General features: G+C 37.7%; 2 long non-coding RNA genes across 2 annotated transcripts in view; one reads left to right on the top strand and one right to left on the bottom strand.

Moving 5' to 3' along the window:
• Nucleotides 1-29,407: 29,407 nt before the first annotated feature.
• On the top strand, nt 29,408-119,451 carry LOC108403715 (uncharacterized). The gene is made up of 12 exons (XR_012121271.1): nt 29,408-31,449; nt 39,491-39,640; nt 40,487-40,538; nt 45,629-45,715; nt 46,953-47,134; nt 66,490-66,528; nt 77,454-77,633; nt 81,160-81,210; nt 102,936-102,981; nt 111,840-111,897; nt 115,818-115,868; nt 118,624-119,451. It is a non-coding gene; the product is annotated as an uncharacterized lncRNA (long non-coding RNA).
• An 11,365-nt stretch (nt 119,452-130,816) lies between these two features.
• Nucleotides 130,817-144,179, bottom strand: part of LOC108390147 (uncharacterized) — an 18,051-nt gene continuing 4,688 nt past the window's right edge. Inside the window, exons 2-3 of the long non-coding RNA XR_001851438.3 lie at nt 131,937-132,049; nt 130,817-131,241 (exon numbers count right to left, since the gene is read on the bottom strand). This is a non-coding gene — a long non-coding RNA (uncharacterized lncRNA). The remainder of the gene's footprint in view (nt 131,242-131,936; nt 132,050-144,179) is intronic.

The following is a 144,179-nucleotide window of genomic DNA, read 5'->3' as shown; positions in this document are numbered from 1 at the left end:
ATTTGGAAAGGCATTCGAAAGCATATTAAAGATGCATTTTAATGTCAGGATAGAGACCAACTAAAGGAAAATTCTGTGGAAACTCAAAAAATAGTTTTAAAATAAAACTGTGTCCTAATATAAGCAGAGCTCTGCTTCAGAAAGAATAATCTCAAAGCAGTTTATGCAATGTAGAGCTATAGAAATAAAGATAATACAATGGCTATGGTAATGGGAGAGGAAAAAAAGTAATCAAAGATGACTTTGAATTTTTGAGCTGATCTTACACAGAATGATTGTGTTATATAAACAACTGGGAAAGTCAGGAGCTTCTCAATGCCCTAACTCAGAAAATAGTCACTATTTTTGCTTGTTGTATTCTTTCTTTTGGTTTATTTTTTCCATTTAATTCTTAGTCCATCTGAGTTCTTGGATTATCATACAAGATCTAATTTGATTTATATCTCTACTAAGCAGTTTTCCCTCTAACATAGTTCGAAAGTGAATCTCTTTTCTATTGGTTGGATTCATGTAGCTTTATTACTTCAACACTGACTATAATGTATATTGTAGAACCACTGTTTACTATTGTACATAATACCTAGTGTTGTACATGATATTTAATGCCATAGTCTATCAATCTATGCCTAAATATGAAGGTGTCTTTTTCATAGTTCCTCAGTTGTATTTGTCTTGTTTTTAAATAAAACATTGATTTTTCCACTATTTTTCCTTCACTGAAAATCTTTCAGTCTCCATTATGAAATGGCACTTGTATTTCTTATTGCCATAATTCACACACCCATAAACACCCCATTTAGTTCAAATATCTTCTAAGATAGTAGAGATGCCTGTGAAGGAAGTAAGAGGTGGAGAGTAATAAACCTCGTGAAGCCCATATATTCAAGAAAAAGAGAAATGGTGAAATAGTCAAAGAGATCATTTCAATACCAGATGAAATTTTGACCCTGCACAGGTGCCCAAGTTATCATCCATATAATTATTTTTATGTGTATAAAAATAAGGAAAATATGATGATGCGGTTGTCTTGGGAAAATTGCACTGTTACCTAATATAGTATAATATTGTTAAAAAACTATACAAGAGACACCATCAGGGTGGAATGGTATTGGCCATCATATTGTAACAGCAGAAGGTATTAGGCATCCTCAAAGCTCTGAGAAAACTAAGGGTGGAAAATAATTCTGTAAAAAAACTGAGTTGCATGTCAACACTGAGTTGTACAGATCTGAATGAATGAGTTATGTTCAGAACTGATGGGGTCCCTGAGATTGGATCCCCTCACAGTTTACTTGATTTGGAGATCACTGTATCCTTTCTTCACCATGAAAATCACTCAGGCAACTGCTATGGGATGTATGCTCAGGTCCCCCAGGATCACGTTGGAATCAAATCTCCAGGATGGTGGTGTTTACAGATAGGCCTTTGCAAGATAATTAGATCATTATGTATGGTGCAGCTTTCACAAGGGATTCATGCCCTTATAACCAGTGACAGGAGAGAGCTTCTTCCCTTTCTGCCTTGTGAGGATGGAGAAGACTGGCCATCTGTAACCCAGGGCTCTCAAGAGACACCGGGTCTACCTGTGCCTCCATCTCAGACCTCCAGCCCCGGAACTGAAGGGGGCATGTCTCTGGTTTAAGCCGACTCTCCGTGGTGTTAGTAGGAGCCTCCTGAACTAAGGTGAGCACCTCTTCGTTTCTTGACTCATCATCCCTTTAAGTTCCTTATTTTATTTTACTAAGTATTACATACTTAGTATGTACTTGATTTGGAGATCACTGTATCCTTTCTTCACCGTGAAAATCACTCAGGCAACTGCTATGGGATGTATGCTCAGGTCCCCCAGGATCACGTTGGAATCAAATCTCCAGGATGGTGGTGTTTACAGGTTTTACATCCTTTCAACTTACCACTTTCTTATTTAGCTTGTAGTTAGTATATAATATGTTTGCTGCAGTGTAGAAGAAAACTGCATTTTTACCGTTGCCATGTTTATATCTATCATCAAGTGCTGCAAACAAATATACCCACAAACACATTTTTAAGTGTGAAGGAATAAATAACTGGCATTTTTAATGCTTTACATTTTGTAAAATTATTATGATGGAATATTATGTAGGAGTTTAAGTGTTTTTTATATTTGAGGGATTTTGTTGGGTTTTAAGGTAAACTGGGAATGTGTTATTATTTTTCCCACATAAAGTAGTGAAATGTAGGCTCTCGCTATCCAAGATCCACTCACACATTTGAATGAGCTATTCTTGGGTAATGAAGAGATTCCTCACTTTTGCTACTACAGCTGCTATGATTACTTCTAATATTACTCTTACTCCTCTGCTACTTTTCCTCTTAGACAATTAGAAATACATAGTGGTTGGTACAGAGGTGAAAAAACATGTTTGTCTATGTTAGATGCATTTGCATGTAGAATTTAAGAAATACACATTATTTTAAGAAATATATTTTATGTCCTAACTAGACGCACAGCTTATTTTTAAAATTAATACTCCACTATTTTTCAAAAATGCTGACGCATAGCAAAGTTTACTTTAGCAAAAGTAAAATTACATGGCTTATACTTGCCCCCAAATATGCCCTCTCATTTCCCAGGATATTGACTTATTAAGATGGGAAAATAATAAACTTTATCAATTTTAGTTCCCTAAAACCTTTCATAAAAGATGGCAGGTCATAACAAAATACTTCTGGTTACTGAAAAATTGGTGTTTGTGTCTATCTACTTTTCCCCCTTTCTTTTGCAAGGTCTACTAACATTATGAAAAGAAGTCTGAGCTTTTGCAAGCAAGAGAGAAAAAAAGTAGGTCATTTCTCCTGCAGTAAAGGAACAATGTTACATGTGGTGTTTACTTTCCTGTGAGTGTTCAAGCTTTCCCCAGGGTTTTAGTCCAAAGTAAAAGAAGGGCAGCAAATGATTGGGTCCCTAGCTGTTACACCTTACCCTTAGCTCAGCAATATGGAGTCAACAAGGAAAAGAGGCCAGATTCATGTGGTCAGGAGTCTGAGATAGGCCGTAATAACCCTCTCTGTTCCTTTATTCTGCTCCAGCCAGGGGCCGGCAGGTTAACATTCTCTTTTCTAATGTAGAAATATTTTTAAAAAGAATATGTTTTATTTAATTTATACTATGTGGTTGCTTTCAAATGCAGACAAAACGAAATAGAGACTTTTTTCTTCATTTACTTCTTAAATGTATAAAATGTATGAATAAATATACTCTACTGAGATGAGTGGTTTGAAAGAAAACGACAAAAGCAATGTTAAAAGAGAACTTTTTACTGGTTAAAATGTTCCCGAAGGCTGTGTATATTCTGTCAGGAATGCAGAGACATTATTGCCTATTGAAATGTATAGAGTTAGTAATAACTTCTAAATTATCTACAAACTCTCAAATGATACTAAAGCTGCTGTATTTTTATCTTGAAAATGCAAGTCTCTTTGTAATGGATTCTCCCGTCTAACCATTGCCTATCAAGAATTGTGTTTGTTTTCTGAAAGAGTGAGCATGCCTGTGAAGAAAAGATTATTACTTTGCCTCATGAAAATCAATTAAGGATTTTGTCTAAAGCTTTATCAAACATGGCAGAATTTATACCCCGGGAGGGTGTATACTAAGGGTGGCTCCTGGAGTGTGATGTTTTTTCCCCACCCCACCCAAAGTCTCTGGGGCTTGATTTCCACGTATATCCCATACTCTCTGGACAGAATTGGGGGTTGTGGCCCAGGCCCCCTAGGTTCCATTGCAGCTGTACAGAGAAGGCACGTGGACTCCGTGCTGCAGAAATGGGACAGTCCCTCCTGACAAGTCTCACTCAGACCAGGGCCTGTCACTGAACCTCTGCTGCATCTCAGGACCGAGCAGAAGGCTTATGAGCCGCACTTACATGCAGGGAATTGCACAGGTCCGTGGCCTTGCTCTCTCATGAGACTGTAGAAGGAAATACTGGCTGGTCTCTGAGTATGCTATGCCCTTCCTAGTACACAGTGTCATAAATGCTGCCTCTGCGCAGATGCATCTTAAATGCCTCCCAGCACTTTTCAGACCTTGACTTAGACATCACCTCTTTCTGGAGATCTACCCAATTTCTTTCATTTTATAAATTTTACTTTTTATAAAGTTAATATTGTCCAAAAGGCTTAGAATGTGAGGTCCTACAAGTGGATGGAGAGCTGCTTTTTCAAGTGCCCCACCCACCCCTCTGCTTCGGTCGCCTTCAGCAGCGTGCTCTGTCCCCATTACTCGGGGCAGGCTGGCTCTGCCGCTCTCCACGTCCCCACGCCCTGGGCACGCCTGCTTGCTTGCTGCTTCCTCTCTGGTCACAGGGCTTCGTCTAGAATAATGCTTATAACAAGGCCATTAGACCTTGTAGACCCCAGAGAATTATTTTGAAAGGCCAGAGTTGCAGATTTTTCCTATGCAATGTGATGTCAGAGTCAGATCCCATTTGAAGGATGTTTTACTCCTTTTTTGATTTAGAAATTTAGCTAAAAGTGGTCAGTGGGTTAGAACAGAGGTGCAAATATGTATTAATTTATACATATATATTTATTATATATTATAGATGTATATGCAAAGAACATTTGTATATATAATGTATGAAACAAATTGAAAGATTCTGTTATCTTTCCAAACATCATGAGAAGTCTCCTGATTCTAGTCCAGAATTGCCTCTTAGCATGTGAGTAACACACTACCCGAGCTCTTTTCTCTCTGTGTGTAAAGAAACGGTTTTATCTGAAAGAAAACCAAAGTTGAAAAGAAAATATCTTAGTCGAACTGGTTTATTTCTTGGTGTCACTGAAAACAATAGATTTGACCAAATGAAAACAAAATTTTATTTACAAAATATAACCTGTTTTTTGATACATGGTCTATTTGCCCTGTGTGACCTAAGTGCTAAAACTATAACTTTTCTTTTCACTCTTATTTTGTTTTGTAGTGTTATTTTTAATATCTCTTTGTAACCTAAATGTGAGAAAGGGGAATCACAGTGAGGTGTCAGAGTACATTTATGTACCAAACAGACGTGACCCTGCACACCACACACACAGCTTAAAATCTAGTGGAATATATAAAGGAATAAACAGATGCCTCAGGCAGAAACTGCTCTGTGATTCTAGAGGACTGGGATCTATCTCTTGTCTATTCTAGAATGTAGAAAGAATCAGGCTCTAAGTATTTGCAGTCTGTCCGCCTCCCTTTGTCTCTCCCCTGCTCCCCTGCGGAACCCCCACCCACACACACCTTCACTGAATTGTACAAGACCTCAGAGGCCATCACGATTTTACCTTTAGAGAGAGTCCTGGTCCCCACCGCTCTTTCTGTTAGGGATGCTGAGGACTCGCCCCTCACCTTCTGTCGGTGCTCAGGACACAGAGGAGACGATCCTCTCTGCCGACCAGTCACTCTTCCATTGCTGCTCCCAGTGCTCTGGCGTGAGGCCAGGGTTAGCCCCCAGCTCCTCATTAGTGGGGTTCCTGCCTCTGCCGCTGTGAGGCCTGGGCATCCCCCTCCTCCCACTCTCTCCTTTCCCACCTCTAACCTCGAAGTCCAGGGGCTCCAACTTTTCCTCCCTGCTGAGACAACGCTACTCTATGCGATCTCGCAACCCTTCCACCCAACCCCACTGCCTGCCAACACATGCTGTGGTGGGGACGGTTTTTGTGAGGTTCCTGAAATACATGAAAAGACCCGGGGACTGCTCCCTGCAGCTGAAAGCCCTAAACTCAAGAATGTAAAGGGAAAAATTATATTTTCATTCCTTTGGCTATAGAATCTGCTTCTGTGAAGTGACAAAGCATAGGGTCATTTCCTCATTACATGAATGGGATTAAAATAGTTCAAGATGTCATGGAGTTCATAGAAATCCAGATGCAGCTGGGGCTTCTGGGAACATGGCTCTTTGGAAACGGCATCTTTATGTGAAATTTGAAAGATGAGCGGTTGTTTCCAAGGTAGATGAAGGAGTGAGTAGTAGATATTTAAAGGCCTGATTCATAGTCCGAGGAGGCAAAAAAGTGAAATGAATATATTAACCTTGCTTTGTCTACTTCAGGGGCAGTTGTAAGACAATACATTTAAAATCTGCAGAACGCTAAGGAGGTGTAAAACACTGTCGATGAAGTCACATTGCTTCTCATTTATTTATTTAGCATGTGCAGAGTCCATTCTCATAGCCAGAAGGAGAACCCCCACTCCTGGAATTTGCAGACTCCTGGGACATTTAGGTTCCCACCCCTCCCTGACGGTGAAGGTGCGAGAGCCCGTGCTTTTCCACTGCCGTGTTGGACTGGAATAGGGCCGTTACCGCGGAACAGCTGTTTGGCTAGCCTGTCCTTTCCCAAGCCCTGAGCTGTAAGAAGTAGTCTTTCCCTGGGCTGTTGGTTCTCAGTTGCCAGCTGCTTCCACACCGAGCCCAGGGTGTTCAAGAGGCCAAACGGAGACCTAGGAGCTCACTGTTGAATTGTTCCCTGGGGCTGGAGTTCCCTAGCCAACCTGTCTTCTCTTTGCCTTCCTGCATTTTGTATGTCATGCTGTACCTGGTGGGAGGAAAAGGGGAAAAATCTCTGAACTCCATCTTGTCTAGACCAGAATATCCCTTTAAAATTCTGCATCTGCACTGATTAAAATGTATTTTATTTATTGCCATTTTGGAATAATTATCTCAACTTACCCACTAAATTGCAAGCAGCCCTACACTGGGTATTGGGTGGGTGTCCGGTTGAGACTCATCTGTTTCTAGGGTGTGTCCTGTGGTCCTTTTCAAGGTGTGTCACCTTCTTTCCCATTGCTGTAGGAGTTAAATGGTTAGTTATTAGACTCAAAGCAGTTGCAGGGTACGTGCACTTATCTTTTCCTGACATTTTCACTGTCAGTGGAGAGCTCTAGGGAAAAACCTCATGAGTGAAATTTATTTGGTTTTCTTTATCATGCAGTAATACCAGAGATAAAAAACTTAATCTGAGCAATGGTATGAAATCATGGCTTTAAACTTTTAATGTCTGTTTCTTCCAGGCAGCATTTTCATGGATTATTCTCTAAGGTTTACTGTTATAGAGAAATGTCTTGCGTGGCTAAATAAAAAAAACGAATATACAGATATATCGGTAAATGTTGAATGAAACCACACCAGCCAAGTTTCCCTTCAGTTTTGAAGATTGTACCCATGAGTTTTATCGGTTTTAAAATTCATCTTTATGACTGTAGAGGTTAGATCGTTTCTGTGCCTTCCTTTCCTGCAGAAGAAATAAAATCATGTGTTTCTACATCAGAGTTTTGTACTGTTCTCTGGTAAGTTTCTTTCATAATTCAACAGAGAAAAAGCTGATCAGTTTATCATTTATAATGTCTCCATTTTTGTAGTTTCATCTGTTTTGAAATGTTTCTATGTATAATTCACTGTAGATAATTTGAAGTACATATTCTTTGGGTAGAAAAACTGCTTTTCTTTTCTGAAGATGTCATTTAGAATAAAAAGATCCTTCTTTTTATTTTAATCAGACTGCTTTTTCATATCATGCACATCATCTTGGAGCAAAGAACCACAAATGAGAGGAAAAGTGTTTATTACTACCATATACAAGAAGAAGATAAAAGCCTGAATATGATTCTCCTCTCTAACGTGTTTACTCCATTTCTGGGATTAAAAAAAAAATAACCCTCCCCAGATAGTAAAAATCATGTTTTTATGTCTGGCTCATAAGAAGGTTTTTAATGATCCCTCTGCTTTTAATACCATTTTTTAAATACCATTTGTAACATTCACCTTGGAACAATTTAACTCAATCTTTGTTGTTTTTACATTTAAATATTAATCTAGATTTATCCCTGCAGGTAAATAATATATTTTATGTAGTTACATAACATTAGGAAACATAAGGTCTTTACTTGCATTACTTATATTATGCAATTCTGAGATAAATCCACGAGGGTGAATTTGAGCTTATTGTTTAGTGTCTGAAAGTAATGGTTCTCCGTGAGAAGGTGGGAGTGACTTTCTCCCTCCGGGTGCATTTGGTAATGAGCATGAAGTAAATGTCCAGAGACATTTTGATTGTCATGACAAGGAGGTGCTGTGGCATCTAGTAGACAGACACCAGGGATGCTGCTGAACACCCTAAAGTGCACAGTGTACATCTCACAACAAAGAATTATCTAGTCCAAAATGTCAGTACTGCTGCTGTTTGGAAACCGCGGCCTCAAAGGAATAATTCCAAGGTCTGATAATTTATGGATTGTTTGAAACTGAAAGAATAAATAACTGATTCATGTGAAGAATTTTATTTTCTCTGTTATTGCATGAATAATACAAGACATTTCACCTTACAAAGGTTTTCAAACATTGCACTAGCAATTATTTCTCTCCAATGTACTTTCTAATTGTTTACTTTGATTTGTTTATCCATGCTTTGAAACAAATACACCTTATAAAAATTCTACATGACTCGATGAAATAGAAATGAAGATAATCCTCCATTTGTGGATCTGCAAGTCATTATGTATCTGTCATGTCCGGGCAGCAGATAAATTGAAGGTAAGATTTAGGTCACATCCATTTTAATCCGCATTGTGCTGGGTGCAAGGCCCCCATATGCCCGCAGCTCTTTATAATTTCCCCCCGGACACCACATCGCTCTGGAAAGCCCGCATCCTGCGGTGCCTGAGTCCATGCAGGCGCCTTGCCCTGTGCTGACCGTGTCTTGCAGGTCCCTGCCCCTGTGAGGGGCAGTACACCAGAAGCCTGATTGCTCCACACATCCCTGCCTTTCCAAGGGGCAAACCCTTGCCAATTTACCCCAGACAAAGACATTCTCGATCTTTCTGCTGCTGCGATTATTTCTTGCATAAAAAGAATCATCACAATTCTTGCCCCTGGATCATTGCTCTCCCATGACAGTTGTTTTTGCCTTTTAATGGCTCTGCTATAGAGAAGTACCGTTTCATTTCACACAGATGTTTCCCCCAGGGAAAATGGATGTCACCAGAGTATTCTGAGGACAGGATCAAAACCCAGAGGCCAGGTAGTGCAACCACTCTCTTCCAAGCTTTAGGCTCTGTTGGTGAGTCTGGTTTTCCTGGCAAGACTCCTTTCTTTTGGGTGAATTCCATCTCAGGGGCTCTGACATTCTGTCCAGCAAAACCATGCCAGCTGCAAGTCTACCCTGCTATCTGTAAGACTCTGCCAGTATTTCACATCTAAGTGTGGGAGAGGTCCCACCTACCCCCCGCCCCAGGAGGCCCCTATAGGCAATGTGCTCCTTGTCCATTGCCCTAGAATGCCTCACGACAAATTTGACCCAAACTTATTCTAGTCAAGTTGAGACTCCAGTACATCTTTAACCACCAAAATAAGTAAAAAGAGAAAAAGAATTACAACCGCACAAACACTTTTTCACCTGAGCATAAATTGGCAATATCAGGGCAAAGCTCCACTGAATGATAAGGAAGTGTGACAGTTTTATGTCAATTGGTCTTCATCGAAGGATGCCCAGATATGTGGTTAAACATTATTTCTGGGTATGTCTGTGAGGGTGTTTCCTGATGAGATCAGCATTTGAATTGGTGGGCTCAGTAAGTAGATTCCCTTCCCCAAGGTGGGTGGACAGCGTCCAGTCTGTTGAGGGCCCGACAGAACCAAAAGGCAGAGAAGAGTGGACTCTCCGCCACTCCGCCTGACTCCTGGGCTGGCCACCTTGCCTCAGGTACTCCTGCCTGTGGACTGGGACACATGCGTCTGGTTCCCATGGTTCTCAGACCTTTCAACTCAGCAACACCACCCAGCTCTCCGGAGGGTCTCTGCCTTGCAAAGGCCAGACTGTGGGACTTCTCAGCCCCATACTCACATGAGCCAATTCTTCATAATAAGTCTCCTTTTATATCATATTGGTTCATCTCTCTGGAGAGTCCTGACTAATACAATGAGGGAGAATTCAAAGGTTTTAAGAGTATTCAGCCAATATATCTTTTGGGTGTGAAATGATCTGATGACAGGAGAAGGAAACAGCAGGTTCAAAAATATTAAGAAAGCTAGTTATTATTTTAGGTCTGTATATATGCTCTATCTGTTACTGGGCAGAGGACTGTGTCACCCTTGAGGGTGGGTAGCAGCCTGCTGAGTTTTGCATTGTGTTTTTTATGGGGCCTACTTGGTTTCTTCCCTCCCATTTTGTCATTCTCACACCACCCTTCAGGATGCCTCTGTTCCTCCCCTTTAGCCTTGTGCAAGTTTGTGTTGTCATCTTCCCATGAGCGCCTAAGCAAAACCTACTGTAGGGACACAAAACACAGTGTAAATGATATAATAGTGTTGTGATGGCCTCAAGGTTTCTAGCACACTAGGTCTTCCCTAAGTGCATAAGCTCCAAAATTGAGCAAGTCCCCGTAACCTGTATCTTTTGCTTATCAGTTTGTGCTAAGCCGTAAAAGGGGTTGGTCTAAGGGAGACAGGGCTGTCTCTGGGCAGAGACTGGGTGGTTTGCCTTCCTGCTCACGTCTAACTGCCTACTCTAGCATATCTATCTATCATCTATCTATTTGTGCATTTTTTCTTTGTATGAATGAATATTTCACTTAAAAACAATGGGTCTGGCACATGAAAAGATGCTCCACATCGCTAATTATCAGAGAAATGCTAATGAAAACCACAATGAGATATATCACCTTACACCACTCAGGATGGCCAGCATCAAAAAGACTAAGAACAACAAATGCTGGTGAGGATGCGGAGAAAGGGGAACCCTCCTACACTGCTGGTGGGAATGTAAGCTAGTTCAACCATTGTGGAAAGCAGTATGGAGGGTCCTCAAAAACCGAAAAATAGAAGTTCCATTTGACCCAGGAGTTCCACTCCTAGGAATTTACCCTAAGAATGCAGGATCCCAGTTTCAAAAAGACACATGCCACCCCTATGTTTATCACAGCACTATTTACAATAGTCAAGAAATGGAAGCAACCTAAGTGTCCATCAGCAGATGAATGGGTAAAGAAGATGTGGTACATATACACAATGGAATACTATTCAGCCATAAGAAGAAAACAAATCCTACCATTTGCAATAACATGGATGGAGAGGGGTTATTATGCTCAGTGAAATAAGCCAGGTGAATAAAGACAAGTACCAAATCATTTCACTCATCTGTGGAGCATAAGAACAAAGCAAAATCTGAAGGAACAAAACAGCAGCAGACTCACAGAACCCAAGAATGGACTAACAGTTGCCAAAGGGAAAGGGACTGGGGAGGGTGGGTGGGAAGGGAGGGATGAGGGGAATAAGGGGCATTATGATTAGCACAAAATGTAGGGGGGCAGGGGGAAGGCAGTATAGCACAGAGAAGACAAGTAGTGACTCTATACCATCTTACTATGCTGATAGACAGTGACTAATGGGGTATGTGGTGGGGACTTGATAATGGGGGGAATCTGGTAACCACAATGTTGCTCATGTGATTATATATTAATACCAAAATTTAAAAAATTAAAAAAAAACAATGGGCCTGGCCACATAGGAACTAATAGGCTTTTGGAAGAAATGCCGTATCTAATTATTCAGGGAACCCAGGGATTTGGTAAACAATCAGTGAACAGAGAAAAATTCCCTGGAGTTCATGATAAAGAAGCAAAAAGACTGAGCAGTACTTGATATATTCCAGCCACGTCTTATAGATAATTATTACAAGTCCTCAAATTGATTATTGTTACATAGCTGCAATGCTACATGAATGTGTGATGTTTAGTAATCACCAGGAAACTCAGGAAAATGTAGCCCTATTGGTCTAGAAAGAAATTAAGTCTGGATGTGGTTTAACTGACAAGATTGCAGTTTAAAGGCTTAGTACCCTGTGGTAGACTGAACGGTAGTCCCCCAGATGCCCATATCCTAAGCCCTGGGACCTCTGAATGTTACTTTATGTGGCAAAAGGGTCTTTGCAGGTGTGATTACGTTAAGCATCTTGAGGTGGGCGATTATCCTGGGTTGTCCTGGCAGGCCTGAGATAATGACAAAAGTCTTCATAAGAAGGAGGCAGCTGATCATAGTCGGTTACTAGGAGATAATTATGAAGGAAGCAAGATGTTGGACTAATGCAAGAAAGGAGCCACGAGCCAAGGACTGCAGGTGAACCCTGGAAGGTGGAAAGGCAGGGAAACAGATTCTGTCCCAGAGCCTCCAGGCGGGACCAGCCCTGCGCACACTTTTACCTTGGCTCAGTGAGACTGAGCTTGGACTCCTAAACTCTGTGACTGTAACCCACTACTTTGGTGTTGTTTTAAGCCAGTTAAGTGATACTTTGCTGCAGCAGTGATGAAAAAGCAAAACAACCCCCCCATCTGGGTCTCCTACAACCTCACGGTGACTTTGTATTTTATCAATCATGATTCCCAACATCAAGCCCAGAAGTGACATACATAAAATACATACCTTCCAGTCCACATTAATATTATTTGATACTCATTCTGCTTAACATATGTAATGATGTAGCCGAATATTAGTATATCATATTGTGTCTTACTGATCTAGAATCAGAGCCACTTCATCCTAGATTTTTCTTTGTATTTCAGAAAATCCTTTCCCTATGTGGTTTAGATTATTTTCTGCCAATAAATTAAACTTACACAAAATTTAGGAGAAATAGAAGGCAGCAGAATCTCTAGTGCCCTAGGCAGCCAAGACACTCACCAGAGCCCAATCTGACATTTTCTCCTGAGCCTTCCATGGTTTATAACGCTCCATTCTGGTGTGAAAATCCTTCTTACCGGGATTGTCCAAATGGCTTCTATTTTCCTGACAAAATCTTAATGAACAATTAATTTAGGATATCTCTATTTCACTAAAGAAAGAATGCATATACAGTATTTTATAAGGAATAGAAAAGCTTAAAATTCAGATTATTGTCTTGCTTAATATTTTCAGGACCACACTCAGTACTATCTAAACTATAAGCAGTTTAGTTTAAGGATCAAGTATCGAATTTTTCACTTCCTCAAATTTAGAAAATATAATAATATATAGTTTAAAAGTTTAAAATAATTTTCTTAGCAAAGTATGGTATTACCTCTATTTTTTCTCCATAATAACGTGATGTTTTTCACTAATTCTCACAGTCAGATCCATTCAGATCATTTGCTCGTCCAAAGAGAAAAAAAGCTATGAGAAATCAATCATTTCATCTTAGAATATTGAGAGCTTTGTTGCTGTCCTTCTTTTTGGTTTTAATAATACAAATCTTCTAGTCATTAAGATCCAATAGTTAGTCCAGAAAGTGATTTTGGATGGATTCATTTACAGTCATCTAATATGAAAAGTTTAGTTTTTGCTTTAAATATGTTTACCATTTGCTATTGCTATTCTTGTTCACTACAAATCTACCCACAGACAATGCAGATAATATTTCAAAAAGTTCCAGTCATTTATTTCAAAACATGATTGATTTAGGGGGAAAAAAGGAGGGAGAGGCAATGTTTCATGAGTATAACAAAGCACCATGGCTGCTTATTTTCCTTTCCTTCTGAATTTCATGCCTGTGCTTTGTAACATGTTTATGTGCTTCTAATTTTTAGATGCACCGCCTCATATGGAGCTATCAGGAGGGTACCATGGTAAGTTGTGATTCTTATTGACCTTCTCAAGACAGACTACGTTTGCTTTATTTTCTGTTATTGTCCAAACAAAATTCAAAAACAAAATCAAGCACTAAAAATTATAATGGTAGTGAACTGAATGGGAAAGTCACACCTGCAGTCACACCTGAGGGCACAACAGACTTCGAGTCAGCTGAGCAGACAGGGCGAACTAGGGGCTAATTGAAGTAAGAATGTTTGGTAGATATTGAAGGGGAACCTCATAAAGAGTGTATTATTAATAATTAATGTCTGAAATTATAATCTGGAGAATATAAAGGAAGAGAATATAAAGGAATACACAATTATAAAATGGAAGTTTGTGGCAAGTCTCACTGATTAAGAGGAATCTGTATTAAACCTGTGCTACAAAAATAAAGGAATAAAGAAAAAACTGCCTTTATTCAGAAATTAAAAGACTTGCATTACTGCTGCAAGCAGACAACATGGGTCAATCTCAAAACGATACACTGAGTGAAAACAGCTAGACACCAGTGGGCATGCCTGTTGTCATAAGATAGTCCACAAGGACTCCAATCACCTGTACATTCCAGAAAATATGACATTTCCCACTGTATGGATGACATGCCCAAAGGAACAGATGATCATGAAGTGGCAAGTGAATCGGAGGCTTTGGTTAGACACACGCTTTCCAGAAGGTGCAGGATTAGCCCAATAAAGATTCAGGGGTCTGCAACACAAGTGAAGTCCAGCAGTCTGGGCTGTGCCAGAAGAGCCCCTCTGCAGGAAGAATTATTGAATCTTCATTCTCCCGTTACTGAGAAGGAACACGATCCGTTTAGGTCTCTTTAGGATCTGAAAGCATTATATTCCAGACTTCTGCTACAATGCATTTAACGAGAGACAAGGGAGTCCCAGAGCGGGAAGGGTCTGTGCTGGTGCTCCAAGATGTGGTAAGAGCGGTCTGCTGCTCGCACTGTGTGACCCAGCGCATGAGATCAGACTGCGTGGCTTTAGAGGTATTTGGTGGGGAAATGTGCTGTGTGAAGTTTGGGTGATCCCCTCAAAGGGAAGTCTTAATCTATAGTCTTTGGAATCTAAAGCAAGACAATAGCATCTGCAACAGAGAGTGCTCAACACACTTGGCGAGCTGCTCAGGCCCGCTAGAAATGACCCCTGGCTGCCGGTCATGTGGTCAGAGCTTCTTACGGGTTCATCAGACCCAGAGTCCAAAAGTCTGAGGGGTCAGCACAAGTCAGCTGCATGACGAAGTGTCACAGGCGGCATTAAGCATGAGCAGAATCCCCTCCCAGTGGAGGACACAAGCTACTTTGACTGGAAAAGGCACGCAAGGAAGCCATCTTCCAGAAAGCCGGAGTGGGCGTGATGGAGCCGCCGTGGCTCTCGGTGGGACACGGTGGCAGATTTCCAACGAAGGCAGTTCGGCAGAGCGGCTCGGGTACCTGTGGTCCCGCAATGGCTCCAGCCGATTCCCCATATTTGGAGTTGGAGGTTGTTCCTAAAAGTTTAGTTCCAGGCCCGTTCTCTGGACCTCTCACTGCTCTGGTCAGCTGTTTCATAGCCCTTAATAAATCCCTCTGTTCCTAAATTAAGTAGAGTGGATAAACTCATCTGCAATCAATACAACATGAAAATAATAGACCCAGCATTTTTCTGTATTTGTCGAATGACCTTTACTTATTTGCTCATTCAACAAACTGACAAACCTCTGTTGAATACTTATATTGCTAGAAACTAGAGCGTGGGGTTACCAAGTCCTTTCTGGTAGGCGAATGTGAGAATGAAAGAAAGGGTTAATATGTAATTGCTGAGGAATGTATTGATTCTAACTGGTAAGTGTCACGAGGGCCGTTAGAGTGTATTACGACATGCACACCAGTAAGCCCTCACTTGTCCTGTGAATCCAGGGAGGCCGCCTGAAGAACTGACATTTAAACCTAGTCCTGAATGAGTAAGAGGACAGCCAAATGAGGAGCTGGGGAGAAAGAGAATTCCAGGCAAATGAAAAAGCCTGGAAAAGAAGAGAGAGCTGAGGACAAAGCTGTTTATCCAGCTATGCTCTGTGAGGCACAATACGAAACACTAGGAAAACAGTGAAAAGAAGACACTGGCCTCAGGCGAGTAATGTGTAGTGAGGCTATTTTAATAGGTAGGAAGATGTATAGAGAGAGGGTTTTTATGTCACTAAGGGTTTTGATGTGTATTGTATCAAGACATTCACACGCCATCATTTGGTGATATATTCAGAGATTTTTAAAATTCATTTTAAAAATAAGTGCCTTGAGTCTCACTGAGGGAGAGTGATTGAGTTCCTGAAAATCATGATGTAAGTTTTCACAAATAAGTATCTGTAAGCTAGGTCTGTTTGCAAGAAAGTCATGGCTTTTCTACTTTAACACATAAAATTTATATATACATGTAGGTATAAGACATGGGGATAAGGAAAAGTTAGTCAATCTGTAAAAAAAGCCCTCTCTCATTTTTTTCCCCCTTTTGTTTCTTGCCAGAAGGGGAGGGGAATATATAAAATATTATACACAGTTATTAATGATGGACTAAGAAAAATTGTCTTGACTCTGCTTTTGTTTTGTTTTGTCTTGTTTTTGTAAGGCTGTGGAGGGGGTAGTATTTTAGGACTCATCTGTGCTTGATGGATTGTGCAAAGCACAAAGCTCAGGTGGGAAAGAACAAAACTCAGGATAGGGGGAGACTAAAGGAAATAATGAAGAATTGCTTCAAAAATCGTTTAAAATGGGATTTAGTCATGCACAATTATCTTAAATTGGAACACTAATAGTGAACTAACAAGAAGCAACCAGCTGCCCTTAAGGGTGATGTTTTAATAGTGTTTTAAGATAGCACAGAGTACACACAGATTTCTTTGTGTTCTAATGTTTCATAAAAAAACGATTTCTTTATATTTCCTGTTCTTTAACATCCATAACATTTTTACATGGATAATATTAGTACTTTTTAGGTGACTTTGAGATATGACTGTACACTTGATATTGTAACACACTGTTACATAATCAGGTTCAGATAATCTTGGATGAAAAGAAATAAAATCTTCTAATCTATATCTCTGTCCAATTGAAACAGGGCAAATCACCTCAACATCTGTTTTCTGGAAATAAATTCAACTTAAGCTGCATGGTAGAAGGTGATAACCACTGTTAGCAAATGCATTTGCTAAAGGAGTGGGCTCATAGTTTCAGATATGCAGCCCACCAATGTCTTGGGCCGTAGAAGACATTGTGCCGTAGCCCTTGAGAGTTAATAATTTAGTTCTGAACTTTTTCTCTAATATGTTCTGTTAACTTTAAAACTCATACACACACTGTTGTCTGTTTTCCCAGGAGGAGTATCTTTTCATTGGAAACTTTTAGGAAGCCTAAAGAAAAGCAGAATATTTCTTAGATAGATGTGTAACAATTTTTGGCAAAAGGGCTTGACATTAAATGATCAAATACTATAAAATTTTGGAAAGAATTTGTCCCACTTCATCATTCACCTTTCAGAAAAGAACCTGGGACTATCGGCACGTACACTATTAGTTTTGTGATTTTGGTAAATCACTCATTCCTTCGGAACTTCCTTTTCTACATGTGTAAAGTCGGAGTAAGCATCCACACCCTTGCTTCACAGGACTTCCGCAAGAATTACAGAGAACAGGTGGACTGTTTTGCAAGGGCGATGCTCTCCCATTCTCTCCTCTCCATGTGAACTCTCTCTTCTGTCGGCCCTGTTGCACCTCCAGCCTCCTCCTGAGGAAAACTTCCAGGCAGCCTCGATTTCAACAGAAGACCTCAAACTAAATTTGACAGTAAGTTATAAGATATTAGGTACTATGTATTTGTCACATACACATTTAGTAATATGAAGGTGTATTGCTAGAAAAATACTGGAGAACGGGGACTTGATTCGCTCAAATTCTAAGATAATTCTCAGGCTGTAGTATCTGAACTAGCAAAGGAACATTTAATAAGATACATTTCAATACCTGACTCAAACATCACCTCTACTTCTCAGAACACACACATGCGTGCACACACACACACATGCACACACCCCTGTATGGAACTGAAATGTCCTCTAGACTTAAACCCATATATTGCAATGTTACTATCCTCCAGTACTCCCTGTGCATGGAAAACCAGAAAGTGTTAAGTCTTGCATCAGCATTATTGCTAATTTTTCTTCGTGGGCAGGTGACATAGGAGTAGTTAGGCCTAGTCAGGAAACAGTGCCCTTCCCTGGATGCCATTTGTCCCAAATGAGGACACAGTTCACGATGCCCCACTAGCTGCTCACCATTAATAGAAAACAGGAGACGGCAGGGGAAGTGGGGTGTAAGGTTGGAAGTACCGGAGGGAGGAAAGCGAGGACAGTGCAAGAGGAACAAAGACAGCACCAAATAGCTCTGTGCCATATAAGGAAGGAACAGACAGCTCTTCCGGGATTCCAGTCCTGTGACGTGCCGACAAACCCGGATGCAGATCCCCTCCATCCAGAAGGAGGAGACCTCTGGCTGTCCATCACCTGACCCTGAGCCAATAAAAATTCCCCACATACCCCTGGCGTGGCCCACTTCCCCCTCCCTTCCCTGTGCTTATAAAAACTCCCTGCCTGTCTGGTTGGGCGCGACTTCTCTGGCCTGTGTCTGTGCAGACGGGTGAGCCTCGCCGGGGACTGCGCTCAAATAAACTGCCTGGCCCTTTGTTGCCTCTCATCGCCTACTCATTTCGGTTAGAATTTATCTTACAGAGGCCACCTGGTTTTTGGGAACACAGCCCAGTTACTTGAATAGAGAACTTCTTAAAAATTTCATAATGCTTTAAAAAAAAAAGTAAATTCATATAGGGATTGTCACCAGAAGTAATGGAAAGAATGAAGATGTCAAAAGGGCTTTGTATTCAGAACACATAATCAGTAGTGATTTTGCATGGTATTTGAATATTTTATTCATTTTTATTTTCCTCTTGATTGATGCTGAAGTAAAGACACTTTATTTTAAAACTTGACATTATTTGTATTAACTTTGCTGAACTTTCTTAACATTTTTTTCAGGTGACTCTCCTGAGTTTTTTTTAATATAGATGAGTAATTCTACAAATGAAACTATGTAGCTTTTTACTTTGAGTATTTTTTTTTTTCAAAACTTACATATGGGGGAAGATCTCTAGGTCAGCATTAAATAGCTACAATGATTAAAACAAGTGTTTTGATTTACACTCAAATTTAAAAGAACGTATCTACAGTTTAAAAAATTATGAAAAAGATTTATCAAGTTTAGGAAGTTCCCCCATTCCTAATATTCTAAGTTGTAATAAAAAATAGGCAACATAAATTTAACATTTGCCTCCACTGTGTTCAGCTTTTTGTCCTTAGTTTCCTCCTATGGACATTATATCCACAGGTTCTCCCAGTAGAGTTACTCTTTCATCCTTTGAGAAATCCTCCTTGTTCATGATGAATTATGTGGTTTTAATGCACTGCTGGTTCCATTCTTAATATAAAATTATTATAAGCCTGAGATACTTTAATTACACCTTAATTCAAATGTTTGAACTATAGGTGTCAAGTGAGAAACACTCAGGAAATGTTATCGGTGGGGCCTTCAAGAACGGTAAGTCCTTGGTTAGCTTTTACCTTGTTTTGAGAATGTAAGGGAGACTATTATGCAGTGGATACCATAAAATGTAAGTGAGGCCTATATTCTTAATCTTGGGGTCCTATGAAAGAACTTTTGTCTTTGGAGCATTTGCAAGGTTAGGCTCAGTACCTTAATTAAATGTGTGATACTATCATCCAAAAGTCTTTGTCTATATGATTGCAACTATAAAATTAGCATAGGAAATGTTTACTGAATGTTAAATTTGGGTTTGTACACATAAATGTTTCAAAGATAGTATTAGCCCACTGAATGAATTATGTAAATATGTAGATGTATCCCAAAGAACAGAGTATAATATGGACTCTGTATATATTATATAGTATCTAATATGGATATATTATTTCAGATTATTTAAAACAATAGAACAGGTTCCATTATTATTAAAAATGAATGGTCATACAATATATAAACATTATAGATTTAATAAATAATACATATAATTATTAATTTTTAATTTAATGGATTCTCTTCTTCTGTTATCATTCACTTTTATCAAATTCTTTATTTCCTTTTTCATACCCTGGCTTATTATTTTATTATAAATGTTCTCTTTTGACAAATTATTTTGTCACTTGGGAAATGTTTATTATACTTCTTTTAAATTCTCGTTCTGCTCTTCCATTAACTCTGATTCTTTTTTTTTTTTTTTTTGTATTACATAGTTACATTTATTTGGGAGTTTCTTTTTTGGAATGATACTCTTAGATCCCTGCCCACCCCTGTTCCCTTGAGAGTACCTGACACTATAGCTGTGTTGGTGCATTGCTCAGAGATGAGACAGAATCAGCACTAGGCTTCCATGCCCAGCTTTCTACACCATCTGCTCAGTCTAAAGTAACAGAGAAATGTTCTTCAAAATGGAAAACCACTAACAATGGACCCCTGAATGTGCTGGCCCCCTCCAGGTGACTGCTTCAGTGGGGGCCTTCCTTTCCCCACTCTGCCTAGCTCTTTGCAGTTGATTGGCCCCTGGACAGTACACCTAGTCCTTGTGTGAAGGGAGAGGCTGTCAGCCTGGCTGGCATGTGTGGATGGCACCCAGGTGTTACCCTTCTGAGACAGCCTCCTGCTGCCCCTTTTCACCTTTGCCAGCATGACAGTGCAGGCAGGACTGTGCCAGAGTCTCAAGTGGGACCCCTAGCCTTTTCCTTTGAGATGTTGTTTGCATCCATCTCCCAAACACTACATACTCATTATCTTCCGTCTCCATGGGGTTTTCTCAGAAAATCTACTGGATTTCACCATGACACGCCAGAACTGCATTAGGATTGGAGCCAGTCATCCATTCCAGTTTACCGTCTTCTTGGGAAATATACATTCAGTTGTGCACCCGTGAAACAATGGCTTACAACAGCAAAGTCTTCCTGGGTGGAGTCCACCCTACATTTCAGGGGGGTTAAAAATCATTGAATAAATTATATATTTTTTCTGCTGGATCTAGCCATCAATTATTTGATTATTTGAGGAGGAGAGGTAGAGAAACACAAATGATCATGTAGCAAATGAACTCTAGAGCTGCTCTTTAAAAGCATTATTCTATCACACTTTTTTTCATAAAAACAGTAAAGGCAAGTTACAGTAATTCACATCTATAAACAAATCTAATCAAATGAAAGTAAAAACCAATATTTAGCATACGAGGAAGGATAACTATAACAGTTACAGGGAAGAAAAGATATTATATTCAACTGTGAATGTTTCTAAGAAAAATAAATAAAATAAATAAAAATAAGTAAAAATAATGTAGAGCTCTTTCACTATTGTACACAGCATTCCAATTATTACAAACCAATTATGTTTTTCTTAACCCCAGTGCAAAAAAATCTACTCTTGTTATGTATAAAAAATATATAATGTTACGTATGAATTATATAACATACAACACATATGATATATGATATGACATAATTTTATAAATGACAATGGAAAAAATATAGAATAACATTATATTTAAAATAAAAAAACATGGAGACAAAGCAAAAATCTTTATGGATGCTCTTAGTAAGTCTCAAAAATAAGTTTTGACATCTAGAGGAAAATTCCCTATAGCAGCTATTAGTTGAGCAAGTAATGGAAAATAAAGTGGACATCACACTGGGTTAGGAAGGGAAGTGCACCACTCTCTGAAGCAGATTGTCTGAGAGCTTGTCCCCTGGTGGGCTCAGATGCAGCTGCCTCAGTTTCTCATCTGCAAAGCAAGGATACTAGCACATAGCCTCCAGCATTGTAATCCCATCAAAAGACATTAAGTACCAGGAATAATTTGTGGCATCTATGATGATTCAGAAATCCTCCAATCCCTGTATGGTGTAAGTAGCAACAACAAATTAAATTTTATCTCTATCATCAGCAAAGTTAAAAGTAAAGAAAGACACACATTATATTTATTTTCAGCATGTGAGGGCAGTCTGGCTGTGGTATCTGTCACCCCATTGATCGCCAGCATTGATTCGGGGGACCTGACTGGCTGGGGCTTGCCCTTCCTCCCCCTCCGCCCCATGCTCAGGGGTCCTGGGTGCTGGCTGAAGAGGACCACCTTCCCCAGTAGAGGAGGATGGTTCTCCTCCAGGGGTACGGAGTAGCTTCGCTTCCCTGCTCAGACCCCCACACAGGCTCTGGAGGTGCGTCTGTAGGAGCAGGGTGATCAAGCCTCCAAGACCCCAGACACAGCCCAGTGAGGCTCTGCTTGTGGCCGTCTGCCTTTCTTTAAACAACTTCTCTTTCCACTTTAAAAAAAAAAAAAAAGCTATACAACTCTTTCGGTATTTCACTCCATTTTGTCATTGCAGACACGTGGTTGAAGTAGAGCATTTTCTTTTTGTCTTGAATCCTTGCTGGCTTGTATACTGTATTATTTTTCAGTAAGTCTCTTGTAGAATTATTTCCACCATTACTAAGCTAAATCTAACTTCAACCTCCTGCTTCAATATTTGCGTTCTGAACAATTACACTAATAAGCACTTTTCCAAATTCTCACCCAGGGGCCTTCCTGTCCTGTCTTTCATTAGTTTCTGCCTTTACCGACACATAGCATCATCTTCTCTTAAAACAAAAGCAGAGACGGGATTACTGCATTATGGAAAAGTTCATGCATAATTAGTAGGTTCTTTTCTAATGCTTATGTTGATCTTAAGCCAAAAAAAAAAAAGCCCGTGCTTTTACTTTTAAATCGTATTCACCTTGTTTCATCTGCTGAAGGTTAAGCATTGTTTTAAATAACATCATCTTTTTTTTTTCCTTTTCAACTCCTTGTAAAAATAATTGCTAATTTGAAAGAGTGGCAAGTACAGAAACATCATGTTAGAGAAAAGAAAAAAAATCGATCGTCTCTCAAAGCAAGTCTTCTATCTTACGGCTTTTAACACATACAGCTCATTAAAATGACACCCAAGCCCTTTGCCTGTTCTCTTGCTCCACTGTCTGCTCGTTCCCTCGTAAATCCTCTCTGTACGTATGGGGGCCTAAGAATAGACTGATGATTGATACAACTCATAACTCCGGCCGAATTAACTGCCAAACGTGCACAGTGATTCGTGCGGCGGAAGTTCTGTCCTTCAGACTGGCCTCTGGCTTCCTTCCTGTTAGATTCAGAGGTCGTGACCTTTACACATAAACACTATAAATAATCTTGGTAATGACACTGTATGCTGACAGAGAATACAACATTTTGGTAGAAGGACTAGCCATGTACTCAACGAGTGAAGTAAGCCCTGCCGACAACCAGGTCATAAATAGGACAGTACTCAAGAGAACAAAAAAAATACTGGGGAGAATCTCCCACTTACTTAATTCTGATTTGATACTGTATTTTAAAATACAGACGTCCTTGATGTCGAAGATATGAGTGACAGGTGCTTCCAATTGGTCATGAAAATACTCCATGATAACCTTTTTACATATTTCTGGCATTAAAATTGAACATACGCAACCGCTACCAAAATGCTGATTTTTTAGGTCCTGCCTCTACCAACATGATACATCCTGTCCTTGTGGGTAAATTGTATGAGGTATATCTGTGCATGTGTGTAAGAAGCAGTACGGGTAGGCATGAGGACACATTTTTAAATATTCAGAAATTGCATTTTGCAGATTGACACACTATCTATGAAAGAAGTAAGTCACTGACTGGTACAATGAAACATTGGGGCAGTTCCTTTTGGTCATAATCCCTGAATGTAATTGCTTGTAACTATATAAAGCTATTGTTCTCAATAGAAAAAAAATTGTAAAATAAATGGCTACTAGCTCTAAAAGAGAAGGTAAAATTGTCTTATTAAAGGGGCTTCATTGTCAATCAAAAGAGAAGATTGCTAAGCAAAATCCTGCAATTTGTTTCCAAGAATCTTAAATTTTGAATCAGCCCTTTTTTCATTTTTTTTCTTAGATTCTTTACTTTTTTTCATAAATCATTAATGCATATATATAATATACATTTCATCATTTTAATTAAAGTTTGATTCCATTTTTATTTTACAGGAGATGAAGTTTTCGAGAAGAGGAACTACAGAGGAGAAATAGTAAGTGTTCTAAGGTTCTGAATCTACCCTTGAAAGGGCATTTAAAGAATAGTGTTAACATCACCAGTTTTAAAGTGTAACCTGCTCAAGTTTGTCACTATGAAGAGAACTAGGATTGCCAAATTTACATTTAAATAAAATGCTAAAATTACACTTCTTTTTGATTGGTGCTGAAGAAAAAAATGAAAAGTCCGCTCAAACTTAGCATAGAATGCTAAGATACACATCACTGTGGGGTTTTTTTGTTTTTTTAATAACGTCCCTGTAGTTTTAACTTTCTGTCCTAATGGCCTTTTTACCAAAAGTGTTCTTTCAAAAATTAGCAATATTGGGAAAGGGAAAGCAAAAGCGTACGTACCAGGGAAGTGCCCACAGCTCAGCCCAGTTTGAAATGTTAGGCCTTTTATCACAAAGCGGGGCTGTCAGAAAGGAAGCTCATCGTGGGCAGCAGCGGGGACCAGAGGACCACGGCCGGTGCCGGGCGTGATGCGAGCGTCGGGAGGGGGTCCTGCCCCACGCGCGGAAACCACCAACCCCCGCAGCCCAGCCCCAGTTCAGGTGCAGCAGCTGGGACAGCGTCTTCTCCAGAGCAGTGCTCTTCTCCTTGGGGTAACCGACGGCCGTCCCCCCTGCTTTGATGGATGACGTGCTTTTCCGCAGCCCACGTGCTGGTCAGGAGTGAGAATAACTACGGTACCATGTGCTGATTTAGTGAAACAGGTGTTGACAAGACCAAATGGGAGGACAGTTGCAGCCGACCTGACACGCAACTTCATTTCAGCGACCCGAAGCCCGCTCGGATTTTTCACAAACATGCCCTGAGCATTCTTGCAGGCGCTGCACCGACTGGTCCACTTGTGCATGTCCTCTGCTCCCCATGGGCTACTGCAGAGAAGTCAGCTTGGGGAAACTTGTAAGAAGTGACCTAAAAACACAGTACACTCATTTGCTCCTCCCCCCGGTACACACCAGCAGCACGGTTTGTGTGGTTCTACCTGGGACGGGTTCAGTTAGCAACATGGAAAGATAGGCAGCATCACAGCAAAATGGACGTGGTCCCATCCACCTGCCTGCTTAGATCAAGATAAGTTTATTTAAATTCTGAAAAATTACGAGTTATGCATTTGCCCAGAATAAACACTTACTTACCTTTTACTACCCGGGTACCTTAAATTGCACATCAGCACACATCCTTTTATTAAGCACCTGCAGTGTACAGATGTTGCTTTGCAGTAAAATGCTCCTATTAGTTCCAGTACACTCATGGCTTTCCTGTACTAAGTCACTGCAAAAATGCCAAAGAAATGCATTTCTGGGAGGGACTGATCTTTTTGCTTTACCGAACAATTATTAAGTGTAACAATGAGATGAAAAATAAATCCTGAGAATAACTGAACTTAGAATTTTAATTTTTACAGCAAACCCATGTTTTGTCTTTGCAGTTGCACAGAGCCTTTAACCTCCAAGTAGGCTGACTCTAAGTGACAGGAAATATATTTAAAATACAATTTTGGGGAGTTAAAAAATAACTGGGCAATATAAAGGAAAGAGAAAACATATCAGGCTTCCTGGTTTGATACATTATGCATTTTCTTCTCCCTCCCTGGAAAAATAGCATTTTATGTATGTATTTCACTCTGTAATTTAAAAAAGATTTCCACCTAAATTAGCTGATACAGAGGTCACAGCAGATTCCCAAGTTAGGGATTTTCAGCCTTCCGGGTGGGATCATGGAAGCCCTGTTCATCCAGGAGCAAACAGCTAGCAAGAGCCGCACTCAAGACTCTCTCCACTTACCCATCATACCACAGCTGCTTGTCTCTTTCCCCGGGCTTTGAATGTCTTCATGTTTTCCTTACATAACTCCACTCAACTCTTCCCGTTTCTGGGAATGCTCCGTGCTCTACGACCCCCCTGGGGATATATGCAAAATCAATATTCTTTCATCACCAAGAAAAACATATTGCACTGATTTGTTTCTCCTTCAGGAGACCGTTGCTTTAAGACATGGATGGAAAGTATGAACAATGGATCTGTCGAGGCTGGGTAAATGGTGGAGGTGGAGTTAGGAAGAAGGTGGTCTGGAAACATTCTCCCAGCACAGGACTGTTCTTTCATCACAGGCGTCTCCTACCATGCTATGCAGTTACACCTCGGACACACTGAGTACCTTGGTCAGAGAAGATTTAGGGTGACAAGAAGCTAAGTGACATTGCCACCTAATGCCTACAAAGATCTCAGTGTCTGTACAGCTAAGAATGAAACCCACAGTGAGGCCAGAAAAATGGAATTTCATATATGCCTCAAAATAATTAGTCTTGCTGTTGGAAATACATATTTTTAATCTAAAAGACAAAAATGTTTCTTGCAGGCTCAATCCCCAAAATTCCAGCTAGCAAGTGAGTGGAATTTTATTAGATTGTAAAGTGAGGTGCCTAAGAGACAAATTTAAAGTGTTAATCCAATTTTTCATTAGATTATACATAACATGTCCTTATCCACAGCTGTAACAAGCACGTGTCTAGAGACTTTCACAGCCCACTGGTCTCTGATCCATACAGTCAGGAGTTAATGTATGGAAGTGCCATGCTCGTACACTCTACCCGTGAAAGGAGAAAGAGGTAAGTCATAAAACATGCATAATAAAGAGCTTTTCCCCACCACCAGGAAATTTATGTTCACGACTAAATTAGTTTCTTATAAATTATGCACAAGCTCTTATGATGTTAGCAAAAATGTGCTACACACTACTGCAAGTTTGTTTCTAGTGTAAATTCTATAGCATCTCTGAAAATGTGCTCATTTTTATCAAAATTTTTAAAAGATAACTTCACTGTTTTGTTGAGCAATATTTTAGTTAAGTTTATGTTAGCATAGTTCCTTAAACAATGTAAAATTAAATCGGTGCTTTTTATGTTACCTTGAAGTATTTGACACAGGGATTTCTGAGGTCCTGTGGTCTTACTGTCAAAAGTGATCGGTGTTGATTACCTGACTTCAGCCACAAACAAAGATGATGTCAGGAGCAGGTGGAGAGAGTGATTTGTCATTTATAGCAAAACAAAAATACATAAACTACATGGGTTTGGCTTTTGTGTTTCCTCCACCTGAAAAAAGTTCATACAAACAAAATATGCCTGCTGTTTTATGGTGTTATGAAACTGATTGAGACTATATGTGCCCGAGACCAAAAAGCCCCCGCCTCCAAAATGGCGAACTTCCTGCTTCTCTTCTGTGTTCTCTGCTCCCGCCGGCGCCAACCAAGGCCCAATCACCCCTCTACACCTTCCTGCCGGCGCCACCTAAGGTCCAATTGTCTTTTGACCCACCCCTTCCTTGCTGACCTGTATAAATTGAGCCTGCAAACAATAAACTGTGCCAGCTTGATCAGACATCCTGTCTTGCTGGTCGTTCTTTGTGTCCCTTGCTTGTTTCATTTCTGCAGGCATCTCCGGCTACACCCCACGTTCGTCCCGCAGGTCGGGGCATATATGATACACAGCACTTGCCTGAATCTTCATAATGTTCTCATCCTATAAGGAAATTTGGAATGGACCAGCTTAAGGTCAAATATGCATTCTTACATATTGCTGTTAGAAAAGCATATTGGCACAACCTTTCTGAAATGCAATTTGAGACTATATAATATTGGTTCTGTAAAATATCTGTAACCCTTAGCCCAGTCATTTTATTTTTAAGGGGAAAAATTTTACTACACACACATACCTTTATATTTCACATACACACACACATATATATGTATAAAAGTATATACAAGTATACACTCACATACTCAAGGAAATTAACCATATCATTTATTTAAAAAAAAGAAATAGAAAAATGACAATGCCCAACAGAGAAGAATTTAATTATAATAAACCCATACTGGAGAGTACTAGGCAGTTGTTAAAAATAATGGTCTTGAATAATATTTAGAGGTTCTGGAAAATATTAAAGACATAGTTTTAGATTTTAAAAACAGGGTGAAAAATGGCTATTGAAGATAATCTTGTTTTTTTTTAAATATAAATACAAATAACCAGCGTTACTATCACTGAATGGTAAAATATCAGCTTTTTTCTTCTATTTCCTTTTGTTATTTTCTCCAGTAAACAGTTATATTTAAATAATCATAAAAAGTTTTTAAAGATTAAAAACACATTGGGTTATGCTGATGAAATAAACCAGATTGTTTTCTTTCAATATTGCCTCTAAAGTTGTGAGAAACATGGAATTTGAGTAAGATGGGATTTGTTTTACATGGGTTTGAATGCTGTTTATTCTTTTTAATGTCTTGGTATTTCCAGTTAAATGTACTTAAGCACAAATTATTTTTAGAATCTTTATTTTACAGTGAGCAAAGTATTTTCCGCAATAGTGTCTTTCCATAGCACATAGCACAGGTCTTTACACTTTGATTTCCTTTTCAGTGCCTAACCTAAGCTTCATGTTACTAAGTGCAGAAGGAAAAAAAAGACTTTCATTCTAGGAGAGAAAAAATAAAATACACCTCCTTATGAATGCAAGGCCATTTGCTCTAGTGGTTGAACACAATTTTGCAAAGTCTCTTTTGTTCCTCGACACAGTTTTATTTATTTTTGAAGAAATAATGTGGCAATTTAGAATCTGAAGAGGTTTGTTGTCTCAGTTCAGAAGTGGACAATTTGAGGGCCTCCAAGGTGCTACAGTTTTCCAGATGTGGGAAATTGCATGCCATTTCCAGGGAGGAGAGATCTCCAGCCGTAATTTGATAAAGCAGCAAATGATTCGAAATTACCCAAATTTTCTTCCCTTCAAATGGAACCAATTTTCAGGTGAGGGGCTGCTACCTGGAGGAGGAGCTGCATCCTGTCCTGAGTCAGAATCCCCACCTCAGGATCAATGCTGAAGATAAGTCTGAAAGCTGCGTTTCCTTTTGTGTTGGAATCGCTTTCTCAAACTTACTCAAACAGAAGAAATACTTGTTAAAAATATGGATTCCCAAGATCCTCCCATTGAAAATCTGATTTGGTAAGTTAACCCTGAGACTAGAATCTGTTTTTAAACATTACCTATGTGATTCTTAGGATAAACTTTGAAAATACGTTGCTAAAGCATGTTAAAACTTAGAACCAGATACTTATTAAATGATTCTCTGTTAATTTTACCTTCTTTTATTTCACATGCAAAAAGAACAATCATGATGTACCACATTCACTTTTTGAAATTTAAAGTATTTTACCTTTAAATTCAAACATGTTTAGTTTGTGTTCCTCATATATTTGTATTCTGCATGTAATTTCTGGTTTTGTATACTATTTCTCTCTGTCCTCTTCTTAGAAAACCAACCCTTAAAACAAGAAAAAGGTAGGCGACTCATATTATAAGTGTGAATCTCCTTATAATCATGGAACATTTTTCATTCCCCTCCAGGGCATGCGTGTACAGCACTAAATTCAATAGTTCACTTTTTCTTCTCTCTTACTCACCAGACACAGTGCTTTTCCTCCAGGGCTGAGGTTGTCCTTGTTAAGCTGGCTCACATTACTGAGCATTTTCCTAGTTGCAGAGCGAGGGAAGGAGCTGGCTCTTAGACGGCCTTTGCTTGAATCCCTTGCTTAAAAGGAAGTGGTGGAGCCTGAGGCCCTAGGCCAGGCAGTGCGGCCCCAGAGCCCCAGCGTTGCTGGTACACTTGTGTTCACATGTGCCCCTAAGCAGGGGGTCGAACCTACCATGTAGGATGTGATCACACAAAAAGTGTTTATTGGATGAAATAATGGACAAAGTTTTAATGACAGTAAAAACATATGAAGTTGCTAATGTGTTATACCTATTGACTCTACTGGCAAAGCTTAAAATACAATGATAGTAATACATTTTCTACAACTGTATTTGAGACACACACACACTTTATACTGGAAATAGTTTTTTGCTTCATCAATGATGTGATATGGGTGGTTAAAAAATTATATACACATATTTAATAATAGTGGCATTTTAACTACTTTAAGGGAACTCCAAGCTAGTGAATACACATAAATGTTTGCATAATTTCAAAAAACAATGTATACTTTAACAGTACTCAAATATACTGAAAATGCAGTTGTTTAACCATTGAAGATGATCCTACCTCCATTAGAGTATTATATTTTGTAGAAATTTGCATAATTTTGCGTAACATTTAATGTACAAGTGAGTGGAGAGAAGAAAAATCAGCAGTCTAACATGTTGAATGCCTACTCTGACCTACATTGTTTTTATACTCCTACCCCCAGAGCTAGCTAAGACTAACCACATTTTACACATAAAGGGACTGATGTAGAGAGAAGTTAACAGTTACCTGTGTCCCTAAGTTATAGATTATGTATCAAGTCTCACTGGTGTCACAGTGGTTTGGGCACCTCATCATACCACATTTTGACACATTTCTCACAAGAGCATTGTAGTATAGTTCATTGTGCAAAATTATTTTTTAGGTAAGGGGTATCTCTCTACATTGCTCCTTTTCATCTTAATGTGGTCAGGTAGATGTATATTTTACTATGAATATGTAGATATTTTTGCATAATTAAAGGTTAATCAATACCACATTGGCACACATACACAAAATCATAGTTACCAATCATTATTGAGCTCAGATACCCGTATTATGCCGATGACCTAGTGGTCTTCGTGAATATAATGACACCTGACTCACAGAGTGTGAGTGTTGCAAGACAGACCTTGAACACCTCCAAGGTAAAAAAATAGTTTCAGGATGAAATTTCAGTAGTTTCTTTCAAAGTGAAAAGAGAACAAAAAAAACCTTTTCATTTGGTTATCCATGTTTTCCTTAACTTAGATATTTTGGGAAAAATAGATTGCTTCTATAAGGTCCAAATTCTGCCCCTTCAAATCTGCAAAATACACAGAATGCAATAATCACTCCTGTGCTCATGGCACAGTAGCTCAGAGCGATTCGGTGACTCCTGTTTGAAATGTTATATGCTGTTGTCTACGGGACCAAGGTTCCTTTGAAGCGATTTTGAAACACAGTGGTTTAGTATCAACAAGGTCTGGCAATTCAAGCTGTCATTTCGAAGAGAGAATGGAAACTTCACTCACTGCATCTACTATTTACAGGGACATATTCACGTGTGCACATTACTGTTGCTAGGAAACTCAGAAATGGATTCTGCCTCCAGCCAGGAGTGTTGCATAAATAAATGTCATCAGATTCCCCAGTTATTACAGCCCACTGTTTTCTTTGTTGCTCATCTTACTGCTGCTGAATCATACTTCAAAACCCAAGCCTGGTTAAATTAGCCTAGGCTGTTGAGTGTCTGCAAGTATCTAAAACGAAAATTAAACACACTACAGCTAGTCATCATGAATTCTTCCATCTATAATTGATTGGTTTGTGTACATTGATACATCTTTCTTACATCTAAGAAAGTACAGGCCATCTCTTTTGCCATATCTGTATCTCTATCCACTGATGTCCATTGGATATTCTCTTAGACATACAGCCCAGACACTGTAGGTTTTTCAAGAGTTTTTTTTCTTCCTTCTTTCAACATCTTTTCATATAACTGTAATGATGGAACTGCTGAGTTTTGAACAATTTGGGCAATAAAACGATGAGTTGGATCTGACTTCTGCCAAGGAGGAATTTGAGGCTGGTAAGCAAAATCAGTCATGTAAACACTTAAGAACTAGTGATACAAAAAAGGTGAAAGGATTTTAATGTTCAGGCTGGTGGCTGTTTCCTAAGGGAGATCTCAAAGAAGATGACTGGAGTGTAGGGCACTTGACTGTGGATTTAAATTGGGGTGAAATGAGGGTCTGGGGAGTGGTGGGAGGAGCAGCCCAGGAGGGAGAAGCAACACTAGCAAGTCTGGTGTGAGCTCAGGTGTCACGTGGAAAGGTGTGTGTTACTGTGTTACGTATAAGTGAAACAGTAAAAACTAAGCTGTCACTAGGCAACATGGATGAGCCATGTGACAAGAGTGCCTGTAAGTGACAGAACAGGAAAGGGAAAGGGCTCTGTTGGAATCATTATGAGTGTCTTCTTTATGGGATAATTTCACTGGTCCTGTGAAATCTACAGGAAGTTTCAAGCTTAATCAAAATTTGTGCACGTCTCTTTCCAGTTTCCTATTTACAGGTTTGTTTAAATTGAGCCAAATGACAATGTCTGAGAGAACTCCCTGAAACATGCGTTGAAAAGAATAATAATAATTTTTTTTCTCCTAAAATTTTTTTTGAAGGCATGCCTAAGAAAATACCAAATACATTTAAATAGTTGGGTTGCTTTTTTGGAAAACATTTGTTTAGAGATGATGTGTCTTACACAAGGATACTAATTCTTGGCATAAAAGTTCACTGTTATTTCTACAAATGATATTTGGTCTACACATTCTTGCATATAACAGATATCATCACATTGGTGTGTTTCTGAATTTGACCACTGGAATAGGTTAAGTATCTTAGAAGTTGCTATTAATCTTAGTGAAATCATTGATGTTTATTTGAAATTTTTGTGTTATTTGAGGTAAATATTACTAAGGTGTCAGGATACACTCTAGGGGTAAACTCAGGCTGGCACTAAAATTGGAATCTCATGGAAATTTATTTGAAAGCTTAGATGTATTGATGGGGTGATGTGGATAAAATTGCAATAGTTCAGAATCCCCTGCCTGGCCTTAGTGCATCTCCATATCAGTAGGTGATCACAAAGGAGGCAGAGAGAAAACGTGCACCTGAACTGGAGAGGTATTTTGGGGGTCCTTTTGCATCTGGGTCACAGGAGACACAGAAGAGCAGAAGTGGACAACTACTTGTAAGCAAAAATGGTTTTCTCCCACTTTATTTCTTCCTTTGACTGATTTCACTTCAAAAGTTATTTGCCCCAGGCTGGGAACAAATTTTCCCCCTGGAGTTACAGGTGGGCTCCTCCTGAGATAAGAAGTTAAGTCCTCCAGGGTCCAGGGAAAAGTTTCAGGTATCAAAAATACAGGTTTAAGACCTTAAGAAGCCCACCCTCCTGTGCCTTAACATTCTAAAAACTGGCACATCCATGAGAGACTGGAGACTTCATGTGATTGCCATGACATGATGGGACCCTTAGACAGGCAGACAGGCTCTGAAAGTCCTTGGTAGACTTTGGGATGTAACCCAGATGAATCACTTCTTCAATGTGAATATGGGGGCAGCAGCACTTTGCACCAAGACGGCAAACTGAGGGAACTTCTTTGCAAAATGTGAAATCAAAATCTGGTCAGTCTACTCCCACTTGAACACAGAGCTGATGGTCAACAGCATGACGGTTCATTATGTGGACTAAAAAGAATGAATAAATAAGAAAGAAAACTGGTCAGAAAACTTAATCAAATGTCTCAACTCAAACTAAGGGGAATCTGGCTAAAAATCAACACTATTGAGACTAGATGCAAAGCTAAAGGGAATGTTTGAGGAAAAGAGTAGGAAATATACTGTTTAAATCTTTAGTTCCTACTGAAAGAATGAATTACGTTTCTAAACAGATGAAGAACAATTTATCATTTAAAGAAAAGTCTGTGGGGTGAGCACATTGTAAATATTAATAACTAATCAAATGTGTTGATGGTTGTCCAACCCTTATCTCTTTATTTCTTCTTTCCCTGCCTTCTCTCTGCTACCAGATACTCTGCATCTAAGTTGACCTAGGCTTTCTATCCCTTTCTCCTTGGACCTTCCTCCATCCTTTTAGGAACTTTCCATTTGTTGAAAGATCAACCAAGGCTGATATGATTATGACTCAAACACACCGACAGAGTTAACTCTCCAAGTTCAACTATAGAAGGGATTTATGAAAGATCAAATGTAGTGCATACATTTGATGAATAGTGGGGATTTTTTTTCTACTCCCTAGTTGTTGGAAGAAGTACTGAGATTTAAAGGAAATCTTTCAATAATTTAAAAGTGATGCTTGCACAGAACCACCTGGACCTATGGATCTTTTAATCCCTCACTAATGAAAACAACATTCTCACTATTAGTGGATGTTCAATATAGAGTGTATATTTTGTGGACTGAAAATCTGCTTTCCTTTCAGGCATAAGATTTAATACAGGTGAGAGGAGGGAGTGATAAATTAGCAGTCAAACATGCTAAAGACCACTCTGGCCAATGTTGTTTTATACTTCTTTCAGGCTTTATTACAAGCTAAATTTGAAGATCCCCACCTGCCTATCCCTTTAAGGCATATTTTTCCACCAATAAGAAGAAAAGAGGAGTATTAAACCACCTGTTTCCGTTTTCTTCTATCGTGCCAATGAAAACCATCTGGTTGGTTAGATGGGTGAGAGTCCAAGGAGGCTTTATCCTGAGCTGGATCAATTTCATCCGCACTGAAGGGCAACTCACCAGGAGTCCGCATTTAGCAATATTTTCTCAGCTTTCTTTTCTTTTTCTTTATCTTTCCTTCCTTTCTTCTATTGAAAAACAAACCCCTCATACAGGTGTTTATGCATAATCATAGGAAAATACCAAAGGCATATAAATAGCTAGGTTTTTCCTCCTTTCCTTTCTTCCTTTTTCTCCTCTTTTCCCTTTTGGATCTTCATTACCTCACCGATAACAGATGCATGACCATGTAGCTTTAGAAAATTACAGTAATAATAAAGTAACCATCAGCTCAATATAGTGTGTTCTTTTTTGGCCACAGTTACCATATGTTAATATTTTCTGATATTCATTATGTTCATATATGAATGTAAACAGTGTAAACAGAAAACTAAGCAATATTTACACCAAAACGAAACCTTTTCTGCTTTTAGAATCTGATTTGGTAATATGCCATTGGTATCATTTTTTCAAAATTAGCTATTGAATATCATTTCTATTCCTTTTAGTCTGTTAGAGTTTACTAGGGAGAAAATGGGGCAAATATCCTTCATTAATTCTTGCTGTAGTCTACCTTCCCTCTAAGAGATTTTTCAAGGCTATTCCCTTATTAACTTATACTTTACCTGGTCATACCAATTTTTTAGGATTGTAGAGATGAAACAAGTATAAACATTCATTATCATTTTCATTTTTAAATAACTAAAATGAAGCCCAGAGACTTTGGCTTGTGTCCAATGCTGCCTGAACAGTGAAACAGGCAGGTTTAGAGCACCAATTGGCTGCCCCGTCCTGAGGTGCTTTATGCTTCCTACAGCCTGGCATTGCTGATGAAATTCTTCAACTGAAGTTCAGATGCATGTATTATGCATGTGCATTGTGTCTGTGTTTTCAGAGAGTTATAGCAAAAAAAAAAGTTGTTTCCTTAGTATAAACAAATCATCCAGGATAGTTTCTAATGTATCTGATGATGACAGCATGCATTCCAGTAGTGTCTGAGAGCAAAAATATGCTCTTAGAGAAAATTACCTTTTAAAATGTCAGTGCTATTATCTCTCTCTTTAAATGTGGATCCATACACCTAAAATTGTATGCATTTATTTATTTCTAAATTATTTCCTTCTTCTGATTTACCCAGTTTTATGAACTCGAAGTTAAAATTCAAAATTACCGTTAACTCTCTCCTGTCCACCTTTTCTCCCAGCAACCAGTGTTGTTTCATTTCTGTGCTTCTAACTCAGCAAAATGGCTCATCTTAGTTCCTCTTTTTTTCCTCTTCCCACAGCTACATGCACAGTTCTAGCCTTCAGTATTTTCCCATTATTTCCCTTCTGGAAAGAGCTTCCTAATGCACGGCTATGGGTGTACAAATTCAGGTTGATCGTGATGATAGGATAAAGGTGATATGCTGTCTGTACAATCTGCCAGTGTTCTCTCTAAAAAGAAAGAGCAAGGACTTTCTGTGCAAGATGGAAAAAATAGCACAAAAATGAAATAAGATGTTCTGAACAGAGAGAATAGAATCAAACCAATGTAAGTAGGAAGGTAGGGAAATCTGGCCCTGAGGGAACTGAAATTAAAAAAAAGAAAGTGTGTATCAGTCACCTGTTCAGTGAGTGACTTTCCTTTTAACAATGAAAAATATCTAGTACTGGACCCTGCAAAGCTTTGTCTTATATCACAGAAAACCAAGAAGGATCTTCAGGAAAAAGAATGTGTAGGAACACTTCACTAACATTCTCAAGAAGGAAGAGGTTATGATGGTGGATGACTCCTTGCCAATGTGCGTTCACTTGGGAAAATGCAGATCCGACTTGGCCAATGAGAAATAATTGTATCCTGTTGCAACACCTTATGATGAAGAAAAATCTTTGTCTTTCCAAGCCTACTAACTGCTATGCCTTACTTATGAACTGGGTATAAGTTAGCACTCCTAGAGAAGCCAAATAATTACAGGACCTGACCATTTTAGTCTGTTTGGGACTAAAGTTTGGAAATTTCAACAGAAAAGAAGAATCTCAGAATTGGCCTTAAAAATAGAATGATCATGACCGTAAGAACCCACTTCCTTTTCTCCTAGAATATCCAACTAGACAGCATTTTATATTCTCCTTGGCAGCTCGATGTCAACAATAGGATAGAGCGGGATTGACTTCCACCACCTCCACGTCTACTTTCAGAACTTCCCACACATGCTTTTCCATGCACCACCCTCTGTTACTGACTAGATGTAGACATCCGGAGCCACCTTTGAAATCCTGTGTATGAGATGGCAGAGTATTGGTCAGTTTGAATCAGTAAATGTCTGGAGAAGCCTTAAAATGCCCTGAATCGTTTTGGACATGTTTACATGAGTGAACATTAAATACCTTGTCTGTTCAAATGATTATCAGTTGGACTGTTAATTGTTAGACCAGCTAGCATTGTATAGATGGAATCTAGAGGTATATGTAACTAATATGAATGGTATATAGAAGTATTAAACATCTTTCTGGTTTATGGCTCTAAATGAATTTTTAAAACTTTTAGCTGATCAAAAAATGTAGTTTGAAAGGCAGAGATGAGGGATGTGTTTTTGGTTTTGATTTTTTGGCATGAATGGGAGAGTTTTAAAAATTATTTTATAGTAGTTAATAATGACAATATAGAAGAAAAACCAAAAGAAGTGGTAAATAATTCATAGGAGAAATAATGAATCATAAACTAAATACATTCCTTATGCTTTCAGAAGTTTATACACCAAAGAACAGGGTATTATTAATATATTGATGTGGTCTTTATACAGAGAAGTCACTACAACGTGTCAGGTATGTTAAGGTTGAACACAGTTGCTGTGGCATTCTAAAATGATAGAGTTGACAGAAATAAATTGAGGATTGGGTTTATTTGAAAAACAGTGTTATCCACTGTTAAGTTTCGCCTTGTTGATCTTGGTTTGGGACAGGGCTCAAGGATGTATATTTTTGAATAAAGGCACTGTTTTAGTAGCTAATACCTAGTAGTTAGCGATACCTAGCTTCTGGATTAAAAAGCCCACAAAACTCAGTCATTAACATAATAAAAGTTTATTTGTCACTCACACAAATGGCAGTGCAGACCTGATGTCCTTCAAACTATGAATTGGATTCAAGGACATACTTGAAGTTTTTCCTATAACGGGAGGAAGAGTGAAGTCATAGCAAGTTCAGTTGGGCAACAAGGGGTTGACAAGGAAGGAGTCAGAGGACTAACCCTCTCTCTCTCTCCTCCTGGGAAACCTGGAATGTAGAACTGACCCCAGTTGTTATCATCTAGTAAGTGGGACTTCTAATAAACTCATAAATGGTATTTACCAGTGGAAAGATAATAGAGACTCATTAATACATGAAATACTTTTATCAGAATATGTCAGGTCTGTTTAGGTTATTTACTGTAAGTAAATCTGGGCTTATGGATTTGTAGTGATAACTGTCTGGGAACTAGGGTATAGTCGCTTAAGCCATGTGATTAATGTGATCAAAGATGATAATGTTCCTGAACCACTCAGTAATCACTGAGCACTCATTGTTAGAAAAACCTTCACAGGTAGGCATCAAATCAGAATGCATCTTGAAGCCAGAGATAAATAACCATATTGGTCAACTGTTCCAGATAGCCTGTGTCTCCAAGAGGAAAATGCTTCATGTCTTATGAGTGCTTCTGTCCTTTGATTCAGAATGAAATAGAAAACTGAGTGAAAGTTCAGTAGTAAACTGAATGAAAACTTTGTTACTGAGTAAGATCTCCGATTCCTGTGAGTCTGACTTGACAATTCAGCACTCTGCCCTCACAGTGGTATAAATGAATCTGTAGAAGAGAAAACGTAGAACTAATAAAATTTTAAATTATTTCCCTCTCATTTATGGGGAAAAAGCCATACTTAAAAAGTGGATCAAAAGCTGAGATTATTATATGTAAGTTTAGTCAGAAAATTGCAAATGAGAATATGTATTTTCTCTACCTGTCTTCTGATCTGGTTAAGTTGATCAGTTGGGATTGCATTTGGCTGCAACTAACATGATTTAACTAGATGAAATGTTGTTTTGTTTCATTAACCACACCTGAGGAAATCGGAAGCAAATGTTTCAGATCTGCTTTAGAGTTCTCAAGGATGCCGTGCCAAGATTCCAGTTCCCATATCTTTACTAAGTAACTCTTGGCAAATGGCTTCACGCTCATGGCCATAAGACAGCTCTTTATCTCAGGCAGCCCTCTTGTCCACTTTGGAGGAAGATAAAGAAGGAAAGAGGAGGAAGATGTAGTGAGCAAAACATAAAGAAGTTACTAAAAGATGTTCACTTATGTCTCATCATTAGAATTTTTCCATATAACTACCCTTTGTGAAAGTGTCTGTGAAGTTAATTAGTTCTAGCTATGAATGTTGCCATATCTATAAAATCGTGGCCCCCTTAGTAAGAAAAAAAGGAAATGGTAAAAATTGGAAAAGCAATTCTCAGTGTCTACACTACCAAAATTAAAATACATAATATAAACATTTCTAAAGAGACCCTGGAATCACAGTGGATAACATTAGATTGTTATCACAAGTAGTTTTTGAAAGTAGTAAAACATTACAGACTAAATGATCGTGTGAATTTCAGAGGGTGTTTGAATGTGGAGGGTGGCATTTCATAATTGCTGTGTTTATCTTCTAACTTTGAGACATGAGTCTATTGTTTTGCTTTTGTGAATCAGTATGATCCCTCTCCAATCCAAAATGCAAGTTTCTTTTCAGACACATCACAAACCAATTCATTTCAATATTCAAATACCGTCCATGAAGTCTAATTGGCTATCACAGACATATTGAATTAGACTCCATGAAGTCTATGAATCTGAAGATTTTGAGTGTTATCTGATTAGAATAGGCAGCTAGGACTGAAAGTTGAGCTTGATCTTATGTTATAAAGACCTTTCAAATCCTGTCTTTCTCTTCTACCTTTTTCTCAACACCTCTATTAGGTTATTCATTATTCTTCAACCTACGTCTTATTTCCTGGCCTCTGTTTGTTCCTGTTTCCTAGTATGATAGCACCTAGTAATCAGCCAACCAATTTTAATTACCTTTTTTACCTCAAAGTTCCCTTAGGGGGTCACCACATTCAGGAATCTTTCTTTTGTCTTCCAGGTGGTAATATTCTCATCTTTGGACACAAAGACTATTTTGTGTGTATATTTTATGTCTCTTAAAATACTGTCTTCCAGTCCAATTTTGAAATATCAGAATTTTATCATTTCTTTACTTTCTGGATATTTTCAGAAAGGAACTCTCATACTGAGCATAATATAAATTCATTAAATGTTTGCTACTTTTTTTAGAAAATGAACATGAAGGATAATCAGAGAAAGAAGAAGAAAATTAAAATTCAAGGACCGTCATAAAAATAAGCTATATTCAATATTAAGCTATGCCTATTATTGTTATAAGACACATCCCATTGAGATGAATGTATTACAATTTGTGGCAAAGTAAGTATGTTTGTATTTTCTCATTAGAAAATCTTCTGATTAAAGGTCAAATAGTATGATTTTTAATTGGCTTTTATATATGAAAATCTCTTTGTACTCTTGAGGCAGGATCTGCCTACCCCCACCACCTCAGTCAGTGTGTAGATTTGTGTGTGTCTGTGTGTGTGTGTATAAAAATATAAATATGTGTGTGTAAATATATATTTGCATGTGTGTGTATAAACAGCTAGCTAGGTGGATGTATACACAGACATGATATTATAATGCCTAATTGTGTTTCATGTTACTATATATTACATAATACTTCGTATGATACATATGTGAGATTTTTAATAAAAAATACATTTTCCTTTTAATTTTAGCAGAGTCATTAGAAAAATATAAGTGGAAGAGTTCAATGTCAAAAGGAACACAATTATTATGACTGTAATGGACAAAAAAGAAAGCCTTGGAAATTAAAATCATTGCCAGCTTTCATATTTTTTTTCCATTCCCATTTTTTCTGTGTCTGGGGTCTGAGATAAGTATAAATTAAGAAATCCAAAATGACACTAAGCTTGATGATTAATTGCTAGGATATAAAATAATCAGTGTGTAAAAATCAACTAGGCTGAATGAAATATATTTTCAACCTTCAAGGGTATTGTTTTGTTGTCATAACCCCAGCAAAATGAAAATGTGCAATATAAAAAGGATTTGTACTGTGTAATTAATGAAAACCTTGGATACTAACTGTAACAGTAAAATGACAGGACTCCTAGGAGTGAACTGAAGTAGGAATAGAGCGCCTCTATCTGTTCCTTAAAACGAGGCTGAAGACAAATTTGAAGTTGCTTTTTTCAACAGGACCATTGCCGGGTGATCCACTGGACATATCATTACTAGCATCTTTTCTGAGGTAAATCTAATTTCTTCTTTTTCATTTTTCACCAAAAATACTGGTAAAGCCAAGTCTTTTCCTGCCTCCCCCTGTCTTTAATTAATCAGTCCTCAGTAGGGTTCCACAGGAATGTATCTGAAATTCAAAATATTAAGACTTTTTTCAACTGTTTGTTGGCTTATAAGACCCAAACTACTTGACATAGTCTAAAGGGTCCCCTGTAACCTGCTCCTGCATCTTCGCCGGTGACAGCTCCCCAGGCTGTTACTTGCAAGTTTCCCCCACCCTGTGGGAGGTAACTGCTGGTAGTTCTCTCCCTGTCTGAGCTCAGTCCTCTCTACTTAATTGCTCTTCCTCACATTCCAACCCCGTCCAGTTAACCGCACTCTGGAAAACTCATTTCAGGCATTACTTTCTCCAGGGAGCTTTTTGGCTCCCAAGGCTGGATTAGGCGTCCCTTTTCTGTGCCCTCCTAATGCCACATCTTAAAGTCCCCTTTTTATTGAAGTATAACATGCATGCAGAGGAAGGCGAGCCCTGTTAAGTGCACAGCTGGACAACATTCACCAGGAATCAGCACTCAGAGAGGGAAACAGGACGGGGTCCGCACCCTGGAATCCAGCCTCAGGCCACCTGCCAGTCACGACCCCTCCCAAAGACAATCAACTATCCTGACTTCTAGCACTATGGGTTTGTTCCAGCCATTTTTGAATAATGTTATGAGTATAATTTTCAGTTTTGAGTAAAAGTTATCTTTAAATAACTATGGTGTGTTTATATTGTTTAGTTAAGTGATGAAAATGTGATAGATGAAGGAGCCTATCTAATTTGATTTCCTGAAGGCAGCTTTCCTCTGTTTGAATAAATGGAAGTGGTTCATCATACTGCAAAATATTTTAATATGCAGTAATAGGAAGGCTTACAGTTACATACAGTTCTTTAATGGTTTTTCTGTTACTTATGCTACATTGTTCATGCTTCTAAAAAGCGTTTTACATAGCAAACCCTCCAGTTTCAGGTCCCTTAATTGTACATTTCCATGATGTATGTATATGATTCTTTGTAGGAAAAAAATAGATAATAAAGAAAAATATACCTCTAAATGTATTAATTTAGATGGTATTTGAAAGATAGTGCATAAAAGGACAGGTTTAATGTCATCTTCCTGATGAACAAGGAAAAAAATTTTAAATAGGAAGGGTGTGTTATGTTTGGGGCAGCTTACAGCAAGTGTGCTTGTCAAGAGCTATTGTGAGTATGAAATTCCTCCTTAATTGCAAACCAAGAACTTAGCTTGCCACCGTTCCATAGATGCTGACAGAAGACATGAGACTCTTGATCAGAGACGAAGGACTTTGTTACCCACAGGAATAATAGCTGGAGTATCAGCAATTTCTTGGGCTGACTCCCCAAACTCCAGTTAGAAGAGGACAAGTTGAGATCTGCGTACACAGCGACGGCCTCATCGGAGAAGTATCCGGAGCTTAAACAACCAAACCTTTTATGATGGACAGTCAGCTTGGTCTTTGCCCAGAGGAAAGCACTCTCTATCGTCCATGACGGTCAGCAAACCTGGACTTTGTTGTGGAATGAACCACTCCCTCTGTCTTTTAAGGGTTTCCTATACCAACATCCTAGAAAAGATAGTCTGGACAGGCCATCAGTGCCTCTGCATTACAAGACATGCAGAAATGTGAGGGAGCCGTGGACAACTGCCTTCTCAAAATATCCACCCCTGGTTCTATACATTATATTGGATGCTGGAGGATTTTCCCATAAGAACCCTAGTCCGTCAGCCAGTCTGACTGATCTGAAAGAAGCCAGAGCAGATCTGTTCACTGTGTCTCATGCAAAACGTGTTGAAGGCCACTTGTCAACAAACCATCAGGCTGCAAGATGAGAGGCAACCTATGTTACTGATTTCAGGCGTGACCCCCCAGGGTCCTGGACACAGCCAGCTGGACAAGTCCCATTAACCACTAGGGTCTGTCTGGGAAAGTCAGATAGCTTTCTCAGCTTTCCAAATCGACCTTCCTACTTGACCTGAGGAATAAACCAGGTAGAGTCGGAAGCACGTGATTGCAGACTCCCCCTCAGCCGATGGGGAGGAAGTCCAGGCCATTCTGTCATCTCAAGGATGCTGGCCAGTGAGCTAAGGCAGGCCTGCCTCCCTTTCAGCAATGATCATTGATCGCTACAGATAAAATCAGGGACATAATTCACACCACCTTTTATCATTGATAACTCCCATTGTAGGAATAACTGCACACAGTTTCTGAGAGTAGTTCCCCACAGAAACCAAGAGGAGTTTCATTTGGGGAGATCCCTGCAGTCACCTGAGGGCTACATGATCCCCTAGTAGTATTTCCATAACACATAAAGGCCTCTTATGACCTTACATAAGACACAATTTTGGGGAAGGTGGCAAGGTAATAACTATCTTCTACACTTAGGGTATTTTCCCAGACTCCCTGGAAAGTATTCACAGTTTAGGGGCTTCTCCTTTAAGCGTATAGATTGACATTGCCTCCAGTGGTCTCTCAGCTGACTAATAAACCTTGGAGTTCCCACGTCAGTTTCAGTAATTAAATTGGTTCCTTGTTTTGAGAAGGATCTCCTATGGCAGTTAGTCCAATCTGTCCTGTCTGTCTACACCATCAGCCGGTGGCATTTATTCACCCCAGTGAATGACTGAATGAAGGGTAGACCTAGGGGTGGGGACTCATCTGGAAAATGGACAGGATGCTCTGCACGGAATGTCCAGGAGTTGGAGCCGCGCTTGGCTGTTGCAGACAGACAGACTTGTAAGACGAGACGCAGTGGCAATCAAATGGGGCTCAGAGCCTGAGATTTGTCTGGGGAAGGCAGATGCAGTGGTTAGTTTAATTTAAGGCATTTATAACCATTTGAGAAAATGACATCAGGATGTTTTCCTTCCTTATAAAGAAAGGCAGCATTCAGAGGCTTTGAAAGAGAAGAGGTCATTAATGCTCTATTCTGCACTGTTCATCCGAGCATCAAAGGTGCTCCCTCTATAGATGGCAGGGTCATTGGTCTTCCTCCACCACCACAAAATCATTGGGGCATATTTAGTAGTAATAACTTTACCTCTCTTCTATTATTTTTGCCAGATCTTTCATCAGAAAATCAGGTGCAGGAAGGACATGGGATATATTTGTTAAGCATAATAAAAATCTGTTTTGATCTCGTACATCCTGCCAGAGAGTGTATCTTTGGTTTTCAACAGTTTGATTATGATTTGCCTACCTGTGGTTATCATTTTTATATCATCCTTGGGGTTTATTGCTCATCTCCTGTCAAAAGCTTGTCTTCCCCAAACTGGAAGGATTTGAACATTATTGATCCAAGTATTTCTTTTGCCCTTTCCCTTGTGATTCCATTTACATGGTGGTGGGGTCACTTGATATCATCCCACAGGTCTATGAGACTGTGTTAATTTTTTCAAAACAAATTCGAATTTTTAAGAGAAACATGTTTGGGTTTCCTATTTAATAGCTTTACTGAGGTATGATTTAAACATGCAAAATTTCCCAAATGTGAGGAGTATTGCTTGGTTAATTTTAATCTTTGTATGTGGCTACACAATTTCTACCATGGTCATATTCTAGAACATCTTCCTCCTGAGGTCACTCAAGCCCCTTTACAAGGGCTACTTGCAAAGAACCCAGAGTGCTTCATTCTCCACGAAGAGGAGAGCTGCTTGCTAGACCTTTCCTTTCTCTTCTTTACCAAACTCACATCCCTTTGTTAGCAGCCCCTCCTGTGCACTCACCATCATACCTGCTTCCTTCCTTGAGAGTATCCTGAGGGCCCAGTCCTTTGCAGAAAATAAAAAATGGTTTTTGGTAATGAAAGCAAAATGTTTACAATCTTCTCTCACTGGGTCCTTACAGAGAAGTGAGTATCCAGGCTAATGAGTATCACTTTAAGAATACAAAATCATGTTTCTCCTCAAATCTCTGTACATTTTGTGTTTTTCTATATATTACGAAGCAGATTCTCTTGGTATATTACTTCTGTGTTTATCTAGAATTGGGCCCCCTAGAAAAGATGAAATCTGTTTGAATCATCTGTGTGTCCAAGTATAGAGTTTTCGCAGATGACTGCTTTAAACATAAATATGAGGACACAATTGTAAGCTTTTAGTACTTACGTTTTAAATACAATTTTCATTTCCAAATATGCAACATTTTCACCAACAAAGACAATTTATGTAATGAATGCACAAAGCACGTAGTCTCTGCAAAGAGAGGTGGGTGAGGGAGGGGAGGTGGGTGAGGGAGGAGAGGTGGGTGAGGGAGGGGAGGTGGCTGAGGGAGGAGGGGTGGGGGAGGAAGGGGAGGTGGCTGAGGGTGGGGAGGTGGGTGAGGGAGGAGGGGGGGTGAGGGAGGGGAGGTGGGTGAGGAGGTGGGTGAGAGACGAGGGGTGGGTGAGGGAGGGGAGGGAGGTTAGGGAGGGGAGGTGGGTGAGGGAGGAGGGGTATGTTAGGGAGGGGAGGGGAGTGTGGCTCTGCCACACTCTCAGCTGGACTCACTGGCTTTTTTGTAAATTAGCTGTAATGGTTTGAGCCATTTGACAGAAACAGTTTCCATACATTTCCATCAGTTTAATATGAAAGTTGCTCTGTCATAATACTTGTTACCTTTGATTTTTTATTACCGTTTCTTTTCTTTATTTTTTTTTTTCCAGATAGATTTTAGTTTTAAGGAGATGGGTTTACATTGGCGTACAGAACATATTCCTTAAAATGTTACAGTATCACTTTCTGGGTCTTCCAATAAAATCCCACTCTTAAAACAGTGACATTGGTATGGTGCTTTTAAATCTTACGTTTAGATTTTTATTATTGTTCACATTTTTCCCTAGTCCCTGCCTCTTCTTTGAGAGAATACATGTTTTTATTCAGTGTATTCATTACATAAATGTCTTTGTCTATGAAAGAGTATTTGGAAATGAAAATTGTGTTTAAAACATAAGTGCTAAAAGCTTATAATGATCAAGTTTGTCATTAATAGCACTTTTGTATTATGGAGCAAAAAATCTGTTGTCCATTTCATTTAAATATTCTTTTCATGTTTATGTCCTAGATTCTTCTTGTCAGAGAGCAGCAATTAAAATAATTGATTCTGCGAAAAGATCCAGCAGTGTAATGCTTAACAGTCCATATCAAAAAGGTCAGACACGAATTACTGTAATTTTGCATAAAATGAAATAAAAAACACTGTCCCTTTCACTCCAAGTGAAAAAATGTTAGGATAATCAGAATTCTCACGAGGGTTTTTTCAATCAATACATGCTTCAGTGGATGATTGCAGCCCCAAATCGAAAGAACATTCTATTCAGGCCTACAATTATGGTCACACAGAATAGAAGTCCTTTTAGGAAGACTTTTTTCCTGCTTGAAAAGATTGATCATCCATAATCCTCATGTCTTCTCTGACATCGTATGTCTCTGGTGCTCAGCCCCTTTTGTGAATGTTTGCATTCACTGAATTGACTCCTTCCTGAAATGCTTGTGACTCTGTCTTTGTAAGGAAAGAGGAGACCTTTTCTATTTAGACTTTCTGGGCTTTAACAATGAAATCTAAAAATTTAAGCTGACTGTGTTTCTACAACCTTGAGGGTACTCTTAAACTCAGCCTGTGGAAAACATCATTCATATTAAAACAGTTTTTTGAGTCTGCATAAATGTAATTAATTTTTTCCCCCAAAACATACATATGTATGTTTGGGGTTTTTTTTGAAGCCAAGTACCCATATGCTTAGTTAGAAAGAAAATATTTAAGGGTAAATTTTTAGTTGAAGGATAAGAACTTTCAAGAATCCAAAAATATACATTTATAAACAAGGTTTAGTGAAGGTCATTTTTCTGGGTTAAGGCACAAGCCCTGCCTGTTTCTCCCACTCATCCAAACATTCTTGTGGTTAAGTGATAAAACACGAAGGTAAGGTAGAGTAAGACATTGATTCAAGCTATGGAGCATGAAGATATGGACTGAGAAGAAATTTACTTTATTGATAAAATAACTTACAACCCTCACCCTGATGGTATTTTCTTTGCAGACTTCATCTTCACCCAGACCTCAAACAACAAGGTATAAATTGGTAAAGAATGACATTTTGTGTTGGGGAAAGGATTAATTCATTTCACTAGGGTTGTGGAGTTGTGCAGAAGCATCTAAGATTGGCTTCGGGGTAAAAATAAACTCTCCTATCAGAGATCACAGTGCCTGCAGGACCGGTTTCTCCCGGAGGCTGAGAGGGGGCATCAGCTCCTCGCCTCCTCGCCTCTCTTCTGGGCTGCTGCGGTCCTTGCGTTTCTTCACTCATCTCTCCAGTGTTTGCCTCTGATGTCACATGGCTACTTCACTGTGCATCCATGTCTCACTGCGTCTCTTCTCCTCTTCTTAGGAGGACGTGGGTGTTACTGGATTTAGGCCCCATGCTCGTCCAGTATAAATTGTTTCTGAACCGATTCCAGTGCTGAGGAGGAAGTTGCTCATACCTCCAGCAAGCAATTCTCAGATGCCAGCAGGGTGTCCAGAAATTCAACTCAAATCTGACACTGCCTACTTGGAGATGGAGTCGATTCCGTAAGTTCAGTACCCCGGCCCTGCCCCGACTTCAGAGGCCAGCTGCAGTCCCAGACTGCTACCTGTGCTTCTGAGCAACTCGCTGTATGTCACAAGTTGCCACCACCCCTCCTGGCCTTTGATTAGCCTGTTAGAGCAGCTCACAGAACTCAGGGGAACATTTTGCTTACTACATCACCATTTATTATAAAAGGATATCATTCAGGTGGGGGAGATACAGAGGGCAAGGCATGAGGAAAGGGTGCCGAGCTTCAATGCCCTCTCCAGGCACTCCTTTCTCTCCAAATCTCCACGTGTCTACCAACCCAGAAGCTCTCCCAGCCCAGTCCTTTTGGGTTTTATGGAGACTTCATTACATAAGCACAATTGATCAAATCATTGGCCATTGGCAATCATTCCACCTCCAACCCATCTCCCCTCATCAGAGGTCTCGGGTGGGACTGAAATCTCCAATCCCCTCATCGTCTGGTTGCTTCCATTGACAATCAGCAGCCATCCTTGGGTGTTTTCCAACAGTCACCTTATTAACGTAAGAAAAGACACCCTAATCACTCTCAACACTTCGGAAATTCCAAGGGTCAGGGGAGTTCTGAGCTGGGAACAAGACCAAATATATGTATGAGAAATATATCTGGTCATCTGAATGACCAAATATATATATATTTTTAAATTGTAATATCACAAGTATCTCAACTTGGTAATATCTGCAAAGATATGTCACATTCATAGGCTCTAAGAGGACATGAATTTGGGGACACATTTTTCAATTCAGCACAATATAAATAAAAAATCATAAATACAATTATCAAAAAGAAAAATAAGTTTTCATGTGCCCTCTGTGACGCAGCCAGTAAGTGGACTAAATCAAAGGTAGACTTAGGTCTGTTTGATTTCATGCATTATATCAGGCTGCTTTCACCTTGATAGTGGATATATATTTTATTCCTTATGAAGAATTCAAGCTACTCAAAGCTCTTTACTCCCAAACCAAACCCCTAACCCAGACACACAAACACACACTGTAGGTAAAATTTTAATATTTCCAGAATATCTCACCTGGCTTTACTGTATCTGCATATCAACAGGTGTTCCTCAGGGGTGGAAACAGGCATTTCATCTCCTTATCAATGGGTAATTACTTGGGCGACTGAGGGCTTATCTGAACCTGAGAGGTTAGGGGGAGGGCTGGCTGGCTTCTCCCAGAGCAGGAAAGAGAAACAGTCCTGGACTGCAGTTTGTAAGCAATAAACAGGTTTTAAATTTTATCTCTCCCTTTGACTGATTTCAGTTTTAGAGGTATTTTGCCCTGGGATTTCCTTCCCTGGAGGTACACACACACACACACACACACACACACACACACACACACACACACACACCACCTTTCTCTAATTTCATGGCAGAATGTTCTGATATGAGTACAGCACATAAAAATAGCATGTTTGACTTTTTTGAGGCACAAGATAGGAACATAGAGTATATAGCTTGGCTGACTGTATCTGGGTCTCAAGTTTACAGGGGCACATTCTCCTTTCTCTCTGCCTTCAATTGATTTGTATGTGGCAAGACTGAGAGGGGTGATTCCACAGTGAGCCTTTAGAGAATGGGTTCCCCCAGATTCCATTATTAGAAATGCAAACTCTCATGCCCAGCAATCTGTATTTTAGCAAGCCCTCCGGATGACTGCGATGGACACTAATGTTTGAACAGCTTTGGAAAGACATATCTTTTCCTCTACTCTTGGGCATTTGTTACAAGAGCCAGAGAAGTGTGTGGTGTCTCACCTGTGGTCTAACTATATTCCCCAGGGTCTGGAACAAGGAGTGTATTTGTCTTTGAGACTTAGCCAATTCTGTGGAAGTTCACATTCTTGATTTGTCCCCTCTACTTAATGTTCTGCAGCCCCTGGTCAGATTGTGGTGTCTCCTGGGGGAGTACTTGGGTGGTAGGGTCACAAAGAACTGTATATATTGTATCCAGCACATCTTAATTTCAGTTTCTCCCTCATATTATAGTTATTTGGATACATAGTTTATCTCTTTTCTCCATAAACTCTTTTAAACAGGGACAATAATACATCGTTATGTTTCCATCTTTCCTTTAGTGCCTCCAAATAATAAATTTGCCTTTTATATAGTGGCCACTCCACACTGATTTTTTTGTTGATGTTGGGGGAGGATTGAGTTATATATATATTATCTCAGAAAAAAAAAATTCACAAATGCAATTTTTATGCCCCAGATAGTTAATCGTATTGGAATTTCATAGTATTTATCTGTACATTTCAAAGTTAATGCCTTTTTCATTGGAAACAGAATAGAATTATCCACTAAACCCATTTCTATCATGGAAAAAAAAAACCATTTAGAGCAACATGAATCAAAATGTCCTTTTGAATCTGAAGTACAGTGACAGTAATAATGGAAGTCCCTGTAGCAGCAATGCAGCCGTAATGAGCTCCTGCCAAAGCTGTCACACGCTCACTTATTAAGCACAGAGGAGCTGTTTGCTGCTGTGGATAAAAAGAGCTAGCTTCCTTGATCGTTTGCTTAACTCCACTTTAGGTAAAGTCTTTAGAAAATAAGCTTCCATTAACGAGAATTTCTTAAAACCACTTAATGGGTCCCTGCCTTCTACTTGATGTTTAAGATGTCAACGGAGCGTGCCTCTTCTTTAGGAGTCTTGACTAACTCATTTATACAGAATACGACATTCTTCCTCTGCCTCACAGAAGAAGATGGAGATTTCTTGCCCCATCATGTAATTTACAATGATTCATTTCTCTAAATTAAAACATATAGATATACATATATTTCTGATTTCATTACATTTCCATTTATCTAAGTTCATCCTTTAGAAATAGTAATCGTTTTAAAAGCTAGATATTACCTTTGTTTAGATGCTTAGTATATTTCAGAAATTAATTAGAATATAATATCCAAGAAACCAGAATTCAGAATGTTGTTTCGTTTATCACTGATGACCAGACTAGAACATAGGCACTAAATAAATATTTGAAAAATTAAATGAATTCCTTTTACCATGGAGGTGAATTTCACTTTGAAAGAACCCATCCAAAGGATAATGTAGCCTGGAAACGTGTAGCAAGGAAGAGCATAGCACCGTCTGAAACCCTGTTGGAGGCTGAACATCGAATGCCAGCTGTGGGGAGAGAAGCTGCCCAGTAATTGTACAAGTGTCCCTAAGTAGGTGGATGTGATTGAAGTTATGTCAATAATTTGTTATAAATCTAGTCACTTTGGGTTTGATAATTTGAGAACTGTCATAGAGCATCACAGAATTTTAAAAAGTCATTTTAAACAATAATAGGCTATGTCAGTGTATGATGATAGAAAAAAAAACTGCTTTTGACTCTCTAGAAAGTAATTTTTATCCCTAAAAGCAGAGTGAGCAATTTAGGATGTAATTCATGCATAATTTACACTTACGTAAAGTTTTACTGTTAGAAGTCATCCAGTTCTTCAGGTGAACTGCCAAAAGCAGGTATCATGTAGTTTATCTACAGCTGAACTGAATATAATCATCTTAAAGAAATGAAAACAACTTCTTAGCATAAAAAGATGCTTATCCTCTGATGTGTCTACTAAATATAGCTTCTGTGGAGTTAAGAACGCCCAGATTAAAAATATCTCATGCATATAAATTGGCCTGTTGTATTCCCCTTCACTCTCCTTCCAGCCAGGTTGACCGGGCCCTTCACATTTCTTTCCTCGGCCTCATTTTTTGCGCTGTAACTGCGTCAGCAAGAGTTTAACAGTTGCTGGTGGCAGTGAAGACAGTCGTCTGAACTGATGTTTATTCACCACTTCTTCATTTTCAGCTGAGCTGCTCTCTTTAATTTTCTTTTTTCCCCAATCTTAGCTTAAGTTTTCTTAGCCTTTCATGGCTAAAAATTATGTTCAAATTCCATCCGTTTTCACAAACTTCTTCTATCTCACAAAATGATCTCCTTTTCACTCTTCCCTGTGGGCCACAGTTTACCAAACTATGATAAAGTATAAGAAATGTGCTAAGGACATACCTGGATGGCCAAAGAACTACACATTTTCAAAGGATATTAGAATTAATCAAGAGCTATTGCTATCAATCTTAGTGAAGTCTTGGCGGATTTCAGAACTCTACTTCAGAATCAGCCTATTTTTTATTTCCCTCTTTTTAATCTAAATAATCTTGATCTCTGAGCTATAATTTGTAGTTCTAAAACCATACTTAATTCCTAATATTATTAAATGATCTGCATTTTTATTGTACTGTTGTTTTCCAGTATATATTATTAAAAATGTAAATCATTTAGTACTGGGGGAGAACGTTCTGGTAACCTAGTTTGAGAAGCACACCGTCCTTTACTACACTGCTCTTACAGGAAAACACATCCCCAGGTCAGGCAAATGAATTGCAAATGGAACAGAGCAGCCTCAGCAAGCGGCCACTATTGGAGGACTGTTTGCTGATTCAGGATCACTACTTAGACAACGTCTCATACAAGAAATATTTTCTATTGTTCTCCACAAGGTTTCTTAAGGTATATTTGTAAGCAGTTTTAGGAAGAAAGAAAAAAAGGAAGGAAAATTGTGGTCTTGGAATAGAGCTGAGCAACCAGTCATCTTAGGGTAGGCATAGAATCATCAGAAGGTTTGTGGAAAAGGTCATTGAGGCCCAGCCCCCGAGTTTGTCAGGATGTCACTGGTCTAGTTTATTTATAATACGTATTTTGTGCAAATTTGTTTCAGCATATGAAATAAGTGTATCCATAATTCAATTGACTCATCTCATATTTTCATAAGGAAATGCAATTTCCAGTATCTCCTCTTCATTGGAGTGATAAGTCTTTCCACCATAGGGCGCTAAATATTTTTCTCTGAATTTTTGGTTTTACTTTTTACTACAAGTTCCTTGTTGAAATTATTTTGTCTTTTATCCCAGAATATAAACACTCTATTGGGAATAGAAAGGGGAGATATTTTTATGGATTAAATCAACAGTACATGCTGATTATAATCTCACCCTCTAAATCAAAGGGAGTTTTGTGGGAGGAGGTCACGGCATGGCTCGGTAGAGTGTTTTATTATGGGAGCACTTGGGAAAGTCAACCATTTTCTGACACCTACAGAGGGCTGGCCTCGATGAAGTTCTTATCAAGATGAGACCAATCTCTTTGTTCAGATTGAACTACATTCCCTCACTTCTGCATACAGGACACGAAGGTGTCAAGGGGGAATGTTACAATAGCTCTGATCCTGGCTATCTAGCTCGTGTACGTGTTCTCCTCCTGTCATGTTCTCTATGTACGCTCTTCCCTCTTCCTCCCACTTCCACTAATCCCTTACTTATATTCAACTTCTTTTTCTAGACACAGTTTAGTTTAACTTTTTCAGGGAAGCATCACTAACTTTGAAACAGGTTGGGTGCTCCTGTCAAATCTCTGAGAGCACATTATATGTGTCCTTGACAATATTTGTACTCTGATATTGTTACCAAATGGAAAGGGTTCACCTCTTGGTGAGGTTTAACCAAACAAAGTCACACCAAGCAAGGAACAAGCTTCATTACTTGGCACAAGACAGGAGAGCCCTAGGGACAGATCCCAGAACAGGGTCTTTTGGTTTTTGCCATTTAGATTTTCTGGAAGGACCTATAGAGGCAGGGTGAAGTCAGTGCAGATGTACTAATTGCTCATGCGTCTTCATACATGGCATGTTATGTTACTCAGACCACAGATCCCCCCTGGATGGAGATTTTATCATTTGCATTACAAAGTTCTCTCAGGTCTTGCATTACAAAGGGACACTCTGTCTTGGTAGAAACTGGCTCTGAGCTATGTTAGCTTGTTATAGTGCTTGTTCTTCTAGGAAAAACAGAAACCTCACATTCAAGAATAGACACACAGATAACAAAGCAGGGTGTTTGGGTCTCAGCAGAATTTTCTCACTATTTTTAATCTTTTGTGACCCTATACATGTCTCTTCTTTATTTCTAACTTGCTTGTCACCCTTGTTTCCAGTCCTAGGTAACAATATTATTTAATTAACTATTTGTTTAACATCTTGTCTTTCTAGTTTAGGTTGTAAGCTTTGTGAGGGCAGACTGTCTGTTTTGGTCAATAGTGTATCTTTAGTATCAATAGATGTTAAATAAATATTTAACAAAATAGATGCTGTGTTCATATGTACTCAGTACATAGTAGGTATTAAATAAATCTCTTGATAGATTGAAAGTTATTTTGTCACTAAGTATGCAATTGTAACTCAATTTAAACATCTCAATGTCATTTGTAATGGAGAATATTTCATAGTGAAGTAAATTCAGAGTAGCCAGTCAGTTTATCAATTAAATCACTGTACAATAATAGTCCTTGGAATAGCTCATTTAACTGAGACCTGTATCCTTATTTAACTAAAAATATAGACCACATTTAGAATCATGTTTTCAAGCCAAAAGAAGACACAGTGATATAAACAGGCTCTGGAGTTATATAAGTTTGAGTTTGAATTCCAGCTTTTCCGTTTAAATATACTAGGCAAGTTATTTGAATTGTATAAGCCTAGATTTTCTCATATATAATAAGTATGGTTAATGTTATCAACTTTGCAAAATTATGAATGTTAGGAAAAAAATGCAGAAAACATTGTTACATTGTTAATGAGTACTATTTATTTTATGCATACTAATTCAAATTGTGAACAAAAACATGTCATCAAAAAGAACATTTTCATTTTACTCATTAATTTAGCAAAAATTATTTCTCTAGCTCTTGCTGTATATTAAGCAATTGTGGGTAAAATTGTAACATTTCCAGACATCTGCATATCAGTAAGTGTTCAGAGGTGGAGAGAAGTATGGCTTTAGTGCATTTGCATCATTCCTCAGGGGTGGAGAGAAGTTCCTCTCCATATCAATGGGTAATGACTTGGACAACTGGAGGGCTTCTCTGTACCCAAGAGGTGGGGGGAGGGGGAGGGCTGGTTTTGCTGCTGCTGGAGCAGGAGAGAGAGTAAGCAATAAATGGGTTTTTAAATTTATTTCTCCCTTTGACTGATTTCGGTTTTTAGAGGTATTTTGCCCCAGGATTTCCTTTCCCCAGACTAACAGCAATAAATGTCCAATTTACCTAAAATTTCCTCTAGCCCTTGAGATATACATTATCTCTTAAAATTTACCTGTGTCATGAGATAGTTACTTCCAATTTCAGTTTTTGCAATATTTTAATTCAGTTTTTAAACAAATATTGAATAATGCTGTGAAATTTCAGTAACCTAAATGAATAAGGTAAATCATTTCACCGTGCAAAGCTACATGTGACTCTTTTAAATCAGTATGTTAATATGTAATTGCATGGTATTAAGAAAATACTAATTTGGAGAACTGCAGCAAATACACTGTAGATAAAGGTGGTTTTTAGGCCTTAAAATAGGCCTCCTCATCTTACTTGTTTTGGACTGTAGACATGACACTCCACTTGTGGATTAAGGGGTGGACTGAATGCATACAGTTAATTTTACTCTCTCCAGAAACCCCAGTAAAAGTTATTTTTGTTTTTCTTTTAATTGCTGTTGCTGTTTTAAGAGATGAATTTACCAAGGCAGGGAAAGTTGAAGAGAAAGAAACAGTGGAGTTTTGGGATTGGGGTAGAATATGGATAACTGGTAATTCACTTGACTGAATCCCAAACAGACAGCAAAGAGAAATGGAAAACCAAGAGTCAAAGATATTTAAAGAACAGAAAACTCAAAACATCACAAGAATTGGGGCTAAGCCTTATCTTTGTATGAGGGAGGTAAAAGGCCCAGCTTAAAATAAAGAGGAATGGGGGGGAAGTCATTTAAGAGCCAGTAGATCCCCACATGCCTTTCCTTGAACCAGACTTCTAGGTGACTGCCTCTCAGCCTCACTCTGGACATTTGCAGATTTACTCTCTAGAGAAGATAAAAGATAAGTTCCCAGGACTGACAAGCATCAGTCATGATTGGAGGTATGAGAACCAAAGCCAGGATTGGTGAGCTCAGGGAACCACAATCTTTGACACGGACTCCCTCCCCGTCCTGTCCCAGTTGGTTCCAGAGTGCCAGCAGCCAGATGTTTAGCACCCAGAGAGAAGATGGGAAGGCATAAAGACATGGACAGTGGAGTGTCCCTAAGGGAGGTGAGGTTTGAGATTTTTTTTTAATATCCAAGTAGAAACTGAATGCTTTAGTCTGGAAATCAGAGGCAGGTCTATAAAGAATTGTACATTTAAGAGTCATTTGTGTAATGGAAGCAGAAAAAAAAGAAAAAATTGATGCAGACAGTCCAGAAAATGTGGTTTATTGGATACCAAGATAAAAAAAAATAAACATTCAAAAGAAATAGGTGATCAACTGTATCATAAGTTGCTGAAAGGTCGAATAAATGAGAACTGACAGTTGATCATTGAATTTCAAGATATATGGAGATTAGGAGAGACAGGAGATGATTTAGGGGCAGTGGACAAAAATAAATTTTTTGAAGTTTTCTACAAAGGGGAGTGAAGCTAAATGGTGGCTGCACAAGGAGGAGAGAAGATTGAGATCGCTTTATTATTATTATTATTTTAGGGGGACATAAGATGTGCGTTAGCTTAAGTGAAAGATATTGTAAGGATGGAGATGGGGATGATAACTCCTAAGAATTATCCTGGGTAATGTGAGGAAAAATTCAGAATACAGAGGTAGAGGGGTTTTTACTGAGGTGCTCACAATTTATTGACAGTAACAGGAGCAAAGCAAGTACATGGGTAGTAAGACTGGGTGTGATTCTTGACATTGAGAGCTCATGAAATATTCTTCAGTCCTTCTATTTCACCACCTACAGGCTCATTGAGGAGGATTTCATAGTTGGGATTCTGGTTTGTTTGAAGTTAATGGTAATAAGAAGGAGTAGGTACAGCTATAGAAGTGACTGGTTAAGCAGACTGAGGCCAGAAACGTTACATGCCAGGATTTAGAAAGATCACTCAAATGCTGATTGAAATAATCAGAATTAAAAAGAAGTTGTGTTACAGAGATAACTACTTGGCAGGGAGATATGATTTCAATGTCAAAGGGGAGTGAACCCAAGTAAATGGTGACTACAGCAGGAAAGCGTGGCCTCCTGATAGGAATCAGAGCTGAGGGATTCTAAGGAGAGGCAGAATGTTCTAGAAGAAGCACTACAGAGCGTGGATTCCGCACATTCACTGTCCAGCCAGGCTGTATGGGGAGCATGGGAGAAAAACACATAAAAACTTGAAAAGGCTACTGGGAAAACAGCATCAAGTTGCAATAGAGAGAGAAGGTGGGGAGCTTTCTGAGAAACTGTTCATGATGAAAAGACCGTGTCCACTTTCTCAATTGCGGCTCACACTTATGCATTATAGAATAATTTATTAACTAATATTTGGAGAAAATGAAATGTCAGTAATTTCAAGGAAAATAAAAATGTAGATTATCAAGATATGTGTTATAAACACATGAAATGAATATGCGAGAATATGTTCCAAGCAGAGGAGGTTGCTGGCATATAAACATATATTACATATATCTGTATCTGATTTATGTATATAATACAGTTAACACATCACAGATCCCCCACATTTGTATACACATTCTCATCGGATGTGCCAAAATATATATTCAAGATATGTATTCACAGTATAAAATATACTGTATTCACTTAGTTACTTTTTGATTAGAAAAGTTTATATTGTTAATTAACTTCACAGTCTCCCATTCTTTAATATAATTTATAAAAGTCCACTCTCAGGGATTTCTGACTTGATCATTCTAAGTTTAATAATAATAACTTCCTTCTCTACTATTTCTCATCGTGTTTAAAATTTGTTGTGAGGTGATTCACAGTGTCAGAGCCTGCAGCCACGTTTAAAATGAGAATATTTATCTACAGAAAGAACTTCCTTCCAGTCGCCACTGCCAAGTCTAAGTAACTTGCCACAGTCATCAAAATGTTGCTATGCTTTTAATAAAATCAGCACTTTCATCAAGGCTATATCTACAGTGTAAAACAGAAGACCCACATGATACCACACGTGATTTTGTTTGTTAAATTCCTAATCAGGAAGAGAACAATCCTTGGCAATTTAACACTCTTGGGAATGACTTTGATTTCTGTGAAAGAGCTAAGCATTAATCTATGACCGAATATTATTTCCTAGATGGCAGAAAACACTTGAGAAGCAATATAATCATAATAAATAAGCATAAAATATCCCCCTAACTCTGTAGGTAAGTTCTGAAACTAATAATTTCTTTCCCCAACTATCAGCATCTTGTTGTCAACAAGTTTTCAACCAGCAAACTGGTTGCTTTTTCAGTGCCTTAACTGTTTTTTTTATCTACGTAGCAGTCCTTGAATCCTGGCATCTTTACGAACAAGGGGAACTGTTCCATCTCTGTTCTAATCACTTCAGAAATGAAGAACATCAATATTCTACATTACAACAAGATATTAAGTAAATCAATTGAAACAAGTACATTTCAAAGGATTTTCAATTGAATCTAAAATTGCAATTTTTATCCTTAAGAATATCCATTTACAAAAGTCAATATATAAGAAAGTATGTAAATATCTGCATCAGTTAAATTTTATGCAAAAATGAAAAGGAAATTTAGTGGGAGTTTTTGAATGTCTTAGAGAAAATAAGTTGGATAATATAGAAAATAAGAAATAATATGTGAAAGAGTTAGGATGTTCCTTCACTCTTGTGACAAATTTCTTGTCCTTCTATGACCTATTTTTTATAGTTCTGACAGAAATCTAAGCTTTTTTCCTACTGGCTGTGATGACACAGTCATCATTGGTCTATAAATGTCCCAGACCAGTCTACCTAGCTTAACGCTAGTTCCCTTTCCTAGGATAACGTTGGTCGAGACATTACCTCCAAAGAAACCTAGCAAATGATAATGTTTTGTTGTAGTTCGCCATGAACATTACATCATTTGCTAACATATTTCCATGAGTATTATTATACATATGAGTATCATTCAAACGTTGAAATTTCTTAATGAGCAGAATCTTATGCAACATCCAAAGAAAATTTAACAAACAGAGCCTTTAAAAAGTAAAAGTTTATCTAACATGCAATTAGAGATACACACTTTAATTAATGAAAGAAACCATGAGCCACATTAATTTTCTTTCTCTTATACAACAGCAGCCTGGGGGCAATTTAGCCAAATCCTAGAAAGGGATGAAGTAAGGTTTGAAAATGACTTGATTAGATAATCTGGATTAAATGTCTCTTACTTAGAACAGAACAGTTTCCATTGAAAGACAGATCTGTGAAAGAATTGTCTAAAGACAAAAGGACATAAAAAGTCTTTATTGCCTTAGGTTATTGTGAAATGCAGACCTAAGGGTATTGATAAATCGGTAGTCCTAGTAAACAAATGTCAAATAAAGTCTGTATATATGCAAGCACTAAGTGTTTATAGTATTCACTATTTGAAAATTGTACTTGAATCCATGCTCTAGGAAACAGATGAGTTGAAATAAAATATCTGAGTGAAGGAGACATGAAGAACTGCCTATTCTTTCAAACAATATTTTCCTTACATAATTGTGGCAATTATACTTACAAACTGAGGCCTAAAATCCATCAAGTCAATGGTACATAATATATGTTTTAAAAGTTATACGACTATTAGCAGGTAGCATCTATGAAGTGTACTAATGGCTACAAAGTAGAGTACTTACTGAAACAACCATATTCATTCCTGTGAAAATCCATAAAGTAGCCAGAAGAGAAACAGTTACCTCTAGTCCCTGGAGTCTGAGATTCTGTTTCAATAAACTACCCTTTTAACTTCTATCAGACAAATCAAATATCTTGTTTAAAACCAGAAAACTTCTAACTGAGCCACATGGACATTAGGGTATGTGAGGACTTGGTAAATAACACCCTATTTCTGTTTCTTTTTTTCTTCCAATTTTGAAACCAGGTACACATTGTAAAAATGGCCGCATCTTTCTTACACACATCCCTTGTCGTAATGTTACTTTGTAGTTCTTCCCATCAGTAAATGGAGTCTAATTCCTCATTCCTTGACTCTGGATTAGCCTTGTGACTTCCTTTGACATACAGAAATCCTCAAAAGTGAAATCACGCCAGTTGCAAGCATACCCTTCAAGAGGCCTTAAATACTAGCTTGTTTCCCTCAAAGCTTGCTGAGCCATTTGGTGAACAAACCCGCCTCTCCTACTGGAACCTGAGATGCCATGCTAAGGAGAGGCATCATCCCAGAGGAGCCCCCGGGGACAGGAATCTGACCCTGGACACAAATGCAGGCTCAGCTGGGGTCAGCCCAACCCAGCACAGACCAGAACCACCTACCAAAGTTCAGTCTGAACTTCCAACCCATGGAATTGTGAATTAAATAAATGACCGTTGCTTTGATCCATTTACATACTGAGAGATGTTCAGCGCAACTGACAACAGATTCATTGGTTACCTAGCTAAGTGCCAGATTCAAAACCACAATCACATCTGTATCTTTATTGTGGCCATCAGTGTGATGATTACTGTTTTAAATGGAGCTTTGCTCATGGGAGTCTCTTTCTCAAACACAATTGAATTATCCTTTCATTATGCTTTCTCTATCCAATTTCTTCTTGTGGTTCAAGGTAAGCAGATTCTGAAATGGTTTTCCATGATCCCAGGTCACAAATATCTATGAGGGTTTGTGCTTATGTGGTAAAAGCTGAAGAATAAAAAGAAGCAATAAAAAAAAGAAAAAATAGGAAGGGTGCCTTGGTAAGAAATATTGTAGCAGAATAAAACAATGCATGAAATATCAGCACTGGTTGGAGCAGAGTTAGCTAAGGGCAAGTGGATGTGAGTTCAGAAAGTTTGGCAGAGCCGGAACACAAAGGTCTTTGTGCACCGTGGTTAACATTTTGATATTTGTTCTTTACTTATACTACATAGCGATTAGAAGACTTTAGATACGGGTTGAGATGACCTGAGTTATATTTTGAATATATAACTGTGATTGCTGTATATTAAATGAATTTTAAGTAAAAAAAGAAGAAAAGCTAAGTGTCTCTCCTGTCAGTCCAGGGAAAACAATTTGATGACTTGGACAAAAATTTTGCCATTGGTTGAAAAGTAATACTAACATGTGTTTTTGAAGGCAGAACAAGATTGGATTTGTGGAACAAGAGAAAGGAAGAAAGAATCAATTCAAGTTTTGAGTCTAAGCAATATTTAAGATGCTACCATTCACTTTTAAGGAAGGGTTTGGAAGTAGGAAGAATCGTCACAGAAGAGACTCAGAATAACCAACGACCATGAAATGGACATATTTGCAATGTGTTCTTACGATGAATCAGATGAATATTGCAGCCATTTGGGGTCAGTCATCTATTAAACTTTATTACCTTAGAAATGGCTCTAAGGAGAGTACACATTACATATTAGATAATATGCCCCATGACTAAAAACTCTGTAAGAACAGATACCATGTCTCTTATTTGCTATACCTAGCACAGTGAATGCCTTGAGAGGGTGACAAGAGTGAATCCTATCTCCAATACAAAGAGCTAAAGAAATGAAACCTAGGAAAAGTCAAATAAATACATGCATAAAGATAAATTCATGTCTTAATGAGTTAAAACGAACAAATAAATGTATGTAAATAATACCACTCTTCTGATTATTATCTATTTCCTGCTATTTCCAATATTGTTTTCCTTTCCAATATCATTTCATTGTCTACTTCAACTTGCTGTTGGAACTTGCACAGGTCATTTCTCTTGCCCTCTATTTTGACCCTTTCTCTGTCTTTGTCTTCCTGCCTCCCTGTCACCTAGCTCTTCTTCTTTTCTCTCATGTAAGTCCACATTTTATTCAGAGTTAATTTTTCTCTGTGTTCTTGGCTTGGACATTTCCTTATGCTTGAGTACTCAACCCTGGTGAAGCAGTTAAAAGACAAGTCCAATTACGTGCATTTATGTTTCTGCATCAAAGGAATTAATGTGTGTGAAAGTTAGTGATAAGCCTCCGTGTCAGAGTCTAGGTGATTGTCAAAGGGGAGGCCAAATCTAACATCTCTCCCTTTGCGAAGCTGCAGGCTGGAAGTCTGAGACCGTTTCAGAACTCTGAGTAAATTCAGCCTATTACAAGTGATGTGGTCTTTCTCACAGGAGAGGATTTGGTGGAAGCATTTGTTTTGTGGGAAAGCTTATAGATCTTGCACAGCGGGCTTGTCTCTGTCAGATAGACTTCTGGTAAAGGCTGCTGCCAGGGGTCAGTAGTACTCATTTTCTGAGGACTCCATGGAGAGGGCTTAGCAACTAAAGCATCCTTGGTTATCTCTGGACAAGGACCTTACAGGCATTTGTCACAGCACATATGTCTTCTCTAAAGGCTTCTTTCCCCTTCTTTTTGTAACCAGAATGGCATCAGCTCTACAGATATATGTATAATGTGTGTATTACTTATTCTAAGGCAAGTAGTATCTTGTTAGGCTTCATTAGACACAATCACCTTTTCCTCCTTTCTATCCCTTAATGTAGAGCTGTCATCATTCTGAAATCTGCCACATGCACAAGTCCTCACCTTTGTAGTCAGAGAGTGAGGGACAATAGGACTTAGACAAGCATCTTTTACCAATCATTCATGACATGATTCTGTTTTGAATGTATCTCACAACTTTTAGTTGACCGTCACAGTTACATAGTATTTTTTTCTTTCAATAAAATCATAGATTCATCATCTTTCAAAACCCACATACAATCTTTTTGTCAGTTTGTCCGCCTTTGCTTTGGTCTTACATGTCTCTTGGGAGAGAGCTGAGATTTCCTCCACCAGCTTCCGCACTCCCCATGCTTCATGGTCTGGAGATTTTGTGTCAATCTTCTCTTTATTCATAACTAAGTGTGTCATGTAGAAGTATTCACTTCTCAGGACCTGTTTCCTATGCTTCCTCTGGTTATTGTTGTGCTCATTTTAGCTCATCCAGTTTCTTCCTAGGAGAAAATGCAGCCCCCATTAATTTTCAACTGCATTTATAGGAGTGAAGAACTAATATTTGTCCAGTGCCTAGTTTTCTATAATTTGCATGACCTCTAAGTCAAAAGCCTGGATTTTATATCTATCCATTTATATCTTTATATTTACCAAGGCACTACTTATTCAATAAACGATTCAGGACAAATCTGCATGTATCCTATGTGATACTTAGGCAGCTACATTGACCAAACCTGTACGTATATAGGCTATACAGTTCGCTGCAAAGATTAACAATGTGTCATATGGGGCACTTCCTAACATAAACATCTCTTGAACATTCTCAGAAAATCTGATTCTATAGGCCTTGGGTGATGTCAGACTTTTACATTTTTAAGAAATTATCCGGTAATATATATGTAGATGATTTAAAACCACACTCTATAAATACCTGAAGCTTATTATTTTTGGTACCTCTCCCAAACTACAAATTCAACTCAGTGTCAATGCTGCAAAGTCATATTCAGGCAGTCATGTATCATAATATTATAGAGATCTTACACTCCCTCATTCTTCCATATACAAATGTGCAAGTAAATAGAGAACATTGTTCAAACTTGCTATCGTATAGTGCCTTGAAACTCAGTGTCTAAGCATTTGCAGGATGATTTAGGTGAGCTGTAAGTCCTCTTTTTGTCACTGTAGCAGTATACTATTTTTCAGTGCTTTGAGCATCAAATTCCACACTATGGATTAGCTTTGTGGGCTAGGAAGAGAATGAACAATTTAATTCTAGAAATAAATTAAGATTACAGAATGTCAAGATGGATGTGTGGTAGGCAGAGTGACATCCCCCAGATATGTCCACACCCTAGTTCCAGAACTTGTAAAAACGTTACAGTATATGGCAAAGGAGTCTTTGCCGGTGTGATTAAGATGAAAGATTTGAGATGGTGAGATTATCCTGGATTATCCGGGTAATCACATGAGCCCCTAAACGTGGAAGAGGAGGGTAGAAGAGTTGAACTGGAAGAAGACGCAGGAGAGAATTAAGGAGAGATGTCAGAGGGACTCAACTGGCCATTGCTGGCTGTACTGAGAGATGGAGGCAGGCGTCCATGACCCAAAGGATGCAATGACCTCCGGAATGATCTTCAGCTGATGAAGGGAAATGGGGATCTCAGTCCCACAAGCAAGAATAACCAAGCACTGCCAACAATCTGAAAGAGCCTTCAAGTGGATTCTCCCCAAGATCCTCTAGAAAATAATTCACATCTGCTGATGCCTTAATTAATTATTATCTGGTAAGACCTGTATTGGAATTCTGACTTACAAACTGTGAGATAATAGATTTCTGTGGTTAAAAGCCATTAAATTTGTTTTTTGTTTTTTTATGGCAGGAGTAGCACCAACTGTCAGAGAAAAAGGAACATGTTGAAATACTTAACAGCAAAAATTATGACTTTTTATCCACAGTGAAATCTTAATAACATACTCGACAACGTAATGTCAAGTGGTCAAATTCCATTTTTCTGAGGAACTGATTTCCACAACACTATTGTATTCTTTCCCTTGCATGTAGCTTTTCATCAAATTGTAGTCTAACAATTGTGGAGTAAGTTAGGAGGAAATCTTTATACGAGCATTTCGAAGACTTTGTAGTATGGCACACAAAATGTCTGGGAGAAAATATCAAGTGCTCATAAGATCAAGCCAGTTCTTTGAGCGTATGTGTCAGGGAGTGAAGTTCTGATCTGGACTCTGTGATGACCAAGTATAAAAGCCTCTGGACTCTGTGATGACCAAGTATAAAAGCCTCTGAAGCCAACTTGAAATTATACTTGAATTGCATTTCAGTGCATTGTGTTCGGTTTACTTTTCTGGAAGTCAAAGTGGCTAATATACTCTCAAACAATGCAATTTTTCTTCTATATATTGTTCTTTGAGAATTATGCTTATTCTTCACAAGTGAAATAATTTGGAGAATTGTGTTATGTGCAGAGATTGATGTTTTTTTATTTTTGGTTTGTAGATGTTTTACCATTCTCTCTCAGGCAGTTAAATAGAGTGGAATTATTCATGAAGCTTTCTTTTCATTCCTGCTCAACTCTGGGACTTAAGTTTCAGAATGTCTCTATTCTATTGTATATAAATGATATACTGCTATTTATGCTGCAAATAAATGTCATTATGCTTGCCAATAGTTAGAAACCAACTGGTAAAGTCAATAAATTGAAAATAGACAATTTGAGAAGGAACAAATATACTTTATTGCTTGGCATTGCTGTTCTGTCTGAGTAGTAGATATTAATCCAACATTTCAGCATATTCCAAAGTAAAATTCTTTGATTTATAAGTATTTATTTTACTTTCATTTGAGAGTTACAGGATGAACAAGGATTCTTGCTCTCATAATCTTGATTTATCATTATACCAGAGGCCAGTACAATAAGACAAGAAAAGAAATAAAATTTAGAAAAAAAACTCTCATTATTCACTGATGCCATGATTGCTTATATGGAAAATTAAAAAATGGACAAACTTTTAGAAATCATAAATAAATGTATCAATCTTTCTAAATACCAGATCAGCACACAAAATTTAAACATATTTCTATATACCAGCAGCAAAGAAATCCAAAATTAACAATATACCACTTACAAGAAAATTTGTTAATTTAACAAACTTAGGCACAAATCTCACAAAAGATGTGTAAAACCTCCAAATTGAAAAAAATCACAAAGCATTAGTGAAAGAAATTAAAGGAGACCTAACTAAATGGAGGAAAAAATATATTCAATGATTGGGAGAATATTTAAAAGATGCATATCCTCCATAAATTAATTAACAGTTACAAAGCAATCTCTATCAAAATCCTAAGAGTTCTTCGGGGCAGGAGCACAGATTTAAAAAATAATTCCAAAGTACTTATGAAAAGCTTACATCCAAGAGTAGCCATGACATTTTTGAAGAAGAAAACTAACATTTAAAATATGTTCCTGGGTCCCAATAATATAAATGCCTATTGTGCAGGTTTGCACAAGGACAGACCGAGTCAAGTGATCAGTAGAAAATGAGAGAGTCTAAAAGCACACATATTCCATTAGCTGGTTTACGACAGTTGGTGCTGTAGTTCCGTGGGGCAAGTGATAATTTCAGTAATGGATGACAGATCAATTTTCCGAATCTATCTTGATCCCTAATTTATATAATACATACATGAAAGTACCGTCCAGATGAGCTGAAGAACTAACTATGCTGCCAATACCTGGTATTATCAGAAGTCTAGACATTCAAATAGATGTGTAATGACATTTCATTTTAGTATTAATTTTATTTTCCTTAATGACAAGTTATATTTAACATCCTCTCATGTGCTTATTCCATCACATATATTCTTTTGTGAAAGGTTTTACAAAAACTTTATCAATTCTTTTTTTATTTTGAGTTATATTTGTGAATAAAGAATGATTATATATTTTGGACTCAAGTCTTTTGTAAGACATGATTTGCATAAACTCCCACCCATAGTTAACTTTTCATTCTATTGTTTCTTGCACAGAACAACAATTTTAATTGTGTTAAAAGTCACATATGTAGTTTTATTTCTTTTTTAGGTAATGTTGAGTCATATTTAAGAAATTTTTGCTCATACCAACATCATGAAGATTTTCTTCTCCTTAAATATTTCAGATTTTTACAGTTTATGTTTAAGACAGCTGTATAATAATTTATTTGAATAACTTTTTGTATAAGTTGTGAAGAATCTCTCAAGATTCCTTGTTTTCCAGCACCACTTGAAAAAATTATCCTTTGTCTGTTGAGTTGTCTTTGCTTTTTAAATAAAAAACCAGTTGGCCATATATATGTGTTAAAGCCCATGAATGTGTGGGGTCCCCCCTAAGACTGTGTACTCCAAGAGTTCCTAATTTTATCTGTAACTCTGGAGAAAGGAAATCCCAGGGCAAAATACCTTTAAAATTGAAATCAGTCAAAGGGATAAATAAGTTTAAAACCCATTTATTGCTTACAAACTGCAGTTCAGGGCCATCTCTTTCCTGTTCTAGCAGAGCGAGGGAGACCTTCCCCCAACTTCTCAGGTTCAAGTAAGCCCTTGGTCACCCAGGTAATCACCCATTGATATGGAGATGAACTACTCTCCACCCCTTAGGGACACCTGTTGATATGCAGATGAACTAAAGTCAGGTGAGATATTCTGGAAATATTACAATTATATCTACCTTATCACACTCAGCTTCCAGCAGTTTGTCAAATTTACCATTCATATGTTATTAACAATTTATGACTCCAATGGCTTCTTTTCCAGTAAAGGCATATCTTGGTTCTGTCTTTCTGAATTCTCCTGTCTTTCCAGATTCCTCGTGGTCATCTGTCCTGCAATCTCAGTTGTCTGGTGAGTCCAAGTCACTGATTTTCAGTTTGTTCAGATTTTTCCTGTTTTATGTATAGCATTGACAGTTTCTAGCTCTTTGCATATCTGTGCAGTGATTGAAATTCCCATGTCCTTTTGCTTAAGTTTTAGTTTCTGGTAGGCTAACCACAGAGTCTGAGTTGTTTATATGAGATATTTTAGCCTGTTTTAAGTCTAATTTGTTGCTTCCAATTGTAATACTAAGTGTGAGCTCTTTCTTCTTCTATCCAAGTGGACCCTAATCAAGTGGAAACTCAATGTTCAGTTTTCTCTCTCTACATTCCATTTGACTGTCTGCCCAAGTCAGAAAGCTAGAGGAATGTTTAAAATTAGGCTCTATGTAGATATCAACAGCAGCATCCAGATATTTAAAAGCTGGAAATTGAAGGAAAAACTGTCTGACAATTATTTAGGTTGTTTATGAAAATCAATTACCTTTTTAAATTCAACTCAGTATTTCAAACTAATGTGAAACTATTTTATTTTATGGCAAAGTGGCATCATCTTACTTACAAACCAGATTTAAAGGCTTCAAGAAATTTGGTGAATAATCTGGTGAGCAAAGGGAGAACATACTTTTTATAGATCCAGGACCCAAAATGAGCATTTCCCAAACATCATTACTAAAATAAGCACATGCGAATTTTTGTACTAAAAAAATGTGTTGCCGCAACATCATATTGTCAGTGCAATATATTTTGTCCATAACACTGAAAATATGTCTTCATTATGTAGCTTTTTTTGTGGAGGGGGGAGAGTTGTGTATTTTTCTCGGTTCTTGTCCCCACCGCAACCAAGAATTGATGGGCGGAGACACAATACTGAAGCAGAGGAACAGTTTTATTTAAAGTTACTCACAGAGAGAAAAAGTACAGGTGACCTCAGGGAGGAAAGGCACCCTGAAAGGTTGGAGAAATAAAGTTTAAGGTTAAAAGGTTGGGAAAAACTTAAAGTTATGCACTTAGAAAGGGCGGGCAACCCCAGAGAGAGGAGCCCCCTGAAAAATTGGGGGTTCCCCCTTTTAAGGACTTTTCAGGAATGTGACAAAGGACTCGGGGCATGGACTTGTTAAGTGGTCTCAAGATGATAATCTTCGAGGAGACATTAAGTTTCTTCTTATCAGTCTTCCAGGTAGTTCTGCAAAATTCACATAAGAAATTTACTACTCTGGTCCCCTCCCAGGATAGCTGCTTCCTGGTTTGGGAGCCTATCAACTAAGACTGTCTGCCCTGCCTCCAAGGCGGGCTGAGTTGCTGTCTGTTGCTAAACATTATGTTAAGAATCTTACTTCGAACTTCTTGGGTTTTTTAAATGGCAATTTTAGTGTTAAGATGGAATCTTCCTCTCTTTATTATGTTGTTTGTAGGTGGGCCTTTTAGTAGCTAGAGTAAATCTTACGAAGGCATGATCTAATTGACACAATGAAGACGGGCTGTGCTCAGATTTTTTATCTGGGGAATATTCAAACATTCAAGGCCAAGTTGCTCCTGACCTTTTGAGCTTTAACTCATTAACACTAACTCAAAGTCTTGTCTGGCTTTCTAGTTTTAACTGGTTAACTTTGAGTCCTTTCTAGTGAGCTTTACTGACCTTATTCTCTTTCCACCCCACTCATATCTATTTACCTGCTTAACAGGATATTATATGGACTTGAGTCTATTTCTGGGGTCATTGTTAATCTATTTGCACAGCAATTGTTTTTATGATTCATTATTGTTATGACAGAGCAAAGCTTACCTCATAACACATTTGTTTTCAGAACATCTCCTATTCATTTTTATACATTTTGGTGGTAAACTTTAGAGGCATTCTTTCAAATTCAAAATAACATTTATACTGGGAGTGCATCTAATTGTGGATTAATTAAACAGTTGTTATTTTATATCTTTGGAACTTTCCATCCTAAAGAAACCAATCTCTCTCTTAACTCTAAGTCTTTTTTTAAGTCCCTTGGTATGTAAGTTCTGCCTTTTTATTATGTTAGTTCTTGATTTGTTTGTAATCAAGTAAAGTTTCTTCCTAAAATAAATTCTTGTTTTTAGACTGAAATTCAGAGCAACTGCATTTTATTTACTTTGTCTGAAGACTTCTCCAAAAGTGGAATATTTATAATCATACTTAAAATACAAATTCCCTAAGATATTTTCCCATCATGACCAATATGTTGTTTGATAATATGATACATTATATTTTTATCCTTGTGATACTTTTTCCCTTATGACCAATATCCAATATTGGTATATTTTTCATTTGTGCAGTACAGTCTATATGACTGTTCTATCTGTCCTAATTGACATTCTTTTTCCTCCTTTCTTCTAGGATTTGAAATCCATCAGTGAAAGGCTGTCAATCTTTTGTCCCTGTGTTTTTGCTCTCTGAGTATCTCTTAATCTTTAGTTCTCACATTTTGTCTCTTGTGGACTTAAGACAAAAATCTCTCTAAATATTGCCTATGTACTTTTTTTTCTAAAGGTTTTCTCCATTTCCTGCTGTGCCCTTTCTGGTTGTGTCTTTCTTTCGTAGGTGCACACACTCTATTTTCTTGGGAGTCAGAAATAGTTTCAAATATTAGATCAATTTCTAAGACTCTTAACCTTGGGCAAATTTCCTAATTCTCCTCTTGATACTTTTTTTTTACCTTTTCTTGGTACTTTGTAGGTTCATTATTTTTCAATAATTACATAAAATTTTACCTGTTACATTTCTATTATAACTAGATTAAGCAACAATATTTTGTGCAGGAATTGCATGCCTTAGTAAAAAAAAAACAGCTTTTTGAAAGAAATGCTTACCATCTTTTTATATATTATAATATTCAGGGAAATAAAATCTTTGATTTCTGTTAATTTACAATGGTACTCATAATGTCATCTGGTTCTGTGTATAAGTTTTAAAGTGTGCCTCTAGAAAAACTGAGGTTGACACTTGTTGATTATTAAACTTGCAATTTAAGATAAGGTTCAGACATTAAATCAACAGTCATATGAATTCACTTATCATTAATATACCAGAACCGCTATAATAAATTTCATTATTTTTCCCCAAGATGATGGGATAGTCAAATAATTGAGTTAAACAACTGATTCTCTAAATCTGAAGTCATATTGTGTAAGTATATATTAGCCCACTAAATTGAAATTTTGCTTTCATCATGCAATGTATTTTTACATGGATTTGAGTCAATTTCTGGCTCTCCATTAATCTATCAACTTGCATAACACCTGTTTTTACAACCTATTAATTTTGTGCCCCATTTCATATTCCCTTCCATTCATCTGACATCAGTGTAACTGGTGGTGGTGCCCACTGCCAAGGCCCTGGGGAGCCGCCATGAACAAGCTCCTGCAACCTCATTCTGCAATTAAAAATTTTTTTGTCCTGAAGCCAAGGAAAGCCATCCAAGCAGTACAAAGAGACAACCTGAAAATCTTGGAAAATTAAGGTCCCAGTGGCAATGATCAATCAAGTGGTTTAGGGGTTAGGGGACAAGTTGCTTCTTATTATATCAGAGGAAAAGTTCTGAGGTGCATCAGCAGTGGCCAGATTGATAATGCCTGCTTTATCATCTTTTCCCTCTTCCATATTTTATTCTCTCTAGTTCCTGAAATTATGTCCAAAATAATAGACTTGAAACTAAATCCTTGCTTCAAGCTCTGCTTTTGGGTAGAACACCAAATAAGATAGTTTCAATGGAAATAGTCTAAGAAAGCAGTCATAAAGGTGAGATTCTGAGCTGAGTCATTGTTGGACCAAAAGAGGCAATTTATTAATAGAAACAAGGGTAACAGGAACTCTAGGGTGTGGTAGACTCACAGTTAATATGACTTCTCCTGTGCCGAATTGGTACAGATAGAAGGGGGAATGGCATGGAGGTGCCAATAACGGAGACTGTGAACTTGGCTCTTTTATTAGCTGCCCTAGATGCTTGGAAAACATGAATGTTAGGCTAAAGCCAATCACTATCAATTCAGGGCACACTGTGAAAACCAGGTCTCCAGGGAAGTGTTTATAGAGACATTTAACTCTTGTAGATGGAAAGCAAACGATGATGAAGGTCAGGTTTAGGATTTAATTTTGATTTTGGAAGAATTTCAAAGGCAAATGCATGTGCAGTGCCACAAAGTCTCTGCACAAAAGTTAGGGCCCCAATATGAAATGGAAAGGACCTGAGCATTGGGTTGGAGACAGATGGGGAATGAATCTGAGAAAGCTGAAGTCAAGTACTCCTAAAAACCCGGGGAGAGCCAAACCAGAGTCCTCCTCTCCACCACTGAGAGCGACTTCCATTGCCTGGAGACTCACATTAATACGGCACAGGATCAAGATTGTTTTCCACCAAGATGCATGCCTGAATGTCAACAATGCTTCCAGATCAATAACTACAGCCAAGTTTATGCATCGCCTCATGCAGGAAATAGGGTCCCTGACATGAAAGAAATAGTTACGTACTGATAGATGTGCATGACTTGGTTTGTATGTTTAGGAAGCCCTTGGGTTATAGATGCTGCGGTGGAACCTGAGGGCATTAGAACACATCATTGGGAGGAGTGGGGGTCAAATGCAGGACAAGGCTGGGCAGAGAAGAAGGTATTGCTCTCCAAGGCCCTTTCTTATGACTGGTGATTTAACATCCTGGGAAGGACTTGTGGAACAAGCCCTGATATGGCAGTACAGAAATTGTAAGGGAGCCCCAGAAAGCAGCCCTAATCTTTGTTAAGCTCTGTGGCTGTCCTCTGGAGGTCAGATGCTGATAGAACCCTGGGCTTCCTAAAGCCAATGAGATTGACAGCATCCTAAATGAGCAGAATCCAAATGGAGCCATTTACCTGTCAGAAGAATTGTTGACACAGTTACTGATACTTACCAGCAAACTTGGCATGGCGGTGAGCATGCAGAGATTTTTAGTGATGACTAATAGACCTTGCTTGTGTTCCTATAGATCACATAGGTGAGCTGCCATATGGCCTATTCCTTATCTTGTACAACCAGAAAAAATTAAGTGCTGGTAAATAGAAGACTGTCATTTACTAAAATGGAAAACTGATTCCTTGGCCAATTTCCAGGTTGAGTCAGCTCTCAGGTCTGTGGTCCATTGCTTCCAGACTGACTGGTTCCCTCTGAGAAAGGACCCTGAAGTATCATTAAAATTATAAGCAATAAATACTCTTTCAAATCTTACATTTATCCGTGCCCACTTGTCAGCTTCACTGAACACCGGGGAAAAGGAGTGTCAGGCTTTGTGAGAGCAGCTGACACAGATAGAAGGGGGCCCCAAATACCAGCATGGCCACACAGCTGGAGCGGAGGCCGACGGAGCTTGTCTGCAGACAGACCACCGGCTTGACTCCATCTCTGGGGGCCTCTGTCATCATTGCCCCAGTCTTCAAGTACATAATTGGGATGAACATACTGAGCAGCTGGCAGAGCCCTTAAATTAATTTCCTTTCCTGTAGAATAAGAGCTGTCACTGCAGAAAAAGCCGGTCAGAAGCCCTAGAACTGCCCTCCTCACCCAAGCCATGATGATAAGCGTAACAATTCCTCACACCAGTGGAATTGTAGGTAATGACACTCCTGAACATAGGTTGCCCCTGTGATACCTAGTCCATGACCCCTGAAATTTCCAAATGGATTTTGGCATAAAACCGTGGACTGCTAGTCTTAACTGAGAGGTTGCTCCAATTGCAACCGTGGTGCCAGAAATGTCTTTCCTAAATCAGATCAGCAGGTTAATATGGCAAATACATTCTTTTCAAATCTTTTCAGAAAAATGGAATAGGTACATGATTTTACCTGGGAAGGATAGCAAGGCGATTTGAGCAACTCTGGTCTTTCTACCTGCTGAACTGGAAGGGGCAAGTAGTCTGGTGTTCCAGAGGGCACCCTGGAGCTGGTGTCTGAGAGGAAGTTAATGAGGCTGAGCCTCGGAGCTGCAGAACTGTAGTTAATAGTCCTTACCAGAAGGAGCCACTGCCTGAGGGGGACCACTGCCCATTGAAGGGTTGCCTACAGGACAGTGAGGCCACTCAAATGCCACCCAGAAGCAAAGAGCAAGGAGCATGTGCCTTCCTTCTCCAAGTCAGTAGTCTTGGTTGGCAGTGTTCCTGGCAGGGCCTAACAGGGAGCAGGCTGGCAAAACAGAGACAGGGGTCACTGAGTTCCGGGATAGCGTGCAAGGGTGGTTTGGGAGCTGAGAGACAATCACTTAGTAACTGGCACAGTCACACTGGTGGAAACTCACTAATGTACACTTTCTTAGCTTTCTCTGTGACACCGACTCCCTGCCTACCTCTTCACTCTGGCCTCTTAGGGTCACCTCCCAAATAAACTACCTGTATCCAAGCCCTTGATTTAGTCTCTGTGTGCAGGATAGAACCTGCTACAGACTGAATGTGTTTGTTCACAATTCGTACATTGTAATCCTGACTGCACCTTAGCGGAATTAGGAGGTAAGGCCTTTGGGAAGAATTAGGTCATGAAGGTGGAGTCCCACTGTATGGGATTAGTGCCCTTAGAGGAACAGACATGAGAACTTGCTTGCAGTCCTTTTGTTCCCCGCATGTGCAGACACAGCAAGGATTTCTCTCTGCAGACACCTGATCTGCTGTTACCTCTATCTTGGACTTTGGGTTTCCAGAACTGGGAGAAATAAATATTTGTTGCTTATAAGCATCCCAGTCTATGATATATTTGTTATAGCAGCCTGACCTGCCTGAGACAGAACCCTAATAAAACATTAGAGTTATTCATATTTGAAATCCACACAATTGCATCATTCGCATAAAAATCACAATGAAAAATTTCATTTTTAGGAAATATTTTCCTTGTATAATCTCCAGACAATTATGCCTTAAATAGTCCTCATTCAGTTCACTTAAATTATCATTTGCTAATGAGATTTGCTGGAATATGTGATATTCAAAATTGTCCCTCTTCAGTTATGATTGATCAGTGATCATGTCAATTTCAAGGTGCATTGAAATGATGATGAGTATTAACCTTGGCATTATGGGGTCAACACCTAACTGAGCTCAGCAAACTTTTATAGCAAAGCGGAAGGCTCCTTCTGAACTTTGACTCTTTCATATCATTCATATTTTAAAGAACCCATAGAAAAATATTTCACTGACTGTAAAATTACTCAAGATATAACGTTTAGTTAAAAAGCAAAGAATATTTGCATTTGATATGCCTAATTCTACATTGTAATTGCTTTTGCTATAGTAAGTGTCCACTTTCTTCTCTCTGAAGCTGCAATTCAATAGCTCAAAACTCTTCATGGGAAATAATCCTCTGAATCAACTTGAGCTTTGGAGTATCTTGGACTTATTTATGTTTTTATGGAGGTAAATTCCTATATTCCATGGTTAAAATTAGTTTTGCCTCTCAATTTGTAGAATTCAATTCAATTTAGTGAGTTGAAGTCTTCAGAGTTGATCATAGATACGCTGATCTGGCCTTTTCAAATATGTCTTTTTCATTTATAATTGGAAGTGAAGTGGTTAAATTAGTCAAACATTCAAAAACTGTTGATTGCCTGTCTCTTAGGGCTCATATTTTAGGTCTACCTTAATATTCTCTGTTAGCCAGACTTTACTTTCATAATGGCATTATGAATATTACTTTCCTAAGCTTCAAAAATAATTTTACAAAGAAAGAAAAATCTAAAATTTTCCATTTAAGTGTTCTAATAACTTTTCTATAAAACATAAGTTTCATATATTGAGTATATTAAATCTATATGTAAATTCTATCAGGGGAGATATTTTTGTCATTTACTGATTTATTGCTATTATTGAAAAGCATGAGATAAAACACATTCTGAGAGCTTAATAAACAAATTTAATAAATGAATCCATGTTACGTGTTCATAAAATATACCATTTGTTTTTAAGTATTCTCAGAAACTTTTGTATTTTTAATTTAGGTAAATCAAACACACAAACACATGTATATATGTATATATACACATGTTTATCATGTTTCTTTTTTCCACTAACTACTGTACTAATCAGATCCGACCATGATGGTATATGTCCATGTGATTCACTATTATTTCTTGCTAAATAATATTCCATATAAAACTTATCCAGTCTTCCAGCTAGATGAATAATTTGCCTCAGATTAGTCAAACAAAAGTAATGCTGCAACAAGTATTTTTTTTTATTTCACTTAATGGACCCATGAGAACTATATCTTAACCCCTATGCCTTATATCTTCATTAATGAATGAATAATTCATTAATTATTTATAAATTCATTAATATTATATTTCTATTTATAATTTTCTACTTACTTTCAGTTTATGAAAAACAAATGAACATTTGCCAGGTTATGCAGCAAAATTTATACTATACACTATAAAATGTGGTGTGACCAAGTTCATCTAAATTATGTTTCATAATAAACTCATATTCCACTTAACCCAAGATCAGCCCCCTGGAAAATGGAGACAACCCATGGGATCTCAGGACAGCAAGTGAAACCCCTAAAAATAGTTTTATGAAAAGTATCTCCCAAATTCTCATTTAGTTCTTAGACTTCTTATGTTCCATAATCCTCTGGGATTATGTATAAATCATTGAACTGACAACAGAGTGATATACATTTTAAATTGCTAATGAAAACTGTTTGTTTTAATATCAGAAATTCAATTAATTACACTCATATAGCTGGGTTGAACTGAAATGAAACCCCAGATCACCTGAATGTAAATACCACCAGTAATTCATTCAATAAATTTGTAAGTGTCCAATTAACACTAGGCTTTGTGTCAGAAGCTGTGGATGAAGAGGTAAAATCTAGGTCATTCTCCTGCTTGCAGTAAAGCAGCAGATAACCCACACACGTATGCAAGTGCGTGACTATACAGTGAAAGCAGACTCATCCCCAACTTTCCATCCTTAAGAGCATTGCTTTCTGAGTGATGCAACAGGTCTTTGAAAGAAATTTCCATAACCAAAAATATCCTGGAGGCGTAGACAAGCAGATTGAGCAAGGAGAGAGGGTTTTAAAAGTTTTAAGAACTTGAAAGGTCACAGGATTGCTTACTTTTAGAAGCTTTATTCTCTACCACGGAAACTGATTATTTGCTGGCATCAATAAACAAATTTGGTCATAAAAATAATGAAAAATTTATGCTATGTTGATAATTATCATTTCTCACTAAATAACAAACCACTCGCTTTCTTCTCATTTAAACTTGTTTTAGCAGCTAAGATGCAGCCCCTGAATAACATCCATTATATCTTGTAGACATTTAAAATATTTATTGAAATTATTGGTGAACACTTTTATTAAATTATAAAGTCAGTAACTATTTTTTCACATTTCAACCGTTTTTGAAGGCTCTTGAAAATCTCACAGTTCCTAGAGATGGTACATAATATTCCTAATGGATAAAAGTACTTACACAATGGGTATTCGGGTTTGTTTCACATTGGATTTTTCTGTTTTAATTGTGGTAATGGTTTGTGAATAATCAAGGACGTTCTCAAGTTCATTTTAACACAATAATCTTTTAGGGGTGGAGAGTAACTATATTGCAGAATGCTTTGTACATTAAAGCAAACTAGTATGATATGTGCTCAGATATTCCTGAAGGAAATAAAACCACTTTTAGGAAACCTAAACTACAGGTAATTATTCCTCAGAGCCTTCTGGGTAGGCGTTATACTACTGGACACTTCTACTCATGACACATATTGGTTTTATATACATATATTCAAATGTATAAATAAATTGGCTTCAAATTTTCATATAAATATAATATATTAAGATATGCTAACATCCTACATACTGTATATATTTTTGAAGCCAATTTGATGATATTATACATAGCCTGGTTCAAAAAATGTTAAGTAAGTCCCTATTCATAGAAAATAGAGTATAAACTACTTCTGTTTTCATCATGTATTTCATATGGTCTCCTGAAAATTTCTCTATCTCTTTTAACTTGTTGCCCAGATACTATGTAACCAAATTATTTTATGAGAAAAGATTATAATTATTAAAACATTGATACATCTTAGGGACATTTTTTATAGTTTATTGTGAAACCTAGAGCTTGAAGAGAAGATCACATTTCTATGAGAATTTAATTAATTTCACTTTTTCAGTAACTTAGGCAGTTAAATGTGCTGCTGGTTTTAAAGTATAGATATATGGCAATTCTAATTAAATATACCTTATCCTGTTTGACTTAAAGCATTTATCTGTGGGTAGATGCTTGGTAATAATTTCTTGAAAACTAGGAGACTGCAAGTTTCATTATGAGAAATTAAGGAAGACAGATGAAACAAATGCATTTGAGCAGAACATGGGTTTGGTGTGGGGAATGTTGCCTTTGATTTGTTAGTACATTTTAATACATTGGTTTATTCCAGAAATGTTTACTGAACAACTGTATTTTGTGAGAATCTGATGTTAGAATAACTAAAAGTAAAATATTTCCTCAACGTCCTCATCATTTATTGTAAATCTGGGGAGTTGTTGTGAAATGAAATGAGGCAGAATAGTCATATTTCTTCAGATTATTAATAAAAAGGAAACTTTAGAAAAATAGAATTTTAGACTTCACATAGACTAATATTTCAGTCCTCCTTATTAACGGGTAAGGAAAGTGGATTAATGCTTTTTGTTTTGTTTGTCTGGGCTTTCCATGAAATTGATTAAAGGAGAAAAAAATAAAATTTTGAACAGAGGAAACCCGATCATGCATTTTTATTTGACCTGATATATTAGTTTTATCATTGCTGCTGTAAAAAAAATTACCAAAAATAGAGTGCCATAAGGCAACATTATTTATCTTATAGTTTGGGAAGTAAAAAATTCTTAAGTCAAGATTTCAGCAGGACTGTGTTTCCTCTGTAGGCTCTAGAGGAAAATCCATTTCCTCGTCTCTTCCAGCTTCTAGAAGCTGCCCACATTTCCATAGGCTCGTCGCCCCAGCTCCTAATTAAAAGCCAGCTGTACAGCATCTTCCAAGCCCTGCCTCTGTTTCTGAACCTACTGCTGCCATCTGTGAGGATCCTCATGCCCATGCTCGTGCTGGACTCCAGGATAATCCAGGATATTCTTCACATCTCAGTTAAGCATATAACCATATTTTCCTTAAATAATTGCAACTATACTTTAAGCACACATTAAGTTAGTTATTTAAGATTTTCTAAATTAAATGTTTGTGTTAATGATTAAGTCTCAGTTACATAGAGTCAACATGATGTATTGAGTTATAGAGTTATATCTCTGTAGGTCAAAACGTCATGTTTAGGTGTGATTTTATACCCACAAAGTCCATTCTCTAACAGGTCCCTAGCTAATTTTCTTTAATGATTCACTTCAAAAGCTTAAGGAGAAACAATATATTTACATAGCTTCGACATAGTTTTTAACTGAAGTATTTATTAGTTACTAAGGGAAAAAGAGTACCTTTACAGTAGAGATATTCGGCAGACAGCACCTTAATTCAGAGGTCAAATGATCAAGATTGGCATCATTAGTGGTAATGACGCACTGGCATCATGTCCCCCAGATACGGTGTTTTGAGCAGGGCACACCGACTCAGGTATTCTTCTCCCTAATCCACACCTCAACTGGATAACAAAATAAATCAGATAAATTCAAGCTCTGGGATACGAACAGAATACCTGCCCAGTCCTCTTCTAAGACAATGAAGGTATGAACACGGAAGAGTGAGAACTGGAGGAGATTGATGGCTACCTGCTTGGTGGGATCCTGGGATGGATCCTGAAACAGAAAAGGCAAACAAAGGAGAAACACTGAAAAAAATCCAATTCAAGTCTATAGTCTAGTTAATAGGACTGTACCAATGTTAATGTTTTAGTGTTGGTGATTTCACCATGGTTTTGTAGGGCGCCAACATCAGGGGCAGGCGAATGAATGATGGACAGATCATCTCTGCACTATTTTTGCAGTTCTTCCCTAAGTCTAAAGTTATTTCAAACTAGAAAGTTAGAGTAAATGAACTTAGTGCTTTCAGTAGAAGTTAATAAATTTCCTTTCTCAAAACAAAGCCGAAATTTCAATTGAATTTACAATTAACTTAGAAAGACTTCTCCTACTGCTTATTTGGCGCATGCTTACAGCTTAAATTAAATCTGAAGAAATGATGGGGTAAACCGAATTTGCTTTTGAGAGGACTAAACGCATTAAGGGCAGGATATACCGTAAGGATGGAAGCTCTTCTCGGCTGCTGACCCCTGTGTCCTCATCTGTACTTTCCAAATCAGTCTAGGCCACGTGGCAGTGGCAGTCGTCTGGTTTGGCCTGCCACAGCCTTTTTTGACTTCTGCTCTAGAAAACCATTTCTCTTTGGTATGCAAAAAGAAAATAAATAATCTTTGAATCAGTTCACTAGGGTTTCAGAGTAGCTTTTCTCATTGGCACACATGATTTAATGTTAACTATGTGCCAGACAACTGTACTTCATCTGCTTTATCAGTTCTTGTATAATTTATTATAACAGATGGAAAATGTGGCCAAATTCAATTCCTATTTCCTTGGTTAAAAATGCCTGTTAATGGCACAGTCGCAGGGGGGCCATCAGGTGAGAAACTGGGGATCAATGATGGTGAAGCTTAGAACCTCACCCCCCCTGTTTTGAGAGAAATCTTCTGCATCCGTGGATGTTTTAATGCCCTTATCTAGCTTGGATTAGCTAGCACAAAGTCTACAGGCACACACCTGATCATCTACAATTGCTCTCTTACAGCACTAAACTATGTTTTCTACCTTTATCTTGCATCTACCTACCTCTTCAGCATTTTGTTAAAAATAAAAATAATAATAAAGGGAGAAATGTGGGATCCACATATAAATCAAGTATAAAAATCAAACGAATATTCATATTTGACCTGATTGTTTGTAGTTCATAATGCGTGATCAAAACCAAAAGTTTCTGTGATAAATGCCCTTGTACTGTTCACCATGTGAGAACTTATTCACTATGTAAGAATTTGTTCACCATCTAAGAACTTGTTCGTTATGCTTCAGAAGATTGGAGACTGACGAGAATTAGGCTTGAGATGGATTAATGATTGTGCATTGAGCATTGACCCCCCTATACTGAATTTTATTGTTGTTAACAACCATTTGATCAATATGAGAGATGCCCTCTCAAAAAAAAAAAAGAATCTCAAAGCATATTGCTCTGAAAAAACATGTATAAGCCATTCAATAAAAATACTCTTACTTAAAAAAAAAATGCCTGTTAACAGCTCATTACATCTCTTTCCAACTCAACACATCATAGTTGCATCCAATTTGCGGCAAATACATTTTTGTCGAAATTTCTACTGAATGTTGTACATTTGTCTAAGGCTGTAGCTGTTATACTTAATTAGGTTGCACTTTATTGGAAGAGCTGGAGCTTAAAATCAATTTATTCTGCTCATTTAAACCTTGACCTCCTTTGCTAATAAAACCAAAGACAAAAAGAAATCCTGGGTCATATATGATAATTTTGTAGTTGTCATGTTAAATAGTATTAATGTGAATTATTGTGGCTCACATTGCTGGATGCATCTATAATTGGTTGTAGTTAATCAAATTTGTATGGGTAATGAAAAAATTTCAAAATACTGTACCCTTTTGTCTTAAATTATTCGAAATGTTATTTAAGAATCTAAAAATAGCTGTACTGATTTTGTTTTGCTGTTGATGAATCTCATTAGCTAATTAGTTTAACATGAACTAGTAGGAAGCTATTGTGGAAAGACCTGCGCTGACACCCCAGGAGCCCTACATGTGTCCTGCTTACACGGCACTTTGCCAGCGTCAACACCTCAGTCTTAAGACTATTTGTATGACCAAGAGGCAATCCTTCAAGTTTCATGAATTACTGGTCAGATTCTGTCCTCTCTCCATTCACCCTACTGTACCCCACAGTTTTAGCTTCACTGTCACAAATTGTCTAAGAGGTCCTTCTAATTTATCCGCATGGTGTCTACATTCCAAGAAGCCCTAAGTTCCCAGGAAATTCCTTATCTTTGCAGACAACCATCCTCATATAGCTTGCTGCCCCTTCTAGTATGAGCAATCTTCACAAAAAATCCCTTAATCCCCATACATTCCACTGAGTCTGCAGGAAACTCAGTCACTCCTTTTCTTTCTTCATCTTCTTTTCTTAAGACTATCCCTGTAAAAATCCCCAGTGATGCTATTTGCTCTCCCACAATTCAGGGGAATTAGAGGCTGAGAAATAGCTGTACAAATAAACATTGTGAACTAAACGTGTGTCTTCCTAGTCCCTTCTTCACAGCTCAACGCCCCAGCCCACCCTGTGTCTTGTCAATCCTTCCTACATTTACTGTTTCTTTGTCTCAAAGATACAAAAGCCTTCTTCTCTGGTCACGTCTCCAACCTTTATTCTCTTGAGAGACCTGCCATGTGCAGGTAAAATATTTTTTAGAACTTGCATGCTTTTCTGTTACTCTGTTTTATATCAGTTTAATTCTTAGGCCCAACCAGAGATCCTAACAGAGTCAAGGACAATTTTCCTTCCCCTGCATCACTGAGATCTTTAATTGACCCCCATATTGAGATGACTTCTCTGTAATAATTGACCTGATATCTATCTGGGTGTCTTTTCCAGATTCCCTTTCCACTTCCCGCAGCCAAGTGAATCAATGATGGCCAAAGTCCTGTAAGTAGAAATAGACTTTTCAACTTCTTGGAAATATACTTAAAAAGACCATTGGTGCTTTTCTTCCATGTTTTTCTTCCTACTGACTGAAATGTGGCCATAATGCCCCTGAATTTTCCATCGGGGGCAATGAGTTCCCCTTAGGAATAGAGGCAAATAGAGCAGGAAAACCACATTAGGGTACTTAGATGCATGACACGATGCAGTGCAGTGCTAGCTTTGGGCTACTCACGTGTAGACTTCCAAACGAGAAATAGTTAACACTTCTCCCTTTCTCAAACAGGTGATCTTTTTGGGTGTCCTATCTGTTGCAGCTAACCCTACCACTAATGCATGGGGAAGAGTGAGAGCAAGATACTGATATAAATCTGAGGGCAGATATGTCATATGTATGTGGAGAAAATTGATTGGGTAGAAAACTGTTATCATAGTGTGTTCTTGAATTTTATTTGTACTTTCAAGAATTTTAGAGCTATAAAATCAGCAAGAACAAACTTAAGAAAAGTAAAGATAAATTAAGGGCAGTTTTTATGGTACATCATTTATGAATGGGTAAAGGGACAATTCTCTGAGGTCTGATGAATTTTAAAAGGAAGGAAAAGGGGGAAAGGAAGAGAAGATAAAAATGGCACTAATTGGAGTCTTCATAAACACGATGGTATATCAAAAAAGAAAGGGGAGAGTTTGTATAAAAATTCCTGTATGTCAGTCTCAGCCCTTTTGGAAGGACTTGACCTTATGATCTCAAACATCTGTGGGATACCCTAAGCAATCCTAAATGCTATGAAATTAGGGAATATTCATGGAATCCTATCACAACATTTTTTAACTTCACTATAACTTTAAAATGACATTAATGCAAACGCCACAGAATTTACAATTTCTAACTAAAGAGAGTGAAGTAGTTTTCTGACTTAAATTGATTATTTTAGAACTTTCCTATTATATTTATTATTTACTATATATTAGTTTTGTTATATGCTAGCTTTAACTCTTAGACCCATAGGAGTAGTTTCGAAAAGGTAAAGTAAAATTATGTAAGGGAATCTCTACATTAAGGTAATTTTTTTGAAAATGTATGCATGATTACCATTATATACCAGGTAAAAAATGGAATGCCACTATGTAAATGTTATGGGGCCTGTATTCCACTAAACAAGCATTTGAAAATCAGTTGTGAAATGTTCAAATTACTTAGCCAGGTGTTTTAGTTACACTCTGACCTTTCTGGCTATAATTTGGGTCAACACTGGATCAGCTGCTTTAGGTGATATCACTGTTTGTTAGACATGGGAGACAGTAGATTTACTCACGTGGTCATTCAGCAACATTTACTGAATGTTTATATTGTTGGACATAATGGGATAGACTGACATAGACTCTAGTGATATAATCCTATAAATCTGTCTTTGATCTCCAAGTATTCACAGTGTTTTATGAGATGCATTAACTGAAACCCAAGTTAAAATATTTTGAAATACATAGCTGTTTATTATTAAGTGGATGAACAATAATTAAGACAGAATTACACAACATTAAGTGTTCAAATCAAGCACTTACTCATTTGTGTAATTTTACAAATTAATATTTTCAAGGTTCTGTGATGAGCTCTATGACAGATGCCAAATATACAGTACTCGTAGGTATTTTAATTATAAGGGTACATGGTGGGATTTTCAAGGTAAGTGGGAGCTGAGTATGGTAAAATGATGATTGGGACAGTGAGAGTTTAGTGTGGACTGAGCAAGCTAAGGTAAATACGGGAAAGTTTAATAATTTGCAATGACAAGTACAAGATCTAAAGAAATGAATATAAGAGAAGCCTGTGATAAATTAGATAGAGACAGGTTATGAAAGACCTTAAATATCAGTCCTGAAGAGTCACAAATGTGTTTCAGTGGAGAAGTGATTTTTAAAAATACTGTTCTTTGGAAAATTAATCTGACAAAATTTTGGAAAATAAACTAGTTTTGAAAGAATCTGGAGGTGATATATAGGCAGGTAGGATGAAACGTGCTGCTACTGTAACTTCAACAGTATTGGCAAAAGGCATAAATATAAAAGGTGCTTTATCACCTAACTTATATACAGAAGGTGATTGGTTTAGCTGAGTCTTCTACTTTTAATAATGGCTTGACCAAAACCTAGCTTTCCTATTTTTCTAAGAAAATTTTGAACAGTTAAAAAACAGCTTCCTTGCTCATGTTTTACTCCAGGACTTTGCAATTTAAAAATTCACACTACATCTTGTCTCCTTATCAGCTCAGAACTAAGGTTTTTTCTAAAAATATAGAATATTACAGTGAATAGCCCCACACGCACCGCCGCTGCTTTCTCCATACATTTACATTATAAACTGTGAGAGAGCCTGTTCCTCAATTTTGCAGTATTTTTGCAGATTTACATTTATTTCCCATCTTCATGTCGGCCATTGCAAAGAAGCCAATCAGAGAGAAACAGTCCAAAATGTCATCTCTCAATTAGAGTCCTGATATTTTCATGTTTCTTACACTTTATGCTTGGAGTGCTGCTAATATTTCTCCAGCCCTCTGCTGTGTTACCAGAACTGGCCTCTTGACCCTATTTTCTCGTAAGATTTTGTCTCTTGAGGGCTGTGCCCCCAACCACTCGACCCTTTACTCTTCGTGACTCTGACTTGCCCTCCCCCTCTCCCTCCTGACCCGCTCTCCTAGGAAAATTGAATGAGAGCTCCTAAGAATTTCTTCAATCTTAAAATATTCTCTTTTTTAACTGATTGTCTATGCTCAGCTATGGGCTTTTTCACAGTAATTTTGGAAAACTGCTGACATTTATCCAGCCTGGCTTTCTAACACACCGTATTATTAATGATGATTTCCCAATGTAGTCATTGTTTAAATCATTTAGTGAAAAGATATAGGATAAGTATCTTCAAAGTATATGTGGGCGGTCTTAAGTGCTAAAGGGGATATAAAAAACGATTATACACAATCAATTGCTTCAAGAACAATACTACATAAGTGAGAAGTTCAAAGAAAATATTTTGAATATGAAATGATATTTGTGAAGCAATTAATTCTTCTAATGTTCATTAGGTACCTTACGTAGTCCAAAAAACATGCTAAAATGGGGACAAACAAATATGAATTAGGCATACTCCATTATCTAAAGCAGCTCATGACTTGCACAAGACACATGCCTAGGAATCTCCTGCTTTCAGCTCGCTGGCTTTGAGCAGGGGAAAGGCGGCCTGTAATGGGGGTTGTGGTATGCCGCTGACCCTCCAAGAAGGAAGCACTTCCTGCCCGAGCTGGGGATACCGGCCATTCACAGCTCACAACCAGGTGATTGTCTGGGAATGGTCTTGGGCAAAAGGAACTTTATTGCCTACTGGTAGGTTGGAGGTGGCTTCCATCTAATGCCTGATGCAACGATGGTACAAAGGGCCTCAGGCAGTGCTGAAGGGCAAGTCAGATCCAGCGCTTTCCATTAAGTCAGAAGAGGGCTCCGTCACAACTGAATGGGAAATTCTCCAATGAAATTCCAGAGTACAAATAGCATCTCATAGTTCCTGAGGTGTCCCACAGGATGCAGGAGCTATGGGTCAGTAACCTAAGGATTTTGTCATTTAGGAGATATGACATGATCTGATACAATTTCTTATTTTATTTGGTATTTATCTCTTATTTAAACAGCTTTCGGAGATAAAATTAGCATGTCTAAAACCCCCAGGCAACCAATGACTGATATGTGTCTCTGTGGATTGGTTTGTATTTTCTTTTTTTTATTAGTTTTATTTTGGTATCATTAATCTACAATTACATGAAGGACATTATGTTTACTAGGGTCCCCCTTCACCAAGTCCCCCCCAAATACCCGTTCATAGTCACTGTCCATCAACATAGTAAGATGCTGTAAAATCACTACTTGTCTTCTCTGTGTTGCACAGCCCTCCCCGGGCCCCCCCACACTATACATGCTAATCGTAATGCCCCCTTTCTTTTTTCCCACCCTTATCCCTCCCTTCCCTCCCATCCTTCCCAGTCCCTTTCTCTTTGGTAACTGTTAGTCCATTCTTGGGTTCTGGGCTTCTGCTGCTGTTTTGTTCCTTCAGTTTTCTTTTGTTCTTATACTCCACAGATGAGTGAAATTATTTGGTACTTGTCTTTCTCCGCCTGGCTTATGTCACTGAGCATAATACCTTCTAGCTCCATCCATGTTGTTGCAAATGGTAGGATCTGTTTTTTTCTTATAGCTGAGTAATATTCCATTGTGCATATGTACCACATCTTTTTTATCCATTCATCTACTGATGGACATTTAGGTTGCTTCCATATCTTCGCTATCATAAATAGTGCAGCGATAAACATAGGGGTGCATCTGTCTTTTTCAAACTGGAGTGCTGCATTCTTGGGGTAAATTCCTAGAAGTAGAATTCCTGGGTCAAATGGTATTTCTATTTTGAGCATTTTGAGGAACCTCCATACTGCTTTCCACAATGGTTGAACTAATTTACATTCCCACCAGCAGTGCAGGAGGGTTCCCCTTTCTCCACAGCCTCGACAACATTTGTTGTTGTTTGTCTTTTGGATGGTAGCAATCCTTACTGGTGTGAGGTGATATCTCATTGTGGTTTTAATTTGCATTTCTCTGATGACAAGCGATGTGGAGCATCTTTTCATGTGTCTATTGGCCATGTGAATTTCTTCTTTAGAAAACTGCCTATTCAGCTCCTCTGCCCATTTTTTAATTGGATTATTTGCTTTTTGTTTGTTGAAGTGTGTGAGCTCTTTATATATTTTGGACGTCAAGCCTTTATCGGACCTGCCATTTACGAATATATTCTCCCATACTGTAGGATACCTATTTGATCTATTGATGGTGTCCTTTGCTGTACAGAAGCTTTTCAGCTTGATATAGTCCCATTTGTTCATTTTTGCATTTGTTTTCCTTGCCCGTGGAGATATGTTCAAGAAGAGGTCACTCATGTTTATGTCTAAGAGATATTTGCCAATGTTTTTTTCTAAGAGTTTTATGGTTTCATGACTTACATTCAAGTCTTTGATCCATTTCAAATTTACTTTTGTGTATGGGGTTAGACAGTGATCCAGTTTCATTCTCTTACATGTAGCTGTCCAGTTTTGCCAGCACCATCTGTTGAAGAGACTGTCATCTCCCCATTGTATGTCCATGGCCCCTTTATCGAATATTAGTTGACCATATATGTTTGGGTTAATGTTTGGAGTCTCTATTCTGTTCCATTGGTCTGTGGCTCTGTTCTTGTGCCAGTACCAAATAGTCTTGATTACTGTGGCTTTGTAGTAGACCTTGAAGTTGGGGAGTGAGATCCCCCCAATTTATTCTTTCTTCTCAGGATTGCTTTCACTATTCGGGGTCTTTGGTGTTTCCATATGAATTTTTGAACTGTTTGTTCCAGTTCATTGAAGAATGCTGTTGGTAGTTTGATAGGGATTGCATCGAATCTGTATATTGCTTTGGGCAGGATGGCCATTTTGACGATATTAATTCTTCCTAGCCAGGAGCATGGGATGAGTTCCCATTTGTTAATGACCTCTTAATTTCTCTTAAGAGTGTCTTATAGTTTTCACATTATATGTCTTTCACTTCTTTGGTTAGGTTTATTCCTAGGTATTTTATTCTTTTTGATGCTATGTGAATGGAATTGTTTTCCTGATGTCTCTTTCTATTAGTTTATTGTTAGTGTATAGGAAAGCCACAGATTTCTGTGTGTTAATTTTGTATCCTGCAACTTTGCTGAATTCCGATATTAGCTCTAGTAGTTTCAGAGTGGACTCTTTAGGGATTTTTATGTACAATATCATGTCATCTGCAAATAATGACAGTTTAACTTCTTCTTTACCAATCTGGATTCCTTGTATTTCTTTGTTTTGTCTAATTGCCATGGCTAGGACCTCCAGTACTATGTTAAATAACAGTGGGGAGAGTGGGCATCCCTGTCTTGTTCCTGATCTCAGAGGAAAAGCTTTCAGCTTCTCGCTGTTCAGTATGATGTTAGCTGTGGGTTTATCATATATGGCCTTTATTATGTTGAGGTACTTGCCCTCTATACCCATTTTGTTGAAAGTTTTTATCATGAATGGATGTTGAATTTTATCGAATGCTTTTTCAGCATCTCTGGAGATGATCATGTGGTTTTTGTCTTTCTTTTTGTTGATGTGGTGGATGATGTTGATGCATTTTCGAATGTTGTACCATCCTTGCATCCCTGGGATGAATCCCACTTGGTCATGGTGTATGATCCTTTTGATGTATTTTTGAATTTGGTTTGCTAATATTTTGTTGAGTATTTTTGCATCTACATTCATCAGGGACATTGGTCTGTAGTTTTCTTTTTTGGTGGGGTCTATGCCTGGTTTCGGTATTAGGGTGATCTTGGCTTCACAGAATGAGTTTGGGAGTATTCCTTCCTCTTCTATTTTCTGGAAAACTTTAAGGAGAATGGGTATTATGTCTTCTCTGTGTGTCTGATAAAATTCCGAGGTAAATCCTTCTGGCCCTGGGGTTTTGTTCTTTGGTAGTTTTTTTATTACCACTTCAATTTCGTTGCTGGTAATTGGTCTGTTTAGATTGTCTGTTTCTTTCTGGGTCAGTCTTGGAAGGTTGTATTTTGCTAGGAAGTTGTCCATTTCTCCTAGGTTTCCCAGCTTGTTATCATACAGGTTTTCATAGACTCTCTAGTAATTCTTCATATTTCTGTGGGATCCGTCGTGATTTTTCCTTTCTCATTTCTGATACTGTTGATTTGTGTTGACTCTCTTTTGCTCTTAATAAGTCTGGCTAGAGGCTTATCTATTTTGTTTATTTTCTCGAAGAACCAGCTCTTAGTTTCATTGATTTTTGCTATTGTTTCATTCTTCTCAATTTTATTTATTTCTTCTCTGATCTTTATTATGTCCCTCCTGCTGACCTTAGGCCTCATTTGTTCTTCTTTTTCCAATTTCGATAATTGTGACATTAGACCATTTGTTTGGGATTGTTCTTCCTTCTTTAAATATGCCTGGATTGCTATATACTTTCCTCTTAAGACTGCTTTTGCTGTTTCCCACAGAAGTTGGGGCTTAGTGTTGTTGTCGTTTGTTTCCATACATTGCTGGATCTCCATTTTGATTTGGTCATTGATCCATTGATTATTTACAAGCATGTTGTTAAGCCTCCATGTGTTTGTGAGCCTTTTTGCTTTCTTTGTATAATTTATTTCTAGTTTTATGCCTTTGTGGTCTGAAAAGTTCGTTGGTAGAATTTCAATCTTTTGGAATTTACTGAGGCTATTTTTGTGAGCTAGTATGTGGTCTATTCTGGAGAATGTTCCATGTGTACTTGAGAAGAATGTATATCCTGTTACTTTTGGATGTAGAGTTCTGTAGATGTCTATTAGGTCCATCTGTTCTAGTGTGTTGTTCAGTGCCTCTGTGTCCTTACTTATTTTCTGTCTGGTGGATCTGTCCTTTGGAGTGAGTGGTGTGTTGAAGTCTCCCAAAATGAATGCATTGCATTCTATTTCCTCCTTTAATTCTGTTAGTATTTGTTTCACATATGCTGGTGCTCCTGTATTGGGTATATATATATTTAGAATAGTTATATCTTCTTGTTGGCTGAGCCCTTTATCATTATGTAATGTCCTTCTTTATCTTTTGTTATTTTCTTTATATTGAAGTCTATTTTGTCTAATACTAGTATTGCAACACCTGCTTTTTTCTCTCTGTTGTTTGCATGAAATATCTTTTTCCATCCCTTGACTTTAAGTCTGTGCATGTCTTTGGGTTTGAGGTGAGTCTCCTGTAAGCAGCATATGGATGGGTCTTGCTTTTTTATCCATTCTATTACTCTGTGTCTTTTGATTGGTGCATTCAGTCCATTTACATTTAGGGTGATTATTGAAAGGTATGTACTTATTGCCATTGCAGGCTTTAAGTTTGTGGTTACCAAAGGTTCAAGGTTAGCTTCTTTACTATCTTACTGTCTAACTTAACTTGCTTGTTGAGCTATTATAAACATGGTCTGATGATTCTTTATTTCTCTCCCTTCTTATTCTTCCTCCTCCCTTCTTCATATGTTGGGTGTTTTGTTCTGTGCTCTTTTTAGGAGTGCTCCCATCTAGAGCAGTCCCTGTAGGATGCCCTGTAGAGGTGGTTTGTGGGAGGCAAATTCCCTCAACTTTTGCTTGTCTGGAAATTGTTTAATCCCTCCTTCATATTTAAATGATAATCGTGCTGGATTCAGTAGTCTTGGTTTGAGGCCCTTCTGTTTCATTGCATTAAGTATATCATGCCATTCTCTTCTGGCCTGTAGGGTTTCTGTTGAGAAGTCTGATGATAGCCTGATGGGTTTTCCTTTGTAGGTAACCTTTTTTTTCTCTCTGGCTTCCTTTAATACTCTGTCCTTGTCTTTGATCTTTGCCATTTTAATTATTATGTGTCTTGGTGTTGCCCTCCTTGGATCCCTTGTCATGGGAGTTCTGTGTACCTCTGTGGTCTGAGAGGCCATTTCCTCCCCTAGTTTGGGGAAGTTTTCAGCAATTATTTCTTCAAAGAAACTTTCTATCCCTTTTTCTCTCTCTTCTTCTTCTGGTACCCCTACAATGCAGATATTGTTCCATTTCGATTGGTCACACAGTTCTCTTAGAATTCTTTCATTTCTGAAGATCCTTTTATCTCTCTCTGCGTTCCTGTTCTCTGTTTTCTAGTCCATTAATGGTCTCTTGCATCTCGTCCACTCTGTTTTGAAGTCCTTCCAGAGATTGTGTTATTTCTGTTGTCTCCCTCCTTAGTTCTTGCATATTTCTCTGCAAGTCCATCAGCATGGTTATGACTTTTGTTTTGAATTCTTTTTCAGGAAGATTGGTTAAATCTATCTCCCCAGGTTCCTTCTCAGGGGAAGATGTAGAAGATGTCAAAGCTGTCTGGGTTAGTCTTGTCTGGATCAAATTTTTTTGCCTTTTCATGTTGATAGGTGCAGTGGAGTGCTATTGACGCATCTATCAGCTTTCCTTGCCTTGGCCTTTCTTTACTGGGACAACTGCGACCTCTAGTGGCTTGTGTTGGGCAATTGTGTGTAGACTGGGTCTCTGTATCTTGCCTGGCCGGTATGGAGGAAGCTCCCTTGCTGTGGGTGTGGCCAGCCTCAGGCTGCTGCTCTGCTATGGCAGGTCCCCGGAGGGGTAATGGATGGGGGGCTGTTTGGCTGTTTACCTACATGAGGGGTCTCAGAGATGTTGCCCAGGGGGTTAGTGCGCCCAGAGTTCCCTGGAATTTTCAACTGCTGGACTGTGACCTGGGATGCTTCTGTCCAGCAGTGGGGTCCCTGTCCCTTTAAGGCTTTCAAAAGCACTCACTTTTCTTTGTTACAGGGGTGCTGGCTTCAGGACCCACTCACAGGTCTTACTGTCCTGCTTCCCTAGTTTCCAGCACCCCACGCATGCACTGTGTCTGTGCTCTGGTGCGGATGGCTGGGGCCGGGTGTTTAGCAGTCCTGGGCTCCCTCCCCCTCCCTGCTCCAACTCCTCTCCTCCCGCCGGGAGCTGGGGTGAGGGGTGCTCAGGTCCCACCGGGCTGCTACTTGTATCTTACCCTTTTCACCAGGTGCTGGGTTCTCGCAGGTGTGGATGTGGTCTGGCTGTTGTCCTGTGTCTTCTAGTCTCTCTTTTAGGGATAGTTGTATTTGTTGTATTTTCAAAAATATATATGTTTTTGGGAGGAGATTCCCACTGTCCTCCTCATGGTGCCATCTTGGCTCCTCCCCCTCTTCAAGAATTTATATAAGTGGAACCCTAATGTATATACTTTCTTTTGTCTGGCTTCCTTCATTCAGCATAATTTTTTTGATATTTATTCATGTTGTATATATCAATAGTTTAGAGAATATGTAGAATTGATATTATTTCTCTTTTAAATGTTTTATAAAATTCACCATTAAAGCCACCTGGCTTTGGGGTTTTCTTTGTGCCAATACTTGTAACTGCTAATTTAATTCTCCTATTAGGTATAGGACTTTGCAAGTTTTCTATTCCTATTTGATAAGTTTTTATAGTTTATGACTTTCAAGGAATTTGTCCATTTTGTGTAAGTCAGTGCTGATTCCTGAATCCCCAAAACTGTGAGATAATGTTTGTCTTTAATCTATTAAGTTTGGCAGTAATATGTTGAATAGCAATATGCAACTAAGGCAGCTCAGTGGGAATAGAAAGTGTCACTTTCTATTCTTTTCAGTCTTCTTGAAATAAGCTGATGTGATTTAGGGTGAATTTTGAATGACTGAGAGGGAAGTATTTTGGTGCATGTGCTAAAAATAGAAATACCATTTGACCCAGGAATTCCACTTCTAGGAATTTACCCAAAGAAAATAAAATCCCTGATTTAAAGTGATATATGCACCCTTATGTTTATCACTGCATTATTTACAATAGCCGAGATATGGAAGCAACCCAATGTCTTTCAATAGATGAATGGATAAAGATGAGGTGGTACATATACACAATGTAATATTATTCAGTTATAAGAGGAAAAACAGAAATCCTGCCATTTGCAACAACATGAATGGATCCAAAAGGTATTATACTCGGTGAAATAAGCCAAGCAGAAAAAGACAAACACCATATAATTTTACTTATTTGTCCAATGCACTTTTAAAAATTGCTTTGAACACAACAGGGCAGTATTTAACAATGGTGCAATATTAATTGTTAAGCCTAATTGCTCCCTTCTGGTTGCACTGTCATTAGCCAGCTCTTCAGCCCTTTCCTCAGGCTATCAGTCTATACATGACCTTAAAACAAATGGTTTGGAAGCAATTCATAATTTCATTGACTCTAAGACATTATTAGCTATAAGGTGCACCAAAATTTTACAATGGGAAAAAATATATCTTGGAAATGATGAAATATGGTGCATCCTTTTAGACAGACATGCTGCAGTCCAGTTTAAATGATTTGAGAATTTAGGAAAATATTTAGCTAAAGACTTTTTGAAATTTCAGAGGTTTAATGGTATAATTCCAAAGAAAGGATTTTAAAAGAATAATTTATTTTGTATGTGGATGAATTCAGTCTCACTTTCACAATCAGAAACACAAATACTGTTTTATGAAACAGATTAATTTTTAAAATACATTTATAATTTAGCACATGTAGATGATATTTTGCCTTTTAAGGAACTATAAACATTTCATGCAAATCTGTGTGTGGCTATATATTCTTATTTTCTTGAGTAATACTTAACAATTGGATTGCTAGATCATAGTATAAGGTTATGTTCAAATTTGTAAAAAATGACCAAACTTGATTTTAATTTAACTTGGGTAAACAGCTTGTACAATATTCAAAAGCTGAGAATTTCCAAATATTTATAAAATAAATTAAAGAACAGATGTTTACTATGCTCATAGGTCAGAAGGCTGAATATTGTTCAGATGTTAATTTTCACAAAACTGATCTAATGCAAATTGATTCAACATAATGCGATCATAATCCAGTCAGGCTTTTTCTCCATGGTTTCAAATTCATGTAAGTAGAAAACACTACTGTTGTAGCCTTTAGCTGTACTGGTCACTAAAGAACTGTCAGTGTTATATGCTTTTCCAGGTGGGCTGGTTTTTTACAGTCCTATTTGAAGTTAACTTAAACATAATGAAAAGAATCAAGAAAATCAGGCAGGAAAATCCCTGTTCTTTCTATAACTCACTACCCTGAGCCCTACACACCTGAAAATACCGTGAAAATATTTTGACCTATAAAAGAAAATTATACCTGAACTGTTCTGCATTTTTTTCCTTCAGAGATAATCCAAGTGCTTTTTTTAACTAGTACTTGAAGCTTGCACATGAAATAAACTGTGTTTTCATGAAATGGGCAACAGGAAACAGGTATAGAATTTACATTAGTCTTACTTCCTTTTAACAAGTTAATCTATAGGTCATGCCAATGTTACCTAATAACTAATGCTGCATTATTTTCTAAGCTGGGATTTTTTTTTTTAACTGAATTTTTAAGATTTTAGTTGGGATAAAACACCACAGTAACCTTTCTGTTTTTCTTTTTTTGAATCATTTCTAGTTGTAAGCATTTTAAATTAGCATCCTATCTTGAACAAAGGTTATATTTGCAATCTGCACGGGAAAGCAGTTTTCCCAGTACTGAAGACGTTGATATACGGTAGCGTATTTACACTGTCAAAGAGACTTCACCGATCATGCTGATTATAAAGGTCACTTAGACAGTTCCCTAGTCATTTCAGGAATCATAATATTTCCTAACACCATCCTGTTTAACATAGTCTCTGAAGTATTTCTATTTATTTTATTTAAAATAGAGCAGTATATTGAGAATGTTTTTCAATACAGAGAATATGCATTTTTGAAATGCACAGTGAGGCAATATGATGGGAATTTCACCGTAGATCTGTGGAGGTTAATTGTTAATGTCAATTGAAAATAAATTAATATTCTTTTGCAATAGTTACTCATGTTTAATTTTTTCCCTTCATATTGAATTTTACCATCCACTATATCCAGTCAATTGTTTAAGTAACCTAAAGAAATATTTTGGCTGTATAGGGAATGGAGAGATTAAACTAATTTTAATGAAACCTCATCTTTTAATTACTTCAGGCCTAGAGCGGAACATGGCATTAAATACAACAATATGTACCAAAGACATTATAAAGGTTTTTTTAGCTGTTAACATCAAACTTTCAATTGTAATTTTTCCCCCTTACAAGTGCTTAAATTTTATAGCACATTACCTCACCTTATGGAAACTGATGAAATTCAGTGAGTGCTATGTGCTTCCATTAAGTGAGATAATGTGCCTTAAAATAATACTGCCAAATAGTTTTCATAGCGTGATCTTTTTCTTTACTGCCTTTTGTTTGCAATCCCCTTTCAAGACTTTAAACAGGGATCTGGTTCCCTACTAATTTTACCCTTTTCAATTGGAAAACAGTGGCTTTTCCCCACCCTGTGTTTCTAATGGAGCTTGAAATTAGCATCGTGCTTTTGTTGTAATTTACTTTTTATTATGGTGTTGCTGAAAATTGGAAAATGTTCATAGGGTCTTTAGAAAACATTGCTTAGTGTTAAAGTATGTCAACCAAAGGAGAGACTTTTTGAAATGCTAAACACAAGGAACAGATTGTGACTCTGATTTTATCAAATTATTTTAATTGATTTCTTCATAAGTGAAATGTAAATTACAGCCAGAAAGCCCTGAGTCCTTTGTCACTTTAGCTAATCTCTGGGTGATCAAACGTAGCGCATGGGCTCCCTTAAATTAAAGGGAAATGATTCTCATTCCTCTATTCAGTCATTGTGCCTGTCTCTGGCAGAATATGAGCATTAACCTTCAGAAGCTAATTCTACACAGGCTGACTTGAGGCTGATGTTTACAGGATTCTGATTAGTGTGTACTTACTTCATGCAAAGGAAAGGAGACCAAACTTACTGAGTATCTGATACTAAATCTACTCCCTTTTCATTTTCTTTCTCTTGTATTGAAACGCCTAATTCCTCAATCTCCTTATCTGGGGGAAGTGAAATAAAACTCACTTAGCATGGAGATTCTGGCTTATTCTTAATAAGGTTCTACTATGTTCTAGTATTTAAAACTCAATGGATAGAAAATAAAAAGCTGTAATGTCAATTGGGGTATGTATTTTTTTTTTGAGAGGGCATCTCTCATTTATTGATCAAATGGTTGTTAACAACAATAAAATTCAGTATAGGGGGGTCAATGCTCAATGCACAATCATTAATCCATCTCAAGCCTAATTCTTGTCAGTCTCCAATCTTCTGAAGCATAACGAACAAGTTCTTACATGGTGAATGAATTCTTACATAGAGAATAAATTCTTACATGGTGAACAGTACAAGGGCAGTCATCACAGAAACTTTCAGTTTTGATCACGCATTATGAACTATAAACAATCAGGTCAAATATGAATATTCGTTTGATTTTTATACTTGATTTATATGTTGATCCCCACATTTCTCCCTTTATTATTATTATTATTTTTATTTTTAATAAAATGCTGAAGTGGTAGGTAGATGCAAGATAAAGGTAGAAAACATAGTTTAGTGCTGTAAGAGGGCAAATGTAGATGATCAGGTGTGTGCCTATGGACTAAGTATTAATCCAAGCTAGACAAGGGCAGCAAAACATCCACGGATGCAGAAGATTTCTCTCAAAGCAGGAGGATGAGGTTCTGAGCCTCACCTCTGTTGATCCAATTGGGGTATGTATTTTGACTTCTATTAGGAAATGTATGGAGGCACTGATTTTAGCCCAAGTTTGTTAAGAATAGTTTTAATCAATCTAAAGAAGTATCTTCAGTCCTGGGTGCATACTAAAACCACCAGGAACATACAGTAAATATTCATGCCTAGGTCCCACTAACTGAAAATCAAGCATAGTAGATCTGGGACAAAGTGGGCTGTGGCATATATTATTTGTGACGATAGGTCACATACCTCCCTGTGTGTGTGTACATATATTATCACTATGGTGCAGAAAGTTTTGAGAATTTGTCATAAAATATTAATAGCCTTTCTTAGCATCTAAAGGAAACTTACTGAATGCTTGGTTGAGTGTCTGCGGATCTGGTGGTATAAGTATAGAACCCTCTGTCTTGCCCGTTTCAGAAAAATCTTGCCTGCTGTTCTGGCCTTTTTAAAGTTGAAGTGGCCACCTCTGTTCTTGACTTTAAATGAACACACAATTTCTAGAGAACCACAGTTAGATCTGTGACACTTGAGGACTTATCAGTTGTCCCTTGGGGACTGGTCGACAGTTCCTGTTACACTTAGAGCATTCCCAGCAAGGCTGAGAACATTAACTTTTGTCTTCTTAATTTATTGTGGACATTTTACCCAGGGAGGACTTTATCTGCAGCACTTTGTGACACTTTGATAGAATCCATATATAATGTTCTTCAGAGCATTAAATAAGGCCAGTTTTTCAAGTAAATTTAGCCTAATGGTTTTAACAGCTGTCCATTCATTACCAGCATGGTGTATGAGTACGAGGAGGTGATGATCAATGAGGTAATTATAGTAAAGGTGCAGCAGTTTCAAAGTTAAAGTAGGTGTCTTGGCAAGACCCAAATTGTAGTTAATTACTCCTACCCGTATCAATATGCTACATAAGTGAAAACGGATCCAGGTGTCCTTGTTTTGCTGTACTAGTCGGTGGGTGATGGTAGGGGAGGGTACCTAACGGCTGAAGGTAAGGAGCAGACAAGTCTTTATCTAGAACATGAACGTGCACATGTGATAAGGCACACTTCACACTTGGTTTCTTCCTCGTCAGGAATGCCCTCCTTCTCCTTTCCCACCAGCCTTCTTACTGTTTTATTTTCTCACAACTATATTAATGATTCCTCACTTCTTGTTGATTGTGTTAATTTTCCCAGCTATATATCCTTTAGTTCTAATTATTCTGGCTGTTTTGAAATGTCTTCATACATAACACAGCTACGAAATTCAAATATGAAGTGAATTTATTTTTTATTTTTTATGTTTGCAAAATTCTTTCTTTTCAGATGGAAGATATCTAAAAAGAAAGATTATAGGTCTTCCATTGTTACGACATAATACTGTACTTCATATTGCATTCTACTTTAATAGAAGCATCTAGGGAATATTGTAGAAAGAGTTTAGAAATTTGAAGTTCGAGTTCTTCTGAGTGGTTTTATGATCCTTATTGTAGAAACCTAATGTCCTCAGGTATCAATTTCCTCATCTATAAAATAAGCTTTTTACACTCACTTAAAATACTTTATTGTGTGTCAGGAGCCATTCCTCTGTGATGAGTTCTGGGCTGTTATCTACTAGATTTACACAATTACACATTAGTGCGTATATACCACACATTAGACTGTGATGATCATAGGAAACAGCAGGCTTATTTCTGAATCTCTAGCACTAACATGGTGCTCAAATCAAATTTGAAGCTCAAAAAATTATTAGTAAAGAACGTATACATTTTTTATGATTCTGTAGTTCACAGCTTTGTTGATTTTAAAATGGCACTTGAAGTTTCCAAATCTTCCTTAATTTGCTCCTGGATTATAAAGTCAAACCACACCTTTTAAAATATATTTGCCCTCCAATTGCTTGTTAGGAGTGAAGTCCTAACTCATACTTGAACCTTTTTGACTGAGGTCTTCCAAAGCTACATTGTTCCCAAAAGATCTTTTCTCCAGCCACTGGCAGGCAAACTGTTCAGGCAGAGGCGTTCTTTGGAAACTCTAAGGCCATTAGCTGATCTTGCCACAGGCAGGACTGTCCTGCAAGTCTTGACCCCACAGAATCCCATTTCCTACTTTTTATTAGACACACCTGCTCTCTGTTTACTGTAAGTGCTATTTATCTGTGTAGGTCTTGCTTCTCCAAGTCACTGGCTCCTCATTCGAACACTGGGCTAGGCTGCAGGGTGACGAGGAAAAAGAGTATCTCATGTTTACACTTACAAATGGAAGAATGAAGGAGCCACAGAGTTTGGTGATTGCCTAGGCTTAGGAAGAGATTCAGATATAGGGTGGCCATACTATCCACATCACTTCCTATAACCCCAAACTTTCTGTCAGAAGAAAAAGGAATAGTTTCAACTGGACGGCAATTGATACATAAAAAAATGAAACAAAAACTATTGTTTATGGATTAGTTTGTCATCACATCAACAAAAGTCTGCCTTCTAAGCCGCTCTACTCCTCATTTGGGCAATTTAAATTTAATTAGCTAGGGCATTACCAAAATACATTTCTACCAGTTTTTTTCAGGATAATTATGTATTTCATTTTTTTAAATTTATGATTATTTCTAGGACCTTTAGCTTTAATTTCCCTAAAGAATGTTGCCATGGCTTACCATTAGGAATTTATAGCCACAAAATACATTTATCTCACTGGGACAAAAAGAAAATTATGTAGCAACATATCTTGATTTTTCAAATAATTCTGTACTTCTGCTAGCTTTTCCCATATGTCATACAGAAAAATATTAAAATGCAATACTTCATCAAACACGAAAGCAGAATAATTTTAAAACTTAAAGTTACATAATATCTTTCCTCCCTAACATGGCCAGGCAGTTTATATTTTCTTCAGTTAGTCTCAAGACATCCAAAGACATTTTGAACATGTTTTCAAGGAGAATCATCTAAATGGATTAGTTTTCATTTTATTGCATTCTGCTTGATTTTATCTATATTTCTATGAAAAAAACGCTCACAGTAAAAATACACAAACCCTAAGTTACAAAGCAAAAGATAAGAGTTTATTGACCAAACCTATCCTACCCACAAGCCAGAACACATACAACCTTCTTCATCCCTAGTTCACATTGCTAACTCTATTTCATTAGCTTCTGATGAGAAAATAAACAATTCAGTGTATATTTTTCACCATGTTACCAAATATATATATACTTTCTTATGGACAAGGTGAAAATTATTTTGCCAGGTATCAAGACATATTATACAGCTGTACCAACTAAAACAGTGTGATACTGGCAAAAATAAGAGAAATATAGCACTAATATAGAAAAAAGCCCAGAAACAGACATGCACATGTTGACACTTGATGTTTGACAGATAGCTTTGCATACTGATCTATTCTTAAAAGAATAGTCTTTTAAGCTGTTTGAGTTGGTGATCTACTTACAATAATAGATGTTACAACATAGAATAACACAGTATAACTTTTGTCTCACACCATATGCCAAAACAAATTCCAAATGTACAAAGATTTAAAAGGAAATACCAAACATCAGTGCTTAGAAGATGTTTAGGATAAGATCTTCATGAATTCTTCATAGTGGAATATTTCTTAAAAGGACATAGAAAGCACAGGTCATGAAGGAACTGATAGATCAAATCACCCACAGTGAAATTAAGAACTTCTTTTCCTTGTAAGACACTATTTAAAAGAATGAAAATGCAAGCCACAGAGATACAAACGTTTGCAACATACATATCCAACCAAAAGGGCTCACATCAAAAATATATAAAGTGACAAGCCATCAAGGAAAGCGGCAGCCGGCACCAGAGGAAAGTGGTCAGTTCACTTGACTATGCCCAGCAGACAATAGATTTTGCCAATCACCAATAAACATGAAAATGATGCTTACATTCGTCCTGAGCAAAATCCCAGTCCAAACCATGAAAAAGCCACTGTTACACAGCCCCTGAAATGGCTACAGTGAAGAATGACAATATCAAATATTGTTGAGTACGTGGAATGATTGAAACCCTCATGGAAACAAACCCTTAAAATAATTCGCAGGTATAACAAGAGTCATGTAGACTATGCTTTAATAGCTTCTACCTGAAACAAGCCAGGTGTTTCTCAGGAGAATAATAAATACATGTAAGACAGTATAGTCATACACTGGAATGTTGTACTGGGGTGGAAACGAAAATCATATATACATGCAATAACATGGAAAATAAATAATACAATTCTAGATACACGTAAAGCTCAATAATGAGGGAAAATGACACAGTACTATTTACAAATGCAAACTTTGGTGGTTAAACACTCCAGAGAAAAACAAGATGCAATTATTCTGAAAGTCAGGATAGTGATTACTTTTTGAGTGGAATGGGGATTTGGTGAACTGGAGCAGGCATGAGGGAGGTTTATGAGGGTCTCAGAAGGACATGAGCAACTACTTTGTGATAAACACGGAGCAGTACATCCGATTTGTATTAGCTGACTAGGGCTGCCATAGCCAATTACACAAACTGGGTGATTTCCAACACCAGAAATGTATTCTCTGGTGGTTCTCGAGACTAGAAGTCCGGAGTCTAGGCCATCCTCAGGGCCATGCGCCTTCTGAAGCTGTGAGGAGATGAGGCTTCCTTTTGTGGTTGGGCTGCCAGTAGCCCCAGGAGTTCCTTGCACCCCAGCCGTCCTGCGTTAGAACTCCTCTGTTCCGGAGGACCTTACTTACCTGGATTATGCAAAGACCCTATTTAGAAATAAGGTTACATTCACAGATACTGGAAGTTAGGACTTCAGCATATTTGGTGGAGGGGGGGGCACAATTCATCCTACAGCCCTGTTTTCTGCATTTTCCTATATGTGTTTTATAATAAAAAAAAGTCTTAAAGTATTGCTTTACTGAAATGTATTGGGTTTTTTTTGGTATCATTAATCTACGATTACATGAAAGACATTATGTTTACTAGGCTCCGCCCTTCACCAAGTTCCCCCCCACATACCCCTTCACAGTCACTGTTCATCAGCATAGTAAGATGCTGTAAAATCACTACTTGTCTTCTCTGTGTTGCACAGCCCTCCCCATGCCCCCCAATACTATGCATGCTAATCATAATGCCCCCTTTCTTTTTTCCCGCCCTTATCCCTCCCTTCCCACCCATCCTCCCCAGTCCCTTTCCCTTTAGTAACTGTTAGTCCATTTTTGGGTTCTGTGATTCTGCTGCTGTTTTCTTCCTTCAGTTTTCCTTTTTTCTTATACTCCACATATGAGTGAAATCATTTGGTACTTGTCTTCTCCACCTGGCTTATTTCACTGATAATAATACCCTCTAGCTCCATCCATGTTGTTGTAAATGGTAGGATCTGTTTTTTTCTTATAGCTGAGTAATATTCCATTGTGTATATGTACCACATCTTCTTTAGCCATTCATCTACTGATGGACATTTAGATTGCTTCCAATTCTTGGCTATTGTAAATAGTGCTGCGATAAACATAGGGGTGCATCTGTCTTTTTGAATCTGAGAAGTTGTATTCTTTGGGTAAATTCCAAGGAGTGGGATTCCCAGGTCAAATGGTATTTCTATTTTTAGTTTTATGAGGAACCTCCATATTGCTTTCCACAATGGTTGAACTAGCTTACATTCCCACCAGCAGTGTAGGAGGGTTCCCCTTTCTCCACATCCTCGCCAGCATTTGTTGTTCTTAGTCTTTTTGATGCTGACCATCCTTACTGGTGTGAGGTGATATCTCATTGTGGTTTTAATTTGCATTTCCCTGATGATTAGTGATGTGGAGCATCTTTTCATGTGTCTGTTGGCCATCTGAATTTCTTCTTTAGAGAACTGTCTATTCAGCTCCTCTGCCCATTTTTTGATTGCATTGTTTGCTTTTTGTTTGTTGAGGTGTGTGAGCTCCTTATATATTTTGGATGTCAACCCTTTATCGGATCTGTCATTTATGAATATATTCTCCCATACCGTAGGATACCTTTTTGATCTATTGATGGTGTTCTTTGCTGTACAGAAGCTTTTCAGCTTGATATAGTCCCATTTGTTCATTTTTGCATTTGTTTCCCTTGCCCGGGGAGATATGTTCAAGAAGAGGTCACTTATGTTTATGTCTAAGAGATTTTGCCAACATTTTTTTCTAAGAGTTTTATGGTTTCATGACTTACATTCAAGTCTTTGATCCATTTACTTTTGTGTATGGGGTTAGACAGTGATCCAGTTTCATTCTCTTACATGTAGCTGTCCAGTTTTGCCATCACCATCTGTTGAAGAGACTGTCATTTCACCATTGTATGTCCATGGCTCCTTTATCAAATATTAGTTGACCATACATGTTTGGCTTAATGTTTGGAGTGTCTATTCTGTTCCACTGGTCTGTGGCCCTGTTCTTGTGCCAGTACCAAATAGTCTTGATTACTGTGGCTTTGTACTAGACCTTGAAGTTGGGGAGTGAGATTCCCCCAATTTATTCTTTCTTATCAGGATTGCTTTGGCTATTCGGGGTCTTTGGTGTTTCCATATGAATTTTTGAACTATTTGTTCCAGTTCATTGAAGAATGCTGTTGGTAATTTAATAGGGATTGCATCGAATCTGTATATTGCTTTGGGCAGGATGGTCATTTTGACGATATTAATTCTTCCTAACCAGGAGCATGGGATGAGTTTCCATTTGTTAGTGTCCTCTTTAATTTCTCTTGTGAGTGTCTTATAGTTTTCAGGGTATAGGTCTTTCACTTCCTTGGTTAGGTTTATTCCTAGGTATTTTATTATTTTTGATGCTATTGTGAGTGGAATTGTTTTCCTCATTTCTCTTTCTATTAGTTCATTGTTAGTGTATAGGAAAGCCACAGATTTCTCTGTGTTAATTTTGTATCCTGCAACTTTGCTGTATTCCGATATTAGCTCTGGTAGTTTTGGAGTGGAGTCTTTAGGGTTTTTTTATGTACAATATTATGTCACCTGCAAATAGTAACAGTTTGACTTCTTCTTTGCCAAGCTGGATTCCTTGTATTTCTTTGTTTTGTCTAATTGCCGTGGCTAGGACCTCCAGTACTACGTTGAATAACAGTGGGGAGAGTGGGCATCCCTGTCTTGTTCCCAATCTCAGAGGAAAAGCTTTCAGCTTCTCGCTGTTCAGTATGATGTTAGCTGTGGGTTTACCATATATGGCATTTATTATGTTGAGGTACCTGCCCTCTATGCCCATTTTGTTGAGAGTTATTATCATGAATGGATGTTGAATTTTGTCGAATGCTTTTTTCAGCATCTATGGAGATGATCATGTGGTTTTTGTCCTTCTTTTTGTTTATGTGGTGGATGATGTTGATGGATTTTCTGAAATGTATTGTTTTTAACTGAAGTAAATATGAAATTTTAAATCAAATTTCAGAGTATAATGAAAAATGAAGATTTCCTTGTATATTTTCCATTACATATATAAATATATATATATATGTATTATATATATTTTTTATTTTTCTTACTCAGGAGAACCATTCTCACATCTACTTATGGAGTAACTCACATCTCTAAGGTATTTGAATTTACATGGTATTTTCTTATTAAAATAAAACAGTTTGACTTAGAATGAATGGACAGCCAATTAAGAAGTATTATCAGTTTTTGTTTTGGAGAATTAATAGTTTTGGCTTTTTATATAAATGATATTACATGTGAAAATCATTAAAATCATGATTAGTGAATAATTTGTTTAATTTAAAACCTTTTCAACAAATATTTGACCATGTTTTCAAAGATTATGCATTGATCAGAATGATTCTTTCCATAATAAGAACCAGTTAAAAAGTGTATACCTATTTATGGTATATTTTTGAGTTTTAAATCTATTTTGAAGAGTACACATGTATTTGGAGAATTAGTGGAGTAGAAAGTCTCTTTAATATTAAAGATATAAATGTAATTTATTAGCCTTTTGCTCATGATTTAAACCCTCTGTTTAGCTGGTGTTATGTTTTCTTCCTACAAGCTGTCTTCCACAAATGGAGTTTCAATCTTATACAATTTTGCAAGTCTTCTAGACAATATAATAAAATAGAAAATTGTTATAGTAGATAGCATTAAAAAAATACTTCTCAAGTAGAGATTAATTTCTTTTAGTGTAATACAACATACTATGTGAAAATGTGACATAGCATAAGTATTCTATCAAAAGTGTTTTGCTTTAATGTTTATATTTTAATTATTTGTGTAATGTATCAAATTATCAAGATGACAAATGATAAAGTGTTAAATTCACAAAGAAGATGCTGTTCTAAACTTGTATGCACCCAATAGATAGCCTCAAATATGTAAAGCAAAGATTGAAAACATTAGAAGGAAAAGTCACAAATCCCATGTGGCCTACCATTCGGGCTATTCATAAAGTATTTATTTCCATTTCTTCCAAAGAAATAGAGTTGTAGCTGGACACAGGGCTTCTTTCCCTTGCAGGATATGGAAGCCATGTGACAAAGTTCTTGCTAACTGAATGTGAGGATTGATCTGTATTGCCTCCAGGCTAATACTACAAGTTCCATAATGCTTTCCATTTTCCTTGACCCACAACAAAATAGCCACGCCATAGTTTCTCTAAGTCTTTTGGTTGCCATAAACTCATTTTCTAATGTATTCCTCAGGAAGGTTCATGGGTACAATACTCCTTGAAGTTTTGCATATTTATAGCTGATTTTACTGTGCCCTTTATAATTGAAGGACAATCTAGCTGAATCTAAAATCTGTCATATACAATTTTTCTTTCCTTGAGTCGTTTGTAAATGTTACTCTTGCTTTCTGGTATAACATACTGCTGTCAGAAGTCTGATGACACTCGGATTGTCTTGTGCTCAGGAGGAACTTGGGAAAATTGTTTCACTGATGAATGTTATGAGCTGGAGTTTCATTTACACAGCGTGCTTTCCAATGTGTAGGTTCAATTTTTATTTTCAAGAAAGTTTTACCTAATTATTATTTCAAATACATACTCTCTTCCACCTCTTCGGTTTTCTGTTTTAAAGACTCCAATTACATGAATATCAGGTCTAGGGCTCGCTTGCGGGATAAACAGCCAACACAATTGCACAGAGATGTGTGCTCAGAAGGACTTTGCTCCGAGGTGGCCTCCTTGGAAGCCTTAATAATTTTATCTTTCAAAGTGCATTTTATAAGTGAAGCCTGATGGGACAGTGGAGCAGGAACCTGAGGCACTGGGTCTTGCTTCAACAGCCCCACTTAGTGCACCTGTCCCCTCAGGCTGGCTTCTTGACCACCCCTCCACTGCCTGCACTCCGCAGGACAGCACAGCCTCTGCCTCCCACACTCACCCGGTTACTCCTGCCTCCCCTGCTTGACTGAGCCGGAGCAGGGACGCCAGCGGCAGGCACACGCACATCTCTGCATCATGGAGCACAGCAGACCAGTGGCCATTCCCCCCAAGGCTGGAAGCTGCATGGTACGTTGGGCAGGGGTCTGTCTGGCTGGGCGGGCCTCTTGCCCATCCCTTCCAGTTGCCTCACAAGTGTGGCAGGAAGGCTTCAGCCCCTTGGGTTCATCTCCCTGCTGTACGTTAGGGCAGCTGTTTGTAGGAAGAGGTGATGCCTGGCTGGATTTGCTGACCACCAAGTAACTTGTTGGTCCAGCAACTGGAAAGGGGGAATCAGCATCAGTGGAGCACACGTTAGGTATAAGATGATATGCAGACAGCTGTGACAGGTGCACTGACCCCAGGAATCTGCAACTTTAGGTAGCAAATTAAACCATCACAGCTGAGAGAAAGACAACAGAATTTGTAGAGCTTCATATTTCAATACTTTTAACAGCATTTTTTCCCTTTTTTTTGAATAAGAGCCCAGTATTTTCATTTTGTATTGGCCCCCATATCATGTTGCCTATCTTAATAGAACCTTCTTTGCCATCTTCTCTATCATTTATTTACCCCCTGGAGGTGTTTTAGATTATTTTTATGTTCATTTTCTTCCATTTTTCTTTTTTCTATTCTTTATTTTACTTACTGCCCTTTTTGTGGTGTCTTTGCTTGGTGTATTTCCTTCTAATTTAGTTTCCACTCTTGAGATGTTTTAATTTTTCAGTGATGTTACCCCCGATTTCCTCAGTCTTTCCTTTGAATAGGACACAGCTGCTGGGTTGCCCCTGTGGAACAAGCAAGCTAGACACAGAGATAAGAGCGCAGTTCCTTTCTGAGCCGTTTCCCAGTCCTCTCGGTCTTTGGCTCCCTCTTTGGCATACTTTTCCTGTTTGCATGGACTTCAATTCATATAAACCAAGAAACTGTTCTAAAGCTTTGAAATATTGTTTCACTGATGTATTTGGTGTTGTTTTAAGCCTCTATATTATAATGAGGAGAAAAATGGAAATTGCTCAAATTTCTCTAATGGGCCATGTAATTAGAAATACACTCAGTTTAAAAATGTAAATATTGTTTTTATTGAACATTTTCTATAAAATAAGTGGAGATGAGACATCCTTTTGGAAGTACTGAGTGGAAATTTATTCTCAATTGCTTCAAATTTATTATCATCTGCTTCAAAAAAGATTTCAAGAGTATAGAAATCTATCCCATCTTAAATTAACCACAAGGCATAAAATCATATATACCTCTATACAACATATTGATACAGCAATATATGAATACAAGATGTTATCTACAGCAGACACTTCTCAGTAAAGTCCCTTATAGATGTTTCTTTGCCTGTGCATCAAACTGCATTAAAGAACTCTTTGGCTATTACATTTTTAGTTTTGCAAAAGTTTGTCAAAAAAATTGTATAGCCAGTTTTCAAAGTATTACTAGAAATGAAGTAAATAAAGCTGCCTGAGGGTTGATGCTCTAAATGAATGAACATTACATAGGTTAGACTCAAGAGTAGAAATAATCATGACAATTGAGCACTTCAAAGTATGCAGGGCTATTAGGACATAAAGCTGAATTGGGCTGAGGAAAACAAAGGAATCTCTATCTTGCAATAATTTGTATTAAAATACATGAATATTTCTCATGGTGAGATGATTTACAGTAAATACTAGGAATGTCACATTAATATTGTTATTTTATTAATACCTACCACAAATAAAAGATGGAATATTAAAGAAAAGTAAACAATGTAATATTTTCTTCTCATTTTTGTAATAATTACCTTAGAATTAAGTTGTTTACTATTTTGTATATTATTATATTGACAGATCTTTACTTTTTGCACATAGATTTTTTTTCTTTTTATTGTAATATAAAAGAAATCCCAGCCAAAATAGAAGTCTTAACTCCTTTTAGAGAAATAAAAGGAAAAAAACACATTTAGGTAAAAGATTGTTCAAGCAAGAATCCCTGCATGTTGGTTACCTTGTGGACTGACAGCAATAAAATGTATACCCTCCTTTGTTCAAAGAGCTGACAATCTTGTTATTGAGTCTTATTATCACATTTACCTGGATATACTGTATTCATTGAATGATGTTAAATACCTTAGGAAAAACATTCTTTAATGCTATAATTAGCCTGATCACTGGAACTTCCTAACACATTCATTGTAAAGCATGTACATCCTCATATAATATATATATATATTATATATATAGTATATATAAAGCATATATTAATCTCACAGCCTGCATGTAAAGATATAATACTTAATATTTCAGGAACGAAATAATTATTTAAAAGCCAAATGCAGAATACCTTGATTTTCAAACACAGTATTTACAAGAAAACAACTCTGTTAGTGCAATAATGAACACGGAGTAATAAATAGTTCTTTATAGAGCCAAAGCTTTATATAGACCCTATTTCCTAAATCAGGGGTTGGAAAATTATGACCTGTGTGCCAAATCCAGCCTGCCTCCTGGTTTTGCAAATAAAGTTTTATTGGAACACAGCCACGACTGTCTGTTTATGTGTTGTGTATGGCTGCTGTCATGCTACAGTGGCAGAACTGAATAGTAATAGAAACAGTATTGCTGCAATGTCTAAAATATTTACTGTTTGGGCTGTTACTGAAAGAAGGTGCCTAGCCCTCTTCTAAACCATTGTTTATATTAGAACAGCAGCAGCAGTGCTGACAACTAGGGTTGAATTATAATGCAGTGGTATATCTATCAAAAATATTATCAGAACAATTGTGTTTATGTTTTACATTGGTTTGTAACATTTACATACCGACTGCAAACTGAACATTCATCTTTATGTCACAGTCATTCATCTTGAGGTCTCCAATTTATTATTTTTTTAAAACTGTCCTTCGCTTATGGATTACGTCCTGTGGAGAGGGGGATATTAATGTGTAAAATATGTAGTATGTATTGTATTTGCCCTCAACTTTCCTTTTTCATGTACTGTAGGCTTGGGATTTTGTTTTATGTGGAGCTTGTGAACAATTTTCTATTCAAAAATGGTATGAATCTACTCAAGAATAATAACTGATTTATTATTATAAGGTTCTTAATGCTGCTGGAAACAAGCCTTGAGAAAAGATAGAAAAACTAGAAAAATATATATTAACTTTGACTTGCCATTATCCATGGGACTTCCTATGAAAACTGTTCTCCATGGAGGCGAGATTATCATCCCATAAAGGAGGATGTGTTCAAAGCACTATTTATTCAAGACGATGGTCTAACATATTCTTATTGGAGCTAAGAATCAAAACAGAGAGTTCCTAGGAAACCTCACACTTATTTCTACATAGAGGAGAGGGGGGATGTACCCAGCTGGATATTTATACACAGATAGCTGCTTGGTTTGGATTTTTTAAATGGGAAAATTTTTCTGAGAAGGAAAAGACAAGTAAAAGTGGTAATGTAGGTTGGAGAGGAAATCGCAACATATTAGAATATAATTAAATATCAATAAATAGGAGAGACTCAGAAAGGAAGGACGGTTGGAGGGACATGGATGAAGATTTGAATGTGACAATGGCCACAGGATGGAGTCTGGCCAGTTGTCCAGAAGAAGTGCACCTTAGCTGGTGCTTGCCGGACCGGGAATGACTAAGACAAGGGAAAGCTGGCGGTCCTTCCCCGGGGGAGGTGCAGGAAGTTGAGTGTCCCCCTTGTGGAACACAGAGGAAATACCTGTGTTTCTTCACTCATTTAGGGCTTGCTCAGCACATTTCAGTGGAACTGGGTTAATGAACAAAACTTTTGAGTTGAAGGATGATTAGATGATTGGAAATCTCAGGAGAAACTCACCCTCCTGGAGGTACGTGCTTGTATTTCAAGGAAAATTCCAGAGCCATGGAGACTCCTGGGATCTTAATCTTGAGATGATGCTCCTATTTGCATCCTGAGAACATTCATTTGCGCTTCATGAAATAACACCCCAGGACTTTTGTTCCATTCCATTTTCCATTTATGAGGGCACAAAGGGTTCTCTCCTTCCCTCAGAAGGAGAAGGTCATAGCTGTCACTCCCCTGTATGAGCTCCCAGAGCTGTGACTTCTGGGTTCATCACCTGCACGGTACAGAGACATCAGGTGAAATCTGGTTTTCATCACATGCCTGCAGACCAGGGAAAGATTGGGGCCAAAGGGGCCTCAACATATTAATGCTGAGTGATAGTTTTTCTGTCCTTGTCCAAATTCTCCTCCATTTAAAATAATGTAAGTAAACATAGATATTAAAAGCATATCATTTCCTTGGTAGATACTGTTTATTTCTTCCCATAAATCAAGATCATGGCTTGGGAATGGGAAGGAGCAGGTAAAATAGGAGAGGTTAAGGTCAGAGATGTCGGCTTTCAACATGGTGTCACGTGGGGAGGCAGAGGTGACTAAACCAGGGCAGATGGCTTTCCGATGGTGAAGTTTTGGTTGAAAGTGAAAGTGGTCAGAGCTGTACAGGTTTGTGAAATTCCCCCAGCAGCCCTTGGGCTAGAACTACTAAGTCTTAAAACCCACTTGTCTTAGTGTTTACCATTTTCTTTCTCAGGGTTTACCTAGCATCTATGTATTAGGATATATTAATTCTTTCTAGGATATATTGATTTGAATTAGGTAGTCTTTATAATCAGAAATTTGCCTTCTATGAAATTTGCCTTTTATACTGAAAATCAGAACTTTTGCCTCTCTAAATTGTTTCCTGTGATCCTTCATGTTCTGAAAATATTTTCCATTTCATTCAGTAATGGGTTTAAACTGGTAAAGCAATGACCTCGTTTAAAAGGCTCTCTTTCTATTGTTCAGCCCACCTGGCCTTCAGTGACCTTCAAACTTTGTCCTTTGCAATTAGGAGGTCATTATACTTTCTTCAGGAGACACAGAAGGTGCTTAGGAGATTAGTGGCTCTATGTCCCCTCTCCCAAGGTAGTTATTTCCACTTTTATCTTATTGTTTAAAGGAGAGTTAAAGTTTCTCTTAAATTTCCTGTTAATTTTCATAAATTTCATATCATTAGTCAAGCTTTGAAAAATTATCCTGGAGTCTCTGTGCCTGGCATTTGCTTCCACTCTTCCTTCGTCTTTTTCCCGTATTTTTGTCAAGTCCCTTAACAATCTTAGAGCTGCTTGTGTGGCCTCACTGTGTTTCCTATTGTTGCCGGGGTTCTTGTTTGCAGAGTCGAAGAATGAACTTGGCAAACACCCAAGGTAGGAGAGCCAGGGAGAGGCTTTAATTGAGAGAGAGAGAGAGCTCCTGTCTCACGCCAGGAGGCGACAAGAGAGCCCAGAGTGGTGCGTTGTCTAGGGGATTTACAGTCAGTTGAGGATTTTTGGGAATTGAGGGCTTAGGGTGTGGACTTGTACCACCTGTGCCCCCTTCAAGGTGGGCTGGGTTGTCTGTTTGCCAGAGCTGTTTACAGTGAAGTCATGGGTTATGCTGAGATACTCTTGCAGAACACTCAAACATTCCAGGCCAAGTTACTCCTGGCCTTTTGACCTTTAACTGATCTCACTGAGGATGTCTATATTCCTAGTCTAGTATCTTTATCCTAGAGAATTAGTGTGACCTTGACTTTGCATAATGCTGAACACAGAGTTTCAATAGGGACTTTACGTTGTTACATTGCTTTGACTGTAAATATCCTGCCTTGCTTTTTCCAGAGGCCCTCACCCTACTCTGACTCCACCCACAGTCCCTGTCTCACTATCTGTTCTCCTTCCTTTATAGCAGGGATTACTTCTGCTTGTATTTTCTGAATTTTGCCTTTTATTGTATCTGTGATGGCTTTTTCTGACTATTCTGTCTGAAGTAATCTGACTGGAGAGTCCCTCTCATTTGTTGTGTAAACGTCTTGATTATCCACTTCTCTGAATTTAAGCTAGATGTCTGGCTAGGTCTTGTGTTCTATTTTTTGTCAACTCTGAATACTTCATCTAAGAATCATCAGCCACAGATGTGGTTTTTATTTTTATTCTGAGGGGTGTAAGTGTTCATGATTCTTGGAGACTGACTGCCCAGGTTTGCACCTATTCTCAAGTCTGCACCCACTGGACGGGCACAGACTTGCCTGTAGGACTGTTATTACACGGGGCACACACCTTTCTCTATCTGGACGGTGCCACACTTCCATTCACTCACGACATTTAAACTGACTGATGGGCCGAGTAAATTCATCAGGTTTCCTCACTACAGAATTTCTAGAGCCTTTATCTCTTACTGTGCCAAAGGGAGATGGGGTGGCAGGTTTGCCATGTACATTAGGACAGCTTTTTCCGAGAGAAGCCGGTCAGGTATCAGGTATCAGTGCACTCCAGGGCACACTGAGGAAAGATGTTCTCCTGGAGAAGTCCTTCTCCTAAAGCCAATCTTTGGTGATTGGCTGAAATCTAAAAAAAGATCACTTAGAAATCTTCTATTGGGAATCACCTTTTAGTAGCTATGTTTTCATTCTTGTGCTTTCTTAATATCCTGTGAAACGTTTGCATTAATTTTACAATAATAAAAAAGTAAACTTAACTCTAAGAAACTAAAAGAAAAATTGCTCAAAGGGAACCTTCTTCTTGATGTCTTTGTTGGATGTTTTTTTTCTTTCTACTTTGGAGAACTTCATTCTTTCCACCAAACCCAAGTATGGAGATGCTTTCTTAAGTGATATCCTCTTTTCCCCTGGATGGAGAAGATGACATTTATAAGATATGTAATAGTTGTGACTTATTTCTACAATCCATGAACTCAGCTATACACAATGTAACTTTATGTATTATCACTAAAAAATAATTGGCATGCAATATTCTATTAATTGCATGTATACATCATAGTGATTCAATGTTTTTATATACTATGGAATGACCCCTATGTTAATTCTAGATGCCATCTGTCACTATACAAAGTTATTACAATAAAATTGACTATATACGTTATGCTGTACATTACATCTCAATGACTTATTTTGTAACAAGCACAGTGTGCCTTTAAAAAAATATTTAATAGATCTTAATTCTTTCAAAAGCCTCATTTGTCCCAGAAAGGAGAAAATGAATCTGGACACAGGGTAAAATCCAATGAAGGTATGCTTTTTCCTTTCTTTTTTTTCTTTTATATTACTGATAGTTTACTTTAGTCAATTAGAATTTCCTCCACACCATTCCCTTCTCTGAACTGATTCCAAGCTCCACGAGATGTGGAACCGCATCAGCAATCTGACCTAGCTGTGCAAGCATCTGCTGAGATGTAAACCTGTGCCTTCTGAAATCTCTGGGCCTGTAGCCCTCTGCTCTCTGCCACCAGCATTAGGTCAGTATCTTCTGCAAACTCTCCCTCAATTAACAAGTCAGGGTCCGTCTCCCATCTTTAGCAACAATTTAATTTGAATTCTCACACTCTGTTCTTAAAACTGAATCTTAAATATTCTCACAGAAATAAATAAATGGTAATTATGTGATATGATAAGGTTTTAACCAAAGCAAGGGTGGTAATCATATTGCTATCCATAAAAGTATCAAATCAACAGAATGTTATATCTCAATTATACCTCAATGAAAAATGGAGTTTTTTCTTCACATTTTCCTTGGGACTAGTCCCATTTCTTCCTTCCTAAGGCCCTGTCTGTGCTCCACGTCCTCTGGGCATTGTTCTATCTGGTCTCATCTTAGCGCTCTTGATTATTGTTCAGGAACTTCCAGATGGCCACTCACTGTGCACCAACACATTTTCTTGTAGCAGAGGTATGACTCACTTATTATATCTTTTATCCTTTGTTTTGCACATCTTATATTTAAATCCATTCACACATTGTGAGACTGACTACACAAATAGAGGAGGGCCAGATTTTATATAATAACTGAACTCTGACCCATTATCTGTAGCAGCTAGCCTGGGGAGCCACACCCTGACTTCTGTAGCCACTAGCCCCAAACCACCAGGACTTGATCCTTTCCTTTTTCCTTGCTGTCCTAAATTTTGCCCCCATTTCCAGTTCAGAATTAGCCTGAGAAAACAAAATATGCACCCCTAAATAATTGCATAAGAAATCCCATTTCTAGCTAAACCATTTCCAACTTCCCCCAGCCAACACCTCCAATCAGAGATCTGATTTAACTCCAGGGAAAGGAAATCCCAGGGCAAAATACCTCTAAAACCGAAATCAGTCAAAGGGAGAAATAAAGTTTAAAACCCATTTATTGCTTACAAACTGCAGTCTGGGGGCTGTCTCTCCCTTACACCAGCAGAAGCAAGCAACCCCCGCCCACCCCACCAACCTCTCGGGTTCAGATAAGCCCCCGTAGCCCAGGTAATTCCCCATTGATATGGAGATGAACAACGCACTCCACCCCTTAGGAACGCCTGTTGATATGTAGATGCACTAAAGCCAGGCGAGAGATTCTGGAAATACTGCAATTTTACCTGCACCTGACACCTCCTTTTTTCCGCTTTAAATGTCCCATGTTCCTGCTGTCTTTTGGGCTTCGTCAGTGACTGTGGCTGACTTCCTTCAAGCAGCCAGCTAGTGAACAGTCTTTGCTTGCTCGCATTTGGGTGGCCTTTGTTTATTCCCACGTGGCACTTAAGGTTCCAGCCTCTCCGAGACTAACGCTGGGCATAGTGCAGGTCAGGGCGGCAGAAACAAATCAGTGACTGCGAATCAGTGCGGCTCTGGTTGCCTAATGGCGGGGTTTGCTTCTTGCCTTAATTCCTGGTGGCCGAACACTTGCTTTGCGACACAGTCGTAGAAAATGCATCTTGGTCTGCAAAGGTTTCCGTCTGACTCTTTTTGAAGTATCAGCTTCCAGGCTGGAATTACATTTTGCTGCCTTATAATTACAAGGACTGGCATTCAATCAGAGGTCCAGGTCCAATGACCGCATGTCACGTCTAGACTTCTCTGAAACTAACGTCCTGATCACTTTGGATTTAGGAAATTCATTTTTTTCCCTAGAGCTTTATATTATTAACTTTCCTCTTGTTTCTGAGGTTTGTCTACACTGTGGACTTTCAGAACACCTGCTTTTCCTTGATAGATCTATGTAATTTTGCACTGATTTAGTGAGCCTCACTTTAACATTTCCTCTTTAATCATTTCTATTTCCATTCACATCTTCTGAACTAGGGTCTCAGGCTACCCCAAATATGTATCTGTTAGTTGAACAATGATAGCTTCTGGTCATTTCTCATTCCACAAATAGTTATCTGTCTACTGCCTAGTTTTAACTTGACTTACATTTCCAAAGACACATTATTTTTTTCTGAATTGGGCTATTATTTCTCTAGTTTACCATTTTGTTACTCCAGTACAGAAGTATTCTTGCTTCCTGTTTAACTCTTTATAGGACATATCATTAGCCCTTTATTTAATGTATTGAAAACATTTTTCAACTTCAGAATGAAGTAGCAGTCTTCATGTAAGGTGTGGATGATATTCATTATCATTAAATTAACTAAATTTCTGGCTATGAGTTTCCTCTCATTGAATCTGTCAGAGGAAGGCAAACTCTTCTTGAAAATCTATAACGTCAATACCCAAAACATGTGGTTTTAGCAGAAAACTTAATAAAGTTCAGTGGAAACAACATGATTTCTGTCATTTTTCTTCCAAGTGCCCAATGTGCATCTCTGTCCCAATCTAGATATTTGCAGTAATGTCTGTTTCTTTTCAATGCTGAGTGTTGACTTTCAGAGCAAAAATTCTCCATTTGACTCTCCACATGTTCTCTGTGGGCTGTGCCACACAGCTTAGTCATGCAAGGTATAAGGTTTCTGATGAGTCACTGATCTCTTGAACCAGAGTGTAAAATATGCATACATCAACTTGAGGTTTTGATATATGTTAATAGAGAAGTGACCACAATCATCTTAACTGAGTAACTACAGACATGAAACAATAATGAAATGGATAATTATTATTTTAACATTATTGTTGCAAATAGTGAGATGATTCAGTCCTTTAGGGGCTGAGGTGACCAGCACAATTCCTCAATGCACACAATACGAAGGGAAAGCCTGTGAAAATAACACCCCTCTGATTCAGTCCTTCCTATCTTTTCTCAAAGATGTTCGTGTTCAGAAATCAGCCATCACTGTCTTTTCTTCCTTTTTTCTCCCATATTCTAGCCATCACACTATTATTAACATATTGCCAAGACTCACTGGAGAGAAGACATAACATGGAGCTACTTCCTGGGTCACTAATAACAAACATTATTATTCCTGGGTCACTAATAACAAACAATATTGCCAATGGAATGATGATGAAGTATATCCACACTATTCCTTTAGCAAGAAGGACGCTTTCTCAAGCGCTTCCTGTGGAGGCTATGGAGCAGGATGAAGAACTCTAGTTTTCTCACAGCTAAAAACATTATGAGAGTGGCTTTCAAAAGTAAGTTTTAATTTGTAAATCAGTCATTGTTGAAGGTAAATTAAAAATCAGATTGTTGATAGTAAATTACAAAGCAGATATGCATATGAATGCTAATGTAGTTTTTTTAAATAGCTGACATTTGGATGCGATGGGACTTGTGTAATGTAATGTCTTCAGACATCTATGCACATTTTTTATTGTGGATTAGTTGAAAATGTCTTTAGCACATGAATCTCTGTAATTATAAATCTTGTTAAAATTCACCACCAAATGATTCTGAAATGCTTTTCATTGTTTCCCTTTGAACCAAACAGTTCTCCATGTGATGGCAAAATAAGTGATTTCAATGTGAAAGTTTTCTCAAATAATACACATTATCCTCAACTGTAGGAAATCACTGATGCAAATAAAATTGCTTTCTGAAATTTCTCATTCTTTGTTTGCATAAGACCACTTCAACCTTTAAAAATAGTACAACTTAAAGTGTCTGTACTTCTTTTCTGGGGTCACACAAGTTTCCTTCTGATCCTCCCCTTGCTTCAAAACTCAACTTTTTCCTCAAGCTTAATCACGGTGATTCAGTCTCACATGCTTATTAACTACATCTTTTTTTTTTCTTTTTGAAATAAGTGAGAAGCTTTTTGCATGACATGTTCTGACTCAGCCACAAGGCCTGACATGGTAAGTTCTAAAAAATGTCTGGAATAGAATAAACAGTATATACTATAAAAATAATACTGCCATTTGAAATGTTTTCTCCTGTTTTACTAATTGCATGTGATGAAGTATTTCCCTATATTAACACAGACCACCTATTTCTTTTTCTTTTTAGTTATATTTGATAATCTATATAATCATGTGTCTGGTGGCTACACAAATCGTTTGTTTAGAAACCAAGAGCATGCAAGGAGAGATTTCATTCAGGAAATACATAGTAGTTTTGACTGTAGTGTGAATATTGCACAGTAGGTTTTGCTAATGGCAATATTTTAAGCAAAGCCTGGTTTAAGAATACAAGTAGCAGACTGTTGCATTGTGAAAGCCAGCATAGGAAGTTACTAGCTTCAAAAGCGTCCTGAACGTCTCCTGCTGGGAACAGGAACAGTGGACAGGATAAAAAAGAAAAATCCATTGGGGTATCATTGTGGAAATCTCCTTGAGATTTGATTTGCATTTGTCCAAACTTTACATAAATATTCTTCTTTGGTAATAAGAAATTTAGACCTAAAAGAGTTATTTAAGAGTAATTAATAATAACTTTTGCTTTACTTTTATTTTTCCTGACTCAAACACCTTTAGGAAAATAAGGAAAAATACATTTAGAGAATTAGTTTCCTAAAGATTTATGAAGGCATAGTTTTGAAAGAGGGCACAGACTGGAAACAATATGAGATGACAATGCCGCCATGTGGGAGAAGTTCAAAAATGTGCAAAGTATGGAGGCTGTAAATGAAAAGGATTGTCTTAGGTGAAAACGTAACTCAGACTGCAAGATACAGAAGTATTATTATGGAGCAAAACCCCCAACCTCTTTGAGCTTGGTGATGAAATTTACCAGAAAAGTACCAATCCCCTTATTTGGTGGTGGATATACACAAATTCAGTCACTATGGGCAGGCAGGTTTTCTCTAACATTAATTTAGTCCTTGGTAGAATATTCCTCACCAACTTCATTACCTAGCATAATGTTCTGAATCTGGCAGAAGTCAGGTAGGGAAGCTCTTTTTTCCTCCCTTCCTTTTTTTTCCTTCTTTCTGTCCTTTCCTCTTTCCCTGCACTCAATTATACAATACTACTTTTAGTTCAAGTGCACACTTAGGACCACAGAGCATGGAGTATAGAGCACCTAAAACTTAGAGGAGGCGTGCGGTGAACTTCAGAGTGCCAGACAACCCCAAGCTTGGACGTTTATCTCAGGAATGCCACCTTTTTCTTTTATCAGTGCCTTGAAATCATTGTTTCTTTTATCTTCATGTTATTAGGTGTTTATTTGCTTGTTGTGGTAGGTGATTGCTTTGTACACAGGGCTTCCTTCTGTATCACTGGGAGGTTCCAAAGCCTGTTAAGTTATGTCTACACATCAGGGTTTTTAGACACAACTGTGTGCAAAACATTTTTCACTATTTTATGAAGATGATAAAGAAGAGAACTGTGAAATTCTAGCCTTTGAACTGCTCAGAATTTAGTAAAGAAGACAGAAATAATTCATATAATAGGAGGAAGAAAACCTTAGGAATTCAATAATTCTCTTTTTTCTCAAGTACTCTGAAAATCCTCATTGTATTACAGAACCACTCATAAAAGCCAATATTACTGTACTGTGTACTGATAAAAATTATAGAATTAACTGTCAGCATAAATCTCTATGTCACAAAGCTTTTAGCAAAGAGCCAATTTAAGGAAATACTTTAACTTTGATCTAAACCCAGCACATTATGGCACTTAAGCTCCCCTTTGTGTCCTGTAGATCCAAACCTGCAGAGCTGAGCGACAGGAAAGTACTACCTGCACCTGGAGTTGCTTTTCAGAAAACAAAGAATTCATTTAAAAACATATGTCAAGAGCTAGAGCAGAATGATTTTTTTATGTTCAACTCAGATTAAAATGGATTTGAACGTAATAAAACAGCTTTAATACCATGTATTTCTATGCATGACTTTAAAGCCATATTCAAAGTGATGAATAAACATTATGGAATACAGACAATAAAGGAACGTAGACTACGCAACAGTAGCAGTATCATTATGCTCCAGATTCAGTCTTTGAGAAAACATAAAATAGAAAATATAGGTATGACTTATTTAGAAAACTTAGGTAGAAATCTTATAACTCATCACTGAAATTTTAAAAATTAAATCTAATATTTTGATCATTCTAACTATTATGTATCTTATAGCTGTATATCTATTTGTAATGCAGTTTAATGGGTTAGGTACAAATAAAGAGGAATAGTGAAGCATGGTAACAGTCAGTTTAGAATTTTTATTATGAGGAATAATAAAATTACTCAAGGTAGTCAGATATCCATAATATACACATCTATACTTATTTTTCTTCACCACCGTTTGCATTTAATCTCAGATTTATTGTCCAACTTTTACATTAATGTCTTTTCTTCCGTAAGACTAGGTGCCTAGAAACAAATACAAGGAAGATAGAGTCAGTGATTTATAGAGAAACAAACAAACAAAATGCAGTGTTTATATCTGGCATTCATTTTCCTTTGAAGTTCAGGTTTGGAGATTAAGATCTGTATTTTTATGCTATATGAGATGGTCGCTCTTTGAAATATTCTGAATGAATCAAATCGTTCATCTTTGAAGGGCTTTCAGAAGTGGGGACAGACACTGGATATGTGAGAAGATCTAAGTTTCATGTAATTCTTTTATATTTTAGAGGTTACTTCAGCTCTACCTTATATTTCTTCACTCAACAGATGTTTGAGCATGGCATCATTAGCAGAAGCCCATCAGTGGTGGATTCTGTGTTGACGTTGGCATGCCTCACACGAAGGAGACAGTGGGCAGCAACGTGCATGTCACCTGAAAAGGGGGATGGACCGGACACAGAGCTCATCCATATCTGTGTGCTAGACTCAGTCTTTCAAGGCCATAGATGGTTACATGAACTTATTCATGTTGATGTACTGTTAGGACGAAATCTCTTCTTCTCCCACACTACTTCTGTCCCATTTTCCATATAAATAAACAATATAGATTATCTGGGGTCTTTGACTGACAAGTCAGAAAACCCACGTCAAACTAGCTGAAGCAAACGTGTGTGTGTGTGTGTGTGTGTGTGTGTGTGTGTGTGTGTGTGTGTGTGTGTGTGTGCTTCCTTTTGTGTTTTTTTTGTTTTTGATATCTGGTAATGAGCTTGCCAGGTCCATGAGCTTGTGGTTCCCTATGTTCTGTCATCTTTCTCCTGGCCTGCCTCTTGAGCTTTCACCCTTGCTCTTTTCATCCAACCCAGATGCTGTCTCTGTTCCTTTCCTCATGATGGTCTTATTCTCTTTCTGCAGATAAACCTTCTCTTGAGTGGCAACACACATAATTGCAGGCTTGTATTATCCCACCGTATAGCTGCAGTGAAGACAGCTTATTTCTTTCACTAAACAGATAAAAAATAAAATTCCAGAGAAGGACTTGGTATTGACCTAGATTGAGTTACACGCCCAATCCTTGGACTTTGTCAGTTACCCAGGATACTCTGGCTGGCTAGCCATGGACTAAGCACCCTTTCCTGTGGCCACAGAGAGTGGGATAATGTGGTAGCAGCCACACAAAGCATTAAGTGATAAAGAGTTGCTCTACTGAGGTGGGTAATTTGGTTACCAGAGTAAAAGGGTTATGTCCTAAATTGGATCCATCAGAAGCACACCCTTTGGCTTATTTAATTGATTTGAAAAGTGTTTTCACCTGCAGAAACAGGCGGACCATGACAAACTGGCCATGTGGCCAGTGTCTAGACAATGACCGCCACTACCAGGGTTTTTCTTCTCTTGCTTTGATTTGCTCATCTGCCTGATAGCAGGCATGCACTTGGAAGTCCTGTCTCCGGAGTGCTTGTGCTTAGAGCCGTCCCTCTGTGGCACGTTGAGTCCTGCCCAGATCCGTTATAAATCATCTAACCTAAGTGCACAGTTCTGAAAACTACTTGGCCTTTAGGCACAGGGACTGGAGCCTTCCTTAAAGTAACTGGGATCGCATGTCCAGCCAAGACCTACAGCCTGTGTTTAAGAACACAGCTGTGACTGATGCTAGGCTCACGGGAAGACTATACGCTGAGAGCAGTTGGTTGTGAGACCCAAGCGGGTGTTGGCCCCTGGTCCGCAGAGTGCCCGAGGGGAAACCATGCTGAGCGCGGATCTGGGGGCCCCGGGGTCATTGCTCATGAAGGGGCAATCTTTAGAGGGTAAAGAGAGACCGAGAGGGAGACAGGGGGAGAGAACAGGGAGAGAGAAGAGAAGAGCAAGGAGGGAAGGGGGAGAAGGGAGGAAAAAACAACTCTTAGATGGCATTTTAAGACCCATCCTCTAATCAAGGAGGGCTCACTAAAACCCTTCAACGTCCCTGTGGCTGCTGCCTATACTTGTGTCACAGCCAAGATCCTGACCCTCAGGGTTATGCAGAAAAGCAGTGCTGGAGCACCTGCTTCATAGCAAAGAGGCTAATTCCAGTCCAGCTGGGGCCTGAGGGGCGGGAGGTCCTTCAACCTGACGATACTGATTTGTGACTTCCTGGAGGAAGAGATTTATAAAGGTGAACCGGGTAGAGAGGATCCCCCCGGAGTATATCTACTGATTAAAATGAGGAGAAAAAGAGAGACAGAAATGAAAGAAAAACAGAAAGAGACGTGGGTGCTGGAAAACCAGTGAAAACAACAATAAAACTATAGCAATGACCCACAATTTGACCCAGATGGAAGTACAAAATTAAAAAAAAATTACATTCATCAAAAAGATTAAAGAGTGCTGTATGATTTTTGCACTTCTATGTTGTAAGTTTCAATTAACTTTAACACCTGCAGAAAATGCACCAACTGCAAACTTTCATGGCCTGATCAATACTGGAATTCAAATTAAAGTTAGACCTGGAGATTCTACTAAATTGAAACATGATACCCCCATTAACTTAGTTGTCATTGGATATAGAACGGAGGACAGATAAGTCTCTTCTGCAGGACGTTCACCTTGCTTACATTTCTCATAGTCGTAGCAGCAACTGCCCTCAAATAGCGCAAAGAGGACATGGATGCTATGGCTGAATGAACAATAAATTAAAATTAAATTAAGACTTTGTCACACATTGGCTTGACAAACTGTGGACTCCATGGGCCTTACCTCCCAGTTAAAGTAGCTAATATGGTCTAATAAAAGTTAAACAGGGCCTTCAAGGTTTGAAAGTTATTATGTAGGATCTAATTGGAGAAGGGGTGCATATTTCCATTGCTTCTTCATTTAACGACCCAGTTTAGCCTATTTTTAAACCTGGAAACAATAAATGACCCCTCAAAGAGGATTTCATCAACAAGTGTGCTGTGCAATACATTAAGTGCCCACACCCAATATTACTGAAGTCTCTGAGTCCTTCCAATTAGCAACTAGTAAAATTATTCTGCTGTTTTGTGTTTGGGTAATAGAGTCTCTCCAGCACCTGTTTAAATAGCCTCTTGGGGGCACATTGTCTTTATCTTCCAAGAGCCACTATACGCCTTACTGGCCACTGGTATGGTCGCTCAATAGCCCTGCCCCAGGAACACCAGTGTGACATTACATGCATGACACCCTCCTGTTAAGTGGAGCCATTTGACACTTACTACAAATATACAAATACTCATAAAAGATCCCGCAAGAGGGGGTGAACTGTTGCCGGCGCATCGCGCCAGCCCCCCTCCCCTGTCACATCCCTGAGCATGTGGTGAACTGCAGCCTCCATCCTTGGTGCCGTCAAGACACAGCTGTGGCTGGTCCTGGCTCCACACAGGGGTCAAGGCCCTCAGTCAACAGAACATTCCCCTCCCTACTGCCCTCGGGCTACAGGGCCCACAGAGCATCACCGAATCGCTCAGGCAAGTGTGTGAATGTAATGAAATAAAACGTCACATTTCAATCATCAAACATCCTGCTGAATTATAATAAAGGGTCTGACCCCATTTTTTGATGTCTTTTTGCTGACAGTTCACACCTCACCCCTTTCTCTCTCTTCTCTAACTCATCTGAGTACAAAGAGATGAGAAAGACAGGGTGCTCCCTCCTTTGGTACCCACAGGGTCTCATATCACACAAGTCCTGGCAAGCCTCCCCTGTGTGGGATTCCTCCCTTGGCCCCACCCTTAAACACACTCAGATCCTGGGTCCCGCCTGCTCTCCCCAGACCCAGTTGTGTAGATATTTATCTTTTCACACCCTCTTGATAAATGTGAGACATCATCAACCTTGACAGGGTGAACAAACTTTGGATGGGGGTCCATCTGCCCTAGTAGATGACCGGGACAGAGGGGGTCCCAGAAAGCACAGGTGTGAGGGAGAAAAATGATCCTGAAAGGGAAGCTAGAAAATGCCTGATGCTCCCCTGAGCAGCTAGCTGTGGTCAGTGGGATCTGCAGTGGCCCTAAGCACACCATGCAGGGTGTGCCTTACAGATCCCTACAGAGGGTAACAGAATCAAGACACTTACCTGCCAACTCCCCTGTCCAAAATGGGCTGTTCAGCTTGGGCTTCCAACTTGCCTTCCACGCTGGGCAGAGCGCACGCACAACCAGAGCTTTCCAGCGTGCAGAGAGATGGTGAGTGGGGAGCAGATTGCACATGGAGCATGAACAGCATTCATCATGGAGCCACCTGGTCAGTGTGCATATTTGGCCATTTTCACACCACGATGCCTATTATAAAGAAGGAACTCTTAGAAGAGAAATGTCGACTACTCTGACTTTCAAATGTGCAATAGGTTCATAAAGCTTACTTGAACTCACACCATTTAAGCTTTGCCCGTAAGATAAGTCCCAATGGGTTGAATCTGTTCACTATGTATGAGCCACAGCTAGGAATTTCCTTCTCCTTTGCCGAGTATGTGCTCCCTGACTAGCATCAAGTTCAGAATCTTTTCTTAAGACCCCAATACCCCTATGTTAAACTGAATGTGGTTATTCAGAACTCAGCTGGCTTACATACTTCATAAACTTTTACATCCTTCAAAAGAGATTCATTTGCATTGTAGAATCTTAGCAAAAATGCTCCAAAGCAGTTCACTATCCCTAACAAACATCCTAATGATACACAATCCCAAGTCCTACACTTGTATCCAATGTAGGGAGGTGTGGGTAAAATGAGAGTTCCTGTGGCCAGGATTCTCACCTGTCCCTGGTTGACTAGCTCACTGCACACCTGTGGGCAATGCATGGCTGTTGACTCTATATAAAGAGCTCTACCCAGTGCTCTGGGTGCAACACAGTGGCAGGGCTGCAAGGCTGCAGGAGAGCAGAGCAGAGGACAGACGTCTAGAGAATGCTTGTGTGGGACGACCGTGCAGAGAGGCCCAAAGGCAGAGACTGGCTTGCTGCCTGCAGACTCGCTCTGAGTGAACGGGATTTTAGTGACTGACCTGCCACCTGGAAGTAAAGTTGGGTGTAACCCTTTCACCCCAAGAACGTTTTGCTGTCAGTTTCTTTGGTCACATTGAATCCATAGCGAACTTGCCAGGGGCTGAAACCCATTGGCAAGACAGGAGGTGAGAGATCTCCTTTTATAATCTTATATTCATTTAAGTTATCTGGGTTAATGGAGTGATACATGAATTATCTTAGAACTAAAACTTTTATTTTGGATATCTCTATAGAATTAACCATATTTTTTTTTCTGTTATCAACCAAAGGTTGAACCCCTTTCGGATGTGTAAAGTTTAATTGTTTCTGTTCTCCAACAAAAATGTTGATTGCAGAGCCTGGCCCAGCAAACAGTCAATAAATGTGTTAAACACATTTTGTAGTATCTTTTGAGAAAGACCTACAAAACATTCTGTGGAGAAATTGTCTTAGTATACTTTATTTCAAGGGGTATGTGTGTGGTATGTCTGAACCAAAGTTACTTTAAAATCTAAAGAACATATAGGTCATGGAGTATATGAACACAGAAATCAATGGGGTTGACTGAGAATCTAAAAATTAGGTGCTAATACGTGCTTTTAAAGTGGAGGAACTTTGAAACATTGTGCTAAATGAAAACAGACACCAAAGATCACATATCATATGATCCTATTTTTATGAATTGTCCAGAATAAGTGTAGGTAAAATTGCAGTATTTCCAGAATCTCTCACCTGTCCTTAGTGCATCTCCATATCAATAGGTGATTACAAAGAGAGTGGAGAGAAAATGCATATCTGGGCTGGAGAGGTGTGGTGGGGTTATTTTGCAGCCATGGAAGAAACACTGGCAAGCAGAAGTAGATGTTTCTAAACACAAATATGAAACTTTTGTCTGTTCTTTAAAATCATACACAAAGTTGTACAGATAATATAGCACAGTAGAATGATGGCCAAGTTTAGAGTTCAGGTATCTGTGTTGCACCATGGAATCTGCAGCTCAATTGTTGAGAAAAAAAAATGTACCAGTTAGTTAACAATTCTAGGCCTTCGTTTCCTCATCTACAAAATTAATATTGTATTGGAGGGACACTTAATTTTATTCCAAGTTTAATATTATAGGATTCAGTGATGCAAACTATATGGATACAAATCAAAAGCAATTCCTGTGATTTGAAGTTTGATTACCTAGAAGGACAAAGACAGTGAGTGGGAGATAGCACCGCTAAGGTCTGAGATAATCTGAGTGATTTAAGAAAGATGTAGAGTAAGTTGTATCTCATGTGCCCTGTAGTTAGTGGACAATAGCTATTCATTCAGAAGACAGTGCTGGGAAGGACTTTATGATGTGGTCATAAAGAGGAAATGGTGCCATGAGTAACCAGGAAGATCTGCCATAACCGGCAGCGCCTGGGAAAGGGTAATAGGCTGGGAAAGGCTGGCCATACAAGTGTCACTGATTAGGTTTCCCTGATGAAGAATGACAAATAAATCAACCAAGGACAGAAACAGAAAATGTGGTCCACTAAGGGAGAATGGATTAAGGAGCATTATTTTAGCCATTCCCATGGATCAAGCATAAGAAGTTGTAGTTTCTTCTCAAGTTTTACATTCATTAGTGTCTGAAAATTCTGAGAAGATAAATAGATCTCTTTTTATTATAGAAATACTAGAAATTTCTCTAGTTATTATTTGGTTCTTGTCTCAAAAGAAAAGATGATTTCATGCTCATCAAAATTTCTCTCATTTCTCCAATTTGAATTTGTGTGTGTATGTGTCTCAATATTTGAATTCAGTTTCTGATTTTCTTAACTCCTGTGAGCATAGCTTAAATGCAGTAAAACTCAGCAAGCATGCCAAGCCATCCCTAGCTTTTTCTGCAGTTTCTTCATCAAAAGGTCCAATGCATTATGTAAATTGACAACAATTTTTAAAATGCCATATGGCAATCCCTGCTAAACCAAGGTTTTGAGCCACAGTAGGTAATGAGATCTCTGTCAGAAAGGAAACAAATGTTAATCATGTTTGGGATGATGTAGTGTGGGGAACACCAAGGTGGGAAAGGAGGATACTGTCATGGAAGGAATGTTCCTTCTGAACAGAATTCTCCGATGTGTCACCTTTCCCAAATGTTAAAAAGTCAGTGTTGTCAGAGTGCAAGAAGGATTTATTCATTTTTTAGGCTTATTCTCATATCATAACTCATAAAATATGCTATTTTTATCATAGGCAAGGTTTACTAAATTCAGCTCCTTGCAATAGTCTGTTTAATTTCTTAAGGTAAAAAATACATGTCACATGTGTAAGTTAACAAAATATAGGCTTCCAAAGTCCTGGGAGCAGGGCCACCCACTGCAGTGGTATCTGTGCTGGAGGGGCAGCGGGCTGTCCAGATCTGTAACTTCAGCCCCAAAGCTAAGTGGTTCTCCAGAGAGACACGCATGCGCCAGATCAGAAGGACATGGAAAGACAGTTTAACATTTCCTTTCGTCCCCAACCTTGGTTGTAATGACCTAGGAACTCATGCAGAACCTGTATCAGAAGACTTTGATCGCAGTTTTGTGACGTTGGCTTGAATCTCTGGAATATCTCCCTTGCAGTTTGGAGTTTTTGGCAATTACCCACCACCAGAAGGCCCAGGCTTGCCGACAGGCAGGAGGAGGCTCGTTGTCAACAGAGTGACTGCTGAAGTAATTTCATCGTCATGGACCCTTCACGTCTTTTCGTGTCACCTGGTGAGCTGCTGAACATCATAAAAAACTGGTAAGCACTCAACTTTTTCAAAAATAAATAAATGAGAGCCAATCAAATAAATGACTTCTTTTATGCAATAAAAGAAGCTCTCTTAAATTGAATTACAGTTGTGTTGATCCAGCACCTGGTTTTGCCCACTGCGCTTTGAGGGGGGCCGGGCCCCTTGTGGCTGAGGCCACGTGGTCTGTACCCAGGTCACGGGCCGTGTGCAGAAGCGCCCCGCTCCAGCAGTGCCAGTGCTGTGGAACTGTTATTGTTCTTCCCGCTTTCCTGTGCTATTATTTCTTCTTCTACACATTGTCAACTAAGAAATGTCATTGCAAAAAAAACCCACAAAAAACCTCAAAACTTGATTTAGAGATTTCGTATCCTTTTGACATAAAAATATAAATATCTGTTGGAGTAATTTTATAAATAGCTGACATTTTTAGTGTTGTGATAAGTAATCATTTTATTTTATTTAAAAATCACAAGTCATTTGATTTATAAAAATAAAGCTAAATCTTATATATATTGTGCCAAGCACTTTTTAAATTATATTTAAATTCACACAAATAAAGCTGGGACTTAAATGACAAAGAGGCTGCTTTTCAGAAACATATCTTGTGATCTTAGTTAAGAAATGTGGTCAATTTCTGAAGCACAGAAACTTGAGGGAATCATAAAATATATGCTAGCTGTTCTTAAAACACTTGCAAACCTCCCCCAACCTATAAACGCACTTAATACTTACTTATTAAGTAGCTAAGGACCCTGCTAAGTCAGATTGATTGGATAATAAATAAAATTATTTTCAATAGGAGGGCCTCCTCTTGACTATTTCTCCTGACTGTGATTTTCAGAACCCAGTGCACATGTATCAGTGATGCCACACATGACTGGGTATGACTACCATGTTCTGTGTAGGACTGACTCTAAGGACAGAAGTGGGCACCAAGGGTTTGCACATCCACATAAAATCAAGGCTGCTTAAACATAATGTTCCTGGACAGTTTCTCATGCCTGACTTTCCAATAAATCTTTAATCATTTAGGAAAAATAAATATAAACTTTGGAAAGTCCTCATTTCATTAGATATGTGTTACTTGGGAGCATTTGCATCAATTTTCATTCTCCATAGTGTTTTTAGAGCCCCTGGGTATGGAAGAAGCGAAATAGAAGGCGTTTTAGAATAGATTTTGGGTATGGCAGTACCAACCCTCTGAGTTTGAAGTAGCTTTAGAAGGGAGGATTCCTGGGGAGGGCACTTTGGTACTTGGAAAGTCATTAAAGAAAAGTTTCATGCTGGTTAGACACATAGGACGCATTTCAGAAAGACCCAAGAAAATGCCAAATGCACTGAGATTTCACAAAACAGATGCAAAAATGTTGAAATCAGACATATTATCCTAACCCGAACACTGGCATACTTGTAATCAACTTGTATGTTGATTTTATTTATGAATTATGCATGAAATTATGAAAGTTTTATTTAATAGAACATAGTTTGAGTCAAGGACTTGTGAGCCAATGATATTATCCAAAATTTCGAAGTGTTATAATCAAGCATTGTTTCAGAGTAACTAAAGATTTAAGCTCTATGCATCTGAATTACATGATATAGTTCTGAGAAATTTGTACATCATTCTTTAACTGATTCTATAACTGATTCACATTTTTTTCTTCTCCTATAAATTGAAGAGATTACAGACTAGTATCCTTTATCAGAAAAATATGATACATATCTTGTATCTCTACTATTTTAGGTCAGAAATTGTATAAGGATAGACCTGTTTCTTCTCCAGTAGGTTTGCTGGATTTAAAATGATTTTTAAAAGAGACATTTTGGTTAGGGGTGAAAGGTTTATTTTAGATTTAATATCATGATCTTTGATAAAATTTGCAGCATATCATGGTTTTGTAATACATGATATATACATAATCTGCTATTGTTTGTATGTAATGCAATCTGAAAAGCAAATCCAGGAAAACTTTTTTGTTTATACCACTCAAATCAATATCTATTTTGCTGTTCAAAGTTTTTTATTTTCAATCATGACGTTTTTATTAAGCAAAGCAAATTGTTCAGTAAACAACCATTTTCAAATGAGTTGAACTAAGTGCCTTTGAAGTTTTAAGGAAGCTTTTATCTTTTATGTGAATTTAATATGCAATGAACAGTATTCTAACCAAAACAAAACTGAGCAAATATGTTAGGTGATCTTTTGGGTGTACAGAAAACATAAGACAACTTTTATTTTCTTTCCAATTAAGAAATTGTATCATAGAAAATAGCACATAAATTGGTTTTAATTCTGGTGGAACTGGTTTTTCCAATTGCTCTTACCTTTTGGCTTACAGTTTTTTTTTCCAAGTTCTTTATTCTGACTTCCTTTTTTCTTGTCAATCAGCCCATACACAAAGGACGAGGTATTTATTTACACTCTTACTTTCCTCTCCCATATTCCTCATATACTGCAGGGGCCTGTATTCTTTGCAACATGTTTGCAGACGCCATCGAATCTAGCATTCAGGATATGTGTCAGCTTCTGGAAACAATGTGTGCACACTAATGTTTGGAAAACTGAAGGAATAGTGAGCAAGGTTCACACAGAAGTGGACGTTTCCCACCAATGGACAACATGTTCTCCCATCTCACTGTGGGCTGCTCTGAAAGGTGATAGTCATCTGTAGATACAAGTCTATAAAATTAGAACATTTCATGACATAACCAAAAGAACATTATTGGACCTAAAAATTAGAATTCCTTAATATTATGAAATTATTTCATCCTTATGGAAATGTCCATGTTTGTCTTTAAAAGAGTATTTTACATTTGAGTTGCTCAAATAAGCAAAATGTGTAAACCTTGCAACTTGTTATGTCTTTCAATTCTCCTTCAATCTGTAATGGTCTCCATTCTTTATTTTTCATGGCCTCAACTTGGAGACTCAGATGGTCCTCTGTGATGACTGACTTTCTGAGTGTCTGGTTAGTCCCTCATGTTGTTGTTTAAATTATCCCTCTATCCTTGTGTCTTCGGGAAACTGTAAATTCAAACTGAAGTCTTGATTGTATTTAGATGTAACTTTTTCCTAGAGTATTTAGTTGGTGGTGCTGTGTAACTTGTATTGCTTGAGATCAGCAAGCAGGTAATGTGATTCCAGACCTAGTGGTCTGTGATGCTAAAATTAGTCACTGAATTCACATGGTAACAGCCCAACGCCTCTTTGTAAGGCTGCTTTTGTTCTCTTATAGCTGGCAAAGCAAACTGCAGGATGATAGTGTGGCTGGCAAATACCCAGTTTCCCATTTTACTTAATGAAATTAACTCCATTGATAAGAGTTGTCTGAATCAATTACTTTTTAAGTTTGCTTAGGTTAAACTGTCTCTCATTGGAATCTGGGACTCACATAAAAAACGCAAATTAACTTCTTAATCTTTCCTCATAATCATCAATATTCATTGTAAGGAATCGGTTCATTAATTTCTGCCAATAGTTACAGATTCATGTGCTGTTGACGGTGGTTGTGATGGAATTTATTTTTTTGCTCTCTTCCTTTTTTTGAGTATCATTATGAACTCCTCTAAAATTTAATAAATCTTTGTGATGCTGAAGAGGTATTCCAAGCACAGATAACAGTGGCCCTTGTAAACCATCCTAAAGATTTTGAATATCCAGTGGGCAATGATGGAATGATTTAAACAGCAGAGAAACTTCATCTAAATTTTCATTTCACAAAAGATCTTTCTGGGTGTAAAATGAGAAATGAATCAACATAGGCCAAATTCAGATTTAGAGTAAGTAGAGACTACTGTAGAAATCCTGGCTAAAATTTATGGCTTAAATTAGGGTGGTGGGAATAGGTACATGACTGGATGAATGGAGAAACTCACTATGTCCTTACAAGGTATAGAAACATGATCTTTGCAGAATTCCGGGTGTTGTTTAAGGGGGGAGAAATAAAACATAATTCTTTGCTATATATAATGATACAAGAGAAAAATGAATAACTGCTTTGGGGTTATACTGGTAAGTTTGATTTTATGTATGTGCATATGTAAAGCACATATGTTTATATGTGTCTAACATGTAAATAATTATGTACTATATATATTATACATAACAGAACATATCTGTGTGTTTGTATAGTTAGAGAAAGAGTTTTAATATTTCTGTAAAATTATCAAGTAGAAGCAGTATTGTACAGTCAGACATTTGGTCTTATGGGTCTGGGATTCAGAATAGAAGTGATCAGCATATAAATAATAACTGAATCCACACTAGTAGACACAATTTCTTAGAAGAATATAGAGACAGAGAACCACAGTGACACAAGGAAACTGCATTGTTTGATGTTAAGATAGAGAAAAGAGGTAATGCCGACACCCCAAGGATGCGAAAGAGGAAATCTGGAGGAGGCACCACAGACAAAGGAAGTGCTGAGTAAGCTTTTCCTGTTGCTGTGTAGTTTTCTCAAGACCTAGACACGAAAGTGCACCTTAGGCTCTGCAGCAGAGAGAGCCCCGTCCCCCAGGATTTGGACTGTTCCAGGCCATGTAGAAGAGGTGCTAACGGGAAAGATTGGAGTGTGATCCCAGAATACAAGAGGAAAGCAACTTCTTCAAAAATTTCAGCTCTGATTTGGGAGCATAGTAACAGGTGAAGAGCTTGTGGGAATTTTCTAAAATGGAGCAGCAGAAGCTTATATAAATGAGGAGTGGGAAAGGGTCACCAGAGAAGAAGACCTTGAATATACAGAAGTAAGGGCTGGGAATTTCTGTCGAAAGGTTCTTGAAATAATTGAACAGGAGATTATTGAGTCTTAACCACAGGTCGAGTTAATAGCTCTTAGCACAGCCATAGAGGCGGAAAGAAGGAAGAGAGGAAGGAAAATGGGCACAAGCAATGGGAATCATAATATAACAATGGCAACATTTATGACAGGCATACTTTGCACAGCAGTGTTCCAACATTTTTTATATCTTCTTTAATAGTAGTTTAAAATATTACCTGTATTTTACACATGTGGTAACTGAGACCTAGGGAAGGTAAAATAGTATACTGTAAAGAAAGAATTTGAAGCCAGGGTAAGCCAGCTTTATTACCTATTTTTGCAACCACCTCGAGATGCTCTGCATTTGTGGACTTGAAGGTTCATGTGATGAAGATTTCTTCATGGTAAACTTTTTCACCTTATGAAGTAGGCGAGTCCCTCCGCTGACAGAGTGAGATGGAGGCTGAATTTTAAAAAGAATAGAAATGATGGAAAATGGGAACATGAACTTCTGAGTACACAAATTCATCATGCTGCAAGTTTGGTAGTCATGAATTTGTTCAAGGAGCAGCTGAGATAAAAGGATGGAGAGGGCAGCAGTTTGGAATCATGCTGTTTTTCATCCACATGGTGAAGAAGAAGGGAAATAGGACCATACAGCAGTTGAAAATATGTATAGTGTGATCTCGGTTTACAGAAGTTATGTGTCACACTGCACAAGGAAAGGTATGAAGACTATAAGAGGCTAGTGGAGGAATAATTTTTTTAAAAGGCTTAAGGTTGCCTTTCTTGATCAGCTGAAGAATAGTGTTGCTGAACAGGCAAGCTGGAAAAGCAGGAGAGTGGGAAGGAAAAAAAATAACATAATAATCATAATAACAGTAATAATGTTATATAATAGTGTAAGTGGCTGACATTTATCTCTTACTATGGGCAAAATTGTCAGACAAAGCGACTGATATCAAATTGATTATTTCATAGTAGAGCAAATTCAATATATGCTCATGAGCAGGTTTCACTGAAATGAGTTGATGGGAAAGGCAACAGATTTTAGGGAAGCAGGGGACAAAAAGGCCTGGTCATCCATGTCAGTGGACATCCATGAGCCATATGAAGGTTGCTAGAATTGTAGGATTTGTTGAAGCATGGACAACTTACTGCCATTGTCTTCAGAGATTGGCGATGGGGGAATGTTAATACAGTTAGTGAGTCTTCTTTCTGTAAGATGTGCCGGCACCATGCTTGTCCAATCACAGCATCCAATTTTTTCTCTACAAATAACAGTTCGGATCCATATAATTCAATGAAAATGAATTGCATTTAGCAGTACCTAACCCTCTGTTGTTGTTTTGTTCTTTAAATTCCAAACTTTAGAATGACAACCAAGATTTGAAGATAATTGGAACCCTTTCTGGGAACAAAATGGTTTGGAAAGTTAATTTGTGCAAGAATGAAAACAGTGAACCCCAGATGACATGTGGAATGACACCCTTGATACCTCTAGTTTCATCTTCCTGAGGAATCAATGACATTCTTGATTATGTGTGGCTAAGAGTATCATTGCTTTCCCGGGAATATCCATATCCTCTTCTATTATTGCTTTTCATTATTTATTGATCCCCTTCTGTCCTCATCAGTCTGTCAGAAAAGTTAGTTAATTGTTTTAGGGCATTTTTAGTAGCTACACAACATTTGGAATTTGCCTACAGTTGTTCAAAGAGAAACTTAAAGTTCATAGCTCTTATCTACGCATTCTGTAGCTTTAGCTAATGTTCTCTGTAACTGCATGTGTTACGGGATACAGTGCTAGACCTTATGGTGGTTTATTTCCCTCCATTTTATTCTGTAAACAACTCTTGGTACAACAGATTTTTGACTAGAAATGCCACCCAAGTAGTTAGGCAACAGTATACATACTTCTGAATAGTTTTATTTTTTTAATTTAAGAGAACAACCTTTAACCTGAAAACCCTATACAAAGGCTTTCACTCTGTATTACCTTATATTATTAATCTCCTTACCTGTATGCAGCTAACACAACGCCAGAGACACATCACCTCAGACCCAAACTCAAATGCAGATGCAACAAAATAAACCTTAAATCCCTTGTTTTACCAGTGAACATAGTTTTCAGGCCAGTGGCAAGTCCTGTTGACTTTACAGACGCGTCTACCTCTATTCCCATTGTACTAGACACTGCCCCCATCTACACAGGCCATTCCAGAATCCCTGCTAACAGCTCTCACCGCCTCTAGAAACCAGGTTAACACCTCTGCAATGTACATCAGATCACGCTGTTACCATCTTTAACTCGTCAAGGGACTTCTTCCGCAATTACCTCTGTCAAGCTAGATGAGTTGGCAAACCTTTCCGACATCTTTCGTAATGGTATCTTTTCCTTCCCTTAAAGATGCCACTTGTCCAATTCTCAGAGGTTTGCAAAAGCTGATCTTATTTTGTGCCACAGATCTCATTCATGGCTCATTTTCATTATTCCCATCACAGACCAAATGAGACTTCTTTATGGTGCTTTTCCGGCTTTGCACATAGAAATTAATTTCACCTCTACGACCTTTAATCCTATTTCTTTGACTTCGTTGTATTTTTCTTCATAGAACTTATGACTAAAAGTAACCTTTCTGATATGTTTATTGACTACCTATTTCCACTGGAGAGAATAAGTATGGTCATTGACCTTTTTGGTGAATTTATCATGATTTCCTGCAAGCATACAGCAGAGCTTATCATGCAGTAAGTGCTCAAAAAATACAGGAATGTGTGGATGGATGATCAATACATGTAGATTACTTTGCCATTCAGAAACCAAATAGTTTTAAACAAACTTGAAGCCATGAACATTTCTTTTATAATAAATTTATATATCTTTTGCTGTTTTACAATTTAATAGAGGATGTTTGCAGATAGGACAGTGCCATCATTAATACAGAATTTGATAGTATTGTAACCGATCTTCTAAACTCAAAATATTTTTATACACCTAAATATAATTAAAGTGACATAACATGTATTGAATGCTTTCCATCTCAGTCAGTTACCAATTTCCTTTTACATGATTGATACTGGAAATTTATGGTTACATGTGTTTAAGTGCAGGAGATACCATTAATTTGTAGGCATGTGTGCGTTAAAGGCACACAATATTTTTTGCTCTGTTACGGTGGTGACAAAGAGCAAGGGTTATTTCCAGATGGACATATTTGGTTTATAAAGCATTTCACAATCTACTTTGAAAAGTATCACTTGAATATTTATGAAACCACACAGGGTTTTTAAAAGCTGTGGTTATGAATTATAACCTATTCTTTTTATTATTAAATATTTCAAACATAAAAGGTATGCTGCATAAAATAATAAATGCCCATGCATCTAACTCCCAGCTAAAGCAAACAAAAATCATAGAGAAAATAGAAGCCCTATGTGGACTTCTCTAGAATCATGAGCTTTCTTCAACCTTGAAAGACTAGACATTATCTGAATTTGGTGTCTTTCACTTCTATGCTAGTCTTAAAATTTTCTACCTACTTTTCTCTAAACTGGTTACACTATTTTGCATGCTTTTAGACTCTTCATGTATACTTCAAATTGCTTCTATTTTTTGCTCAATAATTTCAAAGATTCATATGCATGGATAGAGGATGCCCATTTGCTTTCACTATGAATTCATGTTGCAGGTTATGTATTTACACACATCCCCCACTTTTTGAAGGTTCATGGTAGGCCTTCCTTCCTAACTGAAGGAAGAGGACTCTTACTTTTGTGATAAAAGGCAAAAAGCAAAAAAGAGTGTTTAGCATTTGTTTTGCAGTGAGCCAGTACACAGGCAGGGTCACCCCAAGCAGCGAGAGTGGCACCTCCCAGCTCAATGTCTCAGCCTCAGCAGCCATAGTTTTGAACTATGTCTGTGCCCATCTATGCTTTATCTTGATTTTTTTAATGTGTGTTGATTAGCAAGATGTGTCCTAAGGTATCAGAAAAGCCTAAGATAGGTTACTTTTCAGGTCTGGGAATACTAAGATAATTTTCCAGATAAGTTAATATTTCTTTGTAATTGCTTCTTTGCTTTTACAAGAAGTTTCACAGGAATGCTCTACTTTCAAATAGTGGAGAAACCTGTGGTAAACCTTACGTAATTTTTAAATTGAATGTTAGCGAAGATCTAGACTGTTTCTAGGTTTCCCTGTTACAATATTGCTATTAGCATTCTTGCACATTCCAATCACATTCCCAAGAGTTTCTCTGGGGTACACATCTTCACTTCCTTGACTTTGCTATATTGTTCTCCAAAATGATTGTTCAATTTACACCTTCATCAAAAAATGTAGTAGAAATTCTGTTTCTTCACACTCTTGGAAAAAGTGTCACTTTAAAGCTTTCTAATGTTTGCCTATCTAAAGAGTTTCAAATGTATCTCTGTGACTTTAATTCCTACTTTTGTTGGACTCTCGTTGTTTTTGCTCCACTCTTGTTATTTCAATTATTAATTTCTACTGTCCTGAGAGCCAGAGAAAGGTATTTTTTTCATGCTAACTGGCATCTGACTTCTTCCTCTATAAATTGCATATTTACATATTGTCCTTTATTCTATATTAGATTATGTATCTTTTATATCAGTTTATAGTAGTTCTTTATATTTTTGAACAGCAACGTTTCATTCAGTAGTATTACAGGTGATTTGCCTTTGCTTTTAAGCTGTTATTGTAGAAATAAAAAATTTTCTTTTAATAGAATGCGATTAAATTTAACAGTCTTTTCCTTTATTTTGAATGCCCTCATTAAGAAACGCTTCTCTGTCTTGTCATAAAGACAAGCATGTAAGAACATAATTGAAAATTGACTCTGGGTGTGGTGTCAGATGGTAACCAGAGCTTCTCATGTGCCTAACAAATCAGCCCAGCTTATTTTCCACCATCTGTAATGTCTCCTTTCATATATGAAGTATCCATACACATATATAATGGTTTATTTTGATGTTCTTTATTATTTCTTATTTATCCTTGTACCAACCAATGATATGATTAGTATAGTTTTACAATTAGTCTTGATGCCTTGATACCTGGAAGGTTATATCACATAGCATTGTTATATTCAAAACTGTCTTCAGTATTTTGGGATCTTTACCCTCTCATATAACATTTAAAATTAGCTTATCAAATACAACTGAGAAAAAACAAAATTTCCATTTTGTTGAGAAAATATTTTTCATTTTTTGAAAAAATAATGGGGTTTCAATTGAAATTTTATTAACCTGAGAAGCCATAAATTTTTTGTGCACATGTTAGACTTTCCTCTACATTTATTTAGGTACATTTACAAATGTGTTTTAGTAGTTTTATATCTTTTTGTTGTATTTATTCCACAACTTTATTAACTTCAAATCATTGCATTTTCTTTTTATATTAATTTTATATTGATTTCTGAATATAAATATATAGTGTCTTTGCTGCACTCTTGTTATTTCAATTATTTATCTGTATGTTCTCTCCAGTTTTCTGTCAATGGTCACAGTTTATGTGACTAATTATCACTTGTTGGTAATTTCCTAACCTTGACATTCTAACATTTGTAGTTTTTTCTCACCATGCTCCCCTTTGCCACTAGTGCACTTTTGCAGAATAATTATGATATTAGGTATTCAGGATTGATTACTAACTTTTAAGGTCAGCTTCTAACATGATGTAATAATCAACAGCACAATGCAATTGAATACAATATTTTAATATGGTTGTGTAGGGTCTCTGTATCAGTTAAGTAATTTCCTTATGTTACTGTTTAGCTAAGAATGTGTTACTTTTCTTTTCTTTTTTTTCCCCCATGAGTTGGAGTGGAATTTTCCTCAGTTTTCTCCCTGCATTTATTATGGTCACAGGTATTTCCCTCATTTATCCAGTTACTGTGCTGAATGATGTTAATAGATTTTCTAATAATGAACCATTCCTAAATTTCTGTGATGTTTCCCATTTCTGTCTTTTTAGATGTTTTTAAAAAAATACAAATTACAAGATTAAATTTACTAAGTCTATATTTAGAATTATTGCCTCTGAGTTATTAAATGAAATTAGCCAGCAATGATCTTTTATTAGGGTCTCCTCTCATGGATTTCATATTAACATTATATAAGACATATAAAATAATTTGGGAAGTGTTTCTTCTTTATATTCAACTGTAAAATTGGAATAGCTTGGAATTACCTTTTCCTTTATTGGTTAGTAGAATCTTCCAGTTTAATTATACAGTCCTGATATATATGTTTGTTTTAATCTTGCTAGATTTTAAACTTCTGATTCAATTTACTTCTTCTTGAGTTACTTTTACTAAGTATTTCCATGAAATCATTCATGCCATCATAGGATATACTCGTATTGTCATAAACTTGATCATAATATCATTGTTTCCATCTCCACTCTAATTGCACCAGTGCCCATTTCCTTCCTACACATGGTTTTGGCAACTTCTGCCTAGCTCTTGCGAAGATAAATCTTAGGGAGTATTCCAGTTATATTTCTTTCAAAGAATCTTATTTTGGGTTTGTGAATGCTGGTTTTACTGGATTGTCAAATAACTGAGTTGATTATTTGTGTGAATGTTCTGAGTCCTGTTTTAAGATTGTGTCTTTGCAGAAACAATATCTATCTATTGAATAAACATATTATTGGTGAATATGTATTATTTTTGAATAATACATTAATTATACAATTCAATTGTGTGTGTGTGTGTGTGTGTATTCATTCAACTTGAGGTTTCCTGACTAGGCCCTTTTGTGTGTGCATGTGTGTTTCTTTTTAAAACTAACATGCCTGAGGGCAGACTTAGATTTATTTTGCCTTCACATTAGAACACAGACCTCATCAGAGTATTTCACTTTTTATTATTATATTTAGTCTATTCTTTTACTAGAAAGGAAGCCCGCTACGGTTTCTGGCTTATCTGGGGCATTGATTGTATTGTAGGGACATAAAACCTTATCCCCTGTCTTCTGTCAGACATTAAACCTCAAATTGTAAGTTATGGAGATCAAGAAATTCCCAAAGAGCAGCTGGAGAATGAAAAATTTCTCTACAGTTAAGCTTTTGACTTGTTTTTGGACTTCAGCGATTTCTCACATCAGACTTTATCTCAACATCCTCTGTTCACATAACAGACATGTCCTCATGTCTTCTGTCACATTTGTGTGCCTTTTAGAATAATATTTGAATTGAATTGTTGACCACGTTGTTAAAAATTACACTCAGCCTACACTTACATATTAGGTTTCTTTTCTTAGATGAATAAATACAAAATGCCAAATGTCAGAAACCTTAAAAATGTGTATGTTAACTGGTTTAAAATAATTCATATAATTTACCAGTGTCCTTTTTTCAAATTTCATTTTTTCCCTCTATGATATGTGCCTTCAGATAATGGTCTAATTTTCAATCAGTTCGTGATTTAGAACTTTTCATCTTAAATGCCATACTTAAATTTAGGTTCACTTTATATCATTTAGGAATTCCTCCTGCTTAAGTCTCAGCGTATTATATATTATACACACACACACACACACACACACACACACACACACACACACACACACACACACACACACACACACACACACACACACACACACCCCAGCCTACCTGCAGAAGGATTCATTTATATGCGCTACCAGATTATGCAGCAGAGCAATATTCCTGAGAATCTGATAGCCTATCATTCAGCTGATTCATTTTGTGCTATGCACTTACCACATACATTTGTATCATTACCTCTGTCCTCAAATAGTTTATAATTGAAGCTTTTAGGCATGTGCAATTCTGCTTCAGCAGGCAGGAATACTCAGAGTACTGAACTCTTATTGCCAAGTACTATTGTGATTTATATGGTTAAAGATGGTTGTTTATAACTCCTGGTTATTAATTTTTTATCCAGGCAGCTTTTCAGTTTATTAGAAGCCTGACATCTGGAATTTTATTCTGTCATATTTTTTTGGCATTGCCTGTACAGTAGATTTTTTCATTATAATCTCACATACATATTAGAAAAAATCTTAAATTTGCATCCATTAATATTTCTCTGACTCATGCTAAGTTTTCTTATTCCACATATCTGTACTTATTAATGTGACACCCTGTTTACAAAAAATTTTACTTTTCAAGAGCAAGACAATGTTTAGTTAAAACTTCATACCTATTTCCAAGTTTTTGGTGAGATTCCAGATTTACTCACCAATTGATTTTATATCAAGCTCCGTTTTCTTCATTATTAGTCCCACAGTTTTCAAAATGTTGGGGTATACCTGAGTTGTTTAAAAATGCCAACTCTAGCTACATCACCAAAGATTACGTTTCAGTATATCTGAGGTGTGACACATTACTCCTCATTTTTCCTGAACATTGAGATTATTCAGCTGGTGACATATGCTAACACTGCACTCTACATAAATGGTTCAGAAATCTTACATGAAAAGAGATTTTGGTTGAAATTTAGCAAAGCCTGTTGACACTAATTAGTGTAGATAACTTTGGAAAAACGCATTGAATAACCACCACTTGCCAGCAATTTATAAAACTGACATTTCTCTTAACTTGAAATGTTATTAGAGATTAGCATAGAAATAAAGAAATTATGCACTTACCTTGCTTAGCATCACCTTTTTCTCAATGATTATTCTTATTAAAATTGAACAATGTTGCAGAAATGACCTTCATAAAAACAAGTACGATTTGTAAAAGATGCTAAAATTAAACATTAGTTTCGACCAAATATATTTTTTAAATTTTTTATTAAGGTATTATTGATATACACTCTTATGAAGGTTTCACATGCAAAAACAATGTGGTTACTACATTTACCATATTATCAAGTCCCCACCCACACCCCAATGCAGTCACTGTCCATCAGTGCAGCAAGATGCCAGAGATCCACTATGTGTCTTCTCTGTGCTACACTGTTCTCCCCTTGATCCCCCACACCATGTGTACTAAACATAACACCCCTCAGTCCCTTTCTCCCTCCCTCCCCACCCGCCCTCCCACACCCCTCCCTTTTGGTAACCACTAGTCACTTCTTGGAGTCTCTGAGTCTGCTGCTATTTTGTTCCTTCAGTTTTGCTTTATTGTTATACTCCACAAATGAGGGAAATCATTTGGCATTTGTCTTTCTCCGCCTGGCTTATTTCACTGAGCATAATGTCCTCCAGCTCCATCTATGTTGTTGCAAATGGTAGGATTTGTTTCTTTCTTATGGCTGAATAGTATTCCATTGTGTATATGTACCACATCTTCTTTATCCATTCATCTGCTGATGGACACTTAGGTTGCTTCCATATCTTGGCTATTGTAAAAAGTGCTGCGATAAACATAGGGGCGCATATGTCTTTTCGAATCTGAGAAGTTGTATTCTTTGGGTAAATTCCAAGGAGTGGGATTCCCAGATCAAATGGTATTTCTATTTTTAGTTTTATGAGGAACCTCCATATTGCTTTCCACAATGGTTGAACTAGCTTACATTCCCACCAGCAGTGTAGAAGGGTTCCCCTTTCTCTGCATCCTTGCCAGCATTTGTTGTTCTTGGTCTTTTTGATGCTGGTCATCCTTACTGGTGTGAGGTGATGTCTCATTGTGGTTTTAATTTGCACACAAATTAGTGATGTGGAGCATCTTTTCATGTGTCTGTTGGCCATCTGAATTTCTTCTTTGGCGAACTGTTCTCTTTATATCCTCTGCCCATTTGTTAATCAGGTTATTTGCTTTTTGGGTGTTAAGGCATATAAGTTCTTTATATATTTTGGATGTTAACCCCTTGTCAGATATGTCACTTTCAAATATATTCTCCCATACTGTAGGATGCCTTTTTGTTTATCGATGGTGTCCTTTGCTGTACAGAAACTTTTTAGTTTGATGTGGTCCCATGAGTTCATTTTGCTTTTGTTTCCCTTGCCCGGGGAGATGCATTCAGAAAGAAGTTGCTCATGCTTATATTCAGGAGATGTTTGCTTATGTTGTCTTTTAAGAGTTTTATGGTTTCATGACTTATATTGAAATCTTCAATCCATTTTGAGTTTACCTTTTGTGTAAGTGGTTAAACAATAATCCAGTTTCATTCTCTTACATGTAGCTGTCCAGTTTTGCCAACACCAGCTGTTGAAGAGGCTGTCATTTCCCCATTGTATGTCCATGGCTCCTTTATCATATATTAGTTGACCATATATGGTTGGATTTATATTAGGGCTCTCTAATCTGTTCCATTGGTCTATGGGTCTGTTTTTGTGCCAGTACCAAACTGAGGTTTGACTAAATATTTAACTTAGCATTTAATAAACTATAATAACCCACTTGTTCAAGGGATAGAAGTTTATTGTTTTCATTATTTTTGGTATTTGTCAATGTGGACTTTAAGTAATGTAATAACAGACAGTAAATTTGAATGTATGGATTCAGTTTTCCATTTGCCTTCAGATAAACTAGGTCTAAAACAAAAAAAATCCAAAATTAATCTGTTTAATAAAACACAATCTCTTGTAGGGATCCTTATATGAGGCAGAGAGCAAGTTCTAACAACCTTCCATCTGTAAGCTGTTACTTCAAATATGGCTTTACAGAATTTCTCCTAGCTTTTTATTTCCTCTTCTTAAACAGACTATGAGCATTTGAAAAGAAATCACTTCACTGAGCCTGTGTGTTGTGATACTTTTAAATATGTTACTATAGACTAAATGTTTGTGTCCCTCCAAAATTCACATGTTAAAATCTAATGCCACTGTGATGGTATTTGGAGACATGGGGCCTTTCGGGGATAATCAGGCCATGAAGGCAGAGCCTCATGAGGAGGATTAGGGTCCTTATAAAGTAGTCCCCATCCAGAGAGCCCCTTTACACCTTCCCCAGCCTTAGGAAGAGCGAAACATCGGCATCTATGAACCAAGACAGGGCTCTCACCACACACCCTACATGCCAGTGCCTTGATCTTGGACTTTCCAGCATCCAGAATTATGAGAAATAAATTGATGATGTTGGTGAGCCAACCATCTATGATACTCTGTTATAGCTAATCTCAAATTAGTATGAGTTAAAATTAAATGCATAAAAAAATACATAAATTTGGCACTAAGTGGATGCTGACATGTCAAAGTACTCTACTTGATTTCAATGTAGTTTATTGAGTGGGAAGATATGTGGCCAGGATGTTTTAACTGATTAAAAAAAAAGCACAACCAAAAAAACCCAACTTCCTTTCTGTAACTGCACTCATTTCATTATGTTTTAAAATTGATCTTAAATATATATAAAGACATAGATCCAAACAGTTATAATCTGTACTTAAAATACAATGAGAATGTGTTCTAGTCAAGAGAAATGCATCGTTTCACATCATGTAGCCTAGAACCTATGGGAGTTGCCTCTCAGCTTTCACATCCTGTGGCAGCCTTCACATACTATGGTAAAGGCTTTTCAGGGCAGTAAATCAATGGGTCGTAATGCTCCCCAGGACGTGCTCACAGAACCCTTCTGGAACTGAGTCAAACCAAAGTCAAGGTTGGAAAATATGCATTCCCTGACCCTCTTGGCTCTCTGCCTACCTCGATTTCAGGCTTCTTTTCAATCATCCCCAGCTAACCTTATGTATCAGAAGAAAAAAGAAAAAGTTGTAACGAAAAATATTTTACTTCGGGGGGAAAAAATAAAAGTCCTGCAGGATATGTCATCATGCCGAGCTCCTGCCATATGTGAGAACATCCTCTTTCAGCATTTATGGTAGAGGTCAGTGTTGAGAAGAACACATTTCAAATGTTTGTAAATTACTCTCTGTGGAGTATTCCAAATTCTGAGCTCATTGTTCTGAACCATAAGTCTGACAGTTCTATTTCTCCTTATGTTTGTAAAACTTAACATTAATTCAAACCATGTAAAGGCCCCAAAGAATAATATCTACCTGCTTTGTCATCCAAAGATCCTATTTGTCTCTTTTTTGTGAAAGCATATCCTTCCTTGCCTTAGTAAGAGAATACATTTTTTTGTGATAGCAGAGCATTGGCTTTTGTACCTAGAAGCAATCTCTGCTGCAAATGGTTACAATGCATACCTTTTGTTTTAATAGGTTAAAACTTACATCTTACATATATCATATTAAGATGGGGGGAACAAATAGCTGAGGAAATTAGCACCTAACTGCACATTTCTTAAATATTTGTAGACATCTTAGTAGTAAGGTTATAAAAATAATAGAACTCTAAGGCAGTGAAATTTAAAAGAAAAAGTCCTGTTTTGTTATATTTTTGCAGTTACATTATTACTGTTATTTTTAAGATTGTATGGCCTTAAGAATATAGAATATTATTTTTAATCATGATTGATTAATTTAGGCTACAAAAATAACTTTTTTTATTTAACCATAAAACATAATGTGTATAATAGTTTACCTAACTTGCTTATGTTTAGACTTCAGATCCCATGATTTTTGACTTCGCAATGCGGTTTCATTGACTTTACTCTTACCTCCCCTTCTCTCTTCAGATCAAGAGTAACCTGTTCATTTCTCAGAGTCACCTGCTCTTTTAGCCAGATTGGAGAATTGGCAAGACTGTAGAGTAAATATTTCTTTCCTGATACTTACTAAATTATAATCCTACTTAAGTAATCAGCTATAATTTGCATAAATGTAGTGGTATATCATAGCATATGCCTGTTTTATTTCTTTATGTAAACTTATTCTTATAGAAGAGTCATCATTAGGAATAATATATTTCTAGTTGAGAGAGAGATAATAATTATCTTTGTACAACTTTTTTTTTGCTTTTTCTTCCTGCATTAAAAACCAAAAACCCCCAAAACTACAGAAGATACATTTTAGGAATCAATAATGTATCATTTTTCATGTAAATTAGTTTAGTCAATATAATGAAGTGTATAAAACATTCTTTCATGAGAAGACATTGTAGCAGGAACCTTAATATTAAATATTAGGTTTAATATTAGGTTTAATATTAAATAAATACAATGAGATATACTTCGTAGTACACAATATTTGAATAAGTTATTCTTATTTAATAAATAGATATTCCCTTACCAGTATCTTCGAAAACTTTCTAGGGGAGAATGTGATGAGTTTTGTGATTATAAAAGCATCATCTTGAGTTTAGAAACACTTTTTACTTAATTCATCATTGAAAGTTTAAACAGAAAAAACTCTACCAGATTTCTCTTTTATAGTTTTACGTCAGAACTAGCAGTGAGGCGATGGCTGTTTAATTTCCTAGAGAAGGAGATAGTCAGGATGTAAGCAGAGCATTACTGCCAAGAAACAGAACAAAATGCCATCCTTTCTAATGGTATTATTTAAAAAAAAGGAGTTGGGTCCTATATGCATATTTTCATAACTATAAAGAACTATCCTCCAGAAATC

Source organism: Manis javanica, chromosome 9, assembly GCF_040802235.1.
Source record: "Manis javanica isolate MJ-LG chromosome 9, MJ_LKY, whole genome shotgun sequence".
Taxonomy (NCBI): Eukaryota; Metazoa; Chordata; class Mammalia; order Pholidota; family Manidae; genus Manis; species Manis javanica.
The sequence above is the reverse complement of the archived record's forward strand: the minus strand, read 5'-3'. Positions and strand labels throughout refer to the sequence as shown.